The 139030-nt window shown below is 46.0% G+C and overlaps 16 protein-coding genes, 1 long non-coding RNA gene and 1 other non-coding gene across 24 annotated transcripts; 9 read left to right on the forward strand and 9 right to left on the reverse strand.

The window, feature by feature from the left end:
• LOC8073427 (WEB family protein At5g55860) lies at positions 3310-27589 on the forward strand. Of its 7 annotated transcripts, none has more exons than XM_021462858.1 (20): positions 3315-3616; positions 3843-3920; positions 4610-4672; positions 5688-5756; positions 6455-6548; positions 6625-6733; positions 6816-6854; positions 11324-11407; positions 11524-11585; positions 12049-12151; positions 12609-12758; positions 13497-13565; positions 13653-13709; positions 13775-14035; positions 16254-16328; positions 16723-16824; positions 17285-17355; positions 17785-17991; positions 24508-24601; positions 26776-27589. In XM_021462858.1, the coding sequence occupies exons 1-20, from the start codon at positions 3394-3396 to the stop codon at positions 27064-27066; spliced, it is 2301 nt and encodes a 766-aa protein (XP_021318533.1). In that variant the 5' UTR covers positions 3315-3393; the 3' UTR covers positions 27067-27589. The 7 variants fall into 7 exon arrangements, with proteins under 7 accessions (XP_021318537.1, XP_021318533.1, XP_021318535.1 ...); XM_021462860.1 differs by having other exon boundaries at positions 3318-3616; positions 5688-5750; XM_021462859.1 differs by having other exon boundaries at positions 3320-3616; positions 17788-17991.
• Positions 30520-32562, reverse strand: LOC8073428 (pectinesterase). Its single transcript, XM_002447913.2, has 2 exons — positions 31565-32562; positions 30520-31471 (listed from the first exon to the last, which is right to left on the reverse strand). The coding sequence occupies exons 1-2, from the start codon at positions 32559-32561 to the stop codon at positions 30777-30779; spliced, it is 1692 nt and encodes a 563-aa protein (XP_002447958.1). The 5' UTR covers position 32562; the 3' UTR covers positions 30520-30776.
• LOC8057468 (ABC transporter B family member 19) lies at positions 34467-41834 on the reverse strand. Its single transcript, XM_002447914.2, has 10 exons — positions 41136-41834; positions 40980-41034; positions 40692-40867; positions 40365-40565; positions 39683-39942; positions 39280-39596; positions 38971-39194; positions 37937-38756; positions 37589-37830; positions 34467-36001 (listed from the first exon to the last, which is right to left on the reverse strand). The coding sequence occupies exons 1-10, from the start codon at positions 41418-41420 to the stop codon at positions 34793-34795; spliced, it is 3789 nt and encodes a 1262-aa protein (XP_002447959.1). The 5' UTR covers positions 41421-41834; the 3' UTR covers positions 34467-34792.
• LOC8057469 (tyrosine--tRNA ligase, chloroplastic/mitochondrial) lies at positions 56444-58261 on the reverse strand. The gene has a single exon (XM_002447915.2). The coding sequence runs from the start codon at positions 58188-58190 to the stop codon at positions 56700-56702; it is 1491 nt and encodes a 496-aa protein (XP_002447960.2). The 5' UTR covers positions 58191-58261; the 3' UTR covers positions 56444-56699.
• On the forward strand, positions 60345-62848 carry LOC110436299 (glyceraldehyde-3-phosphate dehydrogenase A, chloroplastic). Its single transcript, XM_021462990.1, has 4 exons — positions 60345-60957; positions 61126-61239; positions 61433-61985; positions 62112-62848. Exons 1-4 carry the CDS (start codon positions 60913-60915, stop codon positions 62612-62614), a joined length of 1215 nt encoding a protein of 404 aa, XP_021318665.1. The 5' UTR covers positions 60345-60912; the 3' UTR covers positions 62615-62848.
• Positions 63833-67019, reverse strand: LOC8057470 (probable ran guanine nucleotide release factor). The gene is made up of 7 exons (XM_002447916.2): positions 66730-67019; positions 66567-66602; positions 66318-66455; positions 65959-66045; positions 65369-65416; positions 65207-65283; positions 63833-64385 (listed from the first exon to the last, which is right to left on the reverse strand). The coding sequence occupies exons 1-7, from the start codon at positions 66802-66804 to the stop codon at positions 64238-64240; spliced, it is 609 nt and encodes a 202-aa protein (XP_002447961.1). The 5' UTR covers positions 66805-67019; the 3' UTR covers positions 63833-64237.
• LOC8057471 (40S ribosomal protein S14) lies at positions 68148-70824 on the reverse strand. Its single transcript, XM_002447917.2, has 6 exons — positions 70632-70824; positions 69168-69287; positions 69043-69088; positions 68875-68960; positions 68571-68700; positions 68148-68443 (listed from the first exon to the last, which is right to left on the reverse strand). Exons 1-6 carry the CDS (start codon positions 70632-70634, stop codon positions 68376-68378), a joined length of 453 nt encoding a protein of 150 aa, XP_002447962.1. The 5' UTR covers positions 70635-70824; the 3' UTR covers positions 68148-68375.
• LOC8057472 (NAP1-related protein 1) lies at positions 75004-79048 on the reverse strand. The gene is made up of 10 exons (XM_002447918.2): positions 78759-79048; positions 78026-78148; positions 77860-77910; positions 77620-77691; positions 77418-77531; positions 77270-77331; positions 75931-75991; positions 75778-75834; positions 75646-75687; positions 75004-75297 (listed from the first exon to the last, which is right to left on the reverse strand). Exons 1-10 carry the CDS (start codon positions 78888-78890, stop codon positions 75238-75240), a joined length of 774 nt encoding a protein of 257 aa, XP_002447963.1. The 5' UTR covers positions 78891-79048; the 3' UTR covers positions 75004-75237.
• LOC110436085 (ATP-dependent RNA helicase SUV3L, mitochondrial) lies at positions 79572-83649 on the reverse strand. The gene is given in 3 exon segments (XM_021462232.1): positions 79572-80094; positions 80097-80116; positions 81430-83649. Coding segments are annotated over 3 exon segments (2199 nt in total). The 5' UTR covers positions 83580-83649; the 3' UTR covers positions 79572-80065.
• Positions 83836-89547, forward strand: LOC8057473 (protease Do-like 8, chloroplastic). Its single transcript, XM_002446567.2, has 13 exons — positions 83836-84034; positions 84536-84660; positions 84812-84894; positions 84990-85088; positions 85233-85299; positions 85376-85451; positions 85542-85608; positions 85992-86209; positions 87336-87403; positions 88026-88105; positions 88699-88785; positions 88899-89006; positions 89177-89547. The coding sequence occupies exons 1-13, from the start codon at positions 83901-83903 to the stop codon at positions 89303-89305; spliced, it is 1341 nt and encodes a 446-aa protein (XP_002446612.1). The 5' UTR covers positions 83836-83900; the 3' UTR covers positions 89306-89547.
• On the forward strand, positions 89654-91938 carry LOC8073429. The gene has a single exon (XM_021462233.1). It carries the CDS (start codon positions 91218-91220, stop codon positions 91587-91589), a length of 372 nt encoding a protein of 123 aa, XP_021317908.1. The 5' UTR covers positions 89654-91217; the 3' UTR covers positions 91590-91938.
• TRNAL-CAG lies at positions 95423-95503 on the reverse strand. Its single transcript has one exon. It is a non-coding gene; the product is annotated as a tRNA-Leu (tRNA).
• Positions 95583-99748, forward strand: LOC8073430 (ATPase ASNA1 homolog). The gene is made up of 11 exons (XM_002446569.2): positions 95583-95739; positions 96039-96247; positions 96331-96390; positions 96700-96798; positions 97261-97326; positions 97409-97477; positions 97569-97634; positions 98348-98410; positions 98498-98596; positions 98856-98990; positions 99230-99748. Exons 1-11 carry the CDS (start codon positions 95622-95624, stop codon positions 99365-99367), a joined length of 1122 nt encoding a protein of 373 aa, XP_002446614.1. The 5' UTR covers positions 95583-95621; the 3' UTR covers positions 99368-99748.
• Positions 105666-108338, forward strand: LOC8073431 (vacuolar amino acid transporter 1). Its single transcript, XM_002446570.2, has 3 exons — positions 105666-106082; positions 106218-106852; positions 107421-108338. The coding sequence occupies exons 1-3, from the start codon at positions 105878-105880 to the stop codon at positions 107967-107969; spliced, it is 1389 nt and encodes a 462-aa protein (XP_002446615.1). The 5' UTR covers positions 105666-105877; the 3' UTR covers positions 107970-108338.
• On the forward strand, positions 110606-111809 carry LOC8073432 (casparian strip membrane protein 4). Its single transcript, XM_002446571.2, has 2 exons — positions 110606-111041; positions 111147-111809. The coding sequence occupies exons 1-2, from the start codon at positions 110806-110808 to the stop codon at positions 111487-111489; spliced, it is 579 nt and encodes a 192-aa protein (XP_002446616.1). The 5' UTR covers positions 110606-110805; the 3' UTR covers positions 111490-111809.
• On the reverse strand, positions 115825-117392 carry LOC8073433 (probable purine permease 11). Its single transcript, XM_002447919.2, has one exon. The coding sequence runs from the start codon at positions 116934-116936 to the stop codon at positions 115893-115895; it is 1044 nt and encodes a 347-aa protein (XP_002447964.1). The 5' UTR covers positions 116937-117392; the 3' UTR covers positions 115825-115892.
• Positions 123564-126960, forward strand: LOC8057474 (cyclic pyranopterin monophosphate synthase, mitochondrial). The gene is made up of 3 exons (XM_002446572.2): positions 123564-123845; positions 125419-125549; positions 126159-126960. The coding sequence occupies exons 2-3, from the start codon at positions 125448-125450 to the stop codon at positions 126732-126734; spliced, it is 678 nt and encodes a 225-aa protein (XP_002446617.1). The 5' UTR covers positions 123564-123845; positions 125419-125447; the 3' UTR covers positions 126735-126960.
• On the forward strand, positions 128930-130022 carry LOC110436083. The gene is made up of 2 exons (XR_002453756.1): positions 128930-129462; positions 129607-130022. It is a non-coding gene; the product is annotated as an uncharacterized LOC110436083 (long non-coding RNA).

Below are 139030 nucleotides of genomic sequence, written 5' to 3' on the forward strand. Positions count from 1 at the left end.
TAGTGCGACTCGAGTGAGCTGACTTTGCATCGTTTCTAGGATCGAGTGGTGTGGCAAGATGAGTGACTAATCCTTTTAGAAATGTTTGTGAAATGCTAACACACTTGCACATGATGGTGTACACTTGGTGGTAGGTGGTGATAATGGAGAATAAAACTATGCTAAAGTGATTGGAGGAGAGCACATTTGCATTGCAAAGAGAGAAAGAGAGAGAGAAGCTTGTGTGCGCTCTTCTCTTTCATTACATGCACTTTGAGAAGGGTGAGAATAGGCAAGCATTGCGTGCACTTTAAGCCAAAGAGAGGAAGTGTGTGGCTCCATGCTTGTTGTGTTGACCAACTGCACGCAAGAAGATTATGCGATGTTGCGGAGAAGGATTTGTGAGGGATATTGTGCTCACCCTGCAAGACCCGTGAAGAGCAACTCTAGTAGAGCATGTCAATGAGCTACCCTCACTTGTGAGGTAGGTTCTTGCAGTGGCCGGCGTGTGGGTTTGGTGGTGATGCTAATTAGCTGACGAACCACTGGGTGAGCGCTCAACACAAATGGGGACGTAGCTTGGTGGTAACCTCGCGAGCCTCAGGAGAAAAATCACCGTATCAACATTGTATTCGTCATCTCTTTCAGTGGTTTGCATTTCCAATATACAAGCTTGTAATTATATTTCTATACATTGTGTTTGTGTAGTTGCTCTTGTGACTAGTTAGCTTTAGTAGCTTGCTAGTTGCCTTCTTGTTTGTGTAGCTAGAAGTAGCTCCCTTTGTGTGGCTAATTTGGTTTGAGTAACCTTGTTAGTCACTTTGCTTATTCTGTGTAGCTAAGTAATTTGTGCTCTCTAATTTAGCATTGGTAGTCTTGTTATTGAGCTTTACAAGTGAGCTTAGGAGATTTATGTTGTTGCTTACTAGTTGTGTAGGAGCTCCTCCAGTGTGCAAAGTACTAGTGGCATATATTTGTGTGACCTTGCTCCTAGAATTGGTTAGGTGAGCTCTTGCTAGACTGGCACCTTATATGTTTGTTTAGGATCTTTTATAAGGTGCTAGAGAACTTAAATAGAGGGGTGTAATCTTGGCTATACCTTAGTTTTACTTCCACATTAGTTTCGGTTAGCCAATGTCATTAGTTTTAAGAAAGGATCATTCATCCCCTCTCTAGTCCGCGGTCTCAACCCTACAATTTGGCCCTAACACCTTTCTTGTGCACCAAAAAGATCTTAGAGGAACATGGTGCGGTAGCACAATCACCTCCCTCACTCTGTTGTGGACCACTGAGAACCTAACCTACAAATCTTACGATGAGCATTGCCTCATCTAGAGGTTTGACTCCAACAGAGAATCCATCGTCTACTACATTGCGTGACAAACTTGACCAATTATATACAACAATGATTGTGTTCGTCATATGGTTGTTATGTATGCTATAGTATATGCCAGTCAATTGAAGCTTGCATAGTAGATATGTAGGCAAGGGATTGTTATTAGTTTGCTAGTGGTGCCATAGTTGATTAATTTATGGATGTCAGCGAAATTAATATTTTTATGATCATAATTGGCATAACCCCACCAAAAGTCCTTAATGAATAATTTAGGAGGAATAGTATGTATGCGATACCTTCTCAAAAATCACATGGTAAAATTATGACATAATATACCTTGAATATCCCATTTAAAAACCAAGCCAATACGATAGTGCTTGTTCTGGTCCCTACCACCCGACAAATCCCGGTGTGTGTTAAACCCTAGGCTATTTTAAATTGTCTCTACACATTTGCTTGTCCTGGTGCTTGCACCCAGGGGCACCGATCATTTCCGGCCGTCTAGGAACTCCTGCACCATGCACCCGTCTCAATTTATTTTTCAAATTTGTGCTAAGGCCTTGTTTAGTTCCAAAAAATTTTGGAAAATGGACACTGTAGCACTTTCGTTTGTATTTGATAAATATTATCCAATCATAGAGTAACTAGGTTCAAAAGATTTATCTCGTCAATTTCGACCAAACTATATAATTAGTTTTTATTTTCGTCTATACTTAATACTTCATGCATACGTCTAAAGATTCGATGTGACGGGGAATATGAAAAATTTTGCAAAATTTTCTGGGAAGTAAACAAGGCCTAACTCTCCTAATGTGTTCCAATATGAACAACTTTATCCTAGTTATGGAGCTAGCTTTTAAAAAATATTTTCAAAGCATTTTCACTTGCTTCCTCACAATGTCACTAGGTTATATGTATATGCAAAGTTAGTTCAAATATAATGCCACTAGATATCTGTTTTGCATTGCTAAAGCTATCACCATCAATAGTTAGCTTACATGTCTTACCTTGAAGTTTGTATTATATCTGTTTTGCATTGGTAAGTTACCACCACCAATAACTAGATATCTTCTTAAGAGCGCCGACGCTCCATCTTCTACTCCCTCCCCCACTCGCGCTCGGCACCTGTGGCAGAGCTCGTTAGTTTTCACACCTAGCTCCACTATGAAAGCATGTATACTACCACACTTGGGTCAAAATATCGCTCACACATGATCTAATATTGATAGATAATAAAACTAGCTCATAAATGCATAAGTTACACACATTTAGATGATATCTCTCTATTTCATGCTTCAATCCATAATAAAATGGGTGGAAACATAAAATTAATAAGAAAAATACTTAACTAATGACGTGTTGGCGTAGGAGCAAGAGAGGAAAAAGAGATTTCATATCTTATATCCTTTAAATTGTGCAGCTCTACAAATTAATTAATAGTCATTCATGTAAGTTTTAAATTGGGAGAGAAGGGAAATATAAAAATACGTTACGAGAACTTAGAATTTACATCTCAGAAGTTAGACCGCACGATGAGTAGCCCGTGCTCGCGCTCCTACGGTTGTGCACTAGCCATGCACACGCTCCTGCATCCTTGGCCAACGACGGCAAACTCTAGCGATAGCCGGAGTTGTTGGCGAACGACTGCTGCCTGGGTCTTTTTAGTTCCTAAAATATTTTCAAATACAAACGAAGTATTTTCAAATACATCACATCGAATTTTGCGGCACATGGATGGAACATTAAATATAAATAAAAAAATAATTAATTACATAATTTACTTGTAATTTACAAGACAAATCTTTTAAGTCTAGTTAGTCTATAATTGGATAGTATTAATTAAATACAAATGAAAGTGCTACTGTTCTTATTTTGTAAAAAAAAATTAGAAGTAAACGAGGCCTCTGCTTGTGCTTGTTTGACGAGCGGCAGCGGAGAAGAGGCGCGGTATGAGGCGAGATAGATAGGCGCGGTATGAGACATGGTACGCGAGTGGGGGAATTGCAGCCGCGTTGGTGGAGTTGTGGACTCGATGCCTGGGCCGGTTGAGTTTGTTCCAACGTCTAGTGTCACGTTGAATGGGCCAGGAATTTACACGTGGCCCTAGTGGCCCTAGCCCAATATCCGTCCCTAGTCGGCACGAACGCGGGCACGCGGCGGAGGCAGCGCTCAGGCCTCAGCGACGGCGGCCGGCGGGGCAGTCCCAGGCTCGGCGGCGGCGTCAGCAGCTCCTCCTCCCGCCTCTCGCCAGTCGCCTCGCGCCCTCGCTTCCGTCCTCCGCACACCGGCCGGCGACCCTGCGTACGTACCTCCCTCTCCCCTCCCGCCTCCGCTGGACCGTCGACGGCGCCCGGCCCCTGCGGCTGTGCCGCGTGCCGCGCGCGGCCGGCGGGCAGCGGGAGGCAGCAGCCGCTGCTCCACCAAGGGGAGCGCTTATGCCCCCTAGCCAAGCGCTACCCGTCCGCTTTTTGGAACCCTGGATAACATACACCGCCCGTGTCCTTTACTGGTCTGGCCCTGCATGCAGTGCCTCGGGTGGGTTCTGAAATGGACGAAGCTGCAGATTCCTCCGAACTGCTTCGTCGCGTCGAGGAGCTCCAGCGCGGTAATCTCCAGCCTTCGGTGGTATCATGATAAATATCAAAATTATTGAGGACTTTGTGTGCCGCCATGCTGCATGTAGGTTGAGGACATTTATTGTGTGTTTGTTGCTTGGTTGGGGAGCTCTGTTTGTATGCGAGAACCGAAAGCACAAGTTGGAGTTGGACTACAAAATAAATGATGAAAATATTGAGGCTTACCAAAATCCATGTCAGGATATTAAGATCTTATCCGGCATGACTCTTGCATGCAACTGTTTATAAATTTGATTCTTGAATGAGTGTTAACATTTGTGGTTTAGACTCAATTCCTCCCTCCCACAATTTAAATACATTATAGAAGGATTACAGCAAATATATTCCCTGTCAAATATCACTATGAGGTACTTCGTTAGATCCCTGCCTTAAATTATGCTTCCGCTGTTTCCTTTGTCAGGGAACAAAAGTTGTTGAACGAATTGAACTAGCAAATTTTCTTTAATTTCCAATGATCCCTACTGTCCAACTGTTAGTTGCCTCTTGCATCACTTAACCTGACATATCTGATCCATCTTCCAGACAAAAAAAAATTATATTGAAGTTTTTTGGGCAATGACATGTGATTTCGTTTCTTTTTTGAGTACATTTATTCGATTGTGTTATACTTTCTACAATGAGACCCATGTAATTAAATTATCTTTATGATTCTAAACAGAAAAGGATGAAAAACAGAATTCTTTGGAAGTATTGTTACGACGGGTTGAAGGGCTACAATATGGTAATCCCAAATTCCACTTCAGATTACTGATTTTGACCATCCTTTTCTCTGAAATACTTCATCAATTAGAATATGTCTTGTTCAAGTTGCAAAGGGTAATTTCTTGACTGCAGGAAATATGAAGTTGTTTAAAGTGCAGGTTTACTTATATTTTCAACAGACTTTTGTCTAGATGATGACTTGAACTGCTATAATACCTTACAATGGTTTTTTCTCGAACATACCTTATGATGCTTTAATTTAATACTTCCTGTGTTCCAAATATAGTTCACTTTTTTTTAACGAAATTATAGTTCGCTTTGGCTTTGTCCTAACTCAAACTTCTTCAGCTTTGACCAAGTTCATAGACAATGCACCGACATTTAGAGCATCAAATTAGTTTCATTAAATTTTCTATGGAATCTGTTTCGATGGAGTGTTTATTTGAACTTGTAGATGTTAATATATTTTTTTCTGAAAACTTTAGAGAAGTTTGACTTAAGATAAAGCTAAAGTGAACTATAATTTGGAATGGAGGGAGTAGGATAGAACATGTTCTATGACTCCTTTTTCTTAAACCTAAGGTTCTTACTTCTGAGTCTTGGTCATTATGATTGCTCTTTGAAGTTGTTCTTGGGGAAGCTAGTCATTTCTGTTTTATTTTTCATCTGCATTCTCTGGCCTTTTCCCTGTTAGAATTAGAATAATGTCTGAACTCTGAAGCTCCTCTCTCCTAGTCATTGGTTCTAGTACCATTTCTCGTCATGGGATCATGCCCTCAGAAGCCATTTTCTTCACAAGAACCAAATATTTTTTTCTACCATACCTTCTCAGGATATGCTATAAATCTAAGTGCCCTTGCTAGTCTAGTATGTTTGTGCTTTGTGGGGCTAGTTTGATTGTTGAATCAAATAATTGTGTAATGACCTCAACATGCTTATATTTCTCATAAATTTGCTATTAAGTTTTTCAATTATGATATCAAAATGCTTTATGTCATTGAAGAAAAATTGCCTCCCTTTTCTCTGTTCTGTAGAGATGGATGAAAAAGTAGATCTTGTTGAAGTGTTAACTCGTCGAGTTGAAGATCTCCAGCGAGGTAAGAGTAAGACTCACATCACATCTGTGCACCGTGCTACACAACACAAGATTGTCATCTGTACTTATTTCTCTAATCAATGCCATCATATATCATACTACTTTTTTTTTGCGATGTTTATTAATGCAGTTCTCTGTAGATCAACTCTTCATCCTGTAGATTAGTTTCAATACTGTTTTTTTGTTGTTGCAGTTTGATTCAGCTGCCTCATTTAATATATAGGAAGACGTAGTATAGCAACCTATTAAATATGAAAAAAATGCAGATAGTCAACTGGAATTCCTTTGCTTCTATAAAACAAGAAATTATGCCCTCTGACATATCTAAGTACTCCTAGAATGAGGTCTTAGGAGCACACACTGAGATTAATTGCTTAACTTATTTTTATTACTGAGAAATTTAAGAGTTACTTGGTCATGCATGCCGTATGATGCAATTTCTGAAAAAGCCTGAAAGAGCTGCCCAAGTCCTTGGTTCATTCCATTATATCTGTTTCCAAATTCCAATACGTATAAGTATGAAATTTTGAGAAAACTGTTGATCTTTTGGATAGTGTGTTCTCTCATTTTTCCTGGATTGACTTACATTTATTTCTGGAGACAATAGTTGTTGAAGAGCTTTTTTGTTTAATGATTTTATCATCGTATATTATGTATATATATTCTTGTGGCACAGGGTGTGATGATAGATACTTTTGCTTGCAGAGCGTGATGCACTCAGAAAAGATATTGAGCAATTATGTATGCAACAAGCTGGCCCTGGTTATGTTTCTGTTGCAACTCGAATGCTTACTCAGAGGTGGTTCCATATCTAATTTAATTTTTCATTTTATTCACTGTGCAAACAAAGCAATATTTTTGTTGTAACTATTCAGGACAGCAGCTTTGGAACAGGATATTGAGAACCTCCAGAAAAAGTTAGGTGGTTGCTTAAGAGAGAATCAAAATTTGCAAGAGGAGCTTGCTGAAGCTTATCGAATTAAGGTGTGCTACTTCTTTCTCCCTACTGCTATTTATAGCAGCTTTAGTTTCTGTTTTCTCATTCTTTCATTTACTTAAATTTCAGAGCCAACTTGCTGAGCTACATGGTGCTGCGCTATCAAAGGTTTCTTACTTTGACTTAAAATATGTGGCTATTTTATTTAATGAACTGTACTAGCTTTTAGCAGTAACGGACATTGCTAAGGGATGTGTGCTGATTTTGTTCATATCCTCTATCTTTATATATAGGCAAAGAGTAATAGGCATGAACATGTGGTTATTAGATGAAATTTGGTTTAGTGAGTATGTCATCCCAACAGAGTGCCATTTTCCATCTTGATCTTGAGTACTCCTTACTGGACATTGCTTGCTGAGCACAAACTCAATTTCTTCATCGCTGATGAGGCAAGAAGCAGAAGTAACAAGTGGTACTCTGTATTAGATGTATTCAATGTAAAAAATGCAACTGTAATGACTCTGGACTACTAGTGGATAGGATATGCTTATGCTTTGAACCTGCCTGGGGTTGCAAGGCCTTAAAGGTGCAGCCAGTGTGATGGATTCTAGAAGTGTTTGATTTCAGGGAATGAAGCCCACCAATAGTATATATTGAGTTAGAGATGTTCGGGCCTCTTTCACACGTACATCTCAGATTTCCAGTGACGTCGAGAACAACCTTACTACCATGATTGCAGGTAGGTGAATCCAGAATGTGTTTGAATCATAGGGAGAGGTAGTGTTTGGTGGTGAAGACTGCCTTGGAGCGGCCAATGCTGAGGGTTTTATGTAACCCTGTGCAGCTTTTGAAGGGAGTGAAGTGCAACCATGTGAGCTATTAAGAAATAAGGATTAGTGAACCAAAGGGGCAAAATTGTCCCTTTAGACTATTTAGGAGTGGATCTGGAGCTCTACCAAACAGCAGCAACTTCAACTCTCTCCTCAAGGCTCGAGCAGCTCGGCCTCGAAGCATGTGTCCTCATCAGAGTTGGTGCTGGTGAGGTTGGCGGGGGTGGTGCTTGGGCGACGATGCATCAAAGAGTGGAGCTCGGTCAGTGAGGTGGGTGGGGGCTGGGGCTGGGGCTGCGTTGCTCAGGGTGGCAGAGCTCAAGGCGATGGTACGTGTGGGAGTGGTCGAGTGGAGCGCCAGTCAGGAGGGCGGGAGCAGGGTGGCATTGTTCTCCAAGTGGCCACAGCCCACGGCAAAGGAGATCTCCCTGGGTGGCGGTATTGTAGCGCTGATCGTGGCAGGGACTCGATACTGACCTTGCTGGGGTTGCTGAGGTTGGTGAGGGAGGACGGGGGTGTGGAGACGGGCTGTTTTGGTTTGCTGGGGGTGGTTCCACATCCACTTTTGTAGCGATGTTCTGGACACTCGATGAATTTACAGAGGATGGTAGCGATCCATGGATCAGTCTGCACCAAAAGAACATAGAGTTGCCCTGTTTAGGGTTGTCAACAAGCCAAGCTTGAGCGAGCCTAGGATTTCCTTTGAGCTCGCAGTCAAGCTCAAGCTTGGATCAAATGAATCTCAAAAAGGCTTGCGTTTGGCTTGGCTAAGCACAACGGTGACATCCTCTGCTGAAGGAATACACAAAATACTCAAAAGCTGCTGTATTGGAAAAATAAACAAATGCTGAAAATTGAAGCCTACAAATGCACAAGAAAAGAAGTACACACTAGTGCAGCTCCACCTGCACATACAAATGTACACATATTGCTCTGTTCTCCTTTTCTGGCCTTGTTGAGTATGGTCCTATGGAGACACGGGAAGCAGCATGTTAGAGTAAATAAGAATAGTACCAGTACCCACATAAGGTGTTAGTCCTATGTACCCTATATAATCAGCCTATGAGGCCCAATGCACTATATCCAATATTCCACCAATTATATTCTCCTTCATGGTATCATTTGCCTAGGTTTAGATCCTAACCCTAGCGACCACCGCTTCCGCACTGCGCGCCCCCGGGGAGAGGTCGATCTTTGCCGGGGGCAGCGCCCCTGTTTAGGCGCCGTATCCTATTGATCCGGCTGCCATCGTCGTCGTCGCACAGCAGATCGAGATCTCCCCTATGTCATCGCCAGGCTGCCGCTACCGCCTCGTCCCCGGGCTCGCCGCCGGCTGTCGCCATCAACACCTGATCTTCATCGCATGGAGGCAGATAGATATCACCCGTCTCGTGCCGCTATGGTGGTGGCCAGGGCTGGCCACATGCATCGACCTGCGTTGCCATGGAGGCAGCTAGATCTGGCGTGTCGCTGTTGTCGAGCGGATCTGTCCCTCCACCTCGTTGATCCGCGTTAGCGCCTTCGACCCCACGTGTTCGTGACCCACCGTGCGCCTTGCGCCACCCGATCGGGACGCACCGCCGTCGTCGTGTCGTTTTGTTGGGTACACCGGATCTCCTGCTGTTGTATCTTTTCGGTTTGCCCGATCACTAATCCGGATTCAATCGCCCACCGCCCGTCAACCTCGCGCATTCGACTCCGACATCGGCATCGACTTCATCGACACCGTCTCCGAGTACTATGTGCATCTTCTCCGAGCAACAGGGTTGCTGTTGTGTCGCCTCATCGGGCCACAACATCGCGTGTGTACACTTCGCCGTTGCAACTCCATCGTCGTCATCTGTGCATCGACGACTGTGCTGCGCAATCCCTGCCACGCCATCCGTCTGCACAAGGTCTTCGTCCTGCTGATTGGGTCTTCGTCATCGGGCTGCCACTACTCACGTCGTCGCTGAGACCTGCTCGCAAACCGTCTTCTCCCGCATTGCTTCTTCATCTAGCACCACCACATGATTGGGGCCCTCTCCCTTGTACGCTTGGTATTGGCAACACCGACGCGTGCTTTCGTCCCCGACGCGTTGCTGGATCTAGCAAATCCAGTTGCGCCTCGGTGCTCAGGCGGCTTGACTGCATCGACTTCGGCATCAACCCTCCGGTTCCTACCCCGTCTGCCTCGATTGCGTCGTCGCCTTTCTTCTACGACGGTCCTGATTGCATCTACTTCGGCATCGCCCCCTCCCACGATGACTACCTCGACGTGTCTTCGTTATTACCATGGCGCCCCTTGTGTGCCTGCAACTCCATCAACATGCAACCCAACCACAACTACGTCGACCTCGGCCATCTTCAGCACAACTTCTTCGACCACGGCTACTACGCCCTTACGCTTGGCTACCTCGACATCGGCACAAAGGGCTACCGCCTTGCATGAGGACTCATCGGCTTCTTCTCCAGCCATAGCATACGCCGCACATCGATTGTTATGACTGCGGGGGGATGTTACTTATCAGCTTCTTCTCCAGTCTTACCGTATGTAGCGCTCCCACTGTGACTGCGGGGGGATGTTAGAGTAAATAAGAATAGTACTATATTGTGTACCCACATAAGGTGTTAGTCCTATGTACTCTATATAATCAGCCCATGAGGCCCAATGCACTATATCCAATATTCCACCAATTATATTCTCCTTCACAGCAGAGTGTGCTTTGTGCCGACAGTGAGCCAGTAGCAAGGCATCAGCATGACAGCAGGGGATGCCATGAGACGGGAGGAGAAGATTTGGAAAAGAATGGAAGGGCACTAAGGCCTGAGGATAAAGATTGGAGAAAGGTATTTGTGTGAGGGTATGGCCGTGTGGGTGTACTGGGCTCACACACTGCTATTTCAAAACTGGGAATGCAGGATGGAATGTTAATGATCCTTGTTGAATAGCTCGTGCTCTGCTCGTTGGAGCTGTGAGTTTGATGGCAGGGTCGAGCTCAGCACGTTTTTTAACAGAGCTGAGTTCAGATTGAGCTATTGATGAGCTGCGTTCGAATAGCTCACGAGCTCCGAGTTTTTTTAACAGCCCCAGCCCCGTTTTACAAGGCTTAGATGTGTATTCCAGATCTGGACTCATGCCAAACAGGTCCTTAGAACTTCATTTGGATCTGGTGTTGTATAACAAGTCAATGAAGCTCTCCAGATCATGGTGAGCGCTAAGGGCTTTGCATGGCTACTAGCATAGCACGCCTGCTGTTTGTCATTATTTTATGTCCTAGGTTCTGTGCATGTTCTTGTGTTTTGGACCTGTTGGTTCTTTTATTTCCTTCTTTTGGTTAAAATGGTTTCTGCTGGGTTGGCACATTATTTTGTTGCGTACTTGCATTCCTTTACTCCTTAATATAATGATGGGCAGGTATTAGCTTGAGAAAATAATTTCTCCAAACATCTAGGGTTCAAAAATATTGCAAAATGTTTTGATAGAAGAGGGTAATTGTCATTGGTAAAATAGGGCATACATGGGAAGGTTTTGAATATCGGTGGCGCCTAATGCAGTCACTACTCACTAAGAGTAAATACTGTTAGATAAAGAATTTGAGTAGGGGAGATATTTGTTAGAGCAGAAGGTAATGGGGAAATACGAAGAACATAAATGAAATGCTTGTCCTTGTCCAAATCCTACTGATTGGAGATTGAAATCAAATTTCAAATTTCAGCAGTGTAGTCATGCTCACTCGTGCTTGGTCTTATTTTGTGAAGGAAACCTTTGAGGCATGTCTTTTGTCTTTTGTTATTGATATGGCCTTTCCTGTAATAACAATGCAGAACAAGGATCTAGAAAAGCAAGTAAGATTTTTCCAGAGCAGTGTTGCTCAAGCTTTTGCTGAACGGGACAGTTCATTAATGGAGGTTCTTTTTAGTTTACTTAATAAGTTAATTCTGTACTTAAATACAAATGCTGCGAGCGTGAGTTTGTTTTTTTGCTGGAATTTGGGAATCACATATTATTCTGTTTAATTTTCTAGTGTGAGAAAGCAAAAGAGCGGGAGGAAGCAGTGTCAAGAAAGTTTGCTGATTTTGAGGAAAGGTATGTTGCATAACTGTTATACTTATTACTTATATATATGTGATTTGTTTCTGTAACTGTGACATGGACCAAAGGACCTTACATACTGTATTAGTGAACTTATACAGTGTTTCGATCTTTTATTTCAATTAGTTCTCTGGTGGATGAATGTACCAGTGAGGTTTTAGTGGCTATATATGAGTACATTTATCTTGATTTTATGGTCTTAATTGTTGGTACGCACAAACCACCGAAATTCTATTGAAAAGAGCACATAATGTGGTGTTTTGATATTTTTTTTAAACCAAAACATGATGTTTTATTTTCTGTCTATTTTATGAGCATTTAACATTCAGAAAATGATGATGGAGTTGTAACATGAATACATGATGTTTTTAAATTCCATTCTTGTTTATCTTGTACTTGCCACTTATGGTTCTTTTAGATAAGGGCACGAAATATCATGATGCTTACTGATTGGCAGGATGAGAGAATATCAATTAGCAATTGATGAACAGAAACACTTAAATGATGACTTGCAGAGGGAACTGACAGAACTGAAGGCGCATACAGAATTGTCCTTGAAAGTAAGTAACTTTTGTTGATTGTCATTATGAAAAGTTGGAATTTGCGTAATAGGAGGATGCCCGCACCCCAGGACGCCAAAACACTAGTATTGATAATTTGGTATCTTTATGAAAACTGCTACATTTCTGTATCCACAGTGCATGTGTTTGACACGTCTTGGTTGAACCTAGGATTCAAATAGTTCTTTCTTTTCTTCTTCCTAGCACTCTAGGTTGTGAACGGGTTCGACCTAGGACTACTCTAATATATGTCTATGCAACAGTGATCTTAATGAACTCTCAAGTATATAAGAATGTCTTTTTTTAAAATAAATAAGAATGTCCTTTACCTATGTATTTCATGTACATAGTTGTTTATTGTCTGTTATATTCCTTACAGCCTGTTGCAATAATATTCTGACTTGTACCTATTTTCGACCTCTTTCTAGTCAGAAGCTGATATTTGATTCTCTTTCAGGTTATTCTAAAATTCTATGACCTTCGTTGCAGAGACTCTGAATGTTCTTCAAGCGTTACTTTTGAAGAGAAGTGTTCAATCCTTCTAGATGATTGTGCTGACAATTGGAGTTTTTGCTCTGATGGCGGAACCTCAACTTTGAAGTACATTGTAAACCTTAAGCCCTTATCTGCTATAAAGAATAATTCATATTTAATTGTGTTATTTAGTTTCTTTCATTAACATCATCTGGGGCAGAGCCAGAAAATTATAGATACAGGGAACAAATGTAAAAGATAAATTATTAGAAGGTAAAATCAACATTTTTCATTGAATTTCATGTGCATAAGAGGAATTCATCTATCATAAGGGAGTGCTTCCCCTCCCTCCTTCTGCCCCTGAACATCTTTATGCATTGTTGGCTTGTTGCTCAGTTTTTTTCTGGGAACTAAAGGAATGCGGAAGATAAGATAGGAAATGATGAAACTTTGCTGGCATCTGTTTCAGGACTTATGCAGTTATGGTTTGATTCGCAGTTTCTCATGCAACATACTGCTTCATACATGGATACAATTTACAAAACATCTGTGTTATGGATGGAACTCATAAATTTAGTTCTAATTTCCTCATTTGTCCTATTCAGCTATACTTAATTGTGACTGTCATGCCCAATTTGACCTAATTGTACCATGCACTTGAGTAATACAACATGACATGCAGACCCTAATTGGTTCTCAAGAACTGCTTTAATAATGGTGCATTTGAAGTGTCCATGAGTTACTGTTTATTGAAAATTTTTCCAGTTGATCTGGACCTAAACCAAAGTGCTTTGAATAATGGCATCTTGCTACTGATTTTTTGCATTAGAGATTTTCCCTTCAATGTGTTTACAATTTACATTTTTTGTAGGCATCTTTAGAAGCGGAGAAAGAGTCACTTAAAGCTAAAATATCAAAGCTGCAAAGCAACTTAAGGATGGTAAGATAAGCTTGCAAATGCTAAGGTGAAGTTTGGGTATAACAAATCTTTTTGGTTTGTTGAAAACTACTGCTTTTGGTTGTGTAGGGCCTTGAGATTGAACAGCATTTGCAAAGAAATGCACGCATATTAGAGAAAAGACAGGTACAGTTCTGAGGTATTATATTGTTCTCTCATGACCTCTTTAATTTGTATACTTTGGAGTGCAGGCACTGTATGATGGATTTCTAAGAAATGGATTGTCAGAACTTCAAAAGTTCTACACATATCAAAAGGCTGAAATTATGAAAATATTGGAAGAAGAATCATCGCAGTTGATCAAAGTTGTTGCAGGGATTCAGGATAAGCTAACTGAAATTTGCATCAACACTGAAGTTAATGAACATCCTGCCAATGAGATTCAATGTTGTGACAGCAGTTGTAAAGATGTGCATGTTACTACAGATATCAGTCCTAGCACATGTCCTAAGGTTTGCACATGTTGACAGCAAACTTCTTTTCCCTCTACATTAATGCTGAGCTTCTTCCTATGTTTACTGGCTACAGAAACATATGCTTTGAGGATATTGACAAATTACTCCATAAAACATAATTGAATGCTCTTACTCCTGAACTTCAGCCTTTAGGTCACTAAGTTAGAAATCTGAATGTGACACTTCAAATGTGTTGACATTCACAACCGCTAGAACTTAGCATAAACTGGAGCAAATATTGGAAATAGCATGTCTTAGCATCATAAGATGCTAGCTCTGTAAGAAACTGACAAGTGATGGCATTTTCTTTTAGGGCAAGCTTTCTAGTCAAATCAAATTAACTGAAAACTGTGTTGACATTGAACACCACTTTAGCAGTGGGTGTCGTCTCCTCTTGTCCTCGCTCGTCCACCTTTGGTCCTGCATCGTTGATGCACATCTGTTTGAAGGGGAGGGGAAGGGAGCAGAACTGCAGCAGGGGAAGGTCTTAGGGTCGTGGCGGCGTGGGGAGCATGTGTGACTGCGCTGTGGCTCGTGGTGGTGTGGGGAGAGTGTTGTGACTGGCCTGCAGCCCCTTACTTTTCTGAAACTTCCTTATTATGATTTCCCTTTACCCTTACATTCTGCTCCTTAGAAGTTCTATTTTCTCAAAAGACACTATTACAGATACTTCTATTTGTTATTTCTCCTCATAACCTCCTCTTTGGTACTGTAGCAACAACAATTACACACACATGTTGGTGTTTAATAATTCATAGTTAGTCAATTACAGTACAGACTGATGTAAACGCCTAGGCTCTAGGCAAAGGGTCAGCGCCTAGAGAGCGCCGCCGCTCGTGGTGATCTCGGGAGCACACAAGGCAGTCAGGGTGGGCAAAAAAACCGAGACCGAACCCGAAAGACCGAAATTTGGGTCCTCGGTCCCTACTTTGGTTCCTGTTCGCAGGACACCGATTTTTATTTTGGTGCTTCGGTCAGTAGGATCGCGTAGCCAAATAACCGAGACACCATTGGCCCATGTTGATCCATGAAGCTCATGCTCAACCACTCCAGGCCTTATCTACTAATGCACGCTTCCTAACCCTAGTACTATTCTAAAAAAATCCTAAGCCTTGTACCTGAACAGCCTGCCGCCGCACGCCCGGGTCGCGAACGCCGCCTGCCTGCTGATACGCGCAAGGATTTCCTAGCCCTGACGATGCTAGCCACCAATGACTGCCGCTTAGCACCCACTAGTCCACTACGCTAGCGCCCGCCCTTGACAACGATGACGAGTTGACGACGGTGCCTCGAGAGGGGCACCAGCAGTACTGCAGGCCATGTCAGTGGAGGCGTCTGGAGCAACACAAAGATCTTGAGGCTGAGAAGGAAGAGCGGCGGAGACCAGAGGAGTTGCTGATCAGCAGTTTTGTGCTGTTGTTCGGTCAGGCTCGGTTGAAACCGATGACCGAGACCGATTATTCGGGTGACTGAGCTGTTGATTATCGGTTTCTTGGGCACAAGCTCGGTTTCAAATATGTAAAGACTGAATTTTCTAAAAACCAATTTACCTGAACTGAATTTTCGGTTTAAGACCGAACGCCGAGCCCTGCAAGGCAGCATTGAGGGAGGGCAATTTTGTGATTTGGCCCCTTTTCTAAGAATTCCTGGAAACTTATTATGATTCCCTTTACTGATTCCTTACATTCTGCTCCCTAGAAGATATACTTTTATTTGTTATTTCTCTTCTCATAACCTCCTCTTTGGTACTGTAGCAACAACAATTACACACACATGTTGGTGTTTAATTCAGAGTTAGTCAATTACGTTACATATACATAGTACAGACTGATATAAACGCCTAGGCTTGCCTAGCCACACCTAAGCTCTAGGCGGGGGGGGGGGGGGGGGGGGGGGGGGTCAGTGCCTAGCGTGTTTTGTAACCTTGACACAAAGGCACATGTTGTGCATTTTTGTAAGCATGTTATAAGCTCACTTAACATGACGGACACATGAATGAAGAAAGTGATAGTGGATGAAGATTTGAACTTCTTAGCTCTTTGCCGAGGAATAATTCAGTAGTGTTTCGAGTGCTGAATTGAAAATGGAATTGCTTTTCCTATTCAGGGATCAGGGTTCTGATATGTACCTCACAAATTTATTTACCTTTTTTCTTTCTGAAGAAACACTTCATCTGATAGATAATCACAGCTTATTGTGGTTGCATGTGGTGCAGAGTGATTCTCCTGCTGATCTTAACTCCGTGTCGTTTGATGAATCTAAAGCACTTGCACAAGCCTTACAGGAGAAGGTACCACTTCACTCCAGTGATTCTTTTTGTTTTTGATCCTCATGAATCAATTTCTGATAGCCCTACTTAAGTTTCTTTTTCCCAATTTTGTTCAAAAGTTAGAGTGACATTTCTTTTTTGGGGCGGAAAAAGTTCAAATTACTACCTTGAAGTTTAGCCAGTGTTCATATAACCCCATGAACTAACGTTTGGTTCGATTTACTCCCCCCAACTATTTCAATTGGTCTAGTTTACTCCTTAACAAGATTTGTCATTTTTGTTTCTACACGTACAAGTTGAGTTTTAATTTCAAAATTTGTGAGATGATAGCGAACATCATATTTATGTTAAAAATACATTATGAATTTTTTCGCTGGAATTGAATAATCACACAATACAGTGGTGTCCGTTACAGATGGAAGCACTTATGCTCTTCTCACAGGAACAAGAAAGATACCTATTAGAAAAACAGAGAGACCTGATTGTTATTGAGGAACTCCAGAAGAACTTATCTCAAGTATTACCTCTACACTTTCTACTTGTCATTACTTTTCAATCACAACTACATATTTGAATGATATGACGAGTGTTCTAAATAGTGCAAGTATGGTGCAGTCTCATTTGGCGTTGTCATGAAGTTGATACTTTATACCATTACTATTTTGTGCATTTTGCTCCTAGCTGTTGGAAAAGGAAAACTGAACCATATGATTCTTTTCAAAAGTATGCACTAAATGACTAGAATTAGTTTTGAACTTGGATTTTTCTTGGGAAATCTGTCAATATATTGTGAACTTGACTATCTACACTGCTAACACTGGTGGTTTGCTAGTAGTATCTTCCTTGATTGACAGTAATTAGTTGTTTCCTACTCCTTGTATATCATCTATTTTTAGGTGTGAGTTTCTGTTGCACATCAGCACTCTTGTAGTGTTGGATGGGTGTGTCGCTTGACTAGCTTCATCTTTTTTGTATAGGTTAAAGATGAAAAGGTGAAGATCCTGATGGAATTAGCAAAACTGAAAGAACAATATTTGCTATTGCAGGGGTAAGTATTTTCTTCAGTAAGTAATCATGAGAAACCAATTTTGTTGTTAATGGAGTAATATTTTTAAGGGAAAAAAGGAATAGGTTTTAAAAAAATTTAAAAAAAAGGGATAGATTTTTGTAACATTGGTCAGAGCATTATCACTATAACAAAGCTTGGTTTTGTGAAGGGCCTCATAGAAAGTCACATACTAAACAGAAATGTAATAAACCTTAATCATATTGAATTAAATTTGGTTGATCTGTAGACTTAGTTCCTTTTGAGTTTGATGATTGAGCATGTAAGGACCATTCCGGTGTCCAACTTGGTGTCTTATACAGGCATAACACCTCCAATTGTTTGCATCAGACATGCAAATATTTGCATATGTTTTGTGGGGGGCCAAAATACACATGTTATTATTGTGACTTTATTATCTTTTCTGCTCAGCAGCTCTGCTGTGAAGGAAGGTCATGATACTGGTGATTCATCTAAAGTCATTCCTGGGCAGCATGACCAACAAGGGATGCTGAAGACTATGCTGAAGAGGACATCTTTAAGACACTGGATGAGAAAAGAAAGTAGTACTATTGGACATGGGAGCTCTGATGGAAATGATCATACAGTTTGCAAAGAGCATTCAGTGGATGTTGCAAGGTTTGTGACAGAGATATATTGTTCTACTTGCTCATTGTTCCCTACATTTTGTTTTTGGTCTATCATTCACTAATAATGATTTCAAAATGCTACATTGGTGACAATACTAAGTCACCCAGAACTGTCGCTTATTTAGACACCATCACAGATCTCTTTTTTTTTTGTAATATGTTTTGCAAGATCTGATAAAGAATTCAGACAGCTGGCATTGTGTTAGTCAAAGTTAAAAAATGATTGCATCTAGAGATGTTGCTTCGTATTTGTAAGACATAATCTGCTGCCCCCTTTCTCTCTTCTTTCTGTCCAGGACAGAGACATGGTAGTGGATCAGATCATCTCATGGCTGGTCAAGTCTCTAGCCCTGTAGAGTATAAGGCAATAGGCCATACTTGTACTAGTAGAAGTACACCAGCAGTATGGCTGGTACTAGAGTAGTTGTTGGCTGATTTCAGCCTTGTACCCTAGGTGTATGTAGTTGGTAGAGCTGTACCTTAGAAGGTACATGTAATGGTGTATATAAACCAGTCCAATGCAATGGAACCTGTAGTAAGTTCAATTGCCACTCATTCAGTTCCAGTTTCAGTTCAAGTCTGAAACTGTGTGTGTGCTGTGTGTGTGCTGTGAGAGCTCAGGGCTCTTCTTCTACCTTGGAGCAGGGGAGAGGGAGAGGGGAGGAGAGCAGGTGCTGCTCACCTCGGTGCAGGGTTGCTGTGCCAACAATTGGTATCGGAGCCGTACAAGCCGTAGCTAGGTCCCCTGACCAGCAATGGCGGAGAGTGCGGGCCGGAATGGTGGCGGGGAAGGTGGTGAGCGACAGCTCCAACCGGCGCCACAAGTTGAGGTGCGCGTGGTGAAGGAGTTCGGTGGCAGTGGCTCCTGGCCCATGCTCACCCGCACCAACTACGGTGAGTGGGCGACGCAGATGAAGTGGAAGCTTCGCGCGCGCAAGTGGTGGCGGGCGATTGAGGAGGATGACCGCACCGAGGACGCCCAGGTGGGAGTCATGGAGGCGCTCATGGCCTCAACGCCGGCGGAGTACCATGAGGCGCTGGGCGCGAAGGACACTGCGAAGCAGGCGTGGGAGATGCTGGAGTCCCTGCGCATTGGCTCGGATCGAGCCAAGAGGGCGAGGATTCAGCAGCTGCGCAGGGAGTTGAACGACATCAAGTTCAAGCCCGGGGAATCGGTGGAGGATTTCACCCTTCGCCTCCAGTCCTTGGCCACGCAACTGGCCACCTACGGCAAGAAGGTGGACGACGAGGACCTCGTCACCAAGCTGCTGTGCACCGTGCCGGCAAGATACTCGCAGCTCGCCATGTCCATCGAGACCATGCTGGACATCTCCACGCTGTCTCTGGAGGACGTGGCCGGGCGGCTGCGGGTAGCAGAGAGCCGCACCACGCCGGCGCCGGAGAAGGAGAAGCCCAAGCTCCTGCTGACCGAGGAGGAGTGGTCAGCACGCATGAAGGAGAAGAGGCAGTCCGGGGAAGGCTCCAGCCGTGGTGGCGGCGATCGCGGCGGTGGCAAGCAGCAGAGCAAGGGGCCGGCAGACAAGAAGAAGGGGAAGAAGAAGTTCACCGACCCGAATGCCTACCGCAAGTGCGGCAAGGTTGGGCACTGGGCGCGGGAGTGCCCGGAGCGCAAGGAGAAGAAGGATGAGGCGCACCTAGCTCAGGACGACAGCGACGGCGATCACGCACTCCTGATGGGGGTGTACTGCGCGGAGCAGAGCGGCAGAGAAGAAGTGTTGGAGGCGGAGCAGAGTCCTGCGCCACTGGCTATCCATCGCTTTGATGAGCCGCGAGCGCAGGTCCATCTTGGAGTCGCCGGAGATGAGTCCGAGCAGAGGTGGTACCTGGATTCCGGCGCGAGCAATCACATGACAGGCTGCCGCGCCGCCTTCTCTGAGCTGGACGAGAAGCATGCCGGGAGCGTCCGGTTCGGGGACGGCTCTCGGGTGGAGATTCGCGGACGAGGGACGGTGCTGTTCAGGTGCAAGAACGGGGAACACCGAGCGCTCTCGGAGGTCTACTACATCCCCGAACTCCGGTCGAGCATCATCAGCTTGGGACAGCTGGACGAGCACGGCGCGGAGGTGCTCATCCGCGGCGGCGTGCTCCGGATCAGGGACCAGGACGGTCGGCTCCTGGCAAAGGTAAAGCGATCACGCAACCGACTTTACCTCCTTGATTTGAAGATCGAGCAACCAGTGTGCCTAGCAGCAGCATGCACGGAGAAGCCATGGTTATGGCATGGCCGGTTCGGCCATCTCAACTTCGATGCGCTGGGCCGGCTCGGGAAGATGGTGGACGGCCTACCAGAGATTAGGCACGCAGGCGAGCTCTGCGACAGCTGCCTGGCAGGGAAGCAGAGGCGGCTGCCGTTCCCCAAGGCAGCCAAGCGTCGCGCAGAGGAGCTGCTCGAGCTAGTCCATGGGGACCTCTGCGGACCAATCAAGCCGGCGACCCACGGCGGGCGGAGGTACTTCCTCCTGCTCGTAGACGATTGCAGCCGCTACATGTGGCTGCAGCTTCTAACGAGCAAGGCCGAGGCAGCGGACTCCATCAGGCGCTTTAAGGCGCGGGTGGAGGTGGAGTCCGGGAAGAAGCTGAAGGTGCTGAGGACAGACCGCGGCGGCGAGTTCACGGCGATAGAGTTCGCCGCCTACTGCGCCGAGGAGGGGGTGGGGCGCCATCTCACTGCGCCCTATTCCCCTCAGCAGAACGGCGTGGTGGAACGCCGGAACCAGACCATCGTTGGGATGGCGCGATCGATGATGAAGGCGAAGAAGATGCCGGGAGCATTCTGGGGCGAGGCAGTGAGCACGGCTGTCTTCATCCTCAACCGGGCTCCCACCAAGGCGCTGAAAGGACAGACTCCGTTCGAGGCATGGCATGGGCGCAAGCCTAATGTCTCGTTCATGCGCACATTCGGCTGCATTGGCCATGTGCGCACCACCAAGCCAGGGCTTCACAAGCTGGAAGATAGGAGCACCAAGGCAGTGTTCCTTGGCTACGAGGATGGGTCCAAGGCCTACAGGCTCTACGATCCGGCTGGCGGGAAGGTGATGGTGTCCCGAGATGTCGTCTTCGATGAAGCGGCTGCCTGGAGGTGGGAGGAGGAGGAGACCGTTTTGGGGGAAGCTTCAGAAGGCGGTGGCATCAACGACTCCTTCGACGTCGAACACCTGGTGATTCAGGGCCATGGCGCAGCGGCTGAGCAGTCACCAGAGCCTGCAGCCGGGAGAGGTGTCGAGTCACCTGTTGCAGCAGAGGAGCCACCCAGTCCAGGCAGGACTGGGCACCTGGATACGCCCGGGCCGGCCTGGGAAGAGTTCCCTGGCTCACCCGAGCAGCGGACACCAGCTGCGGCCACCGTGGAGTACGCCTCGCCACCCTCCAACGTCTCAGACTTCGTGGATGCTTTCCATGAAGGGGAGGAGGTGCGGTTCCGGCGGGTGGACAACGTGGTCGGGGAGGCAGCCGTGCCAGGACTGGCCGATCGGCTGCTCGACGACGGCGCCCACACTTTGCTCTTGATGAGCGCAGAGGAGCCGGGCACGTTTGCAGCTGCGGAGCGCGATGGAGCATGGCGGCGTGCGATGCTCGAGGAGATGAAGTCCATTGAGGACAACCGCACCTGGGAGCTTGTCGATCCACCGGCGGGATGCCGACCGATCGGGCTCAAATGGGTGTACAAGGTCAAGCGCGACGAGCGGGGCGCCATCGTGAAGCACAAGGCACGGCTCGTCGCCCGCGGATTCGTGCAGCGGGAAGGAGTTGACTTCGAGGAGGTCTTCGCACCAGTAGCGCGCATGGAGTCGGTGCGACTCCTGCTTGCGCTCGCGGCAGCCAAGGACTGGCAGGTCCACCACCTCGACGTCAAGTCTGCCTTCCTCAATGGCGACTTGGCAGAGGTGGTCTTCGTCAAGCAACCGCCAGGATTCGTGCAGGCGGGGCAGGAGCAGAAAGTGCTGCGGCTTCGGAAGGCGTTGTATGGGCTGCGTCAAGCTCCACGCGCCTGGAATGCCAAGCTCGACGCCACCATGACGGAGCTTGGATTCACACGATGCGCCAGCGAGCATGCTCTGTACACCCGACGACGGGGGAAGGAGCACCTCATCGTCGGGGTGTACGTCGATGATTTGATCATCACCGGCGCGCGGGCAAGCGACATCGCTCGGTTCAAGGAGGAGATGGCCAGCCAGTTCAAGATGAGTGATCTCGGATCGCTGTCTTACTACCTCGGGATTGAGGTGAGGCAGGGGGCGGACTCCATCAAGCTTGGTCAGCGGGCGTACGCGCTCAAGCTACTGGAAAGGGCTGGCATGGTAGGCTGCAAGCCAGTGGCTACACCGATGGAGGAGCGCGTGAAGCTCTCCAAACAGAGCACGGCGGAGAAGGTGGATGCCACCTTGTACCGGAGCACCGTCGGTGGTTTGAGGTGGCTCACGCATACCCGGCCGGACATTGCGTTCGCCGTCGGCTATGTGAGTCACTCTGGGCATAAAACCCGCTACCCATTACCCGAACCCGAAAAACCCACACCCGAACCCGAAAAACCCGAACCCGCAATACCCGATTCCAGTTCGGGCAGTGAATCTCAAAACCCGCAATTTTTGTGGGTAATTCGGGTTTAGGGTTCCGGTACCCGAAAACCCGAACCCGCATATCATATGAACATCAGAACATGTGTTTCACTCTGCTGCAGCGCTGCTGTTATTTATCTTGTTTTCTTTGCCACCAAGTGTCGTTTGCACTTGGCCATTTTATAATTCTATATAGTTATGTATTTATAATTCTATGCCAAATTATATGATGTTTAAGGGGTTGCTTACATTCTACAGAGTTCGGGTAGAATGGGATTACCCGAACCCGAACCCGAAATTGCGGGTACCCGCGGCTGCGGGTAATGGGTTTTTGGGACTGAGTTCGGGTTCCAGTTTATATTACCCGAACTTTTCAAAACCTGAATTACCCGACCCGATCGGATCGGGTAACCCGAACGCCCAGAGTGATATGTGAGTCGCTTCATGGAGGATCCGCGGGAAGATCACTGGGCGGCAGTGAAGCGCTTGCTGCGTTACGTCCAGGGGTCAGCGGAGATGGGGCTCATCTTCCCCAAGCACGGCGGGCTTCGGCTGTCTGTCTTCAGCGAGGCACCACCCAGGACAGGGGAAGCAGAGCTGGTGGCTTACAGTGATGTGGACATGGCCGGGGACGTGGATGGACGGAGGAGCACCTCTGGAGTGCTTGTGTTCCTCGGGACTGCGCCGGTTGCCTGGCAGTCACTGAAGCAGAAAATGGTGGCTCTGTCCACTTGTGAAGCGGAGTATGTCGCGGCAGCGACGGCAGCATGCCAGGTGGTGTGGCTCCGGCGGTTGCTGAGTGAGCTCACAGGAAGTAAAGCTCAGGCACCGGCACTGAAGATGGACAACCAGCCGGCCATAGCATTGGCAAAGAACCCAGTTCTCCACGACCGAAGCAAACACATTGATGTGAAGTTTCACTTTCTTCGTGATTGCGTCGATGGAGGGCAGCTGGTCATCGAGTTCGTCGAAACTGGTCGACAACTCGCTGACATCCTCACCAAGTCACTCGGGAAGCTTCGGTTTCAGGAACTGAGGAAGATGATTGGCATGGTGGAAGTCAAATGAGGGCAGCAAAGATTAGGGGAAGATTGTAAGACATAATCTGCTGCCCCCTTTCTCTCTTCTTTCTGTCCAGGACAGAGACATGGTAGTGGATCAGATCATCTCATGGCTGGTCAAGTCTCTAGCCCTGTAGAGTATAAGGCAATAGGCCATACTTGTACTAGTAGAAGTACACCAGCAGTATGGCTGGTACTAGAGTAGTTGTTGGCTGATTTCAGCCTTGTACCCTAGGTGTATGTAGTTGGTAGAGCTGTACCTTAGAAGGTACATGTAATGGTGTATATAAACCAGTCCAATGCAATGGAACCTGTAGTAAGTTCAATTGCCACTCATTCAGTTCCAGTTTCAGTTCAAGTCTGAAACTGTGTGTGTGCTGTGTGTGTGCTGTGAGAGCTCAGGGCTCTTCTTCTACCTTGGAGCAGGGGAGAGGGAGAGGGGAGGAGAGCAGGTGCTGCTCACCTCGGTGCAGGGTTGCTGTGCCAACAGTATTTAGACAAGGATTCTAGACTTCTTTTTTACCCTAAATACCTGTTTGGAAAAGGGGGGATTGCTGGTTGCTCTTGAAACTTTGAGGAATCAATTCATTATTGATCCCAGTGTCTACTAAAGGTGTTTAGCTTTATTTTCCTGTTGCCTTTTCTCCATGTTAAAAGCATCTGACTGAAATTATTGCTGTTAAAAATACAATGATTGGAACATGTAGATGTGTAAACTTGGTGGAATAAACATTGGCAAAATAACTCTTTTTGGCGTTTTCCTGACTATTAAGATGTGATGCCATATTAAACTAGTAGCTCAAACTTCTCTTTTCAGGCACATGCATTTCCACATTAATTTTTCTGTTTCATGCTACTGCATTGCAGGTTAAGAGTTGAAAATGCTATGCTTCTTGAAGGTGTTGGTACTGTTGAGCGTCTCACTTCTTCAGTGCGTAGACTGCATATTGTGCTTTTGAAGGTATGCTATTTGAACTGACAGATGCAGCTTGTTATAATGGGATGAAATTTTTTCGAAAGCAATGCATGAATGATGCATAATATTTGCTACATCACTGTACAATGGGCCTATCTGCTTCTGATTTTTAGAAGGGTGAGTGTGGTGTTGGAGTGGTATTATTCTATCCTTCCATTAACTGTGGTCTGTTAAGACTTAAGAGGTGTTGACTGGAAATGAGAAATTGCATTTAGATGAGAACAATCTGAACTGATTGTTCCGCATGCTAGGCGATTTTTAAGATATATCACTTAGTCACTCCACCCACCTACACACCCTCAGCACCACCCTTTTTTGCACTTTATCCTCCACTAGTGAAACTTGGGGTCACCATACAGTTTAGTAGTTTGCTGTCAAATACTCAAATCCAGTTGGTAGGTTGTAAAGTTCCCCAAAGTGTCTGTTCTACTTTCAAGTACCAAAAGAAGAGACGAGGTCCTTACTCCCAAATCTTAGAAGAGATATCTCATTGTGCCTAGTGCCTTTCTGCCTCCCCTATGCCGGCCAACACTATTTTACTGTCAGCTCAACTTAGGATGTGTTTGGTTTGAGGAATGTGACTCCAAAATTCACTCCTCACTTCTGTGTTTGGTTTATGGAATAGAATGGGCTGATCTCAATCCACCATCTCATCTCTCACAAGCTAACAATTAGTATAAGAATGAGGATGGAATTATTCCACCAAAATTTATGGGATGAATAATGACCCCACCTCATATAAGATGGGGTGGTTTCTCAAACCAAACACCCTCTTAACTTAACTTGCTTAGAGCCCACTTGTTCCTCTACAGAGACTATTTGCTCACTTTTGAAGTCATTGTGCCCAAGCTTCATGCTGAGCAATATTTGTCATAGTGTGCACACTGGCTGGCAAAGGAAGTGGATCTTGTCTTACGGACTGAACCACTGCAACTGCTGTTGGTGTGTTACCAAAGCTGCTCCACCATCTGTCATTGACAGTATCTAGGAGACAGCCACATGTGTTCCTGTCAAACTGAAGGGTACGTTGGCCTAGTGTACTAATGTATGCAGAGATAAACTGAAGGGTACATTGGTCTAGCGCTCTCAATGGGTTACTGTGATTATTTTTCCCCAGAAGTAAACTGATGCGCTTCAGGGATAATGCATTCATGGAAATTCAACATTCTTTCTAAGCCATTTAAGTTTGATTTCCTAGTTAATGACACGCACGCACCAAATATATATAGATTATTGAGATAGTTGCAATATGGAGGTGCAAGTTAGCTGCAGATGATGTGCCCAATATATTAGCAATTACTACCTCCATTCTCTTTTATAAGGCACAACTTGATATGACACGGTCTCCCAAATTGCACTTTGACCATGTATTTATTTTATTTTATATTATTTATACTTATAAACTTATGATAATTAGATAGTAGATTTAATTACAAATCTAATCATATCAAGTTTATGTTATAACAATTGAAAATTGTTAGTCAAGTTATTGGTCAAAGATTCTGAAGTTTGAATCTTCGTATGTGTGTGCGCCTTATAAAAGAGAATGGATACACGAGCTACACTCGTCTGATGTGTGTTGCCATACTGTTAGGGGTGTAATCTTAGTTGACACTAAATATTCTTCTTGTTGGAATATAAGTGAATTGCCCACCTCTCCCCATCAGCTTGAGCTTTTGGGTTGAATTGGTTGGTGCATGCAACTCAATAGGGTATCAAAGCCAGAGGTCTCGAGTTCGAATCCTGGTTAGCGCAATTAAATAAAATATAATTGTTGCTCGCTCCTATTCCACATCTGAGGCCTGAGGGAGCCTCCACGTGAGGGGGAGTGTTGGAATATAAGTGAATTGCCCACCTCTCCCCCATCAGCTTAAGCTTTTGGGTTGAACTGGTTGGTACATGCAACTCAATACTTCTGAAGGCAGTACAAAAACTTTGATCTATTGTAAAATGCTTTAAGCACTTGGGTAGCATCACACCGTCCCATACAATTATCGAGTGGCAACCTCAATCCATATTTTATTTCAAACATTAATTTTATTAACTTTTGGATGGTATGGCACTTAGGCAGCCATTGGCACGATTGTTTTGGGTTGCATTGCTAGCTTATTAAGTAATTTGTGTTACATAACTAACTTTCGTAGTAACAAATTTATCAGGCTTATGATGATATCAAGTCAGCTGATTCTTTGGAGAGTACGTTCGAAGCGCTCAACAGTCTTATAACTGAAGCAAACCTTATGAAGACAGCTCTTAATGTGGTTCTTCCAGTAAGCTGGTCCGGGGATTCATCAGATGCAATTACATATGAAGCTCTGTGTGATCCGTCTGATTCACCCAAATCAAAGTCCTGGAAAGTAGATCCACTCTCTTCTGCAGGCATGGAGATGGTGGAGCTACTAATATTGGCTGCTGAGATTCTCAAGGAGAGCTTTCTGGTGAAGAAATAAGGCCTCCATGTAAGAACGAGTCTGGCTCTCCTTGTTTGTTTAGAAGCATGCAATTTAATCCTTAAATTAATTTTTGGGTGTATATACTTAAAACTGATTGCTAAAAGTGCACTAGTAGATTATTTCGGATGTAGAGAAAAAGCCAAATGTGTTCTGTAATTTAGGGTTCGCTGATATTGCTGTGTCCTGTGTTGGTACAGTAAAGGGTTAAAGACTTAAGAACCCTGTGTGCAAAATTCAGTTTACAAGCAAAGATCAAAGATAGATGGATGTTTGATATGCATCTGAAGTCTTCGGTATACATATATCAATAGTTTTTTAGAGGATGTCATCATCATTTGATATTACATAGGTAGATTGTGAATTGGGCTTAATTCAGTGGGTTGGTTTCTTGTGGAATTTGCATATTGTTTAGCCTCAAACAGGCACGGGTGATTGTATTTTTTCCAGATTTATTTTAGAATTTAACGACATCTTCCAGTGATTTCTGTTGGAGACCCCTATGACAATTTTATTTTCTTGAGATTTGTTGTCTTAGTTTATCGAGGGTGTTCATAGGGATACATGTATATGTGAGTGTACATGTGTGTTTATGCGTTTATAGTGTAATTTAAAAAATGGAGCTGTTTTTTTAAGTCAATTTGATCAGAGGTAATAATCACGTGGTTAGACGAACATATCATGTGAGCAACTACTACCAAAAAGTTCAACTTCTATTCTATAGTCGTGGTTGCTAAGGTACCGTCTAACGGATGGAGGAGAATGAACGCGATAAATAACCCAGTCATCATTTCATCAAGTCCTAGATTGGCGCTATGAGGGAACTGTTCAAAGTTTTCTTCAAGTAAAAGGAAAACGCAGAACCGCATATTATATTAGTGCGCTCGAAACCTCCACATATATTTTGAGCTCAATATAATGCTTACAAACTTCTGTCTGACCAAAAAAATAAAAAAAATATATACTTGTTCGTTTGAGCTTATCAGTCGAATCTATCAGCTATTCAACAGTATTTTTCTCTCATAATAAATCAGGTAATAGTACTTTCTATCATGGTTGAACAGCCAAATGAACAAGACGAGCCTTGAACAGTTTCCTTGGGAGCTCTTAAAGTTAGGCCTTAGTTGGCAAAATTTTTTGGCTTTGACTACTGTAGCACTTTCATTTGTATTTGACAATTATTGTCAACCATAGATTAACTAGGCTCAAAAGATTCGTCTTGCAAATTATAGGTAAACTGTGTAATTAGTTATTTTTTAGCTATATTTAATGTTTCATGCATGCGTTCAAAGATTTGATGTGATGAAAAATCTTAAAGAAAAAATTAAAAACTAAACAAGGGCTTAGTCACTTTTAGTCACTTTGTTCTAATCACATTGACTAAAGGTGAATAAAAATGTCATTTAGGAAAGTAGTAGCCCAAAGCTTGCTAAAAATGACTAGAAGCCCATCTGGGGACGCAATTTTTTCTCCCTAAGGGTACATGCCATTACAATGTGGACCATTGAATTCACATTGAGATTCGTGCCCACTAAAAAAGAGACAATAGAAAATTATCTCTCCTGCTGGACACGAAACTCAGTGTGAATCTTGTGGTCCACATTGTAAGAGTATGTGCCTTTAGGGGCAAAATTTACTTTACTTCCCATCTAGACACAGGATGCCCCTCATCATTGCCCCTATTCGAGCCCCACTCAAACCCTATCCCTTCACTCTCCCTCACTCTTGCTCACTCCCAGCTCGCTCACTCTCTCCCACTCTCAGTGCTCTCTCCATCACCGCCACCATCGAGCTCCATGCCCCCTTCCCTCGCTCCTCCCACCGTCTCTGTCATCGGATCTACTCCACTCGCCGCATCTGCCATGGACGGCCATAGGAACGAGTATCCGCAGTATTTCTCGTGGTTTTCTTCTCAGTTCAATCCCAGTGGCTCAGAGTCGCCCTAGGCCGACCAGGCGCACCCAACGTCAGGTCGCACGAAGCCGCACACACCACCTCCTCTGACCGGACACGATGCTCATTGTTAGGTCATATGATGCACTGGGAGTCCGATCATAGCGAAAAACTACACCAAGAGGTTCCAGGGCAGACCGAACACGGCTGACTTGTGTGATCCTCATCTTGTGTTGGCGTAGTCCGAGAGCGGACGGGCGTGTTGGACGGCTGCCATCGTTTTTGCGGCCACCGTCATTGGACTACGCCACGCCGTGCTTCCAGCTTACCGACGTTGAAGGCTACCACGTGCATCGCTCGCTCACGTGGAGGACGACATCAAGATCGTGCCAGAGATCACGCCAGAGGAGGTCACGATGGAGGAACTCGCACGGTCGCGCCAGAGGAGCTCACGGCGAACTCAATAGCAGAACTTCGCGTCAAACGGTGTCTCGGTAGAGGCCGTCGTGCAAAATAATACAACGCCTGTGAGGTATCAAACCATGCCCTCCTACCTTGGGCCATGGCGTGATAGCCACTAAAGCTGCGAAATGTTTGTTTCTTGGAGATACACACAATCACATTCATGGTATGTTTGGTTCCCCTTGCTAAATTTTTAGCTAGCTAAAATTAATTTAGCTACTTTTGGATGACTAATAGAACTAAACTATTTTAGTTCCTTTTAGTCAATGTGTTTAGAACTTTAGCTACTAAAGTGACTAAAGTTTAGCTAGCTAAAATTTAGCAAGAGGAACCAAACAGGGCCTTAATAAGGAAAACAGAAAAAAAATCCACTCTAATTAATTATTCTTTGGTATGCTAAAGGCTGTCCAAAATAACCTTAATCCCTTGCTCTTGAGCGGGCAAGGCGCTCAAGACGATGATTCTTGCTTCAAAACTAAAGGGAGAGCATCTCTAGGACTCCTCCTTTTTCTAACCTCCAATGATAAAAAAAAAAATATTATTTTGAAAGTCTTGTAACTTTAGCAGTTCCTCAAATCTAACCATAATAAGAAAAAAATTCTCGGTCCCTCGAATCATAGCCTCCACTCCTCAAATAAAGGAGAGACCTCTTCTCCTCTAATCCACTATTTTTCTCATTGGAGATTGAATTTTCTCATTCTGCTGCTAGAGAGAAGACCTTCAAAATCACAAAACACGTTTTGTATCTCCTCCAATAACTAGTTTTGGGGGTTGGAGTTTTCTCCTACAGCTGGAGATACTCTCCAACTTCAAAGCTGGAATTTCAACTTCAAAACTACAGGTTTTAGCCCTCCAGCTGGGTGGGCACTTCCTTCGTCTATAGCATGTCTGCTTGGCTTCGTCCAAAACCAAAGAGGCATGATGGTAGGAGAAGTGTTTAAAAAGAGAGAATATCGTCATATTATTTGGTCATTAGCGCACGCTAATCACTTGTTGGTAAAAAAAACTGCCCGCCGTGTGGAGATCGATCAGCTGCCCTGCAATGACAGATCCCAACGAACTTTTGACAGAACACACACACACACTGCATTAACCAACGTCGCAACAAATCATTGTCCAAAAGACTTTTCATTTACTGAAGAATTTCACCAAGAGCAACAACCAAAGGAATGAAAAAGGAAAGAAAATTGGTAAAGGTACAAACGTTAACGTTAGCCCTCCTGTCCTGCGACACCTCAGGTACATATATCTGCTTGCACGTCTGTCGATCATTGTACATACACACCAAAATGTACGTACGTGCCACTGCCACCTCACTATCGCTCCATGCCATGCCATGCCATGCCATGCGGCCTTTAGGACTTGAACCCGAGGATGTGCGGCGTGCCGGTGAACTTGAGCCACAGCGCGCCGTCGATGAACGGCCCGGCGGTGAACTGCTCGGCGTCCTTCCGGGTGATGACGTGGAACCCAGGCCAGTTGACCCTCTTGCTGGTGCCGGCGCCGGGCCCGCGGTTGTTGTACTCGGCGTAGAAGAGCGTCTTGATGCCGAAGTCGCCGTTCCAGGGCATGTACCCCTCCGGCTTGATGAAGTCGGCGATGGTGCTCTCCATGATGACGAGGCGCGAGAACTCCTTCCATGGACGGCCCAGGTACGAGGGGATCTTGAAGCGGTCGGCGAAGAGCTTCTGGTCGGGCACCAGCCGGCAGTTCTGGATGACGATCCCGGACTTCATGTTGGGGTCCGTGCGCCCGTGCGCCGTCACCGAGTTCTGCTGGTTGTCCATGGGCCGCCGCGTGATGATGAGGCAGTTCTGGAACACCGCCGCCGAGTTGCCGAAGATGAAGTCGATGGTGCCGGAGATGACGCAGTTGCGGAAGAACTGCCGCCTGGCGTGCACGTACAGCGTGTCCTGGAACGCGTCGAACCTGCAGTTGTAGAACGCCGCGAGGTCGCCCTGGACGCGGAGCGCCACCGCCTGGTGCTTCGCCGCGCCGGCCGTGTTGTGGAACCCCATGTTCTTGCAGATGAACCCGGCCGCCTCGATGGCTGCGAATCCACAGAAGATTGTAAAACAAATGCAGAATGGTACGGTGTTATATATTATATATATAAACAAGATTGATTTGCATTGCTGCTCACAGAAGGTGGCGGTCTTCATGGTGGTGATGCCGTCGGCGAAGCTCTTCTGGCCGGTCACGCGGGTATTCTTGGGCCCGTCGCCGTACATGAAGATGTTGACCTTGTCCTTGGCGATCATGACGATCTCGTCGTAGACACCGGCCTTCACGTAGATGACGTACCTCCCCTGCTGGCCCTTGGGCATGGCGTCCACGGCCTGCTGGATGCTCTTGAACTGCCCGCTGCCGTCCTTGGCCACCACGGCGTTCGGCTTAGGCTGGTTGCCCGCCGCCAGCAGCTTCCTCTCCGGCGACCTCATCCACACGGGCCACCCCTTCTCGTCCTGCTCCGACGACAGCAGCCGGCGCCGCGAGTCCTTCTTGAACATGTCGAGGTCCAGCTTCTTCAGGATCCCGCCGAGGCTGTTGGTGATGGCGAGCGCGTTGCTGCTGAGCTCGGTGGCGTTGCGCAGCACCGAGTGCATGTCGGCCCTGAGCTTCTCGTCCACGAAGCCGTCGATGCAGGTGTCCATGAACGTCATCACGCCCGTGAGCCACGTCTCGAGGTCGTCGGACCGGCTGAAGAGCACCTTGATGTCGCCGCCGGCCATATCCAGCATGCCCCTGAGGTCGTCCACGGCGTCCTCGAGGAGCTTCTTGCAGTCCTCGCGCGCGCTCTCTGTCATCTTGTCGCTGGCCTTGGCCTCGCCGATGTTCTTGGACTGCTCCACCGCCGTCTTCACCGACTCCAGCGCCACCTTGGCGACGCTGTGGAAGATCTCCTTGGGGTTCTCGGTTCCATTGGTGGCCTGGGAGAGCGTCTTCTCGCACGAATCCTTGTACAGCGTGGGCGCGCACAGGGACTTGACCGACTTGCCGGACGTGGCAAGGGAGGCATCCCCCGGGACGTTGAAGTTGTCGCCGGCCTTCTTGCCGGAGCGAGTGACGGTGGCGACCACGCCGACGACCACTGCGACGACGAGGATCGCCGACAGGCCACCTAGGAGAGCCTTTGCCATCTTGGGCCGCAAGCTTGTCGTTGAATCGGACGAGGATCAAATTTATAGCGGCCTTGAGGACGAAATGGCTGCGTACGGACGGACGTGGATGCATGGGTTCACCGTTGTTGTGCGGCAGGCCGTGTTCGTTGGGAGTCGCTATATTTTGACATGCTGAAGAGCATCGTCTATTTGAGGTGGTCAATGGGTTTTCCATTCTGGATTGAGGCATATTTGGGTAGATCTTGTCTGCTTCATAGCTGACCACTGTCTTGTAGCACCTTTTCTAAAATGGGTTGTGCTAATTCTGGAGGACGGCATTATGATGAGCCTAAATTGGACGAAGCTCTTCGCCAAATATATTTTTTTTTTCTCTTTTGCGCTTAGCTGTTTGTCTTTGCTCAAGTTGCTTAAAATGATCTTCGCGAAATATAAGTTCCTTACTATGGTTAGCATTCGTCACTGTTTGTTGGTATCTCGTATCTTACCATAGCCATTGGCTTGGACGACGCATCGTGCATTGTGCCTCATTGGAGGGGGAAGGGGGGTGAGTGGAATGGCACGTATATTGCAGATTTCAACACCAGGATATGTACAAGTTTTTTTAAAACATAATTCAAACGTGAACGGTCACGTACATGCACACACACCCATATGAACGCTCGAACATATCTATGCCCCAATTTTTGAATTGTGGTTTTAGCAATTGATGAACACGAGTGTGTGACTAACATGTATTTTCAAGGGGTCGTCTGACATTGCAATCACATGGTGTTCGTAGCCTCATAGATTATTTTGAGTATCGTTCCAAAGATACTCACGGAGATTAAGGACACTATAGCTTAGTGCTCAAAGACGTTCCTCCAAGCGGCTAGTGAGATTTTGGGTTTGCTTTAGTGATGAAAACAATTGGAAATGGTACTATATATGAAAACAAAAGCGATCACTACTGGATTTTTTCTATTTTTATCAAAAATAACTAATGGAAATGGTTGTGCTTAAACTAGAATCATAAAATGACAACTTCTATGCTTTGATAACAGAAAATAATATCAATTGTTGTAGGATTCCCCTATAACACTTTCACCATTTTTTTGAGAGTTCTATGGTTGTTAGGTTTAGAAGAGATATAAGAGCAACTTTGGTGTAGTCCTGAATCGTGGTAAACTGGAATCCAACCATAGATGTTGTAGATTTATAGCAGTCATTCTCTAGTTGTTAATTAGAGCAAATGGACTCTTGGAGACGCACTGAACAGAGGCAAATTGAGGTTCCCTAAGGGATTATTGGAATCTGGATTCTAGAATCTTTATTGTAGATAAAAAATCCCTAGCAGTTTGGATCCTAGATTATACATTGAGATTATAGTTATGGACGCCTTCTTTCTCCATAATGGTCTCAACCATTTTTACTTCCCCCTACTTGACATGCCTGCGAATTGGCACCAACTACAAGCAAACGGGCATACAAATGCATGCCTTCTTCCACAATATGTTCATAATTTGAATATAATCCAAGGGTCTAAAAAATGTGGCTGGCTTGTGGCCTTACTATAGATATTGTAGCAGTCGAACTCTAGTGCTAGCACCAAAAAAACTACTCTTGCAGACATAGGTGACAGGTGCAAATTAAGAGAAAAGAGGAGTGTGCTGAAAGAAGAAACAAAACATGCTATCTTCGGATTACAAAGGTGGGCCGGACCACAAACATTTGTCCGGTCCAAAGTGACTGCTGCTCTGGATGGGCCAGCCCGGAAGAAACATGGCCCGATCCAATGGCTTGACCGTTACTCCGACAGGGATGACAGCGGCGGCGAACCTGTCCCGCCGCCGGCGGCCACCGCGGGCAGTGACGCTCTCCGTGGCCCCCTGTTAGCAGCGGCCGCCCTTCTCAGCAAGGTCCGAAGACCCTAGTACAAGTTACAAGTAGTAGCAAAGACGAATCTTGGGTTCTCAACTTCTGGTCGTGGTGAAGCGTACACATCCAATTTGGGTCCAACATTTCATCTGAATCTGATAGTTACTAGGAGGGGATGATCCTTCTAACACCGCCAGAGCCGCCAGCAGTGCAAGCAGAAATACAGCATCAGTCGTCGGCACAATCCTGATTGGTTTACATCAAAACACGTCTTCCGGCCACGGTTGGGCCACGCCCACGCTACACCGCCCTCCAGCACGTATCTACACCGGCCGCGCGCGCCGGCGCCGGGAGCTGCACGTAGCTAGTACTCCGATCCAAGCGGGGCGCACGTATCAGCCGTGGTGCAGCTGCAGCTGCAGCAGCCGCGAGTAGGCGCCGTCGGGGCGGGACACGAGGTCCCCGTGGCTGCCCTGCTCCACCACGCGGCCGTCCTGCACCACCGCGATGTTGTCCACGCCGCGTATGGTGGACAGCCGGTGCGCCACCAGCACGGCGGTGCGGCCCTTCATGATGCGCTCCAGCGCCTCCTGCAGCACGCACTCGGACTCGGCGTCCAGCGCGCTGGTCGCCTCGTCCAGCAGCAGCACGGCGGGGTCCTTGAGCACCGCGCGCGCGATCGCGATGCGCTGCTTCTGCCCGCCGGACAGCTGCACCCCGCGCTCGCCCACGGGCGTCCGGTACCCGTCCGGGAGCGCGCTCACGAAGCCGTGCACGTTGGCCACCTTGGCCGCCTCCACCACCTCCTCCTCCGTCGCGCCGTCCCTGCCGTACGCGATGTTCTCCAGGATGCTGGCGGCGAACAGCACGGGCTCCTGCTGCACCAGCCCGATCCTGAGGCGCAGCGACTTGAGGTTCAGGCGCCGGATGTCCTTGCCGTCCACCATCACCTTCCCGGCGAGCGGGTCGTAGAACCGCTCGATGAGGGCGATGACGGTGCTCTTCCCGGACCCGCTCGCGCCGACCAGCGCCTGGCTCTGCCCGGCACGGATCCGCAGGCTGAAGTCCTTGAACACCATCACGTCGGGGCGCGTCGGGTACGCGAAGTCGACGTGGCGGAAGTCGATCTCGCCGCGCACCGACTCCACCTGCTCCGCGTCCGGGTCGTCGGGGTCGATGCGGGTCCGGCTGTTGAGGATGGCGAACACGGAGCGGATGGACTCGCCGCCGCGGACGATCTCCGGCGCCAGGCTGACGGTCTCGGCGACGGAGTTGGCGGTGATCACCAGGACCACGAACACCTTGATGACCTTGGAGAAAGTGGACACGTGGGTGCGGACGAGGTGCGCGCCGAACCAGAGGATGAGCGCCTCGGAGGCGTACAGGGAGAGCTGGGAGGCGCCGAAGAGCGCGCCGGAGATCTGGCTGCGCCGCAGGCTGTGCATCTGCGGGACGCGGAGCTCGCTGCAGAAGAGCGACAGGATCTTGTCCTGCGCGTTGAACGCCGCCACCGTGCGGATGTTGCTGACGCCCTCCCCGGCGATCATGCTCGTCTTGGCGTGGGCCTTGGCCGTGTCGCCCGCGAAGCCCTTCATCGACAGTTGCTGCCATTATTACCACACGAAACCGTCAGTCAGTTTGTCAGCCATCATCGTCGTCATCCACATACAGAAAGCAGCGCCTACGTCATCAACGTGATCATTACAGAGTAAACAGTAGCATACACATGCCCGAATTGCAAGCCTGAAAAGGCAGTGTACGAGTGACGCAATGATTCGGCAGTGCATTCGTTCGAAACTCTGAACGTGCTGCCGGCCCATGGACCATGGCCGTCACTGAAAGCGAGATGGCCCATGGACCATGGCCATGCACGCCTAGCATGGGTCACGCAATCTCCATGATTCACCGCAGCAAATTAGGCCCTGTTTAGTCCCCACCCAAAAATTTTTAATCCATCCCATCGAATCTTTAGACACATACGTGGAACATTAAATGTAGATAAAAAAATAAACTAATTACACAGTTTAGTTGAGAATCGCGAGACGAATCTTTTAAGCCTAGTTACTCCATGATTAGCCTTAAGTGCTACAGTAACCCACATATGCTAATGACATATTACTTATGCTTAATAAATTTGTCTTGCAGTTTCCTGACGAACTATGTAATTTGTTTTTTTATTAGTTTCTAAAAACCCCTCCCGACATCCTTCGGACATATCCGATATGACACTCAAAAAATTTTCGTTCCCAATGCCCTTATTGCGAGCAAGGAAGCCAAGGGCATGGCCCCTGGTCCTGTGGCGCGAAAACGAGAGGCAGGGGCGCGGCGCTCTGCGCGGGCACTGTCCCCGCGGAAACGACGCGATCACGGCAACAGGACACGGCCGCAGAGCCTGCGAGACGGCCATGTGCGTGACTGCGAGTCGTAAAGCCGGCTGCCCCCCGGCCCCGTGGAGCAGCAGAGGCAGGCAAAAGCCCCAGATTCCCGTGCACGAGGCGGCCGTGCAAACAGACACTGCCGCGGCAGCCTCGCAGGCCCAAAGGACGGGAGGACCACCACCACCACGGCCACGGGCGTGAAACCTGAAGCCAGAAACCCTTATCCATGGCGCCGTGCATCATGTCCTCGTCGCTCTGAAAATATAAACACATTTGCGGCAAGCAATCGAAGCTGCTGCCACCGCGATTAATGGCGCCGTGCCTAAACGCATGCACTCGGGGGAGCGTCCTTTGCGAGTTATTTACACCGAGTTCAATGAATAAGAACGTGCACTTGCGGATGGGATTCGATTAAAGAAGGGGTGAGAGCAGTACGAGAGGAGCAAAGCTTGCCAGTGGGCGCACATGTCCCGCACAGTAATCCATGCCAGTCGCGGCAGAGGCAGCCGCGGCATGGGCCATGGATCCTACCATGACGTGCTTATGAATTTAATTGTCCCCCTCTTGTCTCCAGCTGATTCAGAAGCCCAGCTGCAACGGCTGCCTGAGCCCCAAATGGGGCGACAGCCACGCAGGTGAGGGCGTCGTGTAAAGGGCTTGGTTTGGGATAAAATAGATGGGTCAAATTCTGCTAATCGAGATAAACCACTGAGTGGAATCCGACCCCGGCAGCATTTCTAAACTCAGATTGGCCATGACTGAATATTGCAATTGAAGTAAACGCGAGTTTTAGTAGTATTCCATTGCGTTTACCTGGGCAAAGTTGGCGAGGACGAGGAGAGGGAAGGTGACGAGGATGAGGAGAGCCACCCGCCATTCAATGATAAAGCCGACCACGAAGGACACAAGGAGGGATGTCATGTTCTGCAGGATCACCGATATCCGCTCAGCAATGGCCGACTTCACATCAGCAGCGTCTGTGGAGAGGCGAGCGGTAACAAGGTTTGAATTGTTCTCCTCCTGATCGAACCATCCGACGTCATTCCTCAAAATCACTGCATAGAAAAATTTTAAAGGGATTAAAGCATGCTCATCTTATCGCGTTGTGTGGGGATGCCAGGATGGGAAGAAGCATGTTGAGGGCAGCCTGTGGATTCATACCGGCAAGCATCATCCTCCGCACCCTGGTGGTCAGGTTTTCGCCCATGATGCTGAAGAAATAATGCTGGACGAGGTATGCCACAACGGCATACAGCCCAGTGCCGATGTAAATGAACACGTACTCCCTGGTCTTGCTCTCCATCTTGTTGGGGTTCCGGTAATAGAACACTTCGATCATGTTGCTCATCACAATGGCAAATGTCGGGCCGATAAACCCAGATAGGATGGACCCAATAGCACCCAGTATGGTGTAAGGCCACTCCGGTGCATTCAGTTTTAGGAGCTTGAAGAAGTAACCCCTTGGTGCTGGGTACTTCCGGTCATTGTCGGCATTGGAAACCATCTCGATGCGGCCATCAGCACCAGTGCTGTATGAGTAGCTCAGGTTCCTCAAGCTTCCTGACCTGAGGCTCAGTGACCGAGTGGAGAGGGAATTGCTCAAGCGGGATGACCTAGACTTGCGAGTTGATGGGCATGCACGGTTTCTGGCTGTCTCTTGGAATCTGATGAGTGCAGCATACGCTCCAGAGCTTCCTTTGGCGAGGAGTTCATCGTGAGTACCAGTCTCAACAACCTGGCCTTGCTGTATCACCGCGATCATGTCGACACATCTTATTGTTGATAATCTGTGGGCAACCACAACGGTTGTCCTGCCGACCATCAATCGATCAAGGGCTTCTTGGACAATATTCTCTGAACCAGCATCGAGTGCACTAGTGGCCTCATCTAGTAGCAGGAGTTTTGGATTCTTCAGCATCGCACGGGCAATGGCAATACGTTGCTTCTGACCACCAGAGAGCTGAAGTCCCCTCTCTCCCACCTATGTTCAGCAAAGGGTTCGCATTCAAGAAGTCAGTATTAGCTACCATAAACAGAATAGCGATAAAGAAGACATTATTTTGTTACAGGAAAAAATAAGTGCAAATGTGTTTAAGAGAAAATTGCAAAACATGAAATGAAGTGTTTTGAAATCAAAACAGAAATGAAGTGCAAATATCATTAGAATTTAGAATATAAATAGAATTAGAACCCACATGAGTGTTGTAGCCATTAGGAAGAAGAGCAATGAAGCTATGGGCATTGGCTGAAGTAGCCGCAGCCTCAACCTCCGCCATTGTGGCATCAGGCTTGCCATAAAGAATATTCTCAAGAATTGTAGTTGCAAAAAGTGCAGGTTCCTGATTCACCAAACCAATCTGCTCCCTAAGCCACTTCAATTGCAGCGTCTTGATGTCTACATTATCCAGCAAAACTTGCCCTGCAGCAACAATCATGACCACTTATTAAAAATTAAATAGACTGACAAGTGACAACAACATAAGGTGCACAGTTCATTTGCTCACCCTGATTAGGATCGTAAAACCGCTCAATGAGAGCTACAACTGTGCTCTTTCCAGACCCACTGCCTCCAACCACCGCTGCGGTCTTCCCAGCAGGGAAGAAGAGAGAAAAATCACGGAAAATCATGACATCCGGGCGGGAAGGATAGCTGAAGGCCACTTCCTTGAACTCTATGTTGCCATGTACTTCATCAAGGCACCTCCCGTCTGCCGTGTCCTGAACTATCGTTGGCCTCTGCCTTATCACTTCCAGCAACTTGTAGCCAGCAATCTTCCCTTTGCTGAATGCTCCAAGGTTTGAAAATGACTGCCCCAAGCTCCTGCAATACACAAATCAACACATTGGTTAGATTGGTTCAATCTGCGAAACTGCTAGAAAGCATAAGAGCATTTTTTTAGTACTGACAGGCCACCGACGATTGCTGAGAAAATTGCAGTGAAGGCCTTGCCACCATCTGTCTGGCCGTTCCGGATGAACACTCCAGCATACCAGAACACCAGTGCCCATGACATACAAGCAATTCCATAGGTGCAGCCAATGCCAAGCCCCTTGGCCATCCCGGCCTTGTAACCCAGCTTCAGGGTGTTCTGAATCGCCTCCGAGTAGGAATTCAGGGCCTTGGTCTCCCCCACATAAGAGTAGACAGTCCTCACCTGGGCAATGGCCTAGGCAACATAAAGGTAGAAACCTTGGCATCAAAATTACTAAAAAGTTTCATAAAAAAAAGTGCAAACAGTAACATTTCCTGCATTTGGGCTTGTCACCCCAAAGAACAAGTAGCCAAGTACAACATGGGTGAGAAGAGCTACTTCGTGAAAAGGTGCAAAACGACATGGAACGGGAGATCATCCCTCGAAAAGAGCTGGTTGGATCTAACAAGAAAGCTTGAAAGGATCCAAAACGACATCATATTGATGCCATGTGCCCAGCTACCTTGCTGCCTTGGACTCTTTGACCGGAACGAGCTAGAGCCCACACTCCACAGTGATGTTGCCCACCCAGCCATCTCGATTTGTTGGCATGGAAAGGAGTTCCCGGAAATAGTACTGCGTGCCCGCATCAGTGGTTGGGGGAAGCGAGATGCTACCTGCTCGGCTATGATTCCGGCGTTGGCGTACGAGTCCCGGCTCTTGGAGGTCAGGCCAGTAAGCGTGTACGCGTACAGCCCGCCGGCGAAGGCGATGCCGGGGATGACGGCGATACTGAGCAACGCGAGCCGCCACGCCGAGACGAACCCGACGACCAGCCCGGCCAGGAATGTCGCCAGGTAGTGGATGAAGTTGCCGACCTGCAAACATTATTCCATTTCCGTCGGCCACACCACAGTCGTCAGATCTTTAGGCACGCTGGAGTCATGGAGCCAGCTGAGGTGGCGAGAGAGGCAGGAGAGGGCAAGAGGGATTGGCAAGGTCACCTTCTCGCCAATGGCATCCTGCACGAGGAGCGTGTCGGTAGAGACGCTGAAGACGACGTCGCCGGTACGCGCGTCGGTGTCGAAGAAGCCCACGTCCTGGCGCAGCACGGCCTCGAGGTACCGCCTCCGGAGAGCGCCCACCTGGCGCTCGCCCGTGTACATCCAGCACGCGATCTCTGCACGGCAACGGAACAGGGGAGCGCGGAGGGTTAAGACCATGGAGACGCCGCGACGCCGGCGGCGAGGATAGGAGGAGTGTGTAACAGGGAGCAGGGGCGAGGCACCCACCTAGGTAGGACGAGGCGCAGACGACGAGGCCGAGGTAGACGAAGTAGAGCGAATACTGTAAGCACAAGCTTGAGCGTCAGCGTCAATAACCATAGCGGCAGCCGGCAGAGAGAAACAGCAAAAGAAGAAGAACGGAGCCAAGAATGGGATACATGCCTTAGACACCTCGTCCGTCATGCGGCGGAGGTTGTGCTGGTTCTTGCCGAAGCCGTTGACGAGCTCGCCGAAGAGGAGGAAGAAGACCGGCATGGCGGCGCCGTGCACGACGGCGCCCGCGCTGCCCGCCGCCATGAGCAGCCAGTCCAGCGGGTCCGCGAAACCGAACAGCTCGTGGAACGCCACGCTCTGCTCCGGCCGCTTCTTGACCGCGTCGCACCCGCCGCCGGCTCCGGCGCCGCTGCAGCTCCCCGCCTCCGCCTTCCCCGCATCGCCCTCCGCCATTGCCTACGCCTTTCCTAGCTTCTCTGGTCGACTCTTCTTCCTCGCGACACAAGAGCTAGCGGCCTCACGGCCTTGGCATTGGATCTAAAAACCCAGTGGGGGAAGGGGGTGTGACTGAGACCTCAGAGCGAGCTCAAAAGCCGCTCCCTCCCTCTTCTTCCTCCTCGAGCGGCACCCGCTGTTCGCCTTTGATCTTACTACCGCAGGCGAGCACCACTGTCGCCGCAGTGCACGGATTATATTTTGGCCGGGCACTTGGGGGTTCTTAAAAAAAGCTTCGGGGCGAGCGTAGGAGTTGAGGTTGAGCTCGAGGGGTCAGGTTCAGCCGTTCAGCTCGCGCGCGCTCGAGCAGGCTGCCGACGCGCCTCGGCATCAACCGGCTTCTCCCATTCTGGTGTGGTGACTGTGACTGTGCGGTGGGAGTGGGAGTGGGAGGAGAGGGCGCGGCTCTCTGAAACTTGGGGGCCCATACGTCAGTGAGATTAGTGTATTCACAGACCTGTACGTTGATGGGTATTGCAGTGTGTCAGGTATCGCAGCGTCTGGACGATGGGCCACGGGCCCACATGCCAGCGGTATCTGTAGACGGAGCCATGGAGTTTACGGCGGAACAAGTGGGTAGTACGCGACTGTGTACGTACTGTATGGCGTAAAGCTACACGGGCCTTGTTTAGTTTCAAAAGTGTTTTCGAACTGTAGCACTTTTGTTTATTTTATGATAAATATTATCTAATCATAGATTAGTTTTTTATTTTGTTTATATTTAATATTTTATAAACGTGTCACAAGATTCGACGTGACGAGAAATCTTGAAAATTTTTTGGTTTTCAAGTAAACTAAACAAGGCTAAGGATGCAATCGATTTTACCTTTTCCCCTGGGCGGTGGCTTTTGTTACACACAGGCAGGAGGGTAAAAAACAAAAACCGAAACAGCGCAGCAGTCTGCGTCTCGACCCGCACCCACCGAAAAGTTACCCACTTCTGTTACGGCCCGCAGAGCGTGGGACCACGCCTCGGGAGAGGCAGAGCAGGCGGGTCCCACAAGCGTGGGCATCGGCTTCAAGAGCGGGTGCAACGGATTTTCGTAGTAGTAGTAGTACAGGTTTTGCAATGGAGCAGCCTTTTTTAGGTTTTGCAACGGAACAGCTTCTTTTTTACCATGGCCTTGTTTAGTTCACCCTGAAAACCAAAAAGTTTTTAAGATTCTCCGTCAAATCAAATATTCTGGCACATGCATAGAACACTAAATATAGACGAAAACAAAAACTAATTACACAGTTTAGCTGTAAATCACGAGACGAATCTTTTGATCCTAGTTAATCCATAATTGGATAATATTTGTCACAAACAAACGAAAGTGCTACAGTACCGAAAACTTTTCACTTTTCGAAACTAAACAAGGCCCATGATGAAGAGAAATTGTACCATGGATAACAAACAATCGTATTCATACAGTACAATTACACTCCACCAAACTTTAGGCCTTGTTCAGTTTGCAAAAATTTTTGGCCTCGGGTACTGTAGCACTTTCGTTTGTTTGTGTCAAATATTGTCCAATCATATACTAACTAGGGTCAAAAGATTTTTCTCGCGATTTACAGATAAACTGTGTAATTAGTTTTTATTTTTATCCATATTTAATACTTCATGCATGTGTTGTAAGATTTGATGTGACGGAGAATCTTAAAATTTTTTGTAGTTTTTGGGAACTAAACAAGGCCTTAAAATATAAGCGGGATGCACCGTAAAATTCAAACTTTATTCTCTTCAACTAACAACTAGGCTAATTAGACTAAAAAATTGTGCATTAGATTTATATTTATAGTTTTAAAATTAAACTTTGTTGCCATGAATAATACGGTATATTATAAGACTGTCTCTTAGGGCAGTCCCTATGGTTGAAACTATGCACAATATCCAAGAGAACTAAGTCAGCAAATAATTATCTATAGAAACTATTCTTCCAATGGAGGAGTCTTTGTGTAATAAATATTACTCCATTAACAACCGTACTGTTCAAGAAAAAACCCAAAATAGATGGATATATGCAGAATAGCAGTGCTAGTACGAGTGGAATATGTACTGGCTAAAGCGGTTAAAATAAAAAATTCAACTTAAAAATCCAGAAGCCACTATAAGTGCTCTCGTCCACATATTCAATCACCTCATCGAGCCTTCTAGTCCACACAACCTACGCTAGTACAAGCAACCTCTGATGCCTCTCTCTATCCCCTCCCCTTCTGAAAGCTTTCGTTCGCTCCACTTCCACCCGAACACAGAGCAGAGCGCGTGCAGCACCATGGACGCAGTGGCCATCGGCGAGCGCACGCAGCGGCAACACAGTCGAGCGCGTGGCCAGTAGAGCAAGCGCACAACAGCATCGTGGGCAAGTGCGGTGGCCATCGGCGAGCACCGTGTAGCGGCTAGCAGAGCAACCGCGTGGCGAGCAGAGCCAGTATGCGCAGTGGCGTCGGGCGAGCGCGCTCAGCTACGACCGGCGAGCAATCACGTCCCCAACTTGATAGAAACGACTAGTTTCTTCCCAACGCTGAAATCACCATTTCTTGGTGCATCGGTTCAAGAGTCGACATGGTTTCCTATAGAAGAAACGGTTTCCTTTGGTTTTCATCTCTTTCCTCATTAATTATGATGCCACATCAACATTTTGCTTAGCTAGCAAGTTATTTAATAGGGATAGAAACTATCATTAATTCTCCATTGGGAGTGCCCTTATGTTCAATGTATCGTAAGTGCAATTTTATACTCTCTCTTCCATGTTACAATTCACTTTAAGTTTGACCCAAGTTAGATTTATTTTAACTATCGTCTAAGTTCAAATGAATGCAATATGAAGATATACTTCACATAGAATTTAAGAAAACTAATTTGATGTTGTAGATGTAAATGTATTGTTCTATAGATTTGCCTAAAGTAGGAGAAATTTGACTTAGCACGAAGCTAAAAATAAACTATAATTTAAAAAGTGGTATAGTGTACATTGAAAAAACTGATCTTTCACGGTTACCTCTCCATGTTTCTTCTTCATTAGTTTGGCATGGCCACACAAATAGTCCAATCATGACTGAGTCCGCACAATAATACGCACTTGCCCTAGTGTGTTTTTTTCAGAAATATGATAGCTTGTTAAAAGTTGCTCTGCCCTTGCCAAGTTAATCTCACGACACTATCCTCCATCCCAAACTAGCACCAACTAGATGTTTGGCACCACCCCACCCTTGAGCCACCATCACCCCTGATTACTAACCCAACCCATTTTTCATGTCTGACAGTATACCTCTCGTAACTAACTTTGACACCCAAGAAGATCTTGAGACTTCTAGCATTCCCTAAAATCTACGTCAATTTCATGTGTCTAAATAAATTATAATGCATGTGGTATCTTAAATAGAGGAAAGTTTCAACCAGCCTTCAAATGCACCGCCAACAAAGTGGTTGCATATTAAGCTTCTGAATATCAGTATTTTTGTGCCCCATGAATTTTAGAAATATGTTACTAGGATATAGGCTAGGCTAAGCCATGAGGCGTTTGTGGTGTCAAAGCAATGAGGTTGCGGAGTACAAGCAAATGAAGCCTAGGTAATGGAACACTATATAGCAATGTTGGGTGAGCATAAATCTAGCACCACCGAAAGCCAACAAGGAAGATTGTTGCACCATTGGACCGAAGATTGATAGCTCCCATTGTTTCCCGAATGTGTAGTGCAATCTCAGTCTTATGTGTAAACATGTAACTTATACTAAAAATATGCTCTGGTCATTAAAAAATAAAATTTGGTACATCCACAGTATGTTCATATATTTATTCGCAACAAAAGTTAAGATGCAACTCAAACTAGCAAAATTAATATAAAAAAGACAAATTGCATTTGCATAGGCTAAGTTATGATGTGAGTTAAATTTTTAGAGCGCCAATTCAAACCACTCTTGGACCATTCGAACTTTACAGACATGAGTGCCAAGAATCAACTTCAAACTGTTAGCTTTGCTCTAGCTTAATGAGAGGTGCAACAACCGTGGAGTGGATTAGTCTGGTACGCTCCCCCAATGAAAATAATGCCGATGGCTAACCCGAGGAGATGACATTTAATTGAGTAGTTACAGCAAAACTTGATCGGAATTAACCAGAGTTGATGAGATAACATACTCCCTCCGTCCCTGAAAGCTGCAATTTCTAGAGTTGTCCTAAGTCAAACTTTTACAACTTTGACTAAATTTATAGAAAAAAATACTAAGATTTATAGTACCAAATCAATACCATTAAATTTATTATAGAATATATTTTCGTAAGATACTTATTTTATGTCATAGATATTGATACTCTTTTCTATAAAGTTGGTCAAAGTTAGAAAAGTTTGAATGACACAGATTCTAGGAGTTGAAGCTTTCGGGGACGGAGGGAGTAATAGCTTACAACCAACAACTTGACTAATCTTGTTGTGGAGGTTATTTTAGAATTTGCATAGCAAAAAAGTAGGCTCCAACAGATGTGTTATATGTTTGTAAAATAGAAAATTGACTATTACTTGATTTTAGTTGGCATATATAGTCAACCACTGACACTAACTATCTGATTTTATAAAATAGTAAGACTATTGTGAACCTTTTCTTTTTAAAAAAGTTTTCTATTTTACAAAATGGCTAAACAATAGAATTTGGCTATGAATTTTAGCCAAACTCTTGAAGTTACTCTAACCGTAAAGAGCATATGGACTCAGTTAACAAGACTTAAGAGATGATACAGTTTAACCTGGACAAAGTACAATTATCAACCAAGGCTTGATTAGGACCTGTTTGGAACACATGATTTTTTTTTCCCCTGTTCCTGCATCATTTTCTGTGAAATTAAACTGGTTTTTGTAAAACTCCTATGAAATTTCAAAGTTGCAAATAGACCCTTAGAGTGATATGTTGCACACGTCGTTACAAGAGTTGCGAATGTGGCAATAGGCGTTTCCTGGCGCCGCAAAGTTGCCAAATGCGTAATAAACGACAAGGTCTGGCAAGTGGCAAGCAACGCGCCGGAGAATGCCTTCACATTTTTTTTCTTTTCGATGGACGCTTTGCCGACTGTAGGGAAGAGGATGCCTGATGTTACGATGGGTGGTGCTGTCACCTGTTGTCAGTCACGCGTTAATAATCACTCTTGTTTGTTTCGATTCAAGGTTATTTCAGGGACCAATAGGGTAAACAATGCACTCACATAAAAATACAGTGCATACTCACTAATTATCTGCATCTCTGGGTTTTCCTTATAATAACAAAGCACGAGCCGGATGCAAAAATAAAACTTCAGTCAACTAGTAGCACGTACCGCTAGCAAAGATTGAGATTCAGAGCTGGATAGAATAACCAAGGTAAAAACAGGCGTAGCTGCACGGCATGTGAGGCAGCATGCAGCGTGAAAAAAAAAAAATCCTAACATTTCAAACCGTCATCACGCGGTGGCTGTCAGATCTAATCTAATCCAATCGCGCAAGTCAAGTGCAATTTTTTTGTATCATTGCGGAACGCCGAGTGAAAAGGAGCTGGGATTAGTGGACGCGGACGAAGATTAGGCACGAAATATCAAGTTGCCCCCGCGGTGGCGGTGGCCGGTGGTTGGGGAGATTTTTCTGTCCTACTTCGGTCAAAGAATCCTAGGAGCACGAAGCGGAGCGCGAGCCGGTAGCTACGGCGGAGAGGGAGGGAATCAAGGGCGTGCGCCGGATCGGTCAGACCGGGACACGCCCCGACGGCCGCGATTTTGCGCCCTCGCTTGTGCCGTGTGCCTGCCCGTGTCACGGGACTCCTTGGCGGTGCGGCGGTGGCCCGGCCCCGCCGGGCCGTTCCATAACTCGGTACGCGCCAAATAGCTGTGATCGCCCGCCCCCGTTTCTCATCAGCTGGACTGGACACCGGCACGGCCGCATGCGGCGCGAGGATTCAGCCCGGATTCAGGTTCTCGCTTTCTCACCGCCCTAGAGTGGTGAAACAGGTTAGTGTGCGCGTCGAACAACTTCAGAACGGCGGAGATCGTAGCACAGTAGTATTCTACTGCTTGTGCTTGGACAGGAATCAATGCTCGAATTATGTTTGTCATTACGAGCAGCTTGCTGATGCTCTCTGAGCCGCACCATAGATGGTATGGTAGCAGCGTGCGGTGTCACGTGGACATATTGAAGAGGTAAGATGAATTGACAGCGCGTGTGGATGCCGGCGGCACATGTTGTAGGGAAGACGAGGATTTCCGGAAAGGATTCGTTTGGCCACTGAGGGATAGGCCATAGGCGGATGGAACTGCAACTCGCCCGATGCGCGCTTTGCTGTGGCCCTATTCCGGGCTAACCTGTGCCGGTCACTGGGCCGGGGACCATCGTGTGCAGCATGGTGCTGCAGACGCTGATCCGTGGACCACCGCCGGCCACGCCTGCCGAGCGAAACCGTAGAGGGATGAAAATGTCTTTGCCGCGCGCGTCTTGTGCTTGTTATAGTGTGATTGGTGCGTTAATCTCGTCTAACATAAAATGAGACAAATTCGAACCGAATGCCGTGCATTATATTAATATTTGGTTATCCTTCTCAGATAAAACTAGTAAACTACAATACCATGTATAATGTATTGTTGGTTGTTGCTAATATAATTTCCCATGTTGCTACGCTTTCATGGAGGTCTACTGCTTCAGAGTATAGGTGAAGGAGGTGAAAAGATTTCATTTATACGTGCTTGTTTCACGCCTAGTTTAGTTCCTCTCCAAAACCTAAAATTTTTTCAAGATTCTCTGTCATATCGAATCTCTAAACATATACATGTAGCATTAAATATAGACGAAAACAAAAACTAATTACATAGTTTACCTGTAATTTGCAAGACGAATCTTTTGAGACTAATTAGTTTATAATTGAACAATATTTGTCACATACAAACAAAAATGCTACAGCGCCTATTTCCAAAAAAAATGGAACTACACAAGGCCTAGTTCACCCCAAAAACCTTTCAAAATTTCCCGTCACATCAAATATTACGGCACAAACAAAAAACTAATTACACAGCATGTCTGCCCACACACACTGTTCCCTCAGGAGAAAAATGGACATGTGGTTTGTCCTTGCCAGAAATCGAACACGCGACCGGCCGCTGCCACACCTAGGAAGCAGATCAATCGAGCTATACTCTAAGGGCACTCCCAATGCAAGACTCTATCACAGAGTCCAAGACAATTAATTACATATTATTTATGGTATTTTGCTGATGTGGCACCGTATTTATTGAAGAAAGAGGTACAAGAAATAAGACTTCAAGTCTTATTTAGACTCCAAGTCCACATTGTTCGAGGTAATAAATAACTTTAGACTCCATGATAGAGTCTGCATTGTGAGTGCCCTAATACGACTAAATATGACATAGTAGTAGCTAATGCTATATTAACTATTTTTAAATATTGTATAAACCTATATAATAGCGTCTACGGATAATCCAAGACAAATAAATTGAGCTACATGTACTCTCTCTATTTCAAACTATAAGATAGTTTGATTTTTCTAGATATTATATCTATATACATAACATAGAGTATTTGATCTAAGCGTGTAGCAAATTTATATACGTATAAAAGAAAAGCCTTATAATTTAAAATAGATGATGTACCAGCAAATTGTGGATATGAATCCTAGCTAGTACTCTCTCCGATTAAAAAAAGATATAGTTTTAAGTTTGGATTGAGTAAATCTTTCTTGATTTGTACCAGTACATGCGTCTGTCGCTGTACGGAGTACCTCCGATTCGTACATCTACATACGCCCTCACATCCGTAGTGAATTGAACCTGAGTTGAGGTTGATAGCTACAGTAAGTTTTCTCTCTCTCTCTTTTTTTGGCCGCTATTTGATTTGTTGCTAAAATTTACCATTGCTTGACATTTAGCTTGGCAAATAAATAGCAAATATTGTTGTCCAGCTTTTGGTAATTTTTTTGTTGTCGAATCTTTGGTTTAGGCCTTGTTTAGTTCACTCCAAAAAGCAAAAAGTTTTCAAGATTCCCCGTCACATCGAATCTTATGACACATGCATGAAGCATTAAATATAGACGAAAGCAAAAACTAATTACACAGTTGAGCTGGAAATCGCGAGACGAATCTTTTGATCCTAGTTAGTCTATAATTGGATAATATTTGTCACAAACAAACGAAAGTGCTACGGTACCGAAATTCGAAATCTTTTCGGACCCAAACAAGGCCTTAGCAAATTTTCTAAGCAGGCGGCGCTTTGTCATGTGTGTGATGTCTCGCATGCTGCTGACGCCCCCAACGCTCGGCGCTTCGGGGGAACAGGATGTCGAGAACGGGGAACAGGCTCGCCGTTGCCTGCCGCTCACGAGCGCGATTTCTTTTCCGTTTCCGAAGCCCGCCGGCGCACTACTACTAGCGCCCCCAAAAAAACGCAGTCGTGCGGAGCTGTAGCACCTCGCTCTCGCTCTCCTCCTCTCCCTCCATCTCCATGTTCATGGCAACGGGGCACGGGCCCAAACTTGAAAACCGGCAGGAGGGACGCCAGGCGTGAATCTCAAGAACAACGGCCGGCGTGGAGTATTGCGTGACGCGATAACAACGTGGCCACCGAGGCAGTTCGAGGAAAAACCACGGCGAAATTCCTCGCTCGAATCGCACAGTCCCACTGGCAGTTCGAGCAAGAAAAAACACGGAGAGCTACCGCCGTGAAAGACTCTTCCGAAATTTTTTTTGTTTTAGGTACTATAATATTTTTGTTTTTATTCGGTAATTATTCTTCAATCATATACTAACTAAGCTTAAAAGATACATCTCGCGATTTACAGGTAAACTATGTAATTAATTTTTGTTTTGTTTATATTTAATGCTCCATATATGTGCTGTAAGATTCGATGTGATGTCGAATTTAAAAAAAAAATAGAGTGAACTACCTTGTTTAGTTGTTTAGATCTAAAAAGTTTTTGCATTTTGATATTGTAGCACTTTTATGTTTATTTGATAAACATTGCTCAATTATAGAGTAATTAGGCTTAAAAGATTCATCTCTCGATTTGCAGACAAACTGTGCAATTGGTTTTTTTCATCTATGTTTAATGCTTTAAGATTTGATGTAACAAAGAATTTTGAAAAAAAAAATTGATTTTTAGAGTGAACTTAACAAGGCCTAAACAATGCCCAGCTATTGACTGACCTACCGTAGCACCAGTAAAGTAGTACCGCCGCGGCCGCAGATGTGCGATCCCAGCCCAGGACACGTCGCGTCCAACAGTGGGACTCGATCCCGATGAGACGAGGCGACGTGATTGATTTTACTGATCGGTTACCGTTTTGCTAGTGCTGATGGCCGTCGGCTACCGTCCTGTTTTGCTAGAGTAGTGCTGATGGCCGTCGGCCCATGGCCACGGCGGCCTCCCGGCGGATTGGCAACGGCTGATGGGATGGGAGTGCAGCTGTCTAGGGACTGGAATCTAGGGAGGAGTAGCTCGACTGCTCAAGCAAGCGCGCACTGTTCCATTAGCTACGGACAGTCTTGGTCCTGGTCCTGGCCACAGCGTGGCAACTGGCAACCCTACTCTCCGCGTAGCCGCTCGAATCCACTGTTGTTGATGTAGCGACGCTTGCTACTCTGGCAAAAAAAAAAAAAAGGGACTTGCTACCCAGCAAAGTGAAAACTGTTGTGGAGTCGAGGTTGATCGAGATGTGAACTCCTGTACTCCTTCCTACCACTCGGGGTCCAAAACGGGGCCCGGCCATGCGCCCATGCATGCCGCCACTGCTAGTTTGCTACGCTCTCCACGCTGATATGGGTCTGCTATAGCCTACTGTATAGCTGGTGGTGCCATGCCAATTGCCAACGGCCATGGGAGGTACGAGGTGATTTGATGCGTGCTTTTATACCAACTCCCGTTTCTGAACGCACACAGGACAGAGTTAATTCCGCTGCTCCGGACATGTGCATATTTGGTACACATTTAGGCTATCTCCAACAAGAAGACCCATTTGGGAACCCAAACCTAAAATGGGTCTCCAACACAATACATATAGCCTCCAACAGAGTACCCATACAGAAGACCTATTTTGGGTATCAGGAGAGGCATAACCCAAATTTGGGTATCCTCTCTCCTCGAGACCCATTTGCAGAGAGTGTTGTCTTTTAGGTCTTGTTGTTGGAGAAGACTAAAAATAGGTATAGAACCTTTTACCTGTAGCGCTACCCAAAGGACAAATGGGTGTTGTATTTTGGGTGACGATTGTTGGAGATAGTCTTAGTGCCGGCAACAGGGCTCTCTTCGCCTGTTTGTTTCAGCGATTTGTTGTGCGAGAAAAATATTATTTCGATCCTTCTACCGTCGCATGCACGCACGTTGTAAAGCGATGGGATAGATTATAGAGGACTTGTCAATGACACGCACGTACTAGCCCAAGTACAATGTACGGTGTAGGCATCATAGAGTACGTGCCCTTAAGAGCAACTCTCTATCTAAGCCCTAAAAATTAAATTTGGTGGCTTAAGTAAAAAAAAACGAGCTCCAACAAGTTCTCGGCTCTCAGAGCTAGTCGCGCCCTGCTGTCCACATTCGATGCCGCGCCAATGCCCGTGAAGATCTCTCGGTTTTCCAGCTCCATTAGTGGCAACCTCCCCTCCTCTAGTGTGGCTTGGTTCTCCACTGAGGAGGGTCCTCCCTTGATGCGGCTCGATGAGACACATTGTTACGTGTTTGGCACGGTGATGACCGTCTGCCCCTAACTAGGTTACTAGGTCCCCAATTCCTCTTGACGGCGAGAGACCTAGCCTTTCTAGTTCACAGTTGGGTCCTCGGCTCCTCTCGGCGATGCGGTGTCATCGCGTCGAGATGTGGCAACTCGCGCCCTCAGCAAGACGGGCGGGATTTGGCAAGTCTTTGGTAGCTCAGTTGGTCGCATCAGCACAAGAGAAAATGAAGAGAGGAGTGAGTCTCATTTGTCAATGTACGGTGAAAAGGAATTGAGGGACTAAATTCAAGGGTACTGTTTGAGTACATGGGAAAAAAAAACCGGATCACAAAAATGGAGAACCCTCGAATCAGTACAAGGAATCATAATTTTGTGCTTCTATTGGAGTTCATGATAGGTTGGTATCGATAAAATGAGCGAGTGGCAAGCAAAGAGTTGAGCTGAGGCTGAGCATCCGTCGCTGCATACACGCGTGATGCGTGGCCCTGGCCGCTGGCCGGGCATGCACTCACGCTTGCTCGAGTCATGATAGCTGCCACTGGGGGCGCCATGGCAACGGGGCTTTTACAGCGACCGGTCATTGACGTGACCATGTAGTCCACGGGGAGGAGGAGCATCCAGGAGCGGGAGCGGCCGGGGTGCGTCGGGTCCGTCCGATCGGAGCGAGATGGAGCCCGACGGTGTCAGCTGCCGGCAAAAGCCCCGTACTGGCAGGCCCTCACATGCGCCGGGGGCGGGGCCGGCCGTTGCTTTGCTCCTCTCCTCCAGCCAGCCCTGCGCGCAGTCACGTGGGGGCGCCGTACCGCGCGGCCGCGCTCCGGCTCCCGCGGCAGCCGCGCATGGCGTTGCCGCGATGGCGTGCGTCCAAGTCCACTCGGCTGGCATGTGGCATTGCAGCGGCAGCCGGCAGGCGGGCATGAATCCATGCGCTCTCAGCTCTGCAACAAGTCTGCGAGTCTGCATGCTATGCGTGCATGACAGCAGGGCCAGTGCAGCGACCGCGCTCCCGCCGCAACCTCTTGTTCACCGCGGGTTGCCCGGTTCACACGCACGGCGGGGCGGCACTCGGGAGTCCGGTGAAGGAATGTGGTCTCTGTCGTCGGACGTGGCGCCAAGACTCGTTCGAATTCGCGCGGGTTCGTAAAGCTCTGCTGGCGGCTCAGTTCCAGAAAGATTCCCGTGCTTAAAAATTCCGAGATCACATGCTGGTGATGCCAAAGCTGTAGCCCGTAGATATGTACTAGTACAACGTGACTCCGAGCACTTCAACGGCGCGTTTCAACCGTATATGGCTCTTGCAGGTTGCTTGTCTCTTATGGTTGTTTGGATCTTGTATATACGTCTAGTATTTGCGGCGCTGGTGCTGGTGTACGGACGGAGAGACGGCGAGCAGGTGTGTGTGTGGGCCGAGGAGAATGAGCGGCACGCAAGCAAGTGGGCTATGTGATTGTGATCTTGGGCTACAATGGACCGGATGAAATTTATGTGCGCAAAGTACAGATTCCATTTGCCCCGCGACTTTAAAAGTAGATGGCGGCATCATGGGTCATGGCAAATATTGGCAACATCTAAAAATGTGTTAAGTTGAAGGAGGCTACACGAGTGATTAGGCTGAGGAAGATGCCGGTATCCCCCTAAGGGTGCGTTCGGTTAGAGGTGAATCAGGCTGGGAATCATTCCAGCTAATAAAAGGTAGTATAAATTTGTCTTGCAATTCCGGCCGGAAGAAGTTTTCCAGAGACCTGTTCCCTGCGAAACGAACGAGGCCTAAATTAGACGCTATACGCTAAGGAACTTAAGGGGTGTATGGTTAGGGTTGTTAAAGTTTAACATGTACTGTAACATTTTCGTTTTATTTGACAATTAATGTTTAATCATGGACTAATTAGACTCAAAAGATTCGTCTCGCAAATTACTCTCTAGCCATGTTTTTAGTATCATAAATAGTCTAGATTTAGTACTTCATGCATGTGTCCAAACATTCAATGTGACGAACAGTAAAATTTACCGCCACGAACCAAACAAGTCCTTAATCTATAGCCCAGCAATTGATCATGAAAAACAATAGAAGAAAATACCATGGCCCTTAAATAAGCACATGTTTTATCTTTACCAATTGGTTCACAGGTTACCGAGTTGTAACTAAGATTATGCCGAAGAGTCTAGGTAATCGTACAATGTCCTTCAGCCATAAAATTTCCTACCAGTTCTAAGATACTTTTAATTGAAATTACCCTACTCAAGTTGACATACTTGCAACTTAGCAAATCTCACCTAAATGCACAGACACACAGTTCCATCCTGACAAAAGGGCCAAGAGCACAACAAAACTTTGTTTTTATCATAGCACACCAAAACTCACCAGAACGATCAATTTAAATAATTGTTGCAATATATATTTTTTTCCCACATTGGCCAGAGCCGAATTTCATTACTGGTGTAACGAATTTACAAACCCAGACACATCCAGTGTTCATTACAGGGCACCTGCCCAGAATACTTGACAACCTGCAAAGGAGACACAACAGTCTTGAATGAGCAGAAATTGCAAACGAAATGTCAGATTAAAAAAATCAGCAAAGCAAGGTTAGAAGGCAATCGCAGCAGGTTAGCTAGATTCAGGGAAAGGGTTAGCCCATCTCATCCAGTTTCAGCACCTGTACTCAGCACAAACAAAGGGTGACTACCATTCACCGAAACATACACAAGTTATATATGCAATGGAATGATAGAAGGTGCTCACTGTACTGATTTGTGGTTTAAGTACACATCGAACCTGGCATATAAAAAGATTATGTCAAATAACCTGGCAGAAAAAGGATGCCACTAAACCAAATGCAAACATGGAACTATATGTACATTTAGTAATACTGAATCAATGTGGTTAAAAAACTGAATATAATCTGTTCAATCATTTATATGATTTATTGATTACATAAGGAAAGAGAAAAATAAAGTCGTCAAACGCTAATGATCAGTGAAGTTCTGAAATATGATATTGGCATGCAACTTTCTGACTGAGTTATGAGATCAAAAAGGAAATCCCATCTGAACTACTTATATATGAACATTAGCATGTCAATTGTATATCTACAGTTTATCTAATTTGAAAAAAAAAATGGACAATGCTACTATAGTATACTAACAACAGTTAAGTTTGACCACAATTTAACATGAACCAGTATTAAATCAAAACCTAAGCAAAACATTTCGTATTTCTTCATGATCAATGTTTTGGCAATATGCATACTTTGTACTTGCAATGGGAAATTAGTATCATGACATGGCAAAGCACTTAACAATCACCTGTATAAAGAAATTATAAATTATGTCGATCAGCAAGCACGGAAACAGTAAGCAACCTTCTGTGCACCAATAACAAACCAACCATTAGCCTCTTCCCAAAACTGATTAACCATATGCTTGATTTGGGACATAGTGGGATGGGATGATTTTGTTCCTGATATTTAAGACGGGATGATCTAGTTTCATGTTTGGTTTAGGGAGACGAGACCATCCTTGTTCCGTGTTTGGTTCAGGGATCAAGGTGGGACAATGCATCTGACATGTGAGGTCCATGTCAGCCTCCCCTTTCCTTCTTCCTTGCACCAAGAGCTCGTTCAAGCCACACGACGCTTCCTCTCACCCACCGGAGCTCGCCCTAGGACCCTTGCTGACGCACACCCTCCTCTTCCTTCCCACTCACAGGAGCACACCCTCCTCTTCCTTCCTCCTCACCGGCACCCCTCACTAGCGCCGCTCCCCCACCCGCACAGCAGCTCAGCCAGAGCTCACCAACCCACTCGCGGGTCGCGGTTCAGGCAGATGGAGCTCACCCGCTTGTGGCTCGGCTCGCAGTCTTGCACCTTGTTCCCTTGACACTGGGCCACTCACCGAGACCGGAGGTCATCTCACGCTTGTGCATGCCAGTGCCAGTGCCAAAGCCGGAGCTCGTATTGCCTACGCGTGTCAGTGCTGAACCCAAAGCTTGTCTGAACACCTGCGCTCGGAGCAAGCACTCTTGCTCCTCCTCACCTGCACGCACGCACGGAAAGAAGGGGAATGAGTCAGTCCGCTCGAATCGTAGGGACAGGCTCATCCCACATCTTAGGAATATTCCTCTAGTGAGATGAGAGGAAGACCCCGTCCCCTCTGACTCCCAACCAAACAGCCCCAGTTCGGGGATCGTCCCATCCCCAACCATCCCCTGATCCAAACACATGGTAAATGGCTAGAGACTCCGGGAATGGAACAATAGCATACAAGTTACAGAAAAAAAAATTATCCAACTTGCCAACAACAGAGTGATGTAATCTGATATGATATTGATGATGGTCAAAGAATCCTCTAAAGGATTGATACTATAACATGATATCAGAAAACAGATGCCATTCTCAAAGCCGATAGATAGCACACAAAAAGTTCTCATGAACAAGATGAGCAGAGCAAAAAGAATGTATGTTCAACCTCTCCAATATAACAATCGGTATGCTCGTAGACTCAACACTGTTACTTTTCTTCTCAATGTCTAAAATTAGATATAAAGAACAAATAAGAGTAGTCAAGATATCCTCACAACCATCTTGTTCTTCTTTCCAGCAGACAACAAGAGCACCTTCCCATCAACTATATCACCATCCTCAACCAGCTTATCCTCACTATCAATCCTAACGTTATTCAGGTACAGACCACCTTGCTTAATAAGCCGCTTGACCGCCGACTTACTAGTGAGCAAACCTGTGGAAACAGCCAAATCAACAAGTGGAGACTTGAACACTTGATCGTAAGCTAAAGAGCATGAAGGCACATCATCTGCTATCCCCTCAATTGTTTGTGCATCCAATTGTGTTTGAGCGCCAGGTCTCAAGGCCTCGGTTGCCTTCAATGCCTCCTCCAGTCCCTCCTCGCCATGAACAAATCGTGTAACCTCTTCTGCAAGCCTCTTCTGAACAGTGTTTGGCACATAGCCAGGCTTCTTCATCGAGTCTTCTAGCTCTTCAATCTCATCCAAGCTCAGGAACGTCAGGATCTTCATAAACCTGATGACATCGATGTCTGGCACAGCAAAGAAGTACTGGTAGAACTTGTAAGGAGAAAGCATCTTCGAAGAGAGCCAAATTGCCCCATCCTCTGTCTTCCCAAACTTAGTCCCGTCACTCTTCAGCAGGAGCGGGAACGTGAGTCCGTGCGCCCCCTCAACCTGCAAGATCTTTCTGATCAACTCAGTTCCCGCTGTGATGTTCCCCCACTGATCGCTGCCCCCAATCTGCACATTGACACCCATATTCTTGAACATATAGAGGAAGTCGTAGCCCTGCAGCAGCTGGTAGGTGAACTCGGTGTAGCTCATGCCGTCCTCTGACGCGAGACGCTTCTTGACGCTCTCCTTGGCAATCATTGAACCCACGCGTGCAAAACGGCCCACCTCTCTCAGGAAATCCAGCAGCGTGATTTCCTTCCACCAGTCGTAGTTGTCCAGGATCACGAAAGAACCCATTCTCTGTGATGAATCCGCTGAAATGGCCGAAGGCTGCTCTTTTTGACCGCTGTGGGAATGGTGGGCAGGCTCGGGAACGCGGCCGAGGATCTGGGCGACAAGGGACTTAATGGCGTCGGAGTTGGCTTCGACGGCAGCGATGTCCAGCTCGGGGCGCTCGGAACTCTTCCCCGAGGGGTCGCCGACGCGGCCCGTGGCGCCACCGATGAGCGCGACGGCGGTGTGGCCGCATCGGCGGAACCAGGAGAGCGCGACCAGGCCGAGGAGGTTGCCGAGATGCAGGCTCTCGGCGGTGGGGTCGAAGCCGCAGTAAACCTTGAGCTCCCCGGGCCGCGCTGCGGCGAGCGCCTCCGAGGTGGTGGCCTCGACGAGCCCTCGCTTCATGAGCACGTCCACGACGCCGGCCGACGCAGCGGTGGAGGTGGGAGCGGAGGCAGTGGCGTTGGTGGAGAGGCGGCGGCGAAGCGGGTGGGTGTGGGGGAGGAGGAGGCAACGGTGCGGGCGCAGGAAGGACCGCGAGGAGGCGGCCGCGGCCATGGCGGCGGCGGCGGCCATCGTGGGGAAGGAGGACGAGGAAGGATTTCGGCCTTGCGCTGGTGATAGGGCCCTACCTATGCTAGGGCTGGGCATAACAATTACCAATTTAACATAATAATTAACTTGAATTCTTTCAGTTCCTACTCTCGATTAACCAAAAATTAAATTATTGTACTCGCTTATTTAAATTTTGTAAGAATATATATTTGATTTATGTGTGATATGCCATGTTTTGAACTGGTGTGTATTTATGTTTCTCCAAGAGTACCCAATTTTGTTTTCCAACTCCTAAAAAGATATTAGAAGGAATAAATAAGATCATCGCCAACAGTTTCTATAAATCCACTCATAAAATAAGAATACAATTTATATCAGGAATCTTATACTATTTCTAAATTATTTTAACCACTTTTATAAATTGTTTATCTCTTGTATATTTGCACCAAGAATCTTTTACTACTCTTTATTCTTTTCATGTCCTTACAACTTTAGATTGTCCACACCGTAAGCGCATTTAGATCACCGTGAGGGGATACACATGGTTTCCAGTTCGCATAACTTTACGCGGAACGGATGGTTTTTTTTCCAAATGCTAAAAGATTAGAAGTTGTTGGAGATTATTTTCTTTCTATCCTTGTGAAAATCGTGCATTGGGAGAGTGTTTTAGATACACTGGAGATGCTTTTATATTGCTATATAATGCTTTCTTACCTGTTACTATTATCTAAAAGAAGAGGAATTGTTGCCAAATTTATTTTAGAAACACCTTTTTTTTTTGTTGTCTTAGTCTTTGCTAAAAGAATGTTCTGTTAGTTCAGCGAGGACCGAAACTAAACCAAAATAACCAAAATGCCAAAATACTTGTTTTTTCAGAACTGAATCCATTTTCTAGTAAGGCCTCCTTTGGAATGGAGAAAAAATATAGGAATTTTGAAGGATCTAAATCCTATAGGGGGAAAATATTCTATGACACCCTTTAGAACAAAGGATCTAAATTTGGAAGCCCTGTCTTTTTTGTTTTTGGTATTCTTTTGAAAGATTCTCTCAATTATGTCTCTGATAGTTTAATTTAGAATCTAGATCCAGTTGGCGCCAAGGCCACAAATTACGTGCATAGATGTGCACTGTTGGCGATGTGGCGCCAAGCTTGGCGCCAGTGACGATAGGGCTAAGTCCTACGTTCAGATTTTAAAATCAAACTACCAGAAATATAATTGTGAGAATCTTAAAAAAAAACCTTAAAAAAAGACGGCTCCCGGCCCCTGCCCCGAGCCCCAACGTCATCCTCCCTGACGGTGTCTTCTACACCCCTACTCGCACGAAGCTGGGGGCATTTTTAGGAGGCTCCACACGCCTGAATGAAGGAGCTGGGGAAGCCATTTTTTTAGCTCCCGTGTCCCAGCTGCAGAGAACGTGATTTTTGGGCGAAGCTGCGAGGAGCGGAGCTCTCCGACCCGTTTGGTAGGCAAAAGTTGCGAAGCTGCGCGTGAAGCGCTTCCAAATTCTGTACCAAACAGGGCCGTACTATCTTGGCTAAGGGAAGGAATTGGATAATAAAGAATGCATGTTTCGCGAGGAAGCTAAATCTGTGTATCATCTGTTTTTTTTTTAATGTTGTGTAGCAACTGAGCTTTGGTGTTTAATGTATGATATTTTTATAGATACAGATTGGTAAGAATCAGTTGCAGACGGTGGATTTCTAATAATAAAAATGCAGTGATCAACACATGCAATCTTACCATTTTATAGAGCTTATGGAAAACACGAAATTTTGTTTGTTTTCAGGGAGAGTGTTGTCGGGATGTGAAGGTGGTGATGCGAACTGCAGGGGAATACGTTGGGAGGATGATGGCGAGTGTTATATATAGTAGACAGAAAAATTAATGCCCCCAAGACGAAAGAATTGCTAAGAAGGCTATGGGGGATACCCAAGTCAGCAACCAGAATTGGCTGGGGGTATGTACCAGTAGCTACAGTACACTGGTGACAAGGCGAGAGCATACAAGCTGGCTAGGCTCGGCAACAACACGCGAGCTGTTCCAACCGTGCGACAATGGCACGGAGCAGGCGGCGGGAGAACGACGCTTTGCCGCACCCTCTCCCCATGAAAACTAGCGGTCAGTGTGAGCTGCAGCGCCAAAACCCCCAAAGGCTCACCCCCGGGACGGACCAGGAGTGGACGACGACCACAGCCCAGAAATCCTGCTGCCATCCCGTTCACGAACACGACCGCCTCACAAAAATTGGGAGGCCGGGGAGCGGGAGCGCGCACCTGACCCAAACTACCCCCCAACCACGATCGACCGACCAACCAACCAAGGCGACGTCGTGCTCGTGCAACGGCGAGCACCGCCAGCACCGCACCGACAAGCCCGGTCGCGCAACGGAAACAGCCGGCGTGGAACGAGTGTGGGGGGGGGGGCGAAGAACGAAAACTGAAGCGAAGCCAGCCACGGGCACGCACAACTCGACAAGTCGTAACAGGGGCGGGTCGGGCACGGGAAATGGGCCACACAATGATCGCGTCGCGCAGGAGGGGAGGGAGAGCGGCCATCGACAGCCATTCGTCGGGCGTGCTATCCGAAATCTGATCCCTCCACGAACCCCGACCTCACGATCTCCGTTCGCGGCCCCGCGCACCCCCCCAATCCGCCCCCAACTCACTTCGTATATACGCGCCCGCTTGTTGGCTAGCATCGTCATCTTGTCTTGATCCTCTCTTGCTGCCTGGTCCGTGGCCATGGCGTCGTCGTCCATGCTCTCCGCCACCACCGTGCCACTCCAGGTACTACGCATGCCTCCATCTCCCGCCATGCCCATGCTACGTGTACGATGCTTTGCTTAGCTTGCCACTCTATCTTAGCTTAGCTTAATTAGCTAGCTCCACCGGAGAGGAGACCGGGCAAGGACAAGCGAGTGACCACTGATGGTTTTTGTGATGTGTGTCAAGCAGGGGGCCGCCGGCCTGTCCGAGTTCTCCGGGCTCAGGAGCTCCGCGTCGCTGCCGATGCGCCGGAATGCCACCTCCGACGACTTCATGTCCGCCGTCTCCTTCAGGACCCACGCGGTACGTGCCTAGCTAGCTAGCTGCTCCGATCGTCCGATCGATCAACATCCATGCAATCGTGCTCTGCACCTCGTTACTAGCTAGGAATGTGTTAGTAGCTTTGTACTAGTAGTAGCACGGCTTGGGGAATCCGATTCACATGTCTGCGCTGCCGCCGCTGCCTGCCTTGCTTTCTGCGCATCACATCACTCAGGTCGGCACGAGCGGCGGCTCGAGGCGGGCGCCGACGGAGGCGAAGCTGAAGGTGGCGATCAACGGGTTCGGCCGGATCGGGCGCAACTTCCTGCGGTGCTGGCACGGCCGCGGCGACGCCTCACCACTGGAAGTCATCGCCATCAACGACACGGGAGGCGTCAAGCAGGCGTCGCACCTGCTCAAGTACGACTCCACGCTGGGCATCTTCGACGCCGACGTCAAGCCCGTCGGCGACAACGCCATCTCCGTCGACGGCAAGGTCATCAAGGTCGTGTCGGACCGCAACCCCAGCAACCTGCCGTGGGGCGAGATGGGCATCGACCTCGTCATCGAGGGCACGGGCGTCTTCGTCGACCGCGAGGGCGCCGGGAAGCACATCCAGGCCGGGGCCAAGAAGGTGCTCATCACGGCGCCCGGCAAGGGCGACATCCCCACCTACGTCGTCGGCGTCAATGCCGACCAGTACGACCCCGACGAGCCCATCATCAGCAACGCCTCCTGCACCACCAACTGCCTCGCGCCGTTCGTCAAGGTGCTCGACCAAAAGTTCGGTGCGTATCTATCTATCTATCTATCTTCTTCATTCACTAGTCAAACTTGATACTCCTTAGACTTAGACCTTGGTATTGCAAATCGAACCAAACTAGCTATAACGGCGCATGCATGAATCATCACAGGCATCATCAAGGGCACCATGACCACCACCCACTCGTACACCGGCGACCAGAGGCTGCTGGACGCGAGCCACCGCGACCTGCGCCGCGCGCGCGCCGCCGCGCTCAACATCGTGCCCACGTCCACGGGCGCCGCCAAGGCCGTCTCGCTGGTGCTCCCAAACCTCAAGGGCAAGCTCAACGGGATCGCGCTCCGGGTGCCCACCCCGAACGTCTCCGTCGTCGACCTCGTCGTGCAGGTGTCCAAGAAGACCCTCGCCGAGGAGGTGAACCAGGCGTTCCGCGACGCCGCCGCCAACGAGCTCAGCGGCATCCTCGAGGTCTGCGACGTGCCGCTCGTGTCCGTCGACTTCAGGTGCTCCGACGTCTCCTCCACCATCGACGCCTCCCTCACCATGGTCATGGGAGACGACATGGTCAAGGTCATCTCCTGGTACGACAACGAGTGGGGGTACTCGCAGAGGGTTGTCGACCTCGCTGACATTTGCGCCATCAAGTGGAAGTGAGGCGTTGCATTGTAATATTTTGTAACTCACCCTCGAGAGGGCTCTGGGATTCGCCCCGAAATGACCGAATTTCGGTGAAATTCACCCATTTCGGTGAGGTCCGAAACAACATTATACCGTCCAAAAATCTCGATTAAGTTCGAATTTTTAGTCAACTTTAGAGTTGAAACAAACCTACAAGTTCTTCATTCAATATAGGAATGTATACCTATCAAGCCATAATTCATTTGTTTCCTCTTGGTGCCTCTTGATCAAATTATGACCAAAATTCAGCCAAATTTTAGTTAAATCTGGACATTTTGACTGGTAAAAACTAGTGAATCCCAGTCAGAAATTTCTGAGATTTGCCCATTTCGACTAGGTCTGTTTTTTGGTTTTTTTTTTTTGAATCCCAGACGACTACAAAAACTCTCCTTAGGCTCTTCCCTGATAATAATTTGTAATGAGAAATCGATGCCTCAAACTCCAAAAAGTTTCCCTTTTTTTTGTTTCATTTTTTTCCTCCCTTCTCTGATTTTTCGTTGTCTGAGGAACGGATTGTAATCGACTTCTGGCAAAAGGAAATCACAACGTTGTATAATGTGGATTTGTAATATATCGGTCGCAGGTTCTCATGTGTATCAAAATTGGATCCGCCCTTTTTTTCCCAGGGTAATTCAGGATACAAACATTCAATTGTTGTTCATTGCAACTCAACCAAGTGTCATAACTTGAACCCCCAACTTCTTTCAAGGTGCTGAGTGCTGACATTGTTACGGTTGCAGAACCTCAATTGGAATGCCATGATCGTTCAATTCAAACGTTGCAGTTCTAGTATGAGACTCCCTATGAATCCAAATATAAGTCGCTTCAAATATTGAAACGCTCATACTTTGACTAAATTATCTGAATAGAAAAAGTTATACAGTATGAAATTACTTTCCATGATGAATTTAGTAATCAATTATACTTTATCAATCTTTGTTCATATTGGTGGACCAAGTTAAAACAAGTTTGGCCAACTAGAACAGGAGGAAGTATACCATCTATTAAAGTATTTAAAGTATTAATCAAATTACCAAGAGTGGTAGTTACTATTTTGCGTCGCTGAGTCCAATTGCAGGCTGGGATGGTCCACATCCTGAGTCACTCCCAACTTTTGTTACATCATTATCTTCCTTAGACTCCATAGTTCACATGCTCGTCATCCAGGATCCTTGGTGCTAGTAAGCCAGTGAGTGAGGAAGAGTATATGGTATCACGTAGGACAAAAATTGTCATGCCATACAATGAAATGTAAGGCCGGCATCTTTCCCTTACAAAAAAAATTCAGAAAACTGAAACCATGGTTGCATTTGGAATTTTGATAGCTTAAACTCTGATTCCTAAATTTAAATGGCCTATGTTTAACAGGAAATAACAGACTTGGCTTTACTGACAAAACGTCATGGACCATCTAGGTACAGTCCACTACAATCTAACCATGACAAATCCAACTAATGTCTAGAGGTAAGTTCAATAGGAGTGTTTGGAAGACACTACATAAGCTAGATAACATTACTTCTGAGATCTAGAAAACAGGTAATAGTTTTTTGTATGTCCTCCATCGGATTTTGGAGATACTATCCACTCTGGTTCAACGGTTCAAGGGCCACCATTGAAAAGGTTCCAATCATGCACATTGAAATTCATCACTGCAAGTTTGAAGATCTCAGACATTGGCAAGCATCCTGCTTGTTCAGCAGGTATTGCCGGACCAGCTGCAACTGCCGCAGTACTTTCACTCAGGGGGCTGAAATGAATCAGACAGCATAAATCAATTACGGCTGCTAGTAACACTGTAAAACAACAATCTCTTAATTTACTAAATATATCAAGGCCTTGGTAATTCTAGGATGATGTCTTGAACTTAGATATGTTGGATGTACTCATGTTTTGGACCTCTATCAATCATGTTTCTTGCAATACTTAAAATTATACTTATTGAATTTGTATTTTGGTTCTTCCAAAATCCTAGTACACTAGAATTTGGCATGCCGAGAGTACAAAGTTGAAAGAAATTCATGTATTTGAAGATAATGGTATTCCGTATTCCATAGTGCAAAGCTGATAGTGACTTGCAACAGAATGGCATGCTTAACAAGCACAACATTTAGTCATTTACTGTTACTAAATGGTTGCCATGTTTAACATCGTTGACCCTCATTTTAATATGTCAAGATGCATCAAACATTAATTTATGCAAGAAAGTTGTTTTAAATAGCGAGCTAAGGCTAAGGTGCTTAGCGTTTTATCAACCGTTATTAGCGGAGCTATATCAGACTATAGCGGCAAAATTGTGCATGAACGCAAATAGCGACACTCGGCCTCAAAAAGCTATATCAGGCTATAGCGACAACTATAGCGAGCTATTTAAAACCATGCAAGAAACAAAAAATAATAGATTTATCTTTTCATATACAGACCAGTAAATGCCAGTGGATGGTAGTTGTGTGATGAAAAATTGGAACACAATCCCAACCTTGACAAAGTATGTAATGTTGAAATATTTGTTCAAGAATAAAATACAAACTAATAATGTAAAGTGCTGTGATAGTGATCGAGAGGGCTTACTTTATCAGCAGCGGCTCATATGCGGTGATAAGTACATCGGTTGCTGCACTCTTGAGGCGTATGTTTGCCAGGTAAAGCTGTAAAAGTTAACAAGGAATTCAAAGTTTAAAGAGTGACTAAAATTACCACATAACATTACTCATGAAGGGTGGTTATACTCACTCGAACAATGTTCTGCGCTTCTCTGCCCTGCCTCCCTTTTGAGACGGCCTATGTAAATAATGAAAAGGCATGAGATCCTACAATGCATTTTATGAACACCTCTTTCTTATCCATTCTAATACTAGATCATTTCAATTCATATCAATGAACTGAATTAGAAATGCTAACATAATCATTCATACACAGTTCAAACAATCTCACAGCGTTTCCTGGATGACCACTTCTCCCAAATGAAGACTACAGATTGTTTCTTTCTCCCACTTATACAAGAGATGAGAATGATGTACTTATACATGTCCAGATCATATCTAATTCCTGAAGATGTAGGTACCATATGAATATTTGAGCAAACTAACTGATGTAGATTCATAATTACCGTTCTCAAGGATGTCAACTTTTTTTTAAGAGAATAGGATGTCAAGTTGCTACTGAAAACTAGTTTATTCTATGCATCACAACAATATAACATTACATTCCTACAAGATCAGAAACTTTCCACGATCCTATTCAAAGCACTGAAAAACACCAATCAGTGGGAGATACATTGACGATCGGGTGGTACAACATATTTGTACAGCAAATGAGCTTACCATCTGGCCAACTGCTGTTGCAGCCACCACAGGGGCTTCTCCAAGACGCAAAGCAGCTAGCTCAAGTGTCCCAGAATGCTCCACCACCTAGCAAGCAAACCGGCAAAATTTTACCAACAGGTCTCTTTTGTTCATCAATGTAGTACAATCAGGTAACATTGCCGCCATCCAAGGCACAGTACGCACATACACATAGTTTCGGAACAGATTGCTAATTCGCCCAATGAGTTAGCATTGGCTGTATTGCACGGACAATTACATTGCAACTAGAGTAGCAGACAGCCTCCAGCAGGCGGTAGCTGATCAGTCATTAAACACTATATAGGCAAGTCAAGGGACTATTGAGTATTGTTACCAACCAAGTTGTCCCCGGCGTCTTGCTCGTTGGCGATGTCGCGCAGGAACCAGAGCGCGCTGCCGGCGTCGTCCACCTCGCCCTTGAGGTCAAGTAGCTCGAAGACGAGGCTCTCGTCGCGGGATGGATCAAAGAGAACCTCCTGCGCAGCACAGCCAGCCCATCAGACTAAATTCAAACGGATTCTCTAAACAACACCCGAACACATCCATGTATAAGTAGATAAGAACTCGGAAGCGAGGATCTTACGAACCTGATGGTCGGGGACCTCCCGGATGTCGCTCACGTCCTGCACAAATCAAAACACGAGGGTCCAAACGAAGCGTAAGCACACAGATACACGCACGAGGCAAAACGGAAGCTCGACCTCGGAGGGCAAGGAGGTTGCGGGGGTGCGGCGGAGGGGAGCCTCGTACCTGGAAGCGGGCGGGGAAGGTGGTGGAGATGGCGCCGCCGAACAGGGGCCGAGGGACACAGCTCTCCGCGGCCATCTCTGCACCAGCTTCCTAGACTCTCGTTCTCGAGAAAGGGGAAACAGCTTCCAGAGCGTGGTGGAAGGTGCGCGGAGAGGACAGAGGAGGCCGCCGCCGCCGCCGATTCGGGCGCGAGTTATATAGGCGGCGAGAGTGTTGGGGGCCGGAAGCGCCGCGCGTCGATCTGACGCAGCGCCGCAGCAACGGCCCCGCGTGGAAGGTACGCACGCCGAGGTGCTTCCGTTCCGCCGCGGTCGCCGGTTGCGGCAGGGCGGGCGGCGGGGCGGGCAAGCGAGCTGTGTGGGCCGAGTTACGTAGGTGGGCCGAGTTACGTAGGCGGGCCGAGGCCCAGATTTTTTTTTTTTTGTATACGAAAACGGGCGCTACGAGGATGGGGTGTGGCCGAAGAAAGAGGAAGTGCACGAGCACGGCGAAGGAGAGCGGGAAGACGAGGCAGGCGGTTAGCAGCGCGAAGGTGCGGGGAGCCGCGCGCGGGATCGACGCCGAGATGCCGACCAGCTCCGCCGCGCCCAGCGCCGCGAGGTCGGTCGACGCCAGGTCCATCGCCGCGGGCTGCGGCGCTGCGCGCAGCAGAAGTTGGGGTGTGTCTGGGTGGTCTTCCTCATCCATATGGGCTACTGCGCCCAATCGGCCGATCGCTGGAAGAAGCGGACGCGGCGGAGATCTGCCGATCCGACGGGATCATGTACTGTACCGACCACACTTCTCTCGCCGACGGATTATACCAAGCACAAGGAGGAACCGAATGGTGAATCCGATTTAGTCCCCCACCCCCATAATTTCGTTTTTTTTTCCGTCGCCACGGCGGCTCAACTCAATCTGATAATCCTCTCGCACGACGGACTGCGCCAACCTGGAGCCCGACATCGTCCAGGACGTCGCCAGCCGGCTGCTCGCCGTCGACGTGGCTGAGTATCTCCGCCTCCGCGCGGCGTGCAAGCCCTGGCGCGCGCGCACAGCGGCTTCCGCCCTCGCGACTGGATCGCGACGCTCCACTGCGCCCCGACGTCGCGCTGCACCCTCGTCAACGTGGCCACCAGCTCCCGCACGGACGCCGGCTCCCACCACCACTTGGGCTCGGTGGAGGGCCTCCTCGTCCTGTGCGACAAGACCACCGCCGCCATCCTACTCCTGAACCTGCTCACCGGCGCGCTCACCGAGTGCCCGCCATCAGCGACGTGCAAGCCTTGTGTGCTCCATTCGAGGCAAGGGTTACCTGGCCCGTACACAATCATAACACACTGTCATATACACAATCATAACACACTGTCATAACCTGACACGCTGAAACTCGTAATCAGAAAGCAGGTTCCGATCAGACAGCAAAAATCAGCTGCACCTCATCAAAACAGGGCATTAATCCAATGCCCGGTCCTATAGAGTGAAAATGCATCTTTAGCATAAACGTCAATTCATCAACCAAAACATTATCCATGCACATCATAGATTCGACTAACAGTAAATGATCCTCGACATAGAGCAAAATTTGCTCCTATTGACAAGCATAGCAAAAGCAACGCTACCCAGAGGCCAGTGGCAAGAGATGGCAAATAGCAAGGAAAAGACGCCTACAGCCTCCTTCCCCTCCTACCACCCTTTCTGCGAGTGCTGTCAGTGGGAACCGGGGTAACATCCTCTGCACATAACACAAATGTTGCCATTAACATACAGAAACAACAAATCATTTGATAATTGATGCAACATCAATGAAATTGGGCAACATCAATAAAACAGTTTGCCCTTGCAAGATTCAGATTTCTTACCAATGCGTCCAATTTTCATCCCAGAACGAGCAAGGGCCCTGAGAGCAGACTGAGCACCAGGTCCAGGGGTCTTGGTCTTGTTGCCCCCAGTGGCACGAAGCTTAATGTGCAGCGCAGTGATACCAAGCTCCTGAAGAAACGAGACCATCTCACAGATTACTTATCTTGACAGCAACCTAAGCAGCCTTACATAATCCTAATCGTCAATTTAATTTAGCAAACACCATCTTTGGATACACAGATGAAACAACGATTGATTGCAGTAGAATCTCTCTAACGAAATTCTTCACTTCACTACAAATACCTTGCAACGCTGTGCAACATCTTGAGAAGCAAGCATAGCAGCATAAGGCGACGACTCATCACGATCAGCTTTGACCTTCATGCCACCTACATAGTTTTGCACAACATGGTTAAAACTAAATACAATTGCCATCTAGGCCAAGTATGGACCAAGGTTGTAGGATTGTACCAGTGATCCGAACCAGAGTTTCCCTCCCAGACAAATCAGTGACATGCTGCATATTATAATACCACAGTTACAATGGGGAAGGGAATGGAAAATGTCCACTCACGGGGGAAAAATATAGCACTTACAATGAAGGTGTCATTGAAGGATGCAAAGATGTGAGCAACACCAAAGACATACTCTCCTTCACGGACAGTGGGTCCAAGTGTAACGTTCTCCTCCTTGGGCTCCCTGGTCTTCCTCCTCGACTGCAACATATACTACTATCAGATGAAATTGAACCTACTCGTGTTAACAACCACCAGAAACAATTTCACAGTGCACAAAAAGTGAACCTGAGTTTCTAATAATAAATCTAAAACAGCTGATCTTCTGCATTTTGGCTGTCCTATTTTCTGAAAACAATAGTATAGCCATTTCATCTGTTCTTCCTAAATTAATTTCTATCCAAATGCCTTATTGCTTCATGACTAAACTGAAGTCTCAGTTCCTGTTGTCGAAGTGCATTACCTTACCACAGTGCAATGGAATTTTGACATGCGCATTTCAATTTTGTCCTCTTGCACTTGCATTTCAATTGAAATTGGATTAGTTTGATGCTACTATTTATAAAAATAGTAAACTTACTTCAATTACTCCATCACCAACCAACAGAACGAAAACAAGCTCTGTGATACTTAGATTCTACAGACTGCCTACTTGACAAGGTAAAAGAAGGCAACAAATCTTTTCTCCAATATTCAGGAAATGCACATCTCTAAAGTTTTCAATATATCAATGATCTGATTTTACTTGTGTTCCTTTTCACAGTAATCTATAAACAGCAAAACAGCAACTCATGGAGTATTGTTATCTCCGAAGCCTAAGCTCAATATCAGTGAAGCAATGCCAAGCTAGAACTCGTCGCCCACGACATCCTGTTCCAGTTGAGAAGAGAGTCGGACCTTATAACCTCACTTCTTCAACCAACCAAATAGTGTCGAGCTGTTAGCCACACACGATTCCTAGTAGTGATATCAAAATTGTGTGCATTAGGAATTTAGATCCATACAGTTCTCGTATTGCTAGCTAAATACTCCCTCTATTCCAAATACACCCTAGAAATGCCAAAAACGTAGAGAGAGAAAGTACATGTTATGCTGAAATAGTGGAATAGTGGAGCAGAGCATTATACAATCAGAGTAAAACATAATTTATCTCTCCATGGTATGCTGATAAGCTCACAGCAGGATACGCCACGCTATTTGCAATAAACAAATAATTATCCTACTACATTCGGTAAAACAACTCCTACAGAATGAAAAAATGCTCATCAGCGTTGCAAGCAGCCCACACACTGGCCATACGCGGCAAAGCCGCGAGCGTTTCTAGTCGTGATTAGATTCGCAACAAAATTACCCCGGCACATCACTTCAGTCTTCAACGAATTGCAGTCAACTAATTCAGCGAAAGATAAATCACGATTGCGATGTGGCAGCCCATAGGGCATAAGCTCCCATCAACAATTTTTCCACGCAAATCTACCCTCTCAGGAACCTTAACCAGACGAGAAGAGGCTCGAACCTTGACCAGACGGGAAGAGGCTCACTTACCATGGTTGCGTGGATCGACGGGTGACCGGAGCCGAGCGCGCCTGGGGCTGAGATCACGAACACGCCGCCGCTGCCTACACCGCCGCCGAAACTTCTGGGGCGACGGGTGCGTGTGCGCGCGTTATATACGACGAGGCCGCAGCCCACTAGGGTTTAGTCCCACCTCACTCAACGCAATTACTCTTTTGCCCTCGCTCTTCCGTCGCTGCTGGCAGGCCCCACTTATTACACTAGGACCGTGCCGTAAATTCGGGAAAAAAAAAGAACTCCAATGGGCCGACAATGTTGGGCTATATGGGCTGTATAAGGATGCGGTCCATTGAGTCTCTGTATTCTGGCTGGATAAGCATGTGTTTACGTCTCTACATTTTGCCACCATTTAGGTTTTCACTAAGAGCAACTCAAACCGGATTTCTAACTGAAACTCTATCTTATTTGAGACACCAAAATGTAAACTTTACTCTTTAACCTAACTCATTCCATCGTCCACCAACAGATGAGAGACTCTCATTTCTTTCTCCTGAACCTTCAAATGTAGGGGCCTCTCATCCTTTAATCGGCCTGAGCATTCGGTTACTCGATTTTTTTGGGTCGGCTAATTCAAAATTTGGATAATGAAAATTGCTACCTAATATTCGCATGTAGAAACACTACTGCCGTTTTGGGTACTTGATGATTGGGGCCGGGTTTGGGACTTTGGGTAGATATACCTGAATTTACCGAAAACAGTGAACTGTACAAAATTTTAGTAATAATTTATACAAAATTTCGGCAGCGATTTGTATAAATTTTGAGCAGTGATTCAGAGAGAATCATACACTGAGTTCAAGTGTAAAACTCACGACACATTACAAACATAAAGACACATACACATCTTCGAGCAATTTGGGTAGTTCGGGTATTGGGAGATATTACCCTTATTGCCCAAACCAAATTTGGGTAATCGAATTGTTATCCAAATTTGGGACCAAGTTCAGGTAATTTGAGTCCAAATTCGAGCAATTCAGGTCCAAGTAATGGGTATCAGGTAATTTGTCCATGCCTATCCTCTCCCATTCTATACTCATTTCTTTTGCCACAAAGTTGACAAAATGGAGTCGATGAGCAGGGTCTATGATAAAGTAATGTAAAACAAAATAAAAATTAGATCAATTCAAGAGCGTTGAGAAGTATGAATGAGAGACTCTCATTTGAGGGGAAGTGAGCCAAAAATTTAAGGAATTAATTGGAATTGCTCTAAGGCGAGGGTTTGCCTCCGTACCAAGGGAGGATTGGCCAGCTTATGGTCGAGACAGATACAAAGATGGTGGTCCAAGCAATCACAACTGATGATTATGATGCTACTGTTGTCGGCGTCTTGATAGTTGAGATAAAATCTCTTGCATCTTCTTGTTTCATTAGCCTTGAGTGCTCTTTCAAGAGCCGAGTTTGTAATATGGGGCTGCTCATGAGCTAGCCAAGCTGGCTCTTTTGTGTAATCATGGGGATGAGCCAATGATGGTGTTCAAAAGTTCATATGTAAAGGAACTACCGATGCCATCTTGCTATTCTGGTGGGCGCGACAACAACGAGAACAAAAAAAAATTCATTGGCAAGCGTGGTGGAAACTTTGTAAACCAAAACACAAAGGCGGTTTATGCTTATGCATAGTTACAACTTAGCAATGCTAGCAAAATAGGTGTGGCGTTTCCTACCACACTCCCTGTGCGCTAGAGTGTTAAGGGCGAAATATTATCTTGATAGATGCCTTCTTAAAGCAAAAGCCAAGTCAGAAAGTTCTTTTTCCTTGCCAAAGTGTTCTAGCAGGCCTTGAGTGTTTCAAAAAAGGGTTATATTTGGAGAGTGGGTGGCGGAACATAGATCGATATATGGAATGACAGTTGGATACCATACAGCCAAAATCTAAAAATCCAAACTCCGAGGTCGAAACTTGGTTAGAGCAAGTATAATGAGCGTTTTTCAGCCGGCGAAATGACATCCACGTCATACAAAAGCAGCCATGTAGGAGAGAGAAGGGGGAGCGGGCGTTAAGGTCTTCACCGACTGCAACACATGTTACAAGAAAAAAAAGTTCTTTTGCTTTCTCTTATCCAATCTGATGCAGTTTATAGTGAAAAGATTAAATACTTATCTGTCTAGTAGAGCCATTCAAATAGCCAACCGTTTGCTGCCGCTTTTGTTTTTCTCTTTTTTTTTTCTTCTTCTCCGTCCTCACACGGGTCTTCCTTCTATCTATGAACTGTTGTAATTATGACCATTGATTTAATTTATTCATATCTCCTACGATCTGGTTTGCTTGGCACTTTAACTGGTCAGGCTTGTTTTTAGTGAGATCGGCGTACCACTGTGAGTGGACGACTGGACGTCAAAGTTCGAAAATGAGATTACTGCAGTAGATAAGAAAGATATGAGACAATCTATGGAAACTTTATTCCAGGGAAGATTCTAATTCTTGTTTGGCGAGTTCTTAATGGTTCATTCTATGTAACTGGGTACTCTCTCGATTTAGATGTCGTTTTAAACAAGGTTTAGATCAAAATTTGAGAATATAAATCATCAATAACTTTTAAATTATTGAGTTTACAAATGTAAACAATTATATCTTAAAAATATTTTTATAAAAGTATGCATATATCATTCTCTTCTAAATATTTTTATAAAAATAAGAAGTCAAAGTTGCGTTTCGAAGACCGTGTCGCTGTCCTAAACGACATCTAAATCCTGTATGGAAAAAGTATTGTTCAGCCACCATATTAGAGAAAATTATGCTGCGAGCCTGTTCGCTAAAGCTTATCTATCAAATTTATGTTTGCTTAAGCTTATCTGTCAAATTTACCAACTATTCAACAATATTTTTCTCTCATAATAAATCAGCGAATAGTACCATTGTACTACGGCCTACGTTGCACTAGTGTGTACCTATGTGCCACATAGCAGGCAAGCAAACTAAACTCGACACAATAAGGACAGTCCAAATGGTAAAAATTATTTACGATATCCAAGAAATACAGGTTAACAAAAATCATCATTAGAAACTAACTCACACAGGGGAAGAGTCTTCGCGTAATAAATATCATATTTTTTCTCTCTTTCCCGGCCTTGTTTACTTCACAAAATTTTTGATTTTTGGCTACTGTAGCACTTTCTTTTTTATTTGATAAACATTGTCCAATCATATAGTAACTAGACTCAAAAGATTCATCTCACAAATTATAGGTAAACTGTTTCAGTTAGTTTTTATTTTTGTCTATATTTAATACTCCATGCATGCGACCAAAAATTCGATGTGACGAGAAATCTTAAAAATTTTTACGAACAAAACGAGGCTATCCCTTATCCCTTTCTCTCTCCTCTCGTTCTGTACTTCTTACCGAACCACACAGATGCAGAACACATACTTCTCACCCAACCACACAGATGCAGAACACATGCTGCATTCAGCGAGCACGTGTAGCATTGGCTTGGCCGAATGTGCGGCTAGTCGAGCGAGCGCACGCGGCGGCCAGCGAGCGTGGGGCCAGCGGCAGCCAACAGTGAGTGTGGTGGTGGCGGCCCACAAACGAGCGCATACAGCGGCGACGGACGGCGAGCGCACGCGCGGGTCAAGCAGCGCAAGCGAGTGCGGCGGTGGCGGCGGTCGAGCGTGAGGCCAGGCCACGAGTGAGCGCACGGTGGCAGTCGGCGAGCATGCGACGTGGCCAGCAGAGCGAGAGTGCAGCGGTGGCTGCGGTCGAGCGTGAGGCGAGGCCACGAGTGAGCGCACGGTGGCAGCCGGTGAGCATGCGACGTGGTCAGCAGAGCGAGCACGCACAGCGGCAGCGCCTCCGGTGAGCACGCGTGGTGCAGCTTGGGCAGAACGCGACGCGGCGGGTTGGGCAAGCTCCCGCGGCGATGCGTGCTAGCACAGAGGCGCACGAGCAAGGCTCCCACGGCAGGCGAGCTCCCAAGGCGGTGTGCGGGTGCGGCAGCGAGCCAGTGCGGTGGCCAGCAAGCTCCGTTGGCGCTGAAGGCAACCACATCAATGCGAGCCCGGTCCCGACCAACCTAGAAATCAGCGGTTTCTTCCCAACGTGAAAAACATCATTTCTACATGCCTCGGGTCAATAGTAGACCTGGTTTCTGAAACGATTTTCTCTAATTTTTCTCTTTTCTCATTAGCTGAACTGCCGTATCGGCATTTTGCTTAGTATCATTTAATAGGAATAGAAATCATCATTAATACTCCATTGGGAGTGGACCTAAGCATCGAGAGCGGCAACTAGATTGCCCAGTACAGAACTGAACCTAGGAGGCTTGGCCATCGGTTCGTGAACACTACCCACGAATAGTAGACATGAACGTATAGCCATAGCATTATGCAAGAACACGCACAGCAGACAACGACCAGACCAAGCAGAACTTCCACGGTACATAATGGATTGCACATAAAGAAATCTGTCAAATACCAAACCCCATTGGGTTTCCTGAAAATAGGTCCTAAAACTCCAACCAAGTCAAGTACTGAAACACCGCAAAAGGGGGACGCCTTGTTTCATCAGCCATATGGAGGCTCGGTCTCACACATTCTGCAGACAAGTTGTCAAACCTGACCTAAGTGGAACAGGGCTCAGGGCTCCTCTTCATCCTCCTTGTCTTCATCTTCATCTTCGGCTTCCTCATCAGATCCCTAAAAAAAATTGCAGGGGCCATATATAAACAGAGGAAAAGAATGGACACATTGAAATCATTGTGTGAACATCTCCAGTTTGTGTACACAAATAATAGACAAGGTGCTCTGTTATCCCGAGCATGACTTGGCATCCGAATGTGCATAGTAATAGTAGACCAATCATGCATGTGACAGAAAACAGTATGATTAACCTTAAAGCTAGGTGCAGTAAAACAGTCATGATGTAAGCAGGAAAAGTTACTGCTACTAAAAAGTCAATATTATCAGGATAGGAAAGAACGCAATGCACTTTTACCTAATAACTTGATTAGAATTGGACATTACAGAACTGGTTTAGCGGATTACCTCTTCCTCATCATCCTCTAGTTCAAACTCGCCTTCTAGCTCCTGCAGTGAGAGATTTCAGCACAGAATACAAAGATATACAATACTATAAAATAAATGAAGAAAATCACTCATCACAAAAGAACAACTAACATTGTTGAAATACTTCAAAGGATTAGGCCACAAGTCTTCCTTGATGACATCTGCCACCTATGTAATTGAGGTCATCAGAGAACATCCTCAACTGGAATATATTTTTGAAGCCACAACCTCAACCTCAGCCGTAAGACCTGGAAACTGTTATACCTGATCCATCTCACCATGAGCAAAACTTTTGTCCTCTGTATTGCTGAACCAAGTGAAAAAACTGCAAAAGGAACAGAACTTTATAGGACCTCCAACTAACAACTCAATTGAGATATTTATTACTATTTACTGTATAAACATCACTCCCTCCAGTCACAATATATGACATTTTTGAGTTTTTGGCTCTTTGCAGTGCGATTTTGACCACAATATTTCTATGAAAATATATAGTTATAATGCCCAATAATGTACGCCATGAAAGTGCTATTCAAGACAAATTTACCCATATCATATCTATATCTCCAAACCAAATATCTGCAGACCGATTAGTAGTGGTCAGAGTTTCAAATTTGTGACCTGAAAGAGTATAATGCACAAACCAGGGTAAAAGGGAAAAAGAACAGCTTTTTTTAAAAAAAGCCATGGCTTCTCCAACATGTCAAGGTATTAGTCTAAGCATATTTTGTATGCTAAATCACAAGACCAAGAGCCGTTAAACAAAGCCATGGCCTCTCCAACATGTCAAGGTATTAGTCTAAGCATATTTTGTATGCTAAATCACAAGACCAAGAGCCGTTAAACCACTACCCACTAGGAACTAGCCTACAACATATTTCGTTTTGTTCCCTTTTTGGGCTTAGGTCAAACTCTTATTCTTTATTAATATAATTCTGGCAAAACTCCTGCCAGATTTAAGTTAAAAAAACATATTTTGACAAATATTTCAGCAATTTCATGTGCTGTTGACAAAATAAGACATTAATGGAAATGTGCTACATTGTAAAATCAAACTGAAGCCAACAGAACATAAAGAGTAACGTAGACTAATCTAGAGTGAACAAGAACGACAGAAAGAAAGCATGGAGAACATTAACATAAGAAAAGAAGATAGCAACATAGATTGTTTGATTATATAATTGTGCATCACTAATGGGCCGTTTGGATCCATTCATTTTGGAGGAATTGGAATATACTTAATGGATTAGGCTATTTAGTTTGGAATTTGACATTCCATAACTTTCTTAAGCTCACAAATAAGCCTATCTCAAATTCATAGGGTGTGAGATGGAAATGGATTCTATAGATCACTATGCTATATATTTCTACTTTCTAACTTATAGCACACTCTTGAACTCACTTCCCTACAATAGAAACCTATAAGTATTGTCCCTTGTATGGTTAACAGTAATATACAAATATATTCCATATACAACCATATTAGCTTAATTAATCTATGCCTAAATTGCAATTATTAGAATGAATTCAATTCCAAGGACCCAAACGGACCATAATAGGAAACTAGAAATGGGAAAATTTTGTCCTCATTGAAACCAGATACCTTTCATCAACCAGTAGTCGCTTGTCTCCCTTCTTGTCGCATGTCTTTCCATTGACAATATCCTAATATACAAATTAGAAAAATCATTAGGTTCTCTAGCAGAAACTTGGTATGTTACACACATAGTGTGATAGTCAAGGCACAATACCATTCCTGCCTTCCACTTAATGGAGGTAGCCTTTACTGTAACTGTTCCATCGTCATTGATGGAATATTCCTTCGTAAGCTTTTGATCTTCAAAATATGGATTGGGAGAAAAGCTCTACCAATTCAAGGTCAAAAGACAGTAAAAGCAAAGTTTTTAAAATATCAAGGAGAAACTGTAGCTTGCAGGTTCAAACAAATCTTACCAGAGTAATAGAGCAGCCCGATTTAATATCCTCAGACTCATCCACAAACATAGACTCCAAGTGTTTAAAAATCTATAACAGCATGAACATTGTAAGTTCCCGAGTTAATAAGAGATGCCAATTTACCGATTGGTTCCTGATAGTTTTGCACAATATGGCCTATTGCTTAATTGATTTTATTACTTCCTGAAAAATTATTGCAAATGTTCGAACAGCTAAAACCATGTCAAATAAAGGTACCTGTTGATCATCCTCAGTTAGAAGATCGCTAAGCATAGGATGGCTAAGGAACTGCAGGGTCAGTACACAGCACTGTCACGTTACTAATTAAAAGATGAGCCCATACGCAATACCAACCCTAAAAAAAGAGATGTCACATAATAAACAATAGAAATATATTACAAACCGCTGTCAGCCAGAAGTCTGGAATCTTCTGGATCATTTCATTGCGGCGAACATAAACTGGTCTGCGAATTTCATTGTACTTCTGTTCCACCTCCAATACTTTATTGCTTGCTTCCTCATTAACCTGTAATGAATTAAAGCTATGAGAGACACCCTACACATTTAAATACATCGAAACAGGCAATGTAAAAAAAAATGCACACTATGGTTAGCCACTCGTCCTGTACATGAGTAGCATAGATTTAGCCAGTGTGCTTCCACCATTGCATTTCACCATTAGAAATAGGAAGCTTCTAAGATTCGCTGATGAAATCTCGTAAAATCAAGTCAATTCTGACTTCAGAGCTCGCTGGCAATTAATACGAGGGTAGTGCCGAACTGCCGATCTAATTTTGTTTAGGGAGCAGAGGAAGCTTCGAATCCTCAGCGGCTTCGAGCTAAAACAACCCTCCCGTACCAACTCCACAGAACAATTCTTCCTCAGGCTGCAATCAACCAATCAATCACCCGATACACAACGCGGCAACACAACCAAACGCCGAAACCGTCGCACAGGTCACCTTGAACCGGCAGCAAAACCTCTACTGAATTTCAAGGGGAACCACACGAATGGCCAACAAAAACCTACAGCTGACCAAGCCCAGCGAGCCAATGGCTAAGCCATCACATCACAGCGCGTCAAACGAGGCGGAGAAAAAAGAATCCCGAATCACGTGGAAAGCGAAGCAGCTCACCTTCTCGATCTGGTCCTGGATCTCCTGGAGCTTCTCGATGGAGAGGAGGAGAGCGCGGTCGATGGGCTGTCCCCCGTCCTCCTCGGCGCCGTCCGTCCTCGCCCTCTTGCCCTTCTCTTCAGCGGTCCGCATCGCGAGCAAAGTGGAAAACCCCCCTCTAGGGTTTTAGCGCTCCCTCCTTGTCCTAGGGAAAGGTGAGACTGCTGCCAGTGCCACTGCCGTGCGCGGCTGCGCGCGGTGGGCGGGTGGAGGGAGGCGGGTCGGGTGGACAGGTGGTTGTGGTCTGGTGGGCGGGGGTTAATTGCGGGGTTTTTTTTTATACCGGGCCGCGCGGAGATTCGCGCTTGCCGCCGGTTTGAGTATAATTGGGCTGCGCCCCCGCGAATCGCAGAAATTTTCCGATGCTTTGAGCAAGCGTCACGGCCCACTTAAGCACCATCATTTCATCACCTTTCGGCTCCAAAACCAAAGTTCTATGCTATAATAAAAATAGCATACACCAAGCAAAAACCCTTTAAAAAAAATAGTGACCACAGACTGAATTCCACAACAAAGCAGAAATTGGCTTGCCGTGAATCACTGACCTCGGATCAACAAAACAGTTTAAACTCCAGTGAGATCACTTCTTGTATTCTCAATCGACAGCATCATATACATACTAATTATATCCTAACACATGTCATTTACCCTTACAAACAAGAAAAATAAATCTATATCTGCACTGAGTGCAGGACCCCATCCAAACCCATACAAACCCAGCAGTTTGTCTGTAAAAATCCTGTCTATAATAAAATCCAAAAAACACACACCAAGTAAAAATGCTGCAACCTGCAAGGCATATAAGATTATTGTGCTCTCCAAATGTTACAGCATAAGAAGCATGAAGGGTCACTACAGAACCACAAACATCCTGGATAATATTTCAATGAAAACTGTCGTATACCACAAATCTAATGTACTAGCACAGACAAAAACTAATTTAACTGTGGTTAACTTATTGGCCTACGTCAGGTTGTTCATTGGCGTGAACTCTACTCTTGCACAACAGCAAGTTAACATAAATCTCCCATGCTGCCATTGGAATAGGGTCCATTGAGGCAAATGCTGCAGCACAACTTGTGTCTTTCCAGGATGCCAAACCCAAGCTCCAAACAGACAAAATTCGCTTAAGTCAAATCTGACAAAACGGCCACGCCATGCCATATCATTAAACTTTCCAGGCGTTTGCAGTTGATCTAGTTGTCTTAACTTGGCTCAAGAGGGTATTTTCGTAGCATCCATTTGGGTTTGATCACCCCATGAGAACTTCAAGCTGCAAAGTTCATGGAAGGAGGAGGTTGGCCTTATCTTGCCATTTCCTGCAAAATGGAACAAAGCATAGATAACTGAGATATCTCAATGAAAACTCATGGAACTACAAGACATCCACAATCAACAGAACAAAATATCGAGGCACCTTATTCTAGTCAGGGAACTATAACTCTCAAAAGAATGATCACAGGAAATGCTAATGAATGTTCTCCTTTTGGGGAAATATGATCAGAAAACTTAAGTGAGCTTAATCACCGCAAGCAGCTTTCAAATAATAAAAAAAAACATGACACTGTTTATTAAGGGGGTGTTTGGCACTGCTCCACGAACTCTGCTCTACAAACTCCACCATGGAGCAGCTCCATAAAAAACTGGAGTTCGTGGAGTACCTCTTGAGGTGCTCTCATAACTCCATTCTTTTTTCTCAAACTGAGTGTGTGGAGCTGAAACTGTTTGGCTAAAAAACATGGAGCGGAGCTGAAAAACGTGGAGCAGAGCAGTCCCAAACACCCCCTAACTGTTCGCTGTTCCACTGCATGGTGCACACTGAAAAATGTTAAGTGTAGACAGGGAATTTGGCATATTGCAACTAATTTTATTAGTATTAGCTAATAAAAAATACCTAAGATACTACAAGCATGACAACTATACAAAAATCACTGAGTTATCAATCAGCTCCATTCTACAGACAAGTACCACTAAGAAAATCTAGCACACTAGCAACTTGACGTTCAACAACAGTAGATGAACACTAGATTAGACACCACAAGTTACAGACTTACAGGTTCATTGAAATCAATACATTGTCTATCCTGGTGAGATTTTGTAGCGACAAGCTGACAAGGATATATGGACTTCTCTTGGTGGTTCATGGTGTGATTATTTAACAGGTGCAAAAATATGGTTATGAAATATATCAATGCTTGCTCAGAGATATGCATTATATACCACAATAAAATTCATGAGCATTGGCACGAAACATACGTGGGCTTCAAGTTAACTCATTTACCTAAAGATGGACTCAAATTTGTTATAATTTTTTTTCTGGGAGCACTGAACAACTTCACAAGCAAGGGGCCATAAAAGGTACAAGCTCTGAACATACTGCAAGGCGAAGGACAATTTCGAGCTAAAAGTGATGTCAGGATGGGGGTGGGGTGGGGTGCGGGTTGGGGCATACTAGCTACATTTTAACATAATTGGTAAGTTCACAACAGGTAATTCTCCAATCAAAGGAGAGACAAAGAACAAAATCCAGTATATCTGAAAGAGAACTTACAAGTATATTCTTCCACATTGAATTACTTGGCAAGTCACTTGTTAAGGCAGGATGATTTAGGGGTTAGGATGGGTTGGATACCTTACTATTGTTTTAGCAAGTGCCATTGGCCGTTCATAACCATCTGTAGAGACATCTTTTGCACTGCCATTTGATGTCTTTTCCTCATTGTACTCATCCTTGTCCTCTCGTCGCCTAGCTTGCTGTCTTGATTCAGGCTTCCAGCATGCTTTCGCAAGTGACTTGCCAAGTAAATCAGCAATATTTATTGCCATGTTCTCAGCTTGCTCCACATGAGGGAAGTTATCTTCCTCAAAATGATGTGACAACCATAGATACATTGATAGGACCTGATGTTTTGTCTCAAGGTCCAGAAGCTCAGCGTCATTTCTTGCAGAACCCCTTGGCACTCCCATTGCGATGCTAACACGACGGCTTTGGCAATAGTTAGTTGCAAATCTCAGAAGATGGTACATGGCTTTTGGATCCCTTATATTTACTGGAGCAAAGCAAAAATTGTAGCGATCCTTGAGGGATAGCCCTTGCACCCTCTCAAGCATATTAGCAACCTTCTTGATACTATCCTGCTGGCACATGAAGTATGTCTTATCTATGCGACAAGTCTCACGGAATTTATCCAACAGATCAGTGAAAGCAAGGTCAGGGAATTGGCTGGCAAACTTTTCCACTTGCTCAAAGCAAGGAAAAAGACCAACTTTCTGTGCCTCCTCAAATGGCTGCTGCAGGCACTGAATCAAATAATCTAAATCATCCTTCAAGAAAGTTGTTGTGAGTCCATCTGGGTAAACGCTGCCCCTCCGACCAGCACGACCAGCAATCTGCTTTACCTGTGAAGCAGGAACTGGTACCATTCTTTCCCCATTGTATTTGGCCAAGCTATAGAACACAACCCTCCTAATGTTCAGGTTCAGCCCCATACCGACTGCATCACTTGCTACAAGCACATCATACTCATTATCCTGCTCGTTGAACAGCTTTGCTTGCTGTCGTCGTGTCTCTGGTGGCAGAGCTCCATAAATAACACAACACTTGTGCTTTGTAAACTTCTCAATTGCCAGCTTCACCTCGAATATCTCCTTGCGTGAGAAAGCAACAACGCAGTCACCAGAGCGGATATTCTTGAGGTCCCCAAGAAGCGTCTTTGCCTCAACAACAAGAGGCTTGAATCGCTCATATTGGTGCACCACCAAATCATCCCCAGTATCTGCACAAATCTTCCGGACAAGCTTGAGCACGCTAGGGTCACCGCAGAGGTGTATCTCATCCGCCTTGAGCCCAAGCACAGCGCGCGTCCATGCAAAGCCCCTGACAGGGTCAGCCATCATCTGTATCTCATCAACCACGGCGACTTCATAGAGCTCCTCAGTGGACACCATTTCAATGGTACAGGCAACATGGTTGGCGAAAGGCACTTCCTTAACCTCCTGTCCAGTGCGCAGGGTGCAGTAGACACCGAGGGCATTAACCTTGTCGAAGATCTCCATGGCAAGGAGACGGAGCGGGCTGCAGTAGACCCCAGACTTGGCTGCGGCGAAGCGGGTGAGCGCGTTGTGCGTCTTGCCGCTGTTGGTGGGCCCGCAGTGGTACACGATACGGCGGCGCATGGCGCGCGCGAAGGGGTACCAGGTGTGCGGCGCCGTGAGGTCGGCCGCGGCCATGACCGACCTGTGCTGCCTCAGCTCGTCCGCGAAGTTGGCGACGCAGAACTCCGCGAAGGCCGGGAGGAGGAGCTCGTGCGCGTCCTCCGCCGGGAGCGAGAGGAGGTGCGCCGCGGACTCCCGGGAGAGCCGCGGGAGGAGGAACGCGCGGAAGCGCCGGGCGTAGGAGGGGAAGGCGGACGAGGGGACGTAGAGCGCGAGCGCCTGGTCGGACATGGCCGGGCTCTTGGCGAAGCCGCGGACGAGGCCCACCACGGCGTCCCACGTGGCCTTCGGCAGGCGGGAGGAGCCGGCGGCGGGGTCCGAGTCGGATAGCTCGCGCCATAGCTGCTTCGGGTCAAGAGACGGCGGCGGTTTCCGGGTGGGATCGCCGCCGGCTGTGTCGCCGGTGGAGAAGAAGCGGTGCTGGGGTGGGAGCCATGGGGAAGACGGGGGTTGCGGCAAGGGGCGGTGGAGATGAGAGAGGAGAGGGAGTATGAGCCGGTGGTGCGTGGTGGAGGTGGAGCGGCGGAGAAGCGCCGCGGCAATGGCGGCGGCGGCGGCGGCGGCCATGGGGCTGGTCGGTTAGGCCGGCGGCATGGGGGCGGGGGGGCAAGAACGAGGGATCCAGTTCTCTTCTGAACTTGAGTTCCCTATACGTCATAGGAACTCCCGAACGTCCGATGCCATCCTTTGCATCCGACGGTAGCAAATAATCCCAGGCAAACAGAGCACGGGGTCTCGGCCTAAAAGCCCATTGAGGCCCAGGGAGCGGCCCAGGACTACCCATGGGCGCAAGCGGTGGTTGCTTTGCTTCTATCCCCATCCCCAAACTCCCAAAGATTGCAGCTCGTGCGCCACACACACACGGACACGAATCCTCCCCCACCTCGGATGCAGTGCCTACCCTGCGGACCGTCCACCAACGCGCCCGCTGCGCATGCCGCGGGCAGGAGCGTCAGCCGCCGGAGGGTTGTCGTCGACGGCGTCGCCTCGGCAACCCACGACAGTGACGAAGCGCCTTCAAGGTCTGACAACTTGTTTCCTCCCTCCAGGATTTTGACCGGCAGAATCAAGCAGTTCTGGGTTGCTACATACTTTGCTCGTGTTTGTACTTGGTGTTTCCATTCCAAGTTTTAATTCCCATTCTTTTTGTTCGTCTCCGTGTAATGTGTGCTGTGGGCTGTGGCACCTGGGATATACTAGTTCCGTACTTCCGTTTGGCATCTGACAAGTGGTTGTGGGGGTTGTGGTTGCTACAAGATAAGAGCGTGTTTATTAAAAAAAAAACCGTTGCGTGTTAGTTTGCAACCATCACCTCAGTGGAGCAAGTGTGGTGGTGATCTACATATTCTCGCATGTTATGTTATATTATATAATACTCTACATACCATTTCTACTTCTTCTCACTCTGCAGTTGCTTTAGGTGTTGCTAACGGTTTGCGTAGATTTAGTTTTATTATAATTTGATATTACTTGTTAGCTGGTCACTGGATTCTTCTCTTTATTTTTGTTTCTGAATCTTCCAGGTCAATGAGGGCAACATGTGATCTTGGTGCAATGTCAAGCAAAGCCTTATTGCTTGTGTCAAAGAGGAAGCTTATTGCTTTGTCAGCCTTCTGTCTTAGCTTGCATTCTTCAAGGTACTTTCCAGGTTCGGACCAAGTGACATCGTAATTTAGGTGTTCTTATTAGAAATACTCAGTACCTTTCACAATGACCAGACAATTTCCTCTTTGCAATAGGTTGCTTTTTAATTGTCCATGGTATATGGGCTCCTTTAATTTGACATTTTCTTACTGCAGCACTTGCCTTGGGTGATACGTCCGTCAAAATCGAGGATGTGACTCCCAAGATTTTTCCATCTGGGCCATTATTTCCAACTGAGGTCAGTGTTCAGTTGGACCTACTTGCTTGGTTTATCCTATAAGCTTGTTCTCAAGATATATTTACGCTTCTTTGGGCCATGCTCCTGAATGGCAGAAACGGATCGCAGAGCTATTCGAAACAAATACTTACTCAGTCGTCAACATATTTGATGCAACACTACGGCCACAGCTTAATGTTACTGGTGTTGTGGAGGTAAAGAATTACATGCTCTAAGTTCAGGCTCAAGGGTATTCTGTTCTCATCAGTATCTTTTGCAGATAGCCTTTAATGACAGATTTTTAATAATATAAAGGTGTGAGAAGCACTTGTTTGAATGAAACTTTTCATTCATTTTAGATCCCTGAAGGAAATGGTTCTGGTGTAGTGTGGGATGATTCTGGACATATTGTTACAAATTATCATGGTATGTTGATCTGAGATGATCACATCTCTACTGTATATGAGCATTACGAGCTTACATCTTTTTCTGTGTTTTGCAGTTGTTGGCAGTGCTCTCTCAAAAAATCCGAAGCCTGGTGATGTTGTTGCACGTGTCAACATTCTTGCTGCCGAAGGGTAATACATTTTGATGAATTAAGTATGATGAAGATACCAGCATTATTGTATATGCAAGCCAACTAATAGCCTACTGTATCTACTTGAAAGGATACAGAAAAACTTTGAAGGCAAATTGGTTGGTGCAGATCGTGCTAAAGATCTTGCTGTTCTTAAGGTAAGACATATTTTGACTGATTCTGAAGAATTGAAGATAGTCTACAATGTCAACATAGCTCACCTTTGTCTCATTCCAATATATGTCATCATGATCGTTATTCAATTTTGCATATCATCTCAGTCTTCTACATGCATCTCATTCTATTATTTTTATCACTAACCATTGAGAAAAGTAGAAAGTGAAAAGAGGGTGGAATGCTTGATAGCGTTTATTGTCACCGGAAAAATTCATCTCATGTTCGCCAACCAATTTAATCAAAGTCTGTTTTTTGGTATTCACCTGAGTTCACTACTTGTTTTATTAACTTTCACTATCCTTTGCATTTGAAAAGTTCATGTCAATCAGTTTCTTTTAGTACCTAATACATTGACATGTAATAGGTTGATGCTCCTACAGATCTCTTGAAACCAATTATTGTGGGACAATCCTCGGCCCTAAGAGTTGGTCAGCAATGCTTAGCAATTGGAAATCCTTTTGGTTTTGACCATACTCTAACTGTTGGTGTTATCAGTGGTTTAAATCGAGATATTTTCAGTCAGGCTGGGGTGACAATTGGAGGTGGAATTCAAACAGATGCAGCTATTAACCCTGGTAACAGGTTTGTAGATATGGCTCAAAATGCTTTTCTAATTGATTATCTTATCCGAACGAAATTTCGCAGCTTAGTTTTCAGAGCTTACTTTTGAAGATACTTTTAGCACGTAGCAGGGGTGGAGCCAGGCTATTTTGATATTGTCACTTAACAACAAACTGTTGTTGATCTAAGAGAAAACAAAACCAATAATCATTCCTTTGAACACTAGTAACATTAATTGTTCTCTCTTCTGGATCCACCTTAGCATTAATGCTTTTTTTTTCTTAAGCTCACTTAGCATTAATGCTCCAGTGGTAGTTTTATGCTTCTGTTGTACTGAGCTTAGCACTTAGACAATCCACTTTCAAGTTTTCCTCCTAACTTATCAATATACTACCTCTGTTCAAGTATGATAAGCATATTTTGACTAATGAAATGTCATATAAAGTAGATTTTGACCCTTAATTTCTCTTACAATATGTTGTCAATTGTTGAGAGAATCAATATCAACTCATAGGCTAATTGTGGACCAAAATTTGTAAATTTTGATTTTTTTTTTCTCGATCAAAATACGATTGTCTTTCTTGGGCGGATGGAGTACCATATATGGTTTATACTTTATACTCCATACCACTTTAAACATTGTAGAATAGTGAGGATCTTCGCCGATGGTAAAAGTGCAAAATAGTGAATGAGATTTTACATCAGTGATCAGTATACAGACTATTAATTGGTACTTTATTTAAGTGACTAGCATCGAACATTATGATGCACGAATTTGAAGACAAATTTCTGCTCTAGCAGTTTGCATAATGATTATATCAGTGGTTAGCATGTTACTACTCTGGAACTTGGGATCACTATAGTAAAGTTGGGAGCCTGACAAGCTTCAATTGATAACCTGTTTTGAGTTAACTATTTCTCTGCACTCATATGTTTAGCCTACTGCGTTCAATATACAAGCTCGACCTTTATCCTATCCATACCCGAACATTGCAACTAGTGATTTACATACATTAGGTCTTGCTTTGTTGAACATTTCTACTCTGTCATATCTTTTTCATTAAATATCATGCACTATGATTCCCTCTACTGAAAAGTTACTATAAAGCACTTTGCTAACCATGTATTTTGATGAACCTCAATGCAGTGGTGGCCCTTTGCTTGACTCAAAGGGGCATATGATTGGTATTAATACAGCAATTTTCACACAGACTGGTAAGATTAATCCCATTTCTCAAAACTGTGCTAGCAAAACATATGATTCGATAGCTCCATCCATAAAGTAGTCCTTATGCTGAGATGTTGCTGCAGATGTTTCTGTTTTTTATGCATAAACAGCTACACATACCTCAACATCTATGCTATCTGGCCATTATCGGTTAAAAGTACACATGTAACAATATTCCACAAGTGTTTTTGTCATGATCTTAACTAGCTTATTGCAAAGTTTAATAACTACATATGTTTCTGATTCATTTTCTAGATTTCTTTGTTCACTGTATTATCGTGATGACATTTAGTGACTTACTATATAAGATGGATGGAGTGCTGAGTTGGTGTTACTGTATGTAAAATCATTTCTTTAGTTTGGGATTGGCTTGCATCCTAGTCTCCTAGAGGCCAAGAGTTTCTACATGTCATTATTCTCTTTAAAATGGATTCGTAATAGTTGTATAGTCTTCACATCCTAGCTTCTATACAGACCATAAGTTTATTTTATTCTGTTTGTGTTGTCCTGGTAGTGCATAACTCAGATTGCCTCATATCTAATATATGACTTAAGTTTGTGTAGTTTCAACAGTTAGTCTGAGATGTGACTGTTTCTTCGCTGTTTCAGGAACATCTGCTGGCGTTGGCTTTGCTATCCCATCATCAACTGTACTTAAAATCGCTCCTCAGTTAATTCAGTTCGGAAAAGTATGTTGCATTGATGTCTTTCAGTCGCATTACCAACTTCATACTCCAAAGTTTTCTAAACAATACCTTGAGAGAGGTTCATAAAAAAAATACCTTGAGAGATATTTATCAATAAACTGTTACTGTTTAAGATGCTTTTATTCAATCTTTTTTTAATTCCAGTTGTCCCTAATACGTACGGTTAGCATAACATACTAACAGTAGATCAGATTCTCTGAACAAGCATGCAATTATTTGTAAGATATGGTGTTCTTTCTTTTCTTTATGCAAGACATGGAACATTTGTAGGACGAGGTTAAGGTTCAGCTGATCAGGTTCTTTGAATGGTATATTAACCTTTTTCAGTGGAAATGGAAGTTATTTTGGTTGCAGTTTGCCTAGCTAGAACTAACTATCCTTCCCTCAAGATCACGTCCACTATATATTTTGGTGTCTCTTGAAGGATTTTTTTTTTCACAAAACATATAGCACAAATAAGCAAATTGGGTTGCTTTTCTCATTGAATGTTACGTTTGGTTCAACTCTGAAACATCTGTCTACGTTCTGTATTTTATTTTATCCAAAGTTATGTTAACATTTCTTTCTTAATTAAGGTTCGTCGTGCTGGCTTGAATGTGGACTTTGCTCCGGATCCAATTGCATATCAGCTTAATGTTCGCAACGGAGCTCTTATACTTAAGGTAAACTGAAAAATCACTGGTACCCTTCTATTTTGTCATCCAAACAGGATGCTGTAGATGTTCGCTTGCACTGGCATCCCCGTTTTCCTAACGGGTATTCCTCCGATCCTTAGGTACCTGGGGGCAGTGCTGCAGCCAAAGCAGGTCTTGCTCCAACCGGCAGGGGTTTTGCTGGTAATATTGTTCTGGGTGATATCATCGTTGCAGTGGACGGCAAACCTGTGAGTTCCATTTTAATCAATGGTAGTCGTCTTTGTGTAGGCATTTAAGAGATCTGGATAGTCTTTTTTTTTAAGGTCACCGGGGGGGAGGCGTTCCCCACCTGAATATCCGGATAGTCTTATGAACATTGCTCATGTTTCTCGTGTCGTCATTTTGGGTTTGGGGACAGGTTAAGGGCAAATCTGACCTGCTGAGGGTTCTGGATGACTATGGCGTCGGAGATCAGGTGACCTTGACAATCCGGCGAGGCTCAGAAACCCTTGAGGCAACCTTGCCTTTGGAAGAGGCAAACGTCTGATCATCCAATTTCTGAGAAGTAGAACCCCGCTTATCCAAGGTGTGGCGGTGTAAGTTTATTGCACTGCATCGGCCAAGCTGCACTTCCCGTGCTTGTTATTACTATCACCGTATAAGATTATTGGTGAGCCAGCGCCAGCCTGATGCATGTTAGAGAACTCGCTGGAAGTCCGACCCTGTTGGGTTGAAGAAACCATTGTTGTCGTCTGGTTTCCATCAGCTCATCCGACCTGTTTGTTGGAATTGTTGTCATTTTCTTGGTTGGCAAGATCATGCGACGGTGCCGTTAGCTCAGGTGGCCTCTGGCCGGACGTGGCGCCCGCCCGGGGAGGCCGGAGGGGCAGCGCGCGCAGAGGGCAAGGGCACGCACGATGCCACGCCACGGCACGGCCTCCCGGTCGCGGTGGTGATTAGGCGAATGGGATTCGCTGCTTTTTTTGCTTCGCCGGCGCGCTTTAAGTTAAAACCGGGGGAAGGGGATTTTACCCAGAGAAAGCGAAAGGGGAGGAAGGCAGGAAGAAGGCAAGAAGAAGAAGGGGAATGTCCCTGCGCGCGGCAACAGTGGCAGTGGCTTTTTCTCGCTGCGCGGCGTGGCAGTGGCGGGCGGGATTCGGCTTCCTGCTCGCTTTGGATCTTTGAACGGGGCCCCCGTAAGCACCGTAGCCCGTGCGAGCTTTGGCAGTTTGGCACCGGTCCCACTCCCACCCCAGTCCAAGGCCGGCGGAACATGCACAGGAGGAACGGCGGCACGCGACGTCGACGGGGAACAACTTGAGCCGGCAAGAGGAAGCAACGTACGTACTACTAGACTAGACTAGATAAAGCAGGCAGGATAGGAAGAAGCAGCGTGAGCTCGCGCTCGTTCTCTTTGTCCAGCACGGCGCGCACAGGAGGGCGTGTCCCCTCCCCTCCTCCGCTCTCGGCGCCGCTAGCTCTCGCGGCATGGGGAACGCCGCTCGCCTCGCCTTCGCTAGTCGCTAGCTTGAGAGAGAAGGTTCCAAAGGAGTACGCAGGTGCGAAAGCCACAGTTTGGGTTGGATGATTTTTTGCAGCCGATGCATAATCCAAACCTAGAAAAGACCAAAAGCGTACGTAGCCGAGGCTAGCTAGTGAGTGCCGGCCGCTTTGTTTCCCACCTGGCAGAATCTTCCAAAACAGCGTTCAAACAGTAACGACCCACCACAGTAATACGAGACTAGTACGATACAACCGCATGCATGCGCTCTCTTCTCTTCTTTTCTTTGCGGGCACGCTCACCTGCCTTTTCCTTTAGAAAATTTTGCTACTACAGGACACCGTTAGAACACGTAATATGTTGATGGACACCGTCATAAACGTAATATGTGTAGCTTTATCTGTCATCATATTACGCATTCTAATGGTGTCCTGCACCTCTTTTTCTTTCATGTCATCGTATGTTCGTCAGTGAAATAAAACCTTCCCATAATCGCCCAGTGATGTGTGTGATACACGAACGCTTTGTTTCTTTTAATTTTTTTCACTTGTAGTACGTACCAAGCTAGCCACGCCACGCCTGGGGATTACATACATACGTATATGCAAATCTACACCTCAAGTGGTAGTATGCAAAAAAGTGACGTGTTGCCTTGTTGGGTGTCTCTCTCTTTGTCTCTCCTTTTGCTTTTGGACCACCGCGAGATCTCACTCGCTCTCAACAACCTCACCCGTCTCTGTTACAGATGCCGCCTACACAGAGAGGGGGGCACTATATCTACCGGAACAAAGGCGCACAAGCCGGCCATTGGCATTGCAAACCAGCAACTAGACATGAGAGGGCATTGGCATTGCAAAGCTAAGCTTGGTCGTAGTGGCATAGGCGCGTAGGCAGCGGCAGTATCCACCTCGGCCCGGGCTCGCATTGCAAGAGCGCGCGAGAAGGATCGGAGGAGAGAATGAGAGTCCCCGGCTCGCTCGCGCTGGCGGCGGCGGCGGCTCTTGTCCTTGCTGCTCTGCTGAGCTCCACCCCCGAGGTTTCTGCCGCCAGAGTAGTCCCGGCGGCACATCTCGCCGACCAGACGAGCAGCAGCTGGCGTGGCGCTGGCGCCTCATCGTCATCATCATCACCGGCCGACGAGCGACCAAGGAAGCCGGCGAGCGATAACGCCGCCGCCGCTGCAAGCAGCGCCAGGCTCGACGCGTCCGGGAACGCCGCGGCGGCGGCGGCGGGCGGCTCCTCCTCTCCTCCGTCGACGGTGTTCGACCCCGACAGGATGAGCAAGCGCCGCGTCCGGAGAGGCTCCGACCCCATACACAACAAGTGCTAGCTAGCTGCTGATCGCTGAACTGGTACTACTGCTCCGGACTCCGGAGTACTCATCCGTGTCGGCGTTCCGAAGCAATCGTCGATCAAGTGTCAATTCTCTTGCTTTTGTTTTCGTCTCTCGATCGATTTTTAATCTTCTCTTCTCTCGCTCTTTTTTTTTTCTCTTTTTCTTTATTTCGTTCGTTAGCCCCTTTTCTTTTTTCTCTCTTTGAGGTTTGAGCTGGTGCACGTTCTGCTACACCTACTGTACGTTGTAGGGTGCAGACGATTTTGTGCTACAGAAATACTTGTACAGAGATGCATGATCTTGCATGCCAATGAAAGGCGAATGTCGCCGCAGCTTGCGAGTGGAGATCCACGTATGTAAAACTTGTGCGTAACTCAGAGCTACGTACTCACTTTGCACAATGTGTACTAGTAATAAGTTCATCAGACACACGATCGAGTTTTGATCCCTGCCGGCTGCGCAGCTCAGCTTGCCATGGTATGAACAAATTTGATTTCATGACCAATTGAGAGTGATGACAGGGGAAACAAGCAAAAACCGGGCGCGGCCGCAATGCTACCGCGCGCGTCGTCGCGTGCTCTCGTTTCTCAACCAGGAGCAATGCGGCACTACAATACAGCAGGCCCGTTCCCCGTTGGGGATCGATTCAGAGCGATGGTTTGGCGCCGAAAAATCGATGAGATCGGGACGGTGCAGTGCAGCCGGTTGCACTTTTTTCTCTCTCGAATACGTAAAAGATTTGTAGCCAGCTCGTACCAGCGGCTCACAAACCATATGGACAGTTCACATTCCACCTTTTCCTGGATATATCTGGATCTTTTGTAGTACTCAACAGGATTGAGGTGAGGTATCCGCAAGATATCAAAACAAACATGCATGGATAATATGTTTTTATGAACTAATTGATAACGATATATAGGAATAAAAAAAATTCTCACTGTAATAAGATACATTTTCATATTATAGTAGACAGAAAAGTTCTAGAATTTTTTAGGTTTGCATGAAACATTAGCAACCTATCTTTGCCTCAGCGATGTGAAAGAAGCTAATGTTAGAAGCAATGTAGTATAATATATATTCACCAACAAGCTTTAATAATCAAAATAAAGCTTACCAAGATTTTGGATGGGCAAGAATTGAAAGCCAACCAAACAAGCTCTACAATGTACCGTGTATTTTTTTTTAAAAAAAAATAGCCATGAATAAACGGTTCTCGGTCCTCTTGTAGTGTTTTTTTATTTCCTTCCCCGTATATAATTGTTGACTGTTGTGCTGTCCATGTTTCATGTGAAACAAAACAGGTAAAAAAGCATTATGAGATAACACGGAAGAATGCTCATGAGAGCTGCTACAAGAAATTTGATCTATGGTCTGCTACCACAAACTGAACCTGGTGGTATTTTAAGTTTACAGTATGCTGATGATACTCTGCTCTTTCTTAAAAATAGTTTAGAAAAAGCAGTGAATTTGAAATGGCTCTTAGTTTGTTTTGAAAATTTGTCTGGTATGAAGATTAACTAAGAGTGACCTTTTGGTTTTAGGTATGGATGATGAAAGAGCTAATGAATTTACCAAAAATTTTTGCTGTAAAAAGAGTGAGTTTCCTATAAAGTATTTAGGAGTTCCTCTACATTTTACTAAGTTGAAAAGAGAAGATCTACAACCTGTGATAGATAAAATTATAAAAAGGATAGCTGACTGGAAGGGCAGACTACTGAGCTATGCTGGTAGACTGGTCCTACTTAAGTCTTGTCTAGCTAGCATACCAATCTATCTTCTTTCTGTTATTAAGTTTCCTAGATGGGCTATTGACATGATTAATTCCCACATGGGACATTTTCTTTGGAACAACACTAAGGAAAAACATAAGTATCATCTTGCAAACTGGCAGTTGGTGTCCAGGAAAAGGATATGGGGGTTTAGGTATACCTGATTTGAGAAGCTTGAATTTGGCTTTGCTAAGTTCTTGGATTTTTAGGTACCATCTTAATAATGAATCTATTTGGACAAAAATTGTTGATTTTAAATATAAAACTAAAAAACCAAATATTTTTTCTGCTCTGAGGTAGGAACTTCACCTTTTTGGAAAGGTGTCATTTGGGCTATGCAAGCAGCACATATGGGTGTGAGATGGGTGATTGGGAATGGAGGTAAAATTCGATTTTGGGAAGACCAGTGGCTTTGTAATACTTGCCTTGCTATCCTTTTTCGGGCTCTATATGTTATTAATGAACAACATGGAAAAACTGTTAGGAAAGTTTGGAATGGTGAAGAGTTGCAACTCTCCTTTAGGAGGGGTGTCTCTGAGAGAATCATGGATATGTGGGAAGAGTTAAAAGCAGCTGTGGAGAATATTGAACTCAATAATGAGGAGGATCATATCCTTTGGACTTATAGCTCCTCTGGAAAATATTCTGTACAATCCTTATATGCTATAGTTAATCATAGGGGTGTGGTACCGATCTTTGTACATGTTGTTTGGAAGCTGAACATTCCTTCGCGAGTACAATTCTTTCTCTTACTTTTATCTAATAATAAAGTGCTCACTAGAGATAACCTAGCTAAAAGAAGAGAGTTGAATGATCCTACTTGCTTGTTCTGTAATGATAAAGAGTCTTTTACACACTTATTCTTTCAGTGCTATGTTGCAAGTAATGTCTGGAAATATATTTCTGGTTGGTTGAACAAAGGAGTGGGGGTTGATTTTGAATCTGTGGCGTCTTTGTGGATAGCCAATAAAAAGTATATGGTGTGCAATATTGTTACTTCAACAGTCATCTGGGTAATTTGGAAATTGCGTAATTCATTATGTTTTCAGGGAGTACCATGGAGTGGAATGAAAAAGGTGTTTGTTATGGTGGGAAGGTTGCTGAGAAACTGGTTGCCGATGTTCAAACTAGAGCTTCAGGAAAAAGTGGAGCCGGTGATCTGTCTGGTAAAGAACGAAGCAAGCTTAGCCCTGCGGATCAAGTGGACTGTGGATTCATCAGGATCGGATCAATCAATTGCTCAGCCTTTGGTGGTCTCAAGAGATGTGTCAACTCTACAATATAATAGGAATTAGAGTATGGTTGAGAGTGTTTTGTTTTTTGACGGCCGTTTCTTGGATTGCCTTGTGCTCTTTGAGTAGGGTTTTGGAGTTTTTTTGAAATGCTTTTGAGCTGTTGAATGCTATAAACTTGTTAGCTTTATATTAATAAAGCTGGGGAGACCTTTTATTAAAAAAAAGAGAGGGCTGTCCGGCCAGCCTAAATCGTAATAAAGGCAAAGAAAAACTGAGGCGCCATGAGCAGTAGGGGTGCAAATGAGTGATGATTAAGTGCACCTCTAAACATCTTTAGTTCAAATATTTATACTAGTTCTCCAAAAAAATTAAGAAGTAGTACAAATATTTGAACTAAAGAGGTTTGGAGGTGCACCTAAAGGTTACCCCTTTGCACCACTAATGAGCAGATAATAGAAATGCTTCAAAACAGGGACACTTAGAAATCAAAAAAAATATTGTCAAGTATGATATAGATATGGTTCAAAATCAAAATGAAAAAAATTGAAAAACTTCAAAAACCATTAGCAGATAATAAAAATGCTTCAAAGTGGAAACAATTTGAAATAAAAAATATTGTCACTTCAAAATGGAGACACTTAGAAATAAAAAAATGTCAAGAATGGTATAGAAATGATTCAAGTCGAAATGAAAAAAATAGAAAGGCTTCAAAACCATTAACAGATAATATCAATGCTTCAAAATGGAAACACTTAGAAATCAAAAAATATTGTTAAGAGTGCTTTAAAATCAAAATGGAAAAATAGAAAAACTTCAAAAATATTGTCAAGAATGGGATTCGAACCCATGCCCTTTCGGACCAGTACCTGAAACTGGCGCCTTAGACCAACTCGGCCATCTTGACTTATGTTCATGTCTTAAAACATGATTTTATATAACCTATGTGCGTAAGACAAGCCTGGGCCATTCCAACTAAAAGCCAACACACCGAGAAGGGCAGCAGAACCCAGCGCCGAACCAAAATGGCGGCGCTCCTAAAACCTATGTACCGGCGACTCGCCGTCGTGGGCTACCGCCGGATCTCTACACCGGCGGTAGAGAAGCCCCTGCTGCCCCTCGTGTTTCACTGGAGCTTCCAGGGTTTGTCCTCTTGTCAATCCATTTCTCATTTAGCTGGAAGCTAATGCGTGCGAATTTTCGGGTGCTTTAACCAGCTTTTTCATTTGGCGATTTGTAGTCAGTGATCGTTGCTAATTCATGTTCTGTTCATGTTTTATTGTGCTGGAATGTTCTAAATCTTAGATTTTGAGGGATCCCAACAATCTCGCTGCCCCCGATACTCCTGCTTCATAATTAATATTTGATTACACAGAACCTGAGATGCTCCCCTGAAGTAGAAAGGGAAACGCTGACTATTCTCTTACTGAAATGTTGTACAGAAAGACACAATTCCAGTTTGGTGGATGCGGGTGGAGGATTCGGCAAGATGCTTGCCTCTCCACAGAGGTACTATGTCTTTGGAGGCAAAGGTGGTGTGGGGAAAACAAGCATGGCGGCGTCGCTTGCTGTGAAGTTTGCCAACCATGGTGAACCAACACTTATTGCATCGACAGAGCCATCTCGGTCACTGGGTGATTTATTTGAACAAGTATCTGAAAGCCTCTGTCACCTTCTCGGAAAAAACTGTCTCTTTAGTACCTTTGTTGAATGTCTTGCTTGTGCTGTTTATAGGACACGAGTGATGGCAAAACTGTACGCGTCGATGGATTTGACTCTCTTTTTGCAGTTGAGGTAGGATATGCTATACTAGAGCTTTTGCCATTCTACTTCAAATTTTGTTCTGTGCTATCATGATTAAGCAGGTTCTGCCCGGTTGGGAAATGAAAGCCTTGGATTGCCTTTGGTGGTAGATAACATGATAAAAACAAACGCTTGGTTTTGTAAGAAATGGTTAAAGATCATCCAAATCATTTCGCTCCTGGCTGGACAGCTCCCAAGGGCGATGATTCATTGTGTTTTCTTATGTTACAGACCTCTTTCTTGTCCTGCTGGCTTGGCTTTAACTATCTGTTATATTGTCCGCAACACATTCTTTTGCAGATTGGCCATATGAAGTTAAAGGGAAAACCTCAAGATGTTGGATCTTATATCAACAATTTACTTGGAAAGATGGGGCTTGGAACACATCCTGATATTATGGTATACACCACCTAGAAATTTCCATTTTCCTTCTTCATTTTCTTTTGAATGGTCCTCCAATAAATTATTAGTCTCCACACTAAGTGAATGCAGAAACTATAAAGTTCAAGCTATATTTCTTTGTTGGCTCAGTGTATATTGATTGTTGCATTGATCTTCTTTTTATTGGTATCATGACCTGAGATAAATGGAGATGCTTGAATTTTCCTCGGGGCAATTAGTTTCATATCATTGTTTTTGTTCTTTAGCACGTCTCCTTATCAGTTCTTCAGCATTGTAGTTTAGTGGTCAGTTGATCCAGCATGGCACTTACACGTTTGGTTTGATGCTGTCTAATGCCAAGGGGATTGTCCCAAATAAAGTATTTATTTGCTGCTGCTCAAGAATAGAAGTTTTCTTTCTTTATAATTCATTATAGATCACATTACCTGTGCTTGCATTTGTCCTTTCATGGTTGCAAAGTCTATGCTTAATGAGATGCTGACTATAATACCACCTGGACTTGATGAAGCAGTTTTACTATCAGAGGTACCAATCGAAATTTACGTGCTTTATTGTTTCCTTATGCATTTTCCAAAATTACTCATCACTTGATGTGTATCCTTTGCAGCTGATAAAATCTATTGAAGTACAAGGGCTTGATAAACTTAGGCGTATAGTGCTGGATGCTCCATCCACTGTTTGTCCCCTTCTCACCACAATGTTTCCAATCTGATTATGTTCTTCATTTCATCCACTGACAGTTATTTGACTACGTGCGTCTTGTATAGGGACATACACTTAAGCTTCTGTCAGCTTCTGATTGGTTTCAAAAGTTCCTCGTTTTGAGCATTAAGGTGAGAGCTTTAATATATCTAGTGAGCTTACTTCTATGCTACCTTCGTGAATTTCATTTGCATGAGTATATGTTTAAGCTTGATACTTATTTTTCCTTGTGATATTAGGTGATGTAGACTAGGGATTATAAATTATTATGACATAGTGGCAAGGACAACTGGTATCGCTAACGTGATTAGGGACTTTCTACAATTATGTGCAGATGCACTTGAGATACTGTCAGTGCGAAAATTGTCGCATGGTTTCAATTTGGAGTTTCGGAGAGTGCACCTCTTTGAGACTGTAGACTGTAACACCTAACTGTTTGTCTAGGGTCCCCTGTTTTGACTCCTTTTGGCTCTGTCGTGTTATGGAGTTAATGCCTTTAATTGTGCTTCACTGAATCCCTTTATCCGCATGCTAGAGGCCGGGCAGTAAATTCCATGCAGCATGTGCTCACTGCTCAGAGTAAAAAATCACAGTATGCTTCAATATAGCATTTGTAGTATACTTGTGTTGCAAATGCAGTTGGGGATATTTAATTGTTGAAGAGAAACAAAACAGATAGAGTGTACTAGGCATTAAAGGCTACAAGTTACATGTACAACAAAACTTCTGCAAGCTTGGAAATTTGTCTTGCTGCATTCTTCCCTTTGAGTTTTTCTAGAACCTTGGAATCTGTCTTTTGGTTATGCAAATGTGTGATGCATGGTGCTGCACATTGTTATTTCAGGTCATTAATGTCGCTTCGTCCATGCCAACCTCTAATATGTCTCTTAAGAATGTCCAAGTAATCGTAAGTGTGCAACATTTTCTAGTTGATTTGTTTTAATGTGGGCTGAAAAGAAAACTGTGAGCTTATCATCCTCCTTGTTTCATCAAGTCTGCCAAGCTAGAGGAACTAAGGAAGCAGATTGCCAGAATGCGTGAGATTCTATTTGATCCACAATCAACAGAATTCATCATTGTGACAATTCCAACGGTAAAAGCTACCACCATTTTGCAATGGCGGCAACATTTACTAGTTTTAACTGTAGTTTTACCCTGTTGATATCTGGAGGTGTGTTTATTATTCTATCCATAGACTTCCATGGGCAATAGAAATTATGCTGCTTGGTATATTAACAATCTGATTCAGAAGAAAGAAAGAAAGAAAAATCCTTCAACAGGTCATGAAAGTCATATAAGGCTAGCTGCAGATTAGGAGCCAGTTTAATCTTGTGGATGCTTTGTTTGCTCAGATGATGGCAGTTAGTGAGTCATCAAGATTTCACGCGTCATTAATGAAGGATGGTGTGGACGCAAGAAGGCTCATCGTAAATCAGGTGTTGCCACCATCTGCATCCGACTGCAGATTCTGTGCTGCAAAGAGGAGGGTAAGCAAACTTCTGCTGTTCTGGCTACTCTAACTTTGCCCATGACTTGTAGCACTTGGTTTGGACAGGACAGCTCCATCCATGCACAAGTCTGCTGTCTACTGCCTTTCAATGGATATTAGTGTGGCATATATTCAATTATTTATTATCGAAGGCTTATTCACATCCCTTGTAGCTAGCCTTGCTTTCTGAATTTGCATCAGGATGCAGCTGTCTGAGTGCAAACCTTACAATTTCAGGAAGAAGCACGTGCCTTCCGTGCGATACTGGAGGACCATCAACTTGGCGGCCTGAAGCTGATCCAGGCTCAGCTCCTTGACATGGAGGTGAAAGGCGTCCCTGCACTCCGATTCCTCAGCGATTCAGTGTGGAAGTAGCAACGTAGTACAAACCTTTGCCCGTGTCTCACAAGCAAACCTGCCCTGCATAATTCATTGCGTGGTTACTTGGATCTGTCCGAGCTAATTGTAATGAGTTAGCTAGCTTTATTAGATTTAATTAGACGTGGTTAAGCATATTTCAATTAGAGTTGAATAAGCTCTAAGGCCCATAAGAAATGTTAGGTCAAATAGAAGATTAATCTCTGAGAAATCAAGTGGAAATTGAGTACTCAAGGTGGCTATTATGTGTATCTCTTGTGAGGTTAAGAAAGGTGGAGCGTGAGTCCTCCTGTGTGCCGAGCTATGTGGAAGTGTGGAACTAATGAAGGTTTTGAAGCTTCTTCGAATGGAGAGATGGAATAAGATAATTGGAAGTAAGAGATGGACAGGATGGGTCGATGGGAGAGAAAGTGATGACGAAATAGACAGATATTTGATATTATCAGTACCAATAGCACACCAAAGGATAACCCTGGCTTGACACTTCTGTTAGTATATTTCTTTTCCAAAATGTGAAGGGATAAGGTGGAATGGACTCAGCCTCACTTATCAGCTATGGTACATTGTTTTTCTCTCACAATAAATAAAACTTTTCAACCACGCTCCGTCGTTCTTTTGAAAAAAAAGAATGTGGGAAGTGTGGACGGAAGTCCATTTTTTGCTCACTCAACACGTACCCGTTTCCATGCCGTGTTGGCTGTTTGCCCCATCTTGTTTGCTCACTCAACACCATCAACCGCAAGTCATGGAAAACACCTTTTTTCCTAGCCATTTTTTTTGAAAAGAGACTAAAAACATCTCTTGGGCCTGATATATATATATATATAAAGAAAAATAAACATTTTGACAAACATTGACCAATAGGAAAAAAAAATACAAAGAGGCCTTTTGAGATTGTTCTCTTCCAAAAACATGTTGCTTGCTAGAGATTTATAAAAAGTATACTTTGCGCAAAAAAGAGAGATATTTAAAAGCATACTGTAGAGGTAATAGATGTAGATTTTCTCTTCAATGAAGATCGTAATAGCAACTTGCCGCTGAGGACAAGATCTTGCAACTACTGGAAGAGAATCAACTGGAGTTTCACCCCAAATAACACATGCTTGATCGATTTCTACCATTGCCACAACATAGGGTACCAAAACTTTGCTGTAGAAATCGAAGTAAGATGTCGAAGAAGTTATTGATTCAACTGAAACTTCAGATATGCAAAACCATTGCCTTGCTCATTAGGCTGCCAGCCATCAACAAAGATAGAGCCGTCAAGGCGAAGAGCCTGACGGATCTTATTATTCTCTAGTCGAAGCCGATGTCACCACCCTCACCGGTCTCGTCACCTGCTATCAAACCACGGTCAATCAGAAACCAAAGCTAATGACTTTCTGAGATGGTTTAACTCTACTTCTTCTCTGGCCCATGATCGTTCATGGCACGCAACATATATAGGCATGTGTTAGCACGTCTACCTGCTGGCGCGAATTGATTTTGGTTTTGACTTAACCATTTTATATAGAAAAGAGCTTTGTTTAAAATAAAGTTTTGGTCTCTATAACAAGACAGGGTACACGGTCATTGCCAAAAAAAAGAGACTAGAGACTAGGCCTCGTTTAATTGGCATAGCTTGTTCTAGCGCAATCTCTTCTAAGGGCACTCACAATGCAAGACTCTATCACAGAGTTCAAGATACTTAATTACATATTATTTATAGTATTTTGCTGATGTGGCAGCATATTTATTGAAGCAAGAGGTAGAAAAAATAAGACTCCAAGTCTTATTTAGACTCCAAGTCCACGTTGTTCGAGGTAATAAATAACTTTAGACTCTATGATAGAGTCTGCATTGGCACTCACAATGCAAGACTCTATCGCAGAGTCCAAGACAATTAATTATATATTATTTATGGTTTTTGCTGATGTGGCAACATATTTATTATTGAAGAAAGAGGTAGAAAAAAATAAGACTTCAAGTCTTATTTAGACTCTAAGTTCACATTGTTCGAGGTAATAAATGACTTTAGACTCTACGATAGAGTCTACATTGTGAGTACCCTAACACAACTATAGTAGGTGCTGTAGCAACATTTCCTGATCGAATCACCGTCCGCTTCCTGTTTTCTTGGGAGAGGACGAGAGGTCAATCTAGGCTCTCTCATCTTCAACCCGTGTCTTAGGCCACAGGAATGTCCAGCGCCTATTGCATGTATGCCAAACGTTTGTATGGCCTATTGCCCTAGAAAATCTGGGCTAGCTTCCAATAACACAACCCTTCATGTTCACCCAAACTATAGACTATACAATCATATCGCCACAAATCCTCCATGCATGCTTCTCCTCATTTTTTTGGGCTAGCCGCCGCCGCACGTCCAATCGACGGCGCGGTCCCTTCCATCCACTCCCTAAATTGCCCGGCCGCGGGAGGTGACCACTCGACCTGTTACCTTGCCAGATCAGTGCGACGTTACCATCGCCATGCTCATGGCGTCTCATCAACACGGACCGGTTCGTCCGGCGCCGGCGCCGGCGACCCTCCAAGAAACCCCCGTTGTTTGACTAGCTTGGTGATTTTCTTCCTCGTCCACGAAGTCCAGGCGACGGCGGCCAAATTGAGTTTTGTATCTGATGCTTTCAGCTCAGCAGCAAGCGTGGTGTCGGCATCATCGTTTTGCTGATTGCTACTACAAAGAGGCTTGAAGCATTTGGCTGTGTCATCTACGAGTACTACAACTCCAGAAGACCCAAAGGATGATTCACAGTCTCGTTGTGTGGCCTCGCGTGTTGGCTGCTCGAGTCTAGAGCGGACATTCCTCTTTGACCTGGCTGACGGGACTAATAGCCGGCGGCGGCGATCTCGACTGGATGTACTCACTCCGTGCAATTTCTAGAGTTATCTTAAGTCAATTTTTTAAAACTTTGACCAAATTTATAGAAAAAAATACTAAGATTTATAGTACCAAATTAATACTATTAGATTTATTATTGAATATATTTTCAAAAGATACCTATTTTATGTTATACATATTGATGCTTTTTTCTATAAAGTTGGTTAAAGTTAAATTGAACTCCTCATCTCCGTTGGCGTAACAGGCCGGGTTTGGCCGTTGGGCCTTCGATCGGGCCGAGCTCACCGAAGCAGAACAGGTTGCACATACACAAATGGTTTGTACGCGACGCGAAGCAGTCTTCGTCTTCTCTTCCTCGCGTTCTATCTACCACCACATGCGAGTATATACGACTGCGGATATGGATTGGATGAGGACTGAGGTGGCAGTGGCAGCACGTGAGGTCGCCGCCCTACACTCCAGTGTCCTCATTCATTCACGTACTGTACACTTGGGTTCTTCCCAAGTCGAGCTCCGTGCGTCGTCGTGAATAAACATTTTTTTTCTAGGAGATATAGATATATAAATACTATACCAGTATACCACCACATCGATGTCGTTCGCAGACAAAAACATCTGCGTTATGTGGGGCGATCGCGACGAAACTGTATGATTCGTGAAACCAGCCAATCCGACCAGGGGATCTGGACTGACTTTACCGTGCATGGCTGCCTACCGCCGAGGCCGAGCACATGGCCGCGACTGAACGGCAAGGACGCCCACTCTCCCGTCACCTTATGTATTTTATAAAAAAGATATTTATATTTTTTTATATAAATTTAGTCAAAGTTTAGACTATTTAACTCCTTAATTAAAATCCGAGAATTATATTCTTTTATGAATGGAGATAGTATCTTTAAAAAAGGTGGTTCTGGCCAGCCTATTGTAAAAGACGCAACTAAATTCTTAGTATCTACGTTTCCACCTATATTTAGCAGATGTAGTAATTAAGAAGGAAAAAGGAGAATACAAGGGGTAAGGGGGAGATTTCTCGGACGAAAATGTCTAGGGTAACAACCTCCAATTCCAATGTTTTGGCCATAGTGACAGCGGGAAGGAGGAAGGGGAAGAGGAGGCCGATGCGGGCGCAGTAGGATCAGGTGAGCAGCGCGAATGGCCTAAGGAAGAAGAAAAGAGGACAGTCATAAGATCTTGTTCGGATGACTTAGATTCGTTGCCTGAAAATTTTGAAAAAAAATGGACACCTGATGTATAGCGTCTCCCCTTTTTTTCCCCTAAAACGGACAATCTCTCTTGCGCCTTTACGCGGCAACAAATATCTATCATCTATTATATATCAGCATTGTAGTGGCCGTTATTATATATAACAACAAAGAAAAAAGCGTGCTGCGTGCAGCACTACTAGTAGTCAGTAAGCACGGCAGCATATGACAGAGAGAAAAGTTGCTTAGTTATCCAACATGAGGTTCACACATCTCTTATAACAAATATAACAGATAAGCATGCCTTATGTGTCATGCACGTGCTATGCATCGTATCCAGCAAAGTCAAACTCAGATGTATACTAATCAAAGCAAAAAGGTTTTCTAATTAAAAAAGTATAAACCACACGACAGTTTACCTAAAACCATTTCAAAAATTTGAAGCATTTCAATGGGTGATGCAACATATGTGTAGCAAATAATGCCGAAACGTTATATGGGAAGATCGTCGAATAATAAGGCCCCATTTAGTTACTGCTAATAAACTTTAGTCTTTATCATATTGGATGTTTGAACACATGCATGAAGTATTAAATATAAACTATTTACGAAACTAAAAATATAGCTAGAGACTAATTTGCGAGATGTTTTTAAGCCTAATTAGTTCATGACTAGATACTAATTGCTACATAACACATGTGTTAATGATGGATTAATTAGGCTTAATAAATTCATCTCGCGGAGTACTGACAGAATCTATAATTTGTTTTCCTATTAGTATCCGAATATCCCATGAGCCACCCCATGTAATATCGATGTGATACCTATTAAATTTTAATCTATACAACCAAACATCACTTAAATAAGCTTGTGTTGTATCCATCGTAGAAGATCCCTAACTTGTTATCATCCTCATATGAAGGTTGTTTCGTCATGTACCTATCACATCATCCAGTGTACCACATTACAATCAGCAATGTGATACTCAGGCCTTGTTTACTTCCACCCAAAATCCCAAAACTTTTCAAAATTCCCCGTCACATCAAATCTTTAGGCGCATACATGGAGTATTAAATATAGACGAAAATAAAAAACTAATTGTACAGTTTGGTCAAAATTTACGAGACGAATCTTTTAAGCCTAGTTAGGCCATGATTGGACAATAATTACCACAAACAAACGAAAGTGCTACAATGTCACGAAATCTTTTCGTCCACGAACTAAACATATGGCCTCATGTAGCTAGTTCTCTCATAGGACAAAATAGACGATCTAATATGGTGAAAGCTAGACATGAAGCATGTTTATGCACCACTTGTACCCTCTTCATCACGCCAAAAAAAAAGAGTTGAGAGACATTGGAGAAAAAGGTGAGAGGGAATTGAGTGAGATATGTGGCTAGGGTTCAAGAGTTTTTAGTTCCTTTGTGTCAACTAGCAAAGCCTAAAGGAGAGGATTAGAGCAGTGGTGGCTACACAACGATGGGTGGTACGTGTGAGACGGTGAGGTCGCTTGCAGAGCTATTAGCAGCAGGAGGATGGTAAAGCTGGTAGTAAAATCACGACGAGGATATTAGAGAAGCAACAATAAGAGGCATACCCAGAAGATTGTTGGTGCTGCTAGACTAGTCGAGGCGCCAACTACCGAGGTGTAGCAACGGTGTTGAATTGTATTGTCATCAGGTAAGGTGGGGAGATGGCGAGAAGAAGAGGCGGGCGGTGATGGGGAAGGCGAGCAGTGTCGGGGCACGGTGTGGCGGCGTGTGAAGCGGTGTGTAGGAGTTTGCGCATGGGAGAGAAACTTTTGAAAAAAAATAGGAGCCCATCTATTGAGCCAACAAATATAGGTAATGAGAGGAGAAAAGTAGAGGGGTCAGACACCACGGTAATCTGTTGGAGTGAATTTTTAGCTCTACTACCAAAAAAAATAGAATAAAGATTGTGTTTAGGTAACCTGGCTTTACCGTCCCTGAAAGAAACACACCTGGGATCATGGAAGTCGGCAACCAAAAGTTTGCCCGGCTTGTTCCTGGAGTAGCATCTTTCTCAAGGTTAAACGCTAGGGAAATGTCCGTCGTTGGAGGGAAAGACGAAAGAGTGAGGCAGGACAGACAGAGGACGCCCTTGAACGTGGCCGATTCGAGTGCAGCTGCACGGTAGCTCGCGTCGCAATCTCGGTGGGTCGCCAGTTCGGCCACACGGGCCGCGAGCAGGAAAAAAAAACCCCCGCCAACTCGTGGCGCTGTGCTCGTCTCGTCAGTCGTCAGTCATCACCGTGGCACCGTGCCCACGGCCACGGGCAGAAAAAAGAAAAAACGACGTTAGCTTTCCCCCTAAACAACGCATGCTTGTTATTATTTACGGCTCGCGCGGCGTTGCTCTGCTCGTCTGTGCTCGGTTCGCTTCTGCTCCACCGGTCTCGCGCGCGCCAGCTTTGCTAGCTGCAGCGGAAGCGGCCGGATAAGATATGGCCAATGGTGGAGCGGCGTCGCGTGGCCCTCCCGACGGCTCGCCGGCCGCGCTGGTGCAGCAGCCCCTCCTCCACGCCTACGAGGCGCGCAAGGAGGACCCGGCGGCGTGCGACGGAGAGGCGCACGGCTTCGGCCCCGCAGAGCCCGACGGCGGCGCGAGCTTCGTGCGGACCTGCTTCAATGGCCTCAACGGCCTCTCCGGTGAGTCATGTGTACACGCATGTCGCGTTTGCATCCTGCGCTGCCAGTGCCAGTTTCGTTTCTACTGGAGTTACAGTACAGGCTACAGGGTGGTGTTGCCATGCCAACAATCGTTCTTGGTTTAATTTCTCTCAGGCGTCGGGCTGCTGTCCATCCCGTACGCGCTGTCGGAGGGCGGGTGGCTGAGCCTGGCGCTCCTGCTCGTCGTCGCGGCGGTGTGCTGCTACACGGGCCTGCTCCTGCAGCGGTGCATGGACGCGTCCCCGGCCGTGCGGGGCTACCCGGACATCGGCGCGCTCGCGTTCGGGCGCGGCGGCCGCCTCGCCGCGTCCGCGTTCCTCTACGCCGAGCTCTACCTCGTCGCCATCGGCTTCCTCATCCTGGAAGGGGACAACCTGGACAAGCTGTTCCCGGGCACCAGCCTCAGCCTCGGACTCGGCCTCGGCGACGGTGGCGCCGCCCTCCTCGTGGTCTCCGGGAAGAAGCTCTTCGTCGTGCTCGTCGCCCTCGTCATCCTGCCCACCACGTGGCTCCGGAGCCTCGGCGTGCTCGCCTACGTGTCCGCCAGCGGCGTGCTCGCGTCGGCCGTCGTCGTCGTCTGCGTGCTGTGGACGGCCGTGGCCGACGGCGTCGGGTTCCACGCCAGGGGGAGGATGCTCAACGTCAGTGGCCTCCCCACTGCTCTGGGCCTCTACACCTTCTGCTACTGCGGCCATGCCATTTTCCCCACGCTCTGCAACTCCATGAAGGAGAAGAAAAGGTTCTCCAGGGTGAGTTGCTGCTGTGCATTGTTCTCATGGTCATGGCACCGAAGAGTAAGACATAACTGAAAACAGAATGCTTTGCTTCCTTTTAGTAGTTCATTCTACTTCTACCACTGCATTTTTTTTTTGTGTTGAAGTGGAAGTAACATTTGTCCTGAACAAAAGTTCCAGATACCAAAAGAGGGAACTCAATGCCTGACTGACTGGCTGTGAAGTAACGATCAGTAGGTTTCCTTAGAAAATCAAATAGCCTTCAGTAGCAGCTGTCATGGCCAGAGTATGATACTAGCTGCAACTGGTGCCTCGGAGTCAGCTGCGCTGCCATCTCCATGTGTGGTTCCAAACTGATGCGTCAAATGCTTTGTCTTATACTACTACTACAATGGTTCACTATTAAAACAACACTACACAGGATCGTAAATAAAATATCTGACAGTGACTGGACAGTATACTTATGCCATAGGCTATATGGATTATGCAGCTATACATTACAGTATTCAAGGATAAAAAATCCTTTTTACTTCCTCTGACTAGACTGAAGTTTGTTAAGTGTCTATCTTCCGCTCGCATATAGGTGCTTGTCATATGCTTCGTCTTGTGCACTCTCAACTACGGATCCATGGCGATCCTCGGCTACCTCATGTACGGCGACGACGTCAAGTCCCAGGTGACGCTGAACCTGCCCGAGGGCAAGATCGGCTCGAAGCTAGCGATCTACACCACGCTGATCAACCCCTTCTCCAAGTACGCCCTGATGGTGACGCCGCTCGCGACGGCGGTGGAGGAGAGGCTGCAGCTCGCCGCCGGCTCCGGCTCCGGGTCTGGCCGCGGCAGCAGCAGCAAGAGGTCCGTGAACGTGCTGGTCAGGACGCTGCTGGTCGTCAGCACGGTCGTCGTCGCGATCGCCGTGCCCTTCTTCGGCCACCTCATGGCGCTCGTCGGCTCGCTCCTCAGCGTCATGGCCGCGATGCTGCTCCCCTGCATCTTCTACCTCAAGATCTTCGGCGTGGCGCGCTGCAGCAGGGCGGAGGTCGCGCTCATCGCCACCATTATTGTTCTGGGCTCCGTGGTTGCCGCGGCCGGGACGTACGCTTCTGTGAAGAAGATTGTTCTCGACTACTGAAGAACAGAGGCACGTCTGAAAAATGTCGGTGACAGTGTCACAGTCGGCGTTCTTTTGCAGCGATCAACAGTTCCATATCTCAACACAGCAGATTAGTTTGAAGTTTGAACCAGTTAGAAGGTGATGTTTGTAGACACGAGGGAAGGAGATGGAGGAAACAGTGCTGTACTGATGAAAAGATAATAGGGTGATCTGTTTATATATGGGCGTGTGCGCTACTATTTCATCTTGAAGCTTGTATGACTGAGCATTAGCCATTGACTTCTTTTTGTAATAGAGTGTGTTTGGTTTAGGGAATCAACCCATTTTAGATAAGGGAATGTATCGTGAGTCCATCTCTTAAATTTAGTGGAATGACTTTGTTAGTCATGCTAGTACTAATTATTAGCTTCTAAGGAAATGATGTCTTCCTTAAACTAGTATTAATTATAAGCTTATAAGAAATGAGGTGTGATAAATCAACTTGTTCCGTTCCACGAACTAAATAATAACTAAGGATCCGAGTTAGATGATAATAGACTATCTCGTTCCAGGAACATTAAAGCAAACACAAAAGGGTGTAGTCATTTTGCGTAGGACACTTCAAACGAAACTAGGTAACTCAGCAACTTTAGTTTCACTGCAGTTGTGAGAAGAACTGCAGTCGCTTCCTGGTTCCTTTAGCTGAGGCTAAAAGCTTGTATGAAACAGCATCAATCATTTTGGGTGAATTCATGCCAATTTTATTAGTTCAACAAGGGAGAACAAACTCAATTACAAGCAGTTATTAATACTTGTACTCCTATATAAAGTTAACCTATAGATGGATTGGCAAGCCAAAGTGTCAGTAGGATTGGAACAACGGCAACACAAGGCTCAACACAATTAGGATTCGTGTACCAATATAATTAGCTAAAGAAGGCAAGCAAGAACTCTGCTGATCTGCAGTCTGCTGTTCTTCAAGCAGTACATACTAAGATACATCGATTCCGACAGAGTAGCCACAATCATCCGTGTCAACATGACTCAACCAAGCACTACACAAAAGTCACTACTATTACAGTGTTTTTTTTTCCAGGAACCTGAGCAAAACACAGCGGCAGCTGCGGGACCGAAGCAAGCAATCAGCAGAAATACAAACAGCGGAGACGAAGAGGCGATGATTCCTCATGGCTGGCTCAGGCGGCGCACCAGAGCTTTCAGAGGGAGATGAATCCTTCCTTGACGAACAGGGCGAAGAGGAGGACGACGAAGCCCGCGGCGACGCACTGCGTGCTGGTCACCACCGTCTGCTGGTACGCCAGCAGCGTCACGGCGGTGCCCACGCACCCGATCAGGAACCCGCTCAGGTTCCGGTCCATTCCGCCGCCGCTTCTTGCCTCCTGTCTGTTGGCTCTCTGGCTTCTCCTCTGCTTGGATGCTGTTGCGTGTGGAGACGAGATGGAGAAGGATTTGGGAGCTGGGGATGGGGAATTAAAGCTGAAAAGTCAACGGCTACGGCGCCGGTGAGGGGCCACGGAGTCAGCTTATCAAGGGCTCGGAAGGTCGGGATGGTGTTTTCAAGTTTGGGAAGCGTCGGTTCGGGATGAGAGGTCACTTGACAATTTCATTTCTGAGCAGAACTTGCTCTTCAGGCATTCAGAGGATCAATCTGAACTTACATAATCGTTTGAAGGCTTAAGATTAAGATTCAATGCTCTTTGAGGAAACGGATTCTATATACCAGCAAGAGTCGTATCATGTTAAGATTCAGAGTTTTAGTTCTGTTTCATGTCTGACAATTTAGGAATTTTTAAATTTCTTTTGAGAGGATTGAACGATTTTTTTTAAAAAAATCGGTTTTATTAAAGTAAAGGCTTTATTTATGGTTCCTGAGTCCTGACAGGTGATGGCCTTGGAGGAAGAGAGAGTGAGCTTCTGGAAAGCCCAGTCCCCCCTTAATGGGCCGTTGAAATCAAGTCAGTGCTACGCGGGTTGAAACTTAAGAATTTTGCTTGTAGCCCAGTACGGTACGGTGCCTTTTCGGCCTAGCCCAAAACTTCGGACCTTTGTCGTCTGAATGAGACGCGATGGCAGAAAGCCCAGGAAAGCAGGAAGTGATGCCCTGTACTTCCGGAAAGTGCCTTCATCATCATCATCAAATACAGCACGTTGCATTGGGTGCGATGCTGAACTGCTTCAACAGATGATGGCATCTTCAAGGACATCATCCAACCATCACACTACAAACATTCTTTAATCAAAACAAAAGACTGCATGATTCAACGCGGATGAAGCCAGGTCAGCTGGGATGGAAACCCAACAGAGTTCAAAGAGCAGTGTGCTAGCTGCTAGCACTGTAGTACTGTACTGCTGGAACGGACTAGGATTCGAGACATGCAAGTTTGGGTTCGGCACACAACGTGCTAAAGATCGTGCTCTGTTGAGCGTTGAGATCGACATCAAAAGTACTTGCAAAGCAAGTGAGAGCGGTTGCAGAGTCAACCAATGCGCAGTGGAGCTTTAGTTGGTGTTTACAATTAATTGTCAAAGCCACCTAAATCACTCACCACCTTTGCTCTGATCAGCATGATTGACTAAACAAGCTGTTGGTTTTGTTGAGGCACACACAAGCTGCTGCTCAAATTGCTTATCCCAGTGGAAGGAAATCTCAGCGCCATCCATGCGTATAAGAAGGTCTGAGAACCCGGCGTAGCAGCAGTCATCTCACATCTCAAGCAAAAATCCAAGCAGCAGCCAGCCAACATCAACCTCACTCAACATCTGGAACTGCAACCAAAGAATCCTTCTCCAAGCTCGTTGATTATCCTAGCTAGATAGAGGCTTGATCAGCAGGGCCGGGACTTGCTCGCACGCCATGACGAAGGACGTGGTGATCGAGCACGGGGAGAGCTCCAAGGCGCCGCTGGTGCCCGCGCCGGTGGCGGCGGGCGTCGGCCGCGCCGTGTCCATCGCCGACGTCTTCCTCAGGTTCCTCTCCATCGTCGCCACCATCGCCAGCGCCATCTCCATGGGCACCACCAACGAGACGCTCCCATTCTTCACGCAGTTCATCCAGTTCGAGGCCAAGTACAGCGACCTCCCGTCCTTCACGTAAGTTCCCCTTATCTGTCTGTCGCTGCCGCAGCAGGTTTCAGTTTAAGTGCTGACTGCTGACTTGATGATGCCATCCATGTCTCCACGGCGAGCAATCCTTAGGTTCTTCGTGGCGGCGAACGCGGTGGTGTGCACGTACCTCGTGCTGTCCATCCCGCTGTCCATCGTGCACATCATCAGGCCCAGGGCGCGCTACAGCCGCCTCATCCTCGTCTTCTTCGACGCGGTGATGCTGGCCCTGCTGACGGCCGGCGCGTCGGCGGCGGCGGCGATCGTGTACCTGGCGCACAAGGGCAACGTGCGCGCCAACTGGTTCGCCATCTGCCAGCAGTTCGACTCCTTCTGCGAGCGCATCTCGGGCTCCCTCATCGGCTCCTTCGCCGCCATGGTCCTGCTCATAGTCCTCATCTTCCTGTCTGCCTTCGCGCTCGCCAGACGCCACTGATCGATGATCCAGCCCCATGCATCTATATATCAGCCGTGGGTATCGCAGTGGAGACCAAGGAGCCTTGTTCTCTTTCTGGTCGATTTGATCCTGCATTGGTGCATGCACCAATACTAATGCTTGCAGCATCTGCTTCTGTTGTGTGGTCTCTTTTGTACTTTTGTTCTTCGTTTGCTCTTTTGTTCTGAATTGCTAGTAGCTCTCTTTCCAATCTTTGAAACTGTGTAGTCCTCCAACTATAAAGGACGAGTTTCAGGTTTGTACTTTGTAGTGTGATGATAATGGTCGGAAAGAAAGGGGAACTATACATTGCAACTGCATCTTTGAGGCGTTGTCGCGGAGCAGTCCTGTCCAGCTGCAGTGGTGCAGCCGTGCACCCAATAGGCACTCGGTACAACACTATTTCAGCAGTATTTTCAGCGAAAGATTTCCTCTCACAACATTTCAATATCAATATCATCATAAGTCAAATTTGAACGAAACGAACAGGGCGTGAGTAGACACATGAGATGAGACATATATATACTGTATATGGGCACTCACAATGCAAGACTCTATCACAGAGTCCAAGACAATTAATTACATATTATTTATGGTATTTTGCTGATGTGGCAGCATATTTATTGAAGAAAGAGGTAGAAAAAATAAGACTTCAAGTCTTATTTAGACTCTAAGTCCACATTGTTCGAGATAATAAATAATTTTAGACTCTATGATAGAGTCTACATTGCGAGTGCCCTAAGCTGCAAACAACTGGTAAATGTTGTAAGAATTTTTTTATGGGAAGATCAAAACAATTGGCCTTGTTTAGATCTGATTTTTTTAAAATTTTTGACACTTTAGCTTTTTCTTTTTTATTTGACAAAAAATATTCAATTATAGGGTAACTAGGATTAAAAGATTTGTCTCGCGATTTTTAGACAAATTGTGTAATTAGTTTTTGTTTTCATCTATATTTAATACTTTATACATGTGCTGTAAGATTCGATGTAACAGAGAATCTTGAAAAGTTTTTGATTTTTGGGTGAACTAAACAAGACCTAAGCTAACTAATTAAGATATTCTCGTTCAAAAAAACTAATTAAGATATGAAATCAAAATCATCTATATCTATTAATTTCAGCTCTCCGCTCGGCTTTTCGAGGAACATTCCAGATGCCGTCACAGACCTCCCAGTTTATGGCAACCGTTCTAGAGCTAGCATAATTCTCACATAATCAGAAGCTTGGCTTTAATCTGGTAAACTCTAACCGTCATTGCCAATAATGACAATTGCATCTACACCTTTGCCATTATGAAAAATACATCAAAGTAACCCTAATTTTTCATCTAAATTACCTGTTCCTACCATTACTGAAGACAACTCAAAAATAATCCCCAAAATTTGTATGTAAATTACTCAAAAATAATTTAATGTCCATTAATTTGGATCCATAAGACTAACAACTAATTAGACACACGGATGGGTTGGGAGGGTGTGTGTTGGTTCGTTTTTCATCACACAACTACAAATAATGACGTGAGATGAAAAAATATCCACTTTAATTTTAGAGAAAAGTAATCCAAATAATTTTAAAATTTTCACCCTCCTATATTTCACGTGCCTGAATTTTGAGATAATTTCAGGCAACACTTATGTCCACCACCAATTAGTACAAGTAAATTGTTATTCTTGTCTTTATATAGTTACTAGCAAAACATACCCGTGCGTTGCAACGGGGTATAGAATTTATGATTTGATAATTGTACACTTTTTGTAAAATTTAAATGAGTTTAGTCCAACCTTGAATCAAATAAATATAACCCCACCAAAACAAACAAAACTACCAAACTAATATCGGAAATCACCTCGAGAAGAAATAGAAAAAAATCATGTCCCATAAAAAAAATCAGAAATCTTCATGTACAATGGAGAAAAAAGAGTAAAAAAATGCTATAAAAATATGTATAGAAATTAAAAGGAGAAGAATATTAGGTAAAGAAAGCATAAAAGCATCACATGAGGGAACAATTCCATTAAACAGCACGTCAGATCAGTCCACTTTTATTGTCGCTTAGTGCAATCCAAAGCAAAACCAGCGGCGCAGTTAGTGACGAAAGCCCACAGCCACAGCCGCCACATAATAATACAATTAATAGGTAACAGTTCTCAACATCCTTTCATCATAGCATTTGTTTGAGACATACATGAACAAAGCATATGTAATTCCGTATGATTAAGAGGAAGTACCTTGTGGCCAGCATTGATGCATCACAAGAGAAGGAGCAACCGATGAGAGGGCGATCATCTCCAATCTCGCTACACTCCAAGACAAACTCTCCGGCCTACTTCACGACGAGTTCGGCCTCCGCCTCTAGGTCTTCATCGGAATCCTCGTGGCAGCGCTTGGCCATCTCAATCCTGGCCTTGGCACGGCGCAGCGAGTACTGTGCAATGTCGACACGCGCCTTGAGAAGCTCCTGCGTGCCCTTGGTGAAGAAGGGGTACTGGATCTGCTCCTCCTCGCTGGTGCGTGCAGCGTGGTCGTCCTCCTGCGCGTGGAGGAGACGATCGACCTAGCCATCGGCCTCGAGCCGGACCATGAGGGCTCGGAGGCGGTCGTGGCGCTCCATTTCGCGCTCGCCGAGGCGACGAAGGCAGGCCCGCACGGCCATGGCGTAGGCACGGCGCCGCTAGAGGAGCTCCTGCACCGATTGCTCGTGACGCTCCCACGCGGCGCGGTGGTCGTCGGAGACCTCGTAGTCAGCCTCGCCTCCGCCCCCGGCGGAGGAAGTGGTGGCGGCGGGACGGGGATAGGAGCGATTGGCGGGTGGACGGGGACGGGGAGCGGAGCCATGGGAGGAGTGGGGGCCGGGGGCCACAATTTTTTTTAAAAAAAAAATTGCTTTTCCTCAATTTGGTAATATTGCAACGGAAGAAAAACATCAAATAACCCTAGAAAGTGATGACATAATGTTACATATCTATTTATATTTATCTATTTTATAAAATTTAAAGTCCATAATTTATTTTATTGATAACCATAACATCTATGGTATTAGATAGTTAATATTTACAATAATATGTAGCTTAAAGACATATTTATTTAATAATAAAAATAGAAAATAGTTAAATCTTATCTCACTCTAATATTACCTCTTAATATGCCTCAGTATTATATTAAAACATGAGAAGTTTGATGCTAGCATTATTTTTTTAATTTTAGATTAGGATTGCTATGAAATATGAATCAAGCATCACATTAAATAGGCTACCATTAAATTTTTATAATAATTGGAGCAAGATAACTACAATTTTAATTTTAGAGTAAAAAGGTATTAGATAGTTAATATTTACAATAATATGTAGCTTAAAGACATATTTATTTAATAATAAAAATAGAAAATAGTTAAATCTTATCTCACTCTAATATTACCTCTTAATATGCCTCAGTATTATATTAAAACATGAGAAGTTTGATGCTAGCATTATTTTTTTAATTTAGATTAGGATTGCTATGAAATATGAATCAAGCATCACATTAAATAGGCTACCATTAAATTTTTATAATAATTGGAGCAAGATAACTACAATTTTAATTTTAGAGTAAAAAGCATAGGCAAGCATTTTCAAAAAAAGTGTACTAAAATTTGTGATATTTTTTATTTACTGCATGGATCTACATATGTAGAGCTGAACAAAATTTGTTTTATAATTTTTAGATTTTTCTATGAATTACTATGTATTTATTAATTCTCAGCCGATTTAAAAAATAAAATAAAAGTAAATTGAAGATTTTATATTGGGAACCCTAGAAAATTTTTTATTTTTTTTCTACCTTCCATCGCTGGGCTGATTGGGCCTACAGAGGCGAGAGCGGACTAATATAAGATTTTGCATTAGGAACTCTAGAATGTTTTTTATTTTATTTTTGCCCTTCTAGAAACGTTGGACGGAGGAGGCGATCAGTAAACCGAACACGGACAGGATTAGGGGCAGAAGAAAATATTTGGCAAACTGAAATTTTCGCTCTTTATAGATAGGTATAGATAACCTATATTTTGTCCTTGTCTGATTATATAAATAATTATAAATTGTTAATTGTCTTTGTATCAATACAAACTAGATTTCTTGGGGTTTGTGGTTTCGTTTAATAGTTTTTTATTTTCAAAACCGAAAATTACATATTATGTCTACACAAAAACTACAACGAATTAATGCTGCAATTTTTATGCAATAAGCGTCCTCGCTTATAGTCAGGCACACGATTTTTTGCAAGTCCATTATATTTTCATCTAAATTATCCGCGTCCACTGATATTGCCGAAACTCAGGTTTGTAGCGTGATGATAATGGTTGAAACGAAATAGCATTTTTGAAGCGAAGATAATGTGAATTACACAACGCAACGCAACTCTCGCCCGCTAAGCCGACACGCCTGCCGTCCGTGCGGCAGTACAGACGACGCCGCACTCGGCCCCCTTCCCGGAGGCGGCGGCGCGCCGGCCGTCGAGGTAGTGCTGGTACACGTACGAGAGGAACCCCCACACGGCCATGAGCATGGCCACGGCCTTGATGCCCGTCATCCTGTCGCCGAACAGCACCACCGCGAACACCGGTACCAGCGGCAGCGCCACGGTCCCCGTCACGTTGGCGAACAGCGACGACACCCTCGCGGTCAGCCGCACCGTGCCCACGGCCGCCGCCTGCCAGCACACCGCCGTGCCGACCAGCGTCAGGACGTACCTCGCCCTCCCGTTCTTGAACGCCGCCATCTCCCCCGGGAGCGTCCGCCACTCCCCGGACGCGAACAGCCCCACCACCCCGACCGCCGTCGCCACGAGGTTCGTGCACATCTGCACCTTGAGCACCCACCGCGTCGTCCGCGCCATGATCACCTTCTCGAACGCCGCCTCGAAGAGCGACAGGATGAGCGCGAAGGAGGCGGACGCGGCCAGCGTGAGGACGAAGCCGAGCGCGTGCTTGCCGCGCGGCGCCACGTCGCTGCTGGAGGTGGTCTCGTCGTCGGAGGCGGACCCGATGCCGAGCAGCGCGGCGGCGAAGGTGAGCACGACGACGGAGTTGGCGATGGGCGCCGTGAAGCGCTGCGCGTTGATGAGGCGCGACGTGATGGCGTTGAAGCCCAGCTGCGTGGCGGCCACGAGCGAGAAGGTGGACACCGGCAGGTACAGCAGCGCGTACGCGTACATGAGGTTGTCGAAGCCGAGCAGGACCCCGATGCCGACGTAGACGGCGGCCACCTTGGACGGCGGCGCCGCCGGCTGCCGCTCCTCCGCCGGGTGCGGGGGAGTCAGGAGCAGCGGGATGGCCAGGAGCGGCGAGCCGCCCGACTGCATGAGCGTGGCCACCCACTTGCTCTTGCCGCCGGAATTGTAGTACAGGCGGCCCAGGAGGGTACCGACCGTCCCTCCGCAGAGCACCATCAGCATGTCGAGCACCACCGTCATCCACCATCGGGCGCTTCCTCTCGTCAGCCGTCGTTTGGTGGCTTTAGGTTCGTCATCACGGCTGTCCTGTTCACCATTGCCGGATTCCTGTTCTGAAAATATAAATTTTGATCGTTCAAAACATTTTAAAAATTAGCACATCCATAGCGCTGAAAGCAGGAAAGTCTGGTTTGATCTGGAACTCGGGAACATCTGCGATGAAGATGATGAAGGGATGTGGACTCCTACTCTACCACCGGCGCTGGATATATCTTTGTGGCCGTTCACTCTCCTGAGTATCTTTTGGAGAATTTGGGACACCAGGAATGGGCACGTCTTCCGCAATGAAACGTTCTGTAGCCGTATTATGTTAAATAGGGTGCGAGATGATCTAGTGACTTGGAGGAAACGTATACTTCAAAACCTTGTAAACAGCTATCTAAGCTGGCAGCCTGGCACGCATACATCTGCGCTTCTACTCTGAATACCCTGAATTCTTTTCGCACCACGGGTGACCGGTGTGTGCGGTCTTCTGTTTGGAATATAAAGGTGAGGAACCTCTTCCTCCGATCATTTTCAATATATATATATATATATATATATATATATATATATATATATATATATATATATATATATATATATATATATATATATATATATATATATATATTCACTCGAAAAAGTTTAAATTCAAACTCACATTTCAAAAAAATCACGAAAAGAAAAATTCTAGGTTCAGGTGCACTAAAAGACAAAATTCCTGAATTTCGTCTTTTAATGTAAATGAACCACAATTTTTTCATTTTTGTATGAGTACATATTTATATGCACTACTGATGTACTAAGTTTTTTTAAAAAAATTAAAGCGCCAAAATATATTTTTTGAATTGGTTTCCCTCTTTAATTTCTAGGGCCTTTTACTATCCTTAAAAGCCGAGTTTTCCATTAATTATAATGATAAGGGAGACACCTTAGGTACTCCCTCCATTTTTTTTAAAAAAAAAGTGATTCTAATTATCCTAAGTTAAATATCTTTGGCCACCAACTCTTATATTTCATATAGTTTAACATAATATTTTCATTTTTAGATTTATCATGAGAGATACTTTCATAATATATAATTTACATGATATTTAGTTAACTTTACAAGTTTATAGAAAGGCAAACATAAAATTTTTTGGCTTATTGATAAAACTAGAATCACAAATATTTTGAAATGGAGCGGGTAAGAAGTTGTGACACCTTCGTGTGGTGCCAAATTAAGTTATAAATTTGATAAGTCCCGGTACCTTTTCCACGGATTGTAGAAACCTTAAATTCTAAACCTATATCTCTCTCCTTGAAAAAACTATTCTTGAGAAGAAACATTTTTGTTGTCCATGCTATGATCTAAATCGGCTGAGATTACAGTGGCAGACAACTCCAATGTTACTACGTTGGTTTTCTAACAAATCTGCCGGCTCAGGACGGCAACACAATTAAGCATCACAAGCACAAGACAACCTGGACATTTGACCATTAATTTTAGAAAAAAAAGCACGAGGAAAGAAGAAAGAGGAACCAGTGTTTCCTGTCTCCAAAAGGTGACAAAAAATTTAAGATCGGAAGCCATCAACGACCACGGAAACGATCGAAACAGTTCTGTACTTTTTGCTTGTTAAGATCCACTTATAAATCATTCAAGCATAACGAAAGCAGGAAGCAAATTAAGAGGTTCTGTTAAGAGAAAGTACCTCTAACTTGGAGCTGAATTTCTTGAGCATGTGTCATATTGCTGGCTTAAACAAAAAACCAGGAATAGACGTTGAAAAAAAAATTACCAGGGGCATGTGTCCTCTGGTTGTCTTTGAAACTTCTTTTACTGGGCAATGAGCTCAAGGCTCCTTGGCATCCTATATATACTATCCCAACATTAAAAATTGTCAAAGAACATCTATTTGCACTACGATTGGGAGATATCTTTTTATTAGAAAAATATGTGACATTTTTCCTTCAGTCCAAGACCCCACTTCCACAAGGTAAACAAAATATAGACCTGCTTGAAGACTCACGGTCATGGACCCATTTTTTAATCAAATGGATCATGCACCAGCTATAACTTCGCCTATGTATATTCAAAGATTGCGATGCATTACTGCACGGAGGAACTTCCAGCTTAAAGTACGAAATATTTCCAAACATCTCCAAATGAGGTCTCTTCTTGTTTGAGGGATCAACTGCAGGAAATACAAGCCGACAGACAAAATTGTGCAATTCATATGCCAATTCGCCCAAAGCTTAAGCAACTCTAGTGCATTGAGTTCTGATGATGCACCATCCGCTTTATTGATGAAGGGTAAGTAACATACTCGAATAACAGCTCCACATATGGAACGGAGGGAAATATGGTTGTACATAATTTATTCTTTTCAAGAAAACGTGTAGACACTCATGTAATCACACCCACTTTTATAAACCAACGCATGCGCACATCCTAGCCGTATGAATGCATTGTCGTTTAGTACAGCTCGGCTCCACTAGTGAAGTTTTTTTTTTGTTTTTATGGCCCTGTATGACAAAACAGCTTCACATGATGAACTAATAAAGTATCATAATACCCATAGCTTTTCTTCTTTTCTATTTTTCTCTCATGTTCTTCTTACTATTTTTCTTTCCGACCTTATTGGTGAAGCTATGACAAATAGGGACTAATATGTTTCAAAGGTAAATGAATTATTGTTCTTTTAGGAAAAAGAAATATATTTCTAGAGGCAAACCAGACTCAAGGATTAAATAAGATAGGACAAAGTACTTAGCGGCGTGGAGTATTAATCAACAAGTGTATCTGAAATCGACGGATACCAATTTCATCACGCTGTTGTTTAATGAAAATGACAGAGACTTAGTATTAGTTTTTGCAACACAGCGGATTCATAAAAGGTTGAAAGCCATTGATTTGGTACCAGTGTCAATCACTCATGCAAGTAAAAAAATCATATCCTGCTGGCTGCTATAGTTTTTGCATGTCAGTGTCTTCTTATGTTGAGAGCGTTATTGCTCGGCCATTGCTTCGGCCTTGTTTAGTTCTGAGAAAATTCAAGATTATCCGTCACATTGATTCTTACGACACATACATAAAATACTAAATATAGACGAAAACAAAAACTAATTATACAATTTACCTATAATTTACGAGATAAATCTTTTGAGCCTAGTTAGTTCATAATTAAATAATAATTACCAAATACAAATGAAAGTGATATAATATCAAAATCGAAAAATTTTGCAACAAAGCGGGCTGCGCCGGCTGCATTCCCTCCCTTGTATATAAATAAATAAAGCCGGCTGGTTGGAGATATTTTTATTGGAAGCTAGGAGGCGACAGGGAGCACGACAACATATTCATATTCGGAGCTAGGCACACAGCTTTACCTCCATGGATACCATATCTATAGGATAACACATCTTTCTAAGTTTACCGTGATATCCGCGTTCTCATTTGACCACCGAGATTTTATGTTAGATCTATGTTTGTAAATTATATTTAAGGACCAGTTTGTAGCCATTGTCACCAAAGGGGAGGGGTGCTACTGGAGTACACTTCACGAGGACAGTAACTTCAGGTCATTGATCACATTATCAATGGTCATAGAAAGGAAATCAGGCTACATGACCAATTGAGGGTTGGAGTAGAAGGATCGGCAACCTATGTTGATCCGACCATGCAACTATACATGTTCTTTGATAATTTTAGATGTGTTTGGGCTAATTCTGTAATGTTGGATCTTACGACACGTTCAATGTTTTAGGATTATTGTTGAAAGCATAAAAACTGCGCTTTAGTTTCAGTGAGACCTGGTTTATAGTTACACCCAAAATCTAAAAACTTTTTAAGATTTACGATCACATTAAATCTTGCGTCATATGAATGGAGTATTAAATATAGTTAAAAAATAACTAATTGTACAATTTGACTGTAATTTGCGAGACGAATCTTTTAAGTCTAGTTAGTTTATGGTTGGACAATAATTGCCAAATACAAATGTAAATGTTATGGTACCCAAAAACTTTTTACTCAATGAACTAAACAGACGATGATGAAAAAACTGAATAAAATATTGTATCTTTTTTATTTCAAATTTTTCATTTGTAACTTGATGAAGATTGTGCTGAGTTTTAATATAATTTTTCCTTCGCTTCGAAAAAAGGTTAGATCTAGAGATACAAATACATTGCAGGTATTTAAATCGGTAATGATATACGGCGGGTGTCCATCCATCTGGACGCCGCTCCCGTATTCATCGAACGTCTACGGATTCGACCACTCACCTGTTCTATGCCGAACCAACCCACCCATGCACGCTATTCCCGCAATCATCTTTCGAGTTTTTTATCTGTACGTCATTATGAAAGATTGACTAAATCAGGAGACTACTAAAAAGTTGTTTCGCACCACTATGTTCAACTTCATCTTCGACTATACCTGTGTGTCATTCCATCCTCATTCCATTCGTTTTCTTTCGTTTAAAGGGTCTGACACGTGGGATCCAGATAGCACAATGTCCTTCTTACCCTTCCAGTCACGAGAGATAGAGGAGCAAGGGCTTCTTGACCGGTGTTGACCTTTGGGTCTTACCACGCGCCTTGGCAAGATCCACTCCTCCTCGCCTTCTCGCCGCTCGCGGAACCACCGGCGCCACCCCACCGCTCTCCAACCCCCGCCGCAATCGCGTCCCCTTCTTGACCCTTCCAGAGCTTCTCGACCACACGGTCCCCTCCACCTCCGAGCACCCCCCGCTCCGCCCCCGACTGGCCCGGCGGTGAACCCGACCGAGCAGGATGGGGTTTATCGGCGCGCACGGCGTCGAGACGTTGAAGCGGTACAGGCCGTTGAAGGCGCGCATGGGGTTTATCGCCGTCTTCGCATTCCAGGCCGCCGCTTCCGCGCTCCGCCTCACGGTGTTCCCGCGCGGTCGCAGCCACCCGCTCCTCGGCGTCCCCACCGGCCTCCTCCTCGTGCTCGACCCATTCCTCTCTTGCGCCACCAAGGGCTCCTCACGCTCCTCCTCACTGAGTCCCCGCACCGGCGACCTCCCCCGCTGCCGTGGAGCGCTCTCGCGACCGCCCTCCTCGCCGCGGCCGGCATGCTCTACGTGGGTGCCGCGGCGGCGATGCTACCCGAAGACGCCGGGTGGGAGGCCGTCGCTTGGCTCGGGTTCTGTCGGAGGTGGTTGCTCCAGTTCCCCGTCGCGCAGGTGAGTAGATTGGGGAAAACTGTGGTTTCTCATACAGAGAACATGTTTGAGTGTTCAATTCCAGATGAGCTATAAATGTCCACACACACTACTGCAGTAATAGAGGGAATATTTCAGAAGGTATAAGGAGGCCCTTAAGATTAAGGGCTTAATACGACTGAAATCGAGTTCCTATCTAAAACTGAAAGGCTTTACAAGTAGTTGTATGTGTGTTAGCTTGCTTGGTATTTTATTGTTTCCATTTTTTAGTATGCCACAAAGCAATAATAACCCCACCTGCTGCTAAGTGTTTTCTTGTCCCCCTGGTGCATGTTGGAAATGCACATGTGGTGTCAGTACTGCTGTTCATGGATCAATTATATTTTGGTGGAGCTCTGGCACCAGGCCTGGTTCTTTGACGCCAAAACTAGCAGTCAGTGGCACTAGGGATAAGAAGATTTCGTTGTAGAGACCAAGTGGCCCAGGGGCATTGAAGTCTATTGCCAGGCCACTTAACTGACGTTAGGCTTCAAAATGGACGAAATGACACACGGGTATAGCCGAAGATGAAGTTGGGCACAACGGTACGAAACAACTTTTTAGTGGCATCCTGGTTTGATCAATCTTTCATAATGACATACAGGTAAAAAGCTCTCATCCTTATCCTCTCGACTGCACACTCCCCAATGCTCGTGACCCTTCGGTTCGATTGCCTCACCGCGCTGCTCATCGGGACGGAGGCCACTCGCCGCCTTGCTATCACCCTGCCAGCTCGTCGGCGCTCCCTCCCTCCCTCCTTCCCTCCCTTCCTCCTCTACAAGCTCCAGCTCATCGGCGCTCCCTCCCTCCTTCCCCCTTCCTCCCTCCCCCTTCCCCCTCTGCGAGCTCCATGCGACCGCATGGCGACCCAGTTCTCGCTCCCCCACCGGAGACAATGACGACAATGACAGTGAACAACGAGGTAGGTCGGTTCTTCTCTAGATCAGAGCCCTCCTCCTCTAAATCAGAGCTCTCCTCCTCTTCTAGATCTAGATCTAAAGACGCGGCGGTGGCAATGGTTCCGGTGAGGCTTGTAACATATTAATATATCCGGCTATTATCTAATATAATTTTTGTTTTGTTAAAAAAATAATAATTAATTTCGATGTATCGATGTACCTGGCTATTATCTAATATAGTTCTTGTTTTATTAAAAAATAATAATAAACTTCGTAAGTTAAATCTTCTAGTCCTTGGGCCTTGGCTTCGCAAGATTTTCATAACATAATTATCTCCCTCATGCACGTATAAATGGAGGCCGCTCCAGGGCAGTTATCAGCAGCTCTTCCAACGGGTTAGTTGTTCCTATTTTGTTTGCATTGGATCGATTTTTGATTGGTGGCTAATCACGAATTTGTGTTTTGATCTATGTTTGATGTGGCACATCACAAAATTCTTTGCGGCGGCACGGCCGCGCCCGCACCCGCGTACATACGCCAGGTCCGTTTCCTCTCCGCTTCGCCACAGCCCACAGGCCGCCGCCAGCCCACCACGCCTCCGCCTCCGCCTCCGCCCCCTCCCGTTCCCACTTCCCAGCTCCTCCGCTCCGCTCTGCTCCCTCTGAGTCTCGTCCTGGATACGCCATCGGCGACCTTGAACAAGGCCGGTGCGCAGGCCGTCAAACGACCGAGCGCCCCTCCTCCGACCAACGTCTGACGCTCAACCGGCTGATCAAGTGAGTATCCACCCGACTTAGATTAGCAAAGTAATAAAGGGAGCTGTACCGGCGCAGGCCTCCATCGATTAGTCGGGATTTAGAATAGGATTGGTCGAATGGAGTGGGTACATCTCCAGATTGAATCGAGGATGCAGCAACCAACTCGATTGCATCGATTTATTCTTTTTTAGATGGGAGAATAGAACAGAGCCAGGTGGATTGGGGGCCTGGGAAATTGTACAGACGACGGCTTAGTGAATCACATGAGATTGAGCTTAATTTGCTTTCTCATGTTCTCTGAACTCCGAACCCTGAATTCCTGAAGATCAATCGGGTGGTTCCTTTTCTTTTGCAGCACGCTGTCTTTTTTTTAAAAAAAATAATAAAAACAAAAGAATTTGGTTCTCGCCATGAGTTGATACTGGGTACTCCTGGCAAAGGAAGGTGTTAAGCAAGCGCAGGGATGGATCTTGTTGGTTATTGCTTGTTTTGGTAGCGCCAGTTTGTGAAATCTGCCAGCACAGTTGCGCTGACTGAGTTATGGCAATCTGATTCAGGCATGATTTTAAGCAAGCGGCGTACAAGGTTGGCATTGGCAGCATATAAGCTAGCTGGCTGCCTGAAAGGTGTTTAGCTGGGTCCATCTCACTAGAGCACGGTGTTCTGTGCCACTGCATGCATACATTCATGAGCAAAGAGTGTTTTGCCTTCAGTGATATCCTGCACGTGTAGAGCAAAGAGTGTTTGTCCATCAGTGGAATCCAATAAACCATGGGCTCTTTTCACTCCTGTATAAAGGGTTTTATAATTGTCTAAGCTAAGACACAAATTAAATGGAAAATCATGTGATTGGTTGACATTGGTCTAATGTGATGGTGTCATAAAGGGTTTTACATATGTTTTGCCCGTTGCAATGCACAGGACTCAACTAGTAGTAACATAGAATAGAAGAGAGTAGCACCAATAAACTGGTTGGCTATCAAACTGATATAGTGAATACTGCGTGTACTGTTAGTAGGCGGCAGCATGTGCTCAGTCTGGAATAAGGCTGAGCCACATGAATCGCCTCAGGAGCCACTCATCCCTAGGCCTAGGACTCCTATGTGATTCAGTGTGCCCTCTCAATCCAATGTCAGAGTTTTTTTATCTGTCTATACAGGATGATCTGTTTCCTCCCCTCGATTTTACTGTTTTGCTTTACTGTTTGTTTTGGTTGGTGCTCGTGTCCATTACTTGTGATGAACCATGCGCCATGGGAGTTTAGCTGAAGTAGTGTGATGGATAGTTAAGTTCAGATGCAATTGTAAATGGATGTCTTGTCTTGTTTTTGAATCAAAATGTGACATAGTGCTTTGCCTGTTCTTCTAACAAAAATGGATGATGAAGTATCTTGACTAAAAGTAGATGGACCCTGCTTGATTAGTTCTGAAAATTGCTAGATGGAATTTGATTGTAACATGTGCGGATATTTAAATGAAAAATTGGGTTGTGTGCTCAGATGAGTAGGCTCCTGTGGCATGTACCACTTGGAATTGCCATTTATGTACAAAGTAAGCATGTCGTAAAACTTCTCTATGTTTCTTTGTTGCAGAACCATAGCAACGCTTTGGTGCGCTTAAGATGTCCATCCTCCGATCCTTTCTCCCAATAGTAGCAAGATCAAATGGTTGGAGATGCTTTTCTACTGGGGTTCCTTCTGATATGATAGCAGAGCTTAATAAGGTTAGGCATTTAATTATTTCTTCTGGATTTTTTTTTTCATTTTGTGCAATTATTTCTCTGCTATCGCTTACTTAAACTGGAGTACTAGACATGGCGTGTACATTGGCACATTCTACTTAATGAAACTGAATACAATGACAGGTTTGGTACTCCAGGTTCCATATATGTAGCTGTATGGCAATTTCAGTTAAAATTAAAACATTACCTGACAGTTCACAGTGGCTTCTGATGATGCGCTAAGTATGATATTTTGATGCCTCAGTTAAATAACATATGTGTGGTTCTTAATGCCGACAACCAAAAATTACACACTATATTTGCGAGTAGAAACACATAGAATTACCACAATTCCAAATAGAGAGATCAGAAGGGTGTTCAAAATTCTCGAGTTAGGTACCCTTTTGCTTTCCAAGTTGTGCTCATGAATTTGCATTGCCACTTAAATTTGCGGCCTTGCAGGTGCCGCATTATAAGGCAATATCCAGAAAAGCTAAATATTTGTTTGTAACTTTGTCCTATGCGATGTCGCATAAAAATGTGTTTAACTAATTGTTGTTGCATGTTCAAAGGAATATTTGTTCCTAATTATCTCAAATACTGTGATTGTAGGAAATGGAGTCAGTATTTGGTGAATCTCCGTCATCCAGTCCTTTGGGCTCAAGTCCATCCCAGCAACCAGCTCAACCCAGTTATGGAGCTGAGGATTCACATCTAGTGCTTACCCATACTGATAGTAGCGGACAGGCAAAGATGGTTGATGTCTCTCCAAAAGAAGACAGTAAGAGAGTCGCTATAGCTAGCTGCAGGGTCTTGCTAGGCCAAAAGGTGTACAATTTGGTGGCATCTAATGAGATTGCAAAAGGAGATGTTCTTACTGTTGCAAAGATTGCTGGAATAACTGGTGCAAAGCAAACCAGTAATCTTATACCCTTGTGCCACAACATTAATCTTTCACATGTTCGTGTTGATCTCACTCTCAATGAAGAGGATTCTAGTGTCATGATAGAAGGGGAAGCCGCTACCAGTGGAAAGACAGGGGTTGAGATGGAAGCATTGACTGCTGTAACCATTGCTGGCCTCACAGTCTATGACATGTGCAAAGCTGCTTCAAAGGACATTTGTATAACAGATGTCTGTCTCCAACACAAGTCCGGGGGGAAGAGTGGAAGCTGGTCCAGGAATTAAAAGCTTCAATTATTGCTCTGAGCATATGAACTGCATGCATGATTTCGGCATCAAATGGATTTGTAGTCCTTACACCAAAAGGTTTTTATTCTGCTTTGAGTGTAGGCTCCTTGAATCTTTTTGAGACATCATTTGAGTCTCTGTACTCCTGTGTTGTAGATACGCTGTTCAATGACTTTATAATAGATGGCCATATCAATTTATTTTCAGATTTATTGTTGGTTTCCTTGGTGCATTGTCCATTCTATATTTATCTGTTCTTTGTATTGGCCATCATTTCTTGGCATTCGAAATCAAATCATACTGAAATCTAAACACAATTTGCTATAATGTCTGTTACATATGGCATTTGATATTGTTTTCATTTTTAATATTAAAAAACAGCTTTATTGATCTGAACGATACAAAAATACCAGATGTAGCAAATGTATCCTTTTACGTCTTTGAGTATCATATTCATACATACTCTTTCCGTTCTTTCTGGGTTACTCTTTTTTCTTAACATAACTTTTGCATCATTTTGGTGCTGAAGTAACCTTGTAGGTCACTTGGGTAATTTGACATCAGTGCATGGTGTTTCAAACAACCATAATTGTCATGTCATGTCATTTTATGGTATTTTGGAAAAAATTAGATCCATCAATGTCATAGTGAAATAATTTGAAAGGACATAATTGAACCAAAATATATTTTTTAAATGGAATTCCTTGTTAAAACAGTATCTGATCTGTATTACATTTTTTCAGAAAAGGACATATTTATCTAATTAACTTATTAAATTTCTGTACTTATGAGATGAACTAATTGCCTATCACTCTGTATTCAGAACTGCTAACAGAAGATAGATGGAAGTAACGAATAATCATATTAAAATATTTATTCCATTGTATTGAAAAGGCTGCTGTGCAGAAAGAACGCTTTTTATTCCTGAAGTTTACATCAATTCCAATGACCACAACAAAGTATACACCTGATATCTTCACTAGTATAGCTTAAATCTTATCAATATTGTCCATAACACATTGATCTTATAGTGGATATGGTTAGCTCTATTTTTCATCTTGTATCCAGTTAAGTATTGATCTTATAGTGGATATGGTTAGCTCTATTTTTCATCTTGTATCCAGTTAAGTTTGGTTTGTGCATGCAATTTCATTTTTGAGGTGGGCATCTTTGTATGGGTTCAGTGTTTGGGGCCTCTTTGTCCAAAACATGGGAAATGAAAATCATAATGATCAAGTGGACTGTGGGTATTGTTATTTGCTTTCATCCAGCTACTTTTCTGATGATGAGGCATACAGACATTCAGAACTTTGCAGACTAGTTGTTGTCGACATGGTGGGTATTTGGGGTCATTGAAAAATCATAACCCTAACACTGCCCAACTACTGAGTTAATGCATAACCGAGTATATCAGTTTCTTCCTTCAGTTAATATTCCATTTGCTTTCTAGCATTACCATGTGTCCATGTTGATGTTGTTACTTTCTGATGATGCAGGGCAATATATATACTTTGATGTGCCCATATGTATCATTTTAACACATTGGCTGGACGTAGTGGAGCCTGGTGGTGAGATAATGACTCCGAGACAAAGGTACAGCAGCATTAGCCCACATCAAAATCATATTAGGTGGTACTTCATATTTGGTCCACCTTTATTATTCTGTTATGACATGATTCGTCTAGCATTTGTTCAGTGTGTTATAGGAAAAAATATCTGTTTTTTTCTTTTTCATGATAAGAACAGGAATGCTTTAGTTTAAGGCCAAAGGGCAAGCATGCTGGAGGTGAGACAATGACTGTATGAATAGAACACCAGAATACAAATATACTTTTAGACTGATCTGCACAAACGACCTCTGTCAGGTTTCCTGTCTCCTAGTTCTTATAAAGTTAGTTTCTGTGCTTTTAGACTGATCTAAACCAAACCTTTGCATTGCTTTCAGTTACTTATGCTGATCTGAGCTAAGCTTTTACTAATAGCTGCTTTCTTTGCGCAACAGCATGAGGAAAAGCTGTAGTCTACATTTTAAGTAGCGATGGACCAAGCACCAGCCCATGGCATGATGACAGTAGTGATGACCACTGCATATCTGAAGTAGTTGGGATTCTCGCATCTGACTGCCTGTATTTTCATTCTCTTTGTGGGAAAAATGAACACCTGCACTGAAGTTCGGTAAGTACATTGACCTGCATTATTTGTATACATATATTGTGCTGAGATATTGGCTGACATCCCGGTTTTTGTACTTCTGCTGTAATGCCGCCACCGTGTCGACGATTTGGAACCAACGCCGCAGAAATGTCTGGTACTTCAATTCTTTATCGCCTTTGACCACTGGACAGTACAGTAGGTGGCTGTCAGAACTGCTCTTTCTCTCTGGTGATGCCATCTGAAGAGGTCAACTTTCTCTGAGTCTGAGGCCTCATCCTAGCCACTCAGAAATTGTTGTGCTGGCTGGCGGACAGAACAGAAGAGAGTAAGCAGCTATGCATACAGAAATGCTCCATCAGCAGATTGCGGTCAATGCTCCCTGGTTGGTGTCTGCATCTCCACAGATCCGGCAGATCGTGGTTTGACCCGCATTTGATTATGAACAGTGAGTGCATCTGGTTTTTCCTATACCCAGTGCTGTGGTGTCATTTGGATGGTGTAACCACATGTCCAATTGATGCATGCACAAATATGGAGACTTCGAGCAAAGAGCATCTGCGCTGCGCCTCAGGTAAAAAAGATGCTCCATCTGGAAAGCGTGGAGAAATCCAAATGGAGCTGTGATGCTTGCTTTCTCGTCTCTGATTCCTGCTATTAGTTGCTAACAGCCTAACATTAGCATCCTGATCGTTTCGGTAAAAATGATTCCCTGCAGGTTTCTTCACCTTGAATCATCGAGTGTCTACTGGCTTGATATCATGTTCCTGAGGAAAAAAAGCTAAGGTTCCAGAAATGGCGGGAGTGTAGGTTAACACGTCGATTAGGATATGATGATGATGATGATTATGGACGCGATAAGCTGGCCGTCATTTTCGGCTGGGAGGTTCGGTTCGGTCCGTTTGTAAAGGCCAAACTGATGAGTGCGTTGCCGTGCGTGCGTGCTCGCGACAGGATGGGCGAGAGACGTGAGGATTCGAGAAGGCGTTGCAGTCAAGAATTGCAGGCTCGGACAGGTAAAGGGCGTTACATTTTTTTTTTTGAGATCGTGCGTAGCACGTTTTTCATTAAGTAGAAATCAGGGACAAAATACAAGTGCACTGCTTGGATGGTAACCACAGTTACCAAAACCAAGTGGCCAGTGGAAAGCAGGACAGCAGGAAGGAAGAACCTAGGAAATCAGAAAAAGCAACAAAGCAGCGACAGAGCAGCAGCACTTAATCCCTGAACGTCAAAAGCGACTGAAGACGATTGAACCCGGCTAAGCACCAAAGGTTAGCTTCTTCGAGGACCAAACCTTCCAAGATTGCCGGGGACTTGGAAACTCCATTGAAGGTTCTGGCATTTCTCTCTTTCCAAATGAGCCAACCAACAAGAAAGAAAAGCGAATCGAAACCTTTGCGAACTCCCTTCGGGATATGTTTCCTGGAGCTGATCCACCAATCAAGCACCGCCCCTTCCAGGTCCTCCACTCGATGTTGAAGATGCAAAATCCTGAGGCAACGTGTCCACAGTTCTCGCGCGAACGGGCACTGAAGCAGTAGATGGTCCAGCGTCTCAGGCGCTTGATCACAGAGAACACACGAATTGGATTCCTGCAGGCCATGACGAAAACGTCTATCCGCCGTCCAGCATCTACCATGCATAACCAGCCACCAAAAGAACTTAACCCGAGGGGGGCCCGGGGTTTTCCAAATCAGCTTTGCGCCAAACGGTTGCGACGACCCCAAGAACATCGCCCCGTAAGCCGAGGCCGCCGAGTAGTTGCTGTCATCAGTAAATCTCCAGAGAAAGGTATCCGGTTGTGCGGTCAGATGAACATTGTCAAGGAAATCGCAGAGGCAGTTGAACTCGAGCAAGACCTGGAAAGAGAGAGGACCAGTGATGTGCCTAATCCAGGCATCCTGATGTAGAGCCGTGGCAACTGTGGTCTTCAACTTCTTCTTGCACACAGACGCAAAAAGAGCCGCCATGAGGTCTTGAGGGCTTGAACCATTGATCCACCTGTCTGTCCAGAAGAACGTTGATTCACCATTGCCCAACCTGAGTAACGTAGCCGCCTGGAATACTGCAACCACCTGACGCTCGCTGGAACATGCAGTCAACCGATGCTCGGTCCTTGCTTTCCATTCCCATCGCACCCGGAGCGCGATGCCCGCACGTCGCAGATCCGAAATGCCAAGACCCCCCAGTTCCCTGGGACGGCAAACAGCCTCCCAGGCGACCTTGCAACGGCCACCACAAGTGGAGTCTGAACCCGACCAGATGAAGGCTCGACGAAGTTTGTCAATGCTATCGATCGCCCACTGCGAAAGGCTAAGAGCAATGGACATATGTACAGGGATCGCAGACAAAGTTGCCTTGGCCAGAGCTGTGCGGCCAGCGACATTGAGCATGTTCCCCTTCCATCTCGGCAACTTTGCAGCCACTTTGTCGATTAGCGGCTGCTCGACCGATCGCGTCAGCTTTCGCACCGATAAAGGAACCCCCAGGTAACGACATGGGAACTCCTCAATCCGGCAAGAGAGGGCTCCCTGCACACGAGCGATATCATCGGCCGAACAGTTGATCGGCGTAGCAACGCTCTTGTCCAGATTGGAAAACAACCCGGACGCCTTCCCAAAAATATCCAGAGCAGCTCGAATGGTTGCCATGTCCCTATCGTTCGGGACGATGAAGATCACCAGATCATCGGCATACAGGCTGGCGCGTTTGTCAACCACTGTGGGAAGTGGCGACAGCAGACGTTCATGCTCAATCCACCGAAGAAGGTGATTCATGACGTCCATTACAAGCACGAACAGCATAGGCGATAGCGGATCGCCTTGACGAAGCCCTCTAGCATGGCAAATTCTTCTACCGGGTTGGCCATTGAGCAGTATCTTTGTGCTTGCCGTTGATAAAATGGAGATCCAGTCCGTCCACCGCTGCCCAAAACCCAGATGCTGCAAGAGTTCCAACAAGAATGGCCAACCCACTGTGTCAAAAGCCTTGGCAATATCAATTTTGAGGAGGATTGCTGGAGACCGCTTGGCATGGATTGCCTTGCAGGTGAGCTGGACTGTCCTAAAGTTATCGTGTATGCAGCGACCACTGATAAAAGCACTCTGATTTCGCAATACCAAGCCATCAAGCACTGCAGCCAATCGTCGAGCAAGGCATTTAGAGATAAGCTTACCAAAGCTGTGAATGAGGCTGATCGGGCGGTAGTCCCCGATTTGAACTGGCTGGTCCCTTTTCTTTAGCAGGATCATGAACGCATCGTTAAGAAGGTTAAAGCTTCTTGAGTCAAGCGCCCAGAAAGCATTAAATGCGGTCATGATATCGTCCTTAATAATGCTCCAAGTCTTCTTGTAAAATAACCTTGTTAAACCATCCGGTCCAGGGGACTTTTCATTTGGCAGATCAGCAATGACAGCCGAAATCTCCTCCAAAGTGAAAGGAGCTTCCAGGGACGACAAGTCAGCAGTTGGCACCCCTAGTGCAGACAAATCCAGCCTCCTTGTGCGCTCAAAGTTGACCCCCAGGATGGCAACATAGTGGTCATACAAAGCGCTGGCCATATCAGCATCATCAGCCAACACAGAACCGTGGACCTGCAGCGAATGGATTCTGTTGTTCCGACCACGATGACAGGCCTGTAGGTGATAAAACCTTGTGTTGGCATCACCCTCAGCCAAAAACAGCACTCTCGAACGCTGCCTAGCAATGGTGCGCGAGAGGGACGCAAGGCCCTGCACCCGCAATTTGAGAGTCATATGAAGATCAGATTCCCATGGCGATAGTACCCTGTGCTCCTGCTCTTCATCGAACCTCTGGATAACCACCCTAGCCATCGCAAGCTGAAGGCGAACACTTCCAACCTGGGAGGAGCTCCATCGGCGCAGGGCCTTGGCCACAGCCCTGAACTTGATGTCCAGGATACGAAAAGGGTCCGCATTAGCCACGACCGGAGACCACGCGGCGGCGACGACATCAAGGAAGCCCGGCAGCTTGACCCAGAAGGACTCAAAACGAAATCTCCTTTTTGTCACTGAATCAAAGGACACCTGCAGCAACAGCGGACAATGGTCCGAGCAATCCGAAGAGAGGGGCTTTAGAACATGGATGGGGAAAGCCAAAAACCAGTCTGGTGACGCGAACACCCGGTCTAGGAGTTCCAGCGTTGGCCGCGACCTGTGGCTAGACCACGTGAATCGCCTCCCGACTAGGTTTATTTCCTCCAAGTGCGACCTGATGAGAAACGAGCGGAAGCGTCTCATGGCCCTCCTGTCCAGGTGGCCATTATTTTTGTCTTGAGCACGATAGATCATGTTAAAATCACCACAGAGTAGCCAAGGTCCCGCGTGAGACTGAGAGTACAGAAGTAACTCCTCTAAAAAAAGGACCTTATCCTGATCCAGTTGCGGTCCGTAGACGACTGTGATCCACCAGGGGTCACCAGGCAAATTGCAGCTGGTAATCTTCGCAGAGATAGAGAAACGGCCTCTGGTGATCTCTGATGCCGACCACCAAACTGTGTTCCAGGCAAGCAAAATCCCCCCCCCCCCCCCCCCCCCGCATTGTTCGCAGGTAGGAAGTCATAAGCAAACGGTCCGCCTAGGATTTCATTAGCCAAGGAATTACAAACGCTGGAAAGCTTGGTCTCCTGTAGGCACACAAGGGTCGGTCGCTCCTGGACCACAAATTCTCTAACGACGTTGCGACGCGCACGGGCGTTCAAGCCACGTACGTTCCAGACAAGGCAGCAAAAAGCAGACGACATGAATAAAGATAAAACGACACGCTACGGTAGGGCGGACGCTAGAGACTTAAGCCTCAACAGCGTTGCCGTCGACCCCCACCGGCTCGACGCCCAGGGACGCCGGGTCTAGGTCTCCAGAGAAGAGGACCTGCAGCGCCCGTTGCTTCCTGACCGACATGTCGCCATTGATGGTCTCCTTGAATTTGCGTTGAATCTCTGAGTCGACCGCAGCATCATCCACCTGAATGCCGAGCTTTTTAAGAAGTACCGACTGCGCTTGCTTGGTGGAGTTTGCGACCCTTGGCTTAGCCGCAATCCTGCCGCTACGCCTGACGGAGCGAGCAGACCTTGGCGTACGCGAACAACGCAGCCTCGGTCCGCTACGGAGAACCGGCGTGCGAATGGGGAGGCAGATCCGAGCCTCGAGTTCTTCGGCGACGGCTGCACATAGAGGCTGCGCGGGAAGCACGTCCTCAGCAGGCAGCACAGAGATAGCGGAGGCACGACACTCCATCTCCATAGCATCAAAGTACCCCCCGCTTGGAGTAGCCTCCCTAGAGCGTTGGCATGCCGGCCCAGAACCGCGAATAGTCGGGCTAGCATCAAAGGCGCGGCCGATGAATCCACATGGGCCATCCAACTGGGCCTGCCTGGACGGCCAAAGGTCAGGCGACGAACAGTGCAAAGAAGGTTGTTTAGCATCGGCGTGAACAGCCAAGCATTCCTCGAGCAACATTGGATCCGAATCAAATCTTAGCGCAGTAGCTGTTGAGTCCCTGTAGCAGGCGCCAAAGTCAACATCGACCGCCTGCGCCCGCATGACACAACGTGCAGGCGTGCCCTGCGCTTCTGGCCGAGCAGGCGACGTGAGCCCTGACCGGCGTCCTTTGTTGTAATGAACTGTAGCACCGAAAAGACGTGAGCCACACCAGGACCAGGCTCTGCCACCTAGGGAGATGCGCCCCTCATCGATCATGGAGGAAAGGTCAGCAGCCCGCAATGCGCCGGCGAGCGAAGGCGCCTCCCGCCGGCGTTGGCGGAAAGCCGGGCCAGAGCCACGACCGAGCGCCGGACCACCGGCGCCGCCAGGACGAAAGGTGGCCGGGCCGAACGGCCTGGACCTGGAAGGTCCGACCGTGCCAGGGTGGTAGCCATTGTAGCTGCTATCTCCACTGTCATCAGAGTCACCTCCCGAGAACGCATCCTCAGAAGAGCTGGAGGAGACGGCCCAATCCTGATATTCGACGACGCGAAGGCGCACGAGGTAGTGAAGGATCGGCAGATGCGAATGAATGATCTCATGCTCCCGCAAGAACAAGATGCCGGGTTCGTGGGGCTCCGGCGGCTCCGGAATGACCAGCAACTTCTGCTCAGGCACCAGCATCGGGTGAAGACACCAAGCTGCGACGAACAACTCACGCGCATCATCGTCGTCGACGCCGTCGTCATCCGAAGAGGCGAGCTCGACTTGGGCGCAGGAAGACCCAAGGAGCTGCTCAGCGACTGCCTTGGAGCGAGCATGGGCAGGGATGCCCTTGATGCCCACCAGAACACGGTAGGTGAACGAAGCTGCGACCGCCTGCGACAGCCGGGTCCAGCGTCGCCAGGAAAGCAAGAACGGCGCGAAGCTCAACGGCGGCGCGGCCAAGACACGCTCAAGGTCTTCACTACGCGCGAAGCGAGCGAGGAAATCCTCCGGGGCGTGACGGCAGACAGAGACATCCGCCTCACCAAACTGGAACCGTTGACAAAGGTGCTCCCGCACCGCCGCCGGAGACACCGGAGGCCTCGTCCCTCCCAACATGGCGACGAGGGCGAAGGAAAGGGCATTCTCCGCAGCCTGGATCTCGGCCGACCGCGGTACCACAATCACCTCGACAGATGGCCGGTCCACCTCAGAAAGCTGACGGCGACGATCACGCCACACCTGTAACCGGGGGCGCTCCGCCGGCGAAGGCTCACGCGCGGCATCAGACAGGCCGAGGTCACGACGTGCACCCCCAGGGGAGGAAGGGCCGGCCCGGTCATCCCCAGCGACAGACCTCCGAATGCCCACAGCATCAGCGGACCCCGACGCCCCAGGGCTGGCCGCACAACAGCGGGGCACCGAGGGTGAGCGACCCGTCGAGACGGAGCAAGCCGAGATAGTGTCGTCCCGGCTCGCTCTACGTAACTCGGCGAACTCACGACGACGGAGAGCACCACGGTCCGGCCCCCTCGCGAAAGCTGGCGAGCGGCCCCTCTTGGCGCCAGCAAGAGGAGGGGGACCGAGCGGGCAGAAACGCGCACGATGTCCCTCGGCACGGCAGGTCCGGTAGCGGGAAGGGAATCGGTAGTCCGCCTTGACGTGGCTGTCCGATAGGCAGTTGAAGCAAAGACCGATCAAGTCGGGTGGCACCGGACGCGCCGGCACCGGGGACGGTCTACGGCGCCAACGACGACGACTGTGCACCTCACGGAAGCCTTCAGCGTCTGGCTCCGCGGATAGCCTAGCCGGGTGGACCACCACCGAGCGCAGACGCGCAGCCTGAAGCGGCACGACCGGCGGGGGGGCCTCCAGGCCGGCCATGACACGTTGGCGGCGACGGCGACGGCGACGACGAGTCCTGCGACGACGCCCGCACGCAGCTCCCGCGGGGTCTCCGGCTGTCGCATGGACAGGCGGGCCAGAGCTCGCGGAGGCAAAGGAGGCCTCAGAGTCGGAGAAGGAGAGCCGCTCCGCATGAACGACGGGCGAGAACGGCGCCGCAAACGGATTGAGGCCAGGGGAAGGGGAGCGGTCCATGGCCCCGCAGGGGGAGGAAGGGCCAGAAGGAAGGGGAGAAGCGGCAGGTGGACGTCGGTGCCGGAGTAGCAGTCGACGGAGGCTGGTGGTCGGCGGCGGCCGGGCGGCCGCCGGCGAAGAGGGGAGCGGCTCGCCTTACCTAGCGAGCGGAGTTATTCGCGAGCAGCCAGCAAATCAGAACTGTCCTTTTGGTAAAGGGGGGGGGGGGGTTTACATTCGTGGTGTGCACCTGAATGACTATGCCATAGGAGTACATGTGATAGTCGTGATGTTGGATTTTGACTTGGCAGTAAATCTTGATAGCCATGGGGCCACATTTGTTCCCCAGTCAAACATGAGAAAAACGTCGCTGTGGTGTTGCACTGTTGCCAAGGCCCACAAAGGCAGTGCTGCAACTGCAACTGGACTAGGGCCTTGTTTAGTTGCCGACCTAAAAAGTGTTCACTTATCACATCGATTGTTTGGACACATGTATAGACTATTAAATATAGATAAAAAAAATAAATTAATTATACAATTTAGTTAGAAATCACAAGAGAAATCTTTTAGCCTAGTTAGTCCATAATTAGCTTATGCTAATAATAGATTAATTAGGCTTAATAAATTAGTCTCGTAGTTTTCAGCCGAGTTATATAATTAGTTTTCTTTATGTATCCAAACATCCCTTCCAACATCTTACAAAACATCTGATTTAACACCTAAATTTGTTTCCCTCTTCAACTAAACAAGGCCTCAGTGAACTGCCGTATCAAATCGTACACGTCCATTTATACTTCTACCGTGCCTTTCAGCATCTGCACTCACTGACCCTGGCGCCTCCGTGGCACCAGATGTTTTTGTTTAGTTGGCACTGAAACGGTACACATCAAACAGAAACACAACGAGCAGCATAAAATGTTTGCAGAATGCCAGAGTGGATGCACGTGTCGCCCGGCAGAAGCCCAGCAGCACAAATGCACACGCGATGCATCTTCTTCCACGCAAATACAGTATCATATATGGCGCAGAAAGGAACCGGAGACGCAGCACACATGGCGGCTTCGCATCGACAAAAGCCGCGACGCCGCAACGAAAAAAGAGCCGGGGATAACGTTGTTTAACCCAGGCACAGGATCAAGTCGTTCGTTCGGTGGGATGGCAAGCCAAGCGGCAGCGACGAAACGTTGCCAGCTCGATCGGGCTCATTTTTTCTCGCCGTGTCTCCGGTGCCGCTGCCGCTGCCGCCGATGCGTGCGCGCGCACGCCCGAAAGCGAACCGGCGCCCGTGCCGAGTCGCTGTGCGCGCGGGCGGGGCGGAGGCTGACGCGGATGTTGACGTGACGGGATATATGCGCGGACGCGGGGCGAGGGGTCAGGGGTGGCGATCGCCCGCGCGGGCGGGACTCCTTGCCGGCTCTCGGCTCGCCCGGGCGCGCGGAGGCCGCGGCACGCGTCCGGGTGTTGGCACGCACGTTGCCGTCGCCGTCGCGTCGCCCCCCCCACCACCATCGCCGGGAACGGAAAAGCCGTGGCGCGCCGGGCTCCCTCTCGGCTTTGACTTGCCCGTTTCGGCCGGCGCCCACGCGGGCCGGGGATCTGATCTCTGCGCGTTTTCTTTCCCGTGCCGCGGCGCGCGTACGGGGATGCCTACCGGCTACCGGCCGGGGGCCGGTTTTGCAAGCGGTGCCAGCGCACGGCCGGGCACAAAGTGGAGAGAACAGACCAGGCGCGGTGTGCCGATGTGGTTTGGCGCCGCGACATTGATCAGATGGCCTGCGAGACTGCCGGCCCGGGCAGGGGCAGGGTCGCAGGGATGCATCTGAACTGCCCCCAGGTATATAGCCGCAAAAACTAAGGATGCAAGATCACACATGCCATGTTTTGCTATCATCGAAGAATAATCAGAGCACGAGTTCATGATAGATAGAAATGAAGTGTCTAAAACCAGAGGCTAGATTCACATCCGTGGCCGTGCGATGACGAGGATCTGAAAGCCACGGATTCCCCTAGTCGGCTAGCTAGCCTCATGCGTAGCACGGCGACTGGTGAGACTTGCATCGCGAGCTATACCAGCTAGCAGAGCTATGCACATGATTACGAAAGATAAGAAAGGAGCTCGCCTGTCCGCTTCCGCTACATATCTCGACGGGATGGCAACCATGCCCACGTAGGAGGGGGCAAACCCTAGAGATTGCGCTGATAGGATAGCTCGATCATCATCATCAGTCATCAGCATAAGCATATGAGAATGACGCCGATTAATCATTCATTCCCTCATCCATGGGCTGCTGGGGCCTGGGGGGTGGGACCCACGTCAACTTGGTTGGCACGCAGCTCAAATCACAAGCAACTTATTGCTAGCTAGCTAGCTACTAGCTACTAGCCCGCCAGGGTCCGATCGATCCGGCAACGGCACATTTCCCTTTCGATCATGCATGATCGTCTCGACTCGACTCGGTCAGGGAGGGAAACGAGCGAGCAAAACGCACGAGAGATCGCAGAGTTCCCTGCAGCAGACGATGATTCGCGTGCGTGTCCTTGAGCTGGATTATATGCTGGCTCCTCCCGTCCGATTGCAGGCAGATGCGGCGGCCACCAGCTTTCTGATGAATCGATTGCTTCATGGGGTAATAT

The sequence above is a fragment of the Sorghum bicolor genome, chromosome 6, assembly GCF_000003195.3.
Source record: "Sorghum bicolor cultivar BTx623 chromosome 6, Sorghum_bicolor_NCBIv3, whole genome shotgun sequence".
Classification (NCBI taxonomy): Eukaryota; Viridiplantae; Streptophyta; class Magnoliopsida; order Poales; family Poaceae; genus Sorghum; species Sorghum bicolor.

Bases quoted from the DNA above. Each gene is read 5' to 3' on its own strand.
- LOC8073427 (XM_021462858.1), top strand. From the start codon at position 3,394: ATGGGCCAGGAATTTACACGTGGCCCTAGTGGCCCTAGCCCAATATCC. The intron at 3,921-4,609 runs GTAATCTCCAGC...GATTCTAAACAG, and splicing joins CGTCGAGGAGCTCCAGCGCG to AAAAGGATGAAAAACAGAAT. The intron at 4,673-5,687 runs GTAATCCCAAAT...TCTGTTCTGTAG, and splicing joins GGTTGAAGGGCTACAATATG to AGATGGATGAAAAAGTAGAT.
- LOC8073428 (XM_002447913.2), bottom strand. From the start codon at position 32,561: ATGGCAAAGGCTCTCCTAGGTGGCCTGTCGGCGATCCTCGTCGTCGCA. The intron at 31,472-31,564 runs GTGAGCAGCAAT...GTGGATTCGCAG, and splicing joins CATGAAGACCGCCACCTTCT to CCATCGAGGCGGCCGGGTTC.
- LOC8057468 (XM_002447914.2), bottom strand. From the start codon at position 41,420: ATGGCGGAGGGCGATGCGGGGAAGGCGGAGGCGGGGAGCTGCAGCGGC. The intron at 40,566-40,691 runs GTGACCTTGCCA...TAATGTTTGCAG, and splicing joins AGGATGCCATTGGCGAGAAG to GTCGGCAACTTCATCCACTA. The intron at 39,597-39,682 runs GTCAGTACTAAA...TGTGTATTGCAG, and splicing joins TCAGCAATCGTCGGTGGCCT to GAGCTTGGGGCAGTCATTTT.
- LOC8057469 (XM_002447915.2), bottom strand. From the start codon at position 58,190: ATGGCCGCCGCCGCCGCCATGGCCGCGGCCGCCTCCTCGCGGTCCTTC.
- LOC110436299 (XM_021462990.1), top strand. From the start codon at position 60,913: ATGGCGTCGTCGTCCATGCTCTCCGCCACCACCGTGCCACTCCAG. The intron at 60,958-61,125 runs GTACTACGCATG...TGTGTCAAGCAG, and splicing joins CCACCACCGTGCCACTCCAG to GGGGCCGCCGGCCTGTCCGA. The intron at 61,240-61,432 runs GTACGTGCCTAG...CACATCACTCAG, and splicing joins TCTCCTTCAGGACCCACGCG to GTCGGCACGAGCGGCGGCTC.
- LOC8057470 (XM_002447916.2), bottom strand. From the start codon at position 66,804: ATGGCCGCGGAGAGCTGTGTCCCTCGGCCCCTGTTCGGCGGCGCCATC. The intron at 66,603-66,729 runs GTACGAGGCTCC...TGATTTGTGCAG, and splicing joins CCTTCCCCGCCCGCTTCCAG to GACGTGAGCGACATCCGGGA. The intron at 66,046-66,317 runs GTTGGTAACAAT...TTTGCTTGCTAG, and splicing joins AAGACGCCGGGGACAACTTG to GTGGTGGAGCATTCTGGGAC.
- LOC8057471 (XM_002447917.2), bottom strand. The intron at 68,701-68,874 runs GTATTTGTAGTG...TCGTTTCTTCAG, and splicing joins ATGTTGCACAGCGTTGCAAG to GAGCTTGGTATCACTGCGCT. The intron at 68,444-68,570 runs GTAAGAAATCTG...TGTTATGTGCAG, and splicing joins GATGAAAATTGGACGCATTG to AGGATGTTACCCCGGTTCCC.
- LOC8057472 (XM_002447918.2), bottom strand. From the start codon at position 78,890: ATGCGGACCGCTGAAGAGAAGGGCAAGAGGGCGAGGACGGACGGCGCC. The intron at 77,911-78,025 runs GTTTGTAATATA...CTGACCCTGCAG, and splicing joins CAGACTTCTGGCTGACAGCG to TTCCTTAGCCATCCTATGCT. The intron at 75,992-77,269 runs GTATCTGGTTTC...TTCCTTTTGCAG, and splicing joins CGACTACTGGTTGATGAAAG to TTTTTTCACTTGGTTCAGCA.
- LOC8057473 (XM_002446567.2), top strand. From the start codon at position 83,901: ATGCAGTGCCTACCCTGCGGACCGTCCACCAACGCGCCCGCTGCGCAT. The intron at 84,035-84,535 runs GTCTGACAACTT...TGAATCTTCCAG, and splicing joins AGTGACGAAGCGCCTTCAAG to GTCAATGAGGGCAACATGTG. The intron at 84,895-84,989 runs GTCAGTGTTCAG...CCTGAATGGCAG, and splicing joins GGCCATTATTTCCAACTGAG to AAACGGATCGCAGAGCTATT.
- LOC8073429 (XM_021462233.1), top strand. From the start codon at position 91,218: ATGAGAGTCCCCGGCTCGCTCGCGCTGGCGGCGGCGGCGGCTCTTGTC.
- LOC8073430 (XM_002446569.2), top strand. From the start codon at position 95,622: ATGGCGGCGCTCCTAAAACCTATGTACCGGCGACTCGCCGTCGTGGGC. The intron at 98,411-98,497 runs GTAAGTGTGCAA...TGTTTCATCAAG, and splicing joins TTAAGAATGTCCAAGTAATC to TCTGCCAAGCTAGAGGAACT. The intron at 98,597-98,855 runs GTAAAAGCTACC...TTGTTTGCTCAG, and splicing joins TCATTGTGACAATTCCAACG to ATGATGGCAGTTAGTGAGTC.
- LOC8073431 (XM_002446570.2), top strand. From the start codon at position 105,878: ATGGCCAATGGTGGAGCGGCGTCGCGTGGCCCTCCCGACGGCTCGCCG. The intron at 106,083-106,217 runs GTGAGTCATGTG...AATTTCTCTCAG, and splicing joins TGGCCTCAACGGCCTCTCCG to GCGTCGGGCTGCTGTCCATC. The intron at 106,853-107,420 runs GTGAGTTGCTGC...GCTCGCATATAG, and splicing joins AGAAGAAAAGGTTCTCCAGG to GTGCTTGTCATATGCTTCGT.
- LOC8073432 (XM_002446571.2), top strand. From the start codon at position 110,806: ATGACGAAGGACGTGGTGATCGAGCACGGGGAGAGCTCCAAGGCGCCG. The intron at 111,042-111,146 runs GTAAGTTCCCCT...AGCAATCCTTAG, and splicing joins AGCGACCTCCCGTCCTTCAC to GTTCTTCGTGGCGGCGAACG.
- LOC8073433 (XM_002447919.2), bottom strand. From the start codon at position 116,936: ATGACGGTGGTGCTCGACATGCTGATGGTGCTCTGCGGAGGGACGGTC.
- LOC8057474 (XM_002446572.2), top strand. From the start codon at position 125,448: ATGTCCATCCTCCGATCCTTTCTCCCAATAGTAGCAAGATCAAATGGT. The intron at 125,550-126,158 runs GTTAGGCATTTA...CTGTGATTGTAG, and splicing joins TGATAGCAGAGCTTAATAAG to GAAATGGAGTCAGTATTTGG.